The sequence below is a fragment of the Mauremys reevesii genome, linkage group 23 (genome assembly GCF_016161935.1).
Source record: "Mauremys reevesii isolate NIE-2019 linkage group 23, ASM1616193v1, whole genome shotgun sequence".
NCBI classification, from domain to species: Eukaryota; Metazoa; Chordata; order Testudines; family Geoemydidae; genus Mauremys; species Mauremys reevesii.
Genome location: NC_052645.1, coordinates 12,415,176 through 12,555,781, shown reverse-complemented (window position 1 = coordinate 12,555,781; position 140,606 = coordinate 12,415,176). Strand labels below are relative to the sequence as shown.

The 140,606-nt window shown below is 54.1% G+C and overlaps 3 protein-coding genes across 3 annotated transcripts; 1 reads left to right on the top strand and 2 right to left on the bottom strand.

Annotated features, from left to right (window-relative positions):
- Nucleotides 1–24,337: 24,337 nt before the first annotated feature.
- Nucleotides 24,338–30,786, top strand: LOC120389250 (regulator of G-protein signaling 19-like). Its single transcript, XM_039511678.1, has 5 exons — nt 24,338–24,364; nt 25,323–25,444; nt 29,234–29,326; nt 29,829–30,057; nt 30,581–30,786. The coding sequence occupies exons 2-5, from the start codon at nt 25,326–25,328 to the stop codon at nt 30,767–30,769; spliced, it is 630 nt and encodes a 209-aa protein (XP_039367612.1). The 5' UTR covers nt 24,338–24,364; nt 25,323–25,325; the 3' UTR covers nt 30,770–30,786.
- A 2,335-nt stretch (nt 30,787–33,121) lies between these two features.
- TCEA3 (transcription elongation factor A3) lies at nt 33,122–62,344 on the bottom strand. The gene is made up of 15 exons (XM_039511677.1): nt 62,146–62,344; nt 52,666–52,728; nt 51,605–51,710; nt 49,958–50,120; nt 48,078–48,152; nt 47,066–47,134; nt 45,250–45,318; nt 44,882–44,965; nt 43,448–43,525; nt 42,534–42,697; nt 41,700–41,756; nt 38,862–39,016; nt 37,620–37,766; nt 36,664–36,735; nt 33,122–35,763 (listed from the first exon to the last, which is right to left on the bottom strand). Exons 1-15 carry the CDS (start codon nt 62,212–62,214, stop codon nt 35,755–35,757), a joined length of 1,380 nt encoding a protein of 459 aa, XP_039367611.1. The 5' UTR covers nt 62,215–62,344; the 3' UTR covers nt 33,122–35,754.
- A 13,360-nt stretch (nt 62,345–75,704) lies between these two features.
- Nucleotides 75,705–137,412, bottom strand: ASAP3 (ArfGAP with SH3 domain, ankyrin repeat and PH domain 3). Its single transcript, XM_039511481.1, has 26 exons — nt 136,707–137,412; nt 123,302–123,374; nt 118,663–118,808; nt 112,616–112,690; nt 109,080–109,129; nt 108,322–108,448; nt 102,591–102,676; nt 101,261–101,336; nt 100,526–100,612; nt 99,571–99,680; nt 98,153–98,222; nt 96,857–96,944; nt 94,215–94,263; nt 93,162–93,349; nt 92,564–92,697; nt 92,031–92,125; nt 91,426–91,606; nt 88,867–88,952; nt 87,739–87,854; nt 82,956–83,023; nt 82,525–82,632; nt 81,412–81,655; nt 80,591–80,888; nt 78,736–78,907; nt 77,222–77,344; nt 75,705–75,922 (listed from the first exon to the last, which is right to left on the bottom strand). Exons 1-26 carry the CDS (start codon nt 136,830–136,832, stop codon nt 75,848–75,850), a joined length of 3,051 nt encoding a protein of 1,016 aa, XP_039367415.1. The 5' UTR covers nt 136,833–137,412; the 3' UTR covers nt 75,705–75,847.
- Nucleotides 137,413–140,606: the final 3,194 nt, after the last annotated feature.

Genomic DNA, 140,606 nt, shown 5'->3' with positions numbered 1-140,606 from the left:
GGTAGAGGCCGTAAGCATCTTTCCTCGCAGCCTCTCAAAGTATCGTACAAACGAGAATTAAGCCACCCACCTCCCCGGAGAGGTGTTGTTGGGTTTGGGTCTTGTCAGAAAACACCTGGACCCTCTTGGGTTTGGGTTGGCTGGCCTCCTCCTGCCTGGGAGGTTGGCATGGGAGTGGCTGCGTGGTCCGCTCGTACCAGCCCCCGTGCATGCTGCAGAGCAAGTGTGCCCAGCCCCTCACTCTGCGGCACATACACTGCAGTGAGGACAGCGGCCAGCAGGAGGGAGGCACGCAGCTGCCACGCCAACCCACTAGGCAGGGGGTGGTGGGTGGCACTGACTCAGGGTGGGGGAGGGTCTCAGACTTGGGTCTGGGCCAGGCTTAAAAGTTAGGCCCAAGCAGACCCCAAGTTACTATCCCTATTTACAGAAGAGGAAACTGAGGCAGGGAAATTCAGCAACTTGCCCCAGGGCACCAGGAGCCCATGGCAGCATTGAGGTTAGAATTGAATAATCTTGAACCAAATTTTCAAGAAGGACCATGGACTTTGGCTGTCTTCCTTTTGGGGGCCTGAGTAAAGACACCTTGAATGGGCCTAGTTTTGAGACAGTGCTTGGTGATTCCTGGAAAGCAAATCCTTTTAAGGGGTCTCAAGTTGGGCACCCATAAATTAAGGCACCCTACATGAGTCCAGGAATAGAAGCATACACAGGCTGAAGTTCTAGAAGCAGAGATGTGCTGTATCAACTAATAACCTGGGGGTGGTCATTGGATACAGCCAAGGACACCTGCATAAACTCTGGTTTACATCTGAGGACAGATGATGTAAGGCTTCCAACCTAGCATGTCATTGGTTGAGTGTCATGTCAGTCTACCTGAGAGAGAGGTTAGTGGGTGGAGCTTCCCTGGATAAATCACCTTGTCCAATTGTGAGTCATAACCACCTTCCTGGTAGCTAGTCGGAGCTCTTTGGGACAGGAACTGTCTCTTACTACGTGTCTGTACAGCACCTAGCACAATGTGGCGTCTGATCTTGGTTGGTGCCTCTAGCTGCTGCCAGAACACAGCTATGACACAAGGGCAGACACGGTGAAACATGCCCTCCCCAAACTGATTCGGATGCATCACCTCTGAAGACAGCAGAACTTGCTGCCAAAGATTTTAGGTGGGGCTCATTGCAGAGTATACGGGCCCCTCCGCTCTATTTGCCACTCCATGGAGAGGGTTCACTCGAGCTAATTAAGCGCAGACAGGGGTGGCATTAGCCAGAGCGGTTTTAGCTGAGGGCTGCGTTCCTGGAGCACGGATGAAAAATTATAACTCAAGTGCTCGCTTCCCTCGAAGTTCAAGAGAGCACTTGTGCGCTGATTCGTGGAGTAAAGGACAAGTGCAGCGTTTCCCCTCTCTGGCTTAATCAAGCCTGCAGCTGGGTAAAGCAGAGCCTCTGCTCTCAGCCTGGGAGTCTGCACACACGGGGAGAGCCGAACGTCACCTCTAAAGCCAAGAGCTCTCTTGTATCACCAGCTGCTCAGCTGGGGCTAGCAAGCAAAAAGATAGGAGGGGCCATTGTGCAGCTCGGGCTAACTGCCCGCATCCAGGACTACCTGACCCGTTGTGTCGAAGTGCAGGTGGGGCGTCCAAGCAGCGCCCACACTGGTATTTCTAGCAGAAGCCTGTCTACCCGGGCTGGGAATCACAGCTCCCGGCGGCAGTGTAGACAAAAGGAGCAGTGCCGCCGGGGTTGGTGTCACACACAAGCCGGCGATGGGGGAGGAGATGCTGAGGAGACCGAAGATTTGAAGGCGGATGATCAATAAGAACATCTGCACCTATTGGGACAAGGCGCAAACAGAAGCCAAGGACTAATCTGCATGGTTCTGCCTGGTCTGATAGATCTTTGCAGCATGGAGACAGCGAGAGATTTGGAGCCCTCCCTGTAGGTCCCCAAATACATGGTCACCCTATTTCCCTAAACTGAAAACGGGATGTTTTCCTGAGCGCCCGGCAAGCTTGGTTCTGCAATGCCTGTTCCTACCGGTGCCCAAGGAGAGGCAGAGCCCAATGTGCCTTACCTGCCTGGCCACCTTGCCACACATCAGGGCTGCTGCTGCTGCTGGCAGCTCCTCTGGTCAGGGGCTGGGTGGGAGCTCTGGCAGGGCTCCGATCCTGTGGATTTGGGACACCCCCCCCCCCAAGTTGCATATAATTCCTGGTCCACACGGATACACAAATCATTAATAAACTTAATATAATCTATTCCCCCAGAGATTCCTGCATGTGGTGCAGTATCCATCACACACTGTACTTGCAAATGAGGAGCCTCTCGAGGAGATATAAAAACGCCATCACTGCCACGCTTCACAGCTGGTCAAGTGGCGCTGATCTGCTATCTCAATGTCTGTTTTCATGCTGACTCTGCTCCTGACCCACTGCAAGACTTGGTCAACTCACATCTCTCTGTGCCTCTGTTTCCCCTCCCACCCAGGGTTTACTCTGCAAGCAGGGATGATCTACTAGGTGTATATACCTCAGTTGGGATCTCTAGACTGCCATAATACAAATGAGGAATCTTAAGTACTTACCATCCACACTACCTCCCTACATTCTCTGTGCTGCTTCAGTGGGGTGCAACCCGTTCACTTCCTATCCCAAACTGCTAGGGTATTGTAGAACTGCTTGCACTGGTATAATACCTGCTACTCCCTACCCCAGAGGTGGCTGCATCAAATAGCAGGCAAAGCAATGGAATAGATAACTGTCCTCAGTACAACAGCTTGCAATTCTGGAAGGCTCTCAGAACAGGTGAAAGGCGCTCCATAAATCAGTAAATAGTAACGACGAGGATAATTCACATACCCCTGCTTTCAGTTACGCCGTGTCTGTGTTTCCAAAAATCCCAGCAGCCAATGCAGTTTAGGCTTCTTCCATTAGGAGTGAATTAACATATTTCACCCTGACAGATCTCATCTCCTGTTAATATTTTAGAAGGTGCCTGCGCAGGAGGAAGGGGGAAGCCAAAGGGAGATTTATCTCACATCCCTTGTAACGAAGTCTTTAAACCATGATTTGAGGGCCTCAGTCAGCCAGAGGTTGGGGGTCTATTACAGGAGTGGGTGGGCGAGGTGCTGTGGCCTGTGATGTGCAGATCAGACTAGACATCATGATGGTCCCTTCTGACCTTAAAGCCTGAGTCTATGGTGATTTTAATAGGTGGCAGAGGGAGTTTGGGATCTTTCAAGTTTTGAGTCTCTTTTCAGACTATTACTCAAGCTCCCTGACATTTAGTTAATATTACTGCTCACAGAAAGCTGCACATCTCCTCCCACAATTCTTCTTCTTGTGATCTCTCAACCCATCCCCCTCCCCACAAAATTGGAACCTCAAGCGATGAGAGTTCCCAGATTCAAATTCTTAGGGCAGAACCCAGCTCTGATTATTTTTAGTTCTGGGTCAGATCTCGGACCAGAAGGGACCTATTTCCTTGCCCAGATGCAGCCCAAGATGGACCCAGTCCGGCTGGAACAACTGGGATCGCCTGGGGTCAAAATTGGGTGAGATGAGGCCACCGCACAAGTTTCTGCCAGGGGTGAATCTGAACCCAAGTCCTGATGGGACACAGATTGATAGTTCCCATCTGGGATTTCTGCTTGTTTCTGTGCTGGTTGCAATGTCACACACATCCACTCCCTCTCTTCCCTTGAATGTCACTTGGCGTTTCAGGTACGTTCAAACTCTATCTACTCCAGGCAGAACTCTAAGCCTATCATTATTTCTTCCGTGTCCGTGCACAAAAGGCAAACCCCATCCTGAATTAAAGTTAAAGGAAACAGCAACAAGCATGGGGGGCGGAATGGGGAAGGGAAAGGAAAGCCTCTCTCTGAAAGAGAGCACAGCGTGTGCGTCTCCTTTGCAACACGCTGCAGCAGCTCTGAGTGAGAGCTGAGCGCCGCAACCGGGGAGAAGAGTTCTTAGCAAGGAGGAGGTGCGAGACTCAGAAAACAAGAGCCGTTGCCCTGCCCAAGCTACTAACATGAGTGTTATTTCCCATTCATGAAATGCCATGAATCACGCTGGGGAGTGGGAGTCAGATCTAATTCCGTGCCCTAGCCACAGAGGATGCTAGTCGGTTACATGGCCCCTTAAAGTGTGTGGTGTAGTAAGATAAGGCCCGGAGACGTAAACCCTTGGTATCAGAGGCCTGGTATGAGGCCTGAGGCCTGCACTGAAGTAATGGTCAAGACATTGCTAACATAAAGCAAAGTTAGGTTGTGAGGCAGAGGCAGGCCCGGCTCACAGAAGCTGGCAAGCGGAAGGCTGCTAAAAGAACATGTGCCAGGACGGCACCAGAACAGCCTGGTACGAACACATCCCACAGAGATAACAAGGAACAGGCAGACCCAGCCTAAAGACAGGGTCAATAGGACAATATGATGGATGGACTTGTTTGTTCGAACCAACCTGTACCAGGAGAATGGCTGCATCCTAATGCGGAGAGGGGCTGTACCTCAATGCATTCAGTGATGCGTAACCTCTTTGTACCTGTGTATAAGAACGCATCCCTGAGTGGATGTCTTTGTCTGGCCTAGGGGGCAGTGGAGAGTCCCGCCACTGACTGAGCCGGTCCATTGTCCATTTGCACAGCCTAGGCAGCGCCTGTGCCTGTGCCCGCTCCCCCTGCAATGCGGTGCCAACGTGCCCTAGAGCCTCCTGTGAGGGGAAGTTCGGTCTCGAGGGCCCATTTAATCCTTGGCCACTCAGCTGAAGTTGCCAATTACTGAGGTGGAGTTCATAGTATTGTCCTGTCGAGTTTGCAGGAAACTATTCCTGTGCTTTGTTTGACAATAAACCTGGCCAGGTGCCTTCGTACCTTACCGGAGTCTGTGGTCATTGGGGGTTCTCTCGGGGTCTGCCGTGCCAGCGATCTGCAGAGCCGGAGCAGCGCACAGAAGGAACACGCACGCAGCCGACTGCTATCAACATCGAACGGAGCAGATCACCACGACATGTGACTCTTTCACTCAAGCGGTGGTAGCTCTTGCTCTTAGCCCTGGAGATCCCTGGTTCAGTCCCTGGTCTGTCAGACTCTGGGACACCTTTGAACTTCCCTGATCCAACCTGGAGCCTGCTGGGAACTCGGTGAGAGAAGCCCAAGGGGCAGTTCCCAACAGCTAAGACTAGCCAGAATGCAGATGCACCCTGGCCGTGCCCCCTTCCCCCGGCCACAGGAGGAAGGGGATACAGAGCTATTGAACTCAGGTACATGCTGTGACAGGTTGGATCACAGAAACCCCCTTGGGAGTTGCCAACTGATGTGCCAAGACTACCTCTGCCCCTGCTTTCCCTGCCAGCTTGGGACCTCAGTGCCCTGTCTTGCTGAGCCAGACACTCCCGTCTGCTCCAACACAGACCCAGGGTTGGAATTACCTGCCCCAAAGCTGCAGGTTTACCTGAAAACAGCTCACAGAAGTGAGCTTGTCTTTAACACTCAGATGCCCAACTCCCAGTGGGGTCTAAACCCAAATAAATCCATTTCACCCTGTATAAAGCTTGCACAGGTGTTTGCTCCCCCAGGTATTAATACAGACTCTGAGTTAATAGGTAAAACGTGATTTTATTAAATACAGAAAGTCGGATTTAAATGGTTCCAAGTAGTAACAGACAGAACAAGTAAGTTACCAAGCAAAATAAAATAAAATGCGCAAATCTATGTCTAATCAAACTAAACACAGATAAGATCCTCACCAGTTCCAGAATGCTCCCTTTTACAGGCTAATCTCCTTTTAGCCTGGGTCCAGCAATCACTCACACCCCCTGTAGTTACCGTCCTTTGTTCCAGTTTTCTTCAAGTATCCTGGGGTGGGGGGAGGTGGAGAGGTTCCTTCTTTAGCTAGCTGAAGACACAATGGAGGGGTCTCCCAGGAGTTTAAATAGACTCTCTCTTGTGAGTGGAGACCCCCTCCTCACCCTGTGTAGAATCCAGTCACAAAATGGAGATTCAGAATCACATGGGCAAGTCACATGCCCATGCATGACTCAGGACTTGCAGGTAGCAGCCATTACTCACATGCTACCTTGAACCTCCTCAGATAAAAGCAGCAAAGAATCCTGTGGCACCTTATAGACTAACAGACTTTTTAGAGCATGAGCTTTCGTGGGTGAATACCCACTTCGTCAGATGCAAGGTAGACTTCTTATGTGGATTGGAGTCTTCCAAGCTCTTTTGTCTGTTAAATGCTTCCTGATGGAGCACATTCCTTTCCCAAGGAGTGACCAAATGTTCCAACTAAGGCTACTTAGAAGTCAAGCAACTATATAGCCAATGTTCATAACTTTGAACACACAAATGGTGCCTGCATACAACTAGGATGAACGTAATCAGTAGATCATAACCTTTACATAGATATGTTACATGGCGTATGTAGCAAAACCCTATTCCAGTTATATCAGCCAGGCAGCTCCCAGGGTCATTCTGCCCTGGGGAATTGATCAGCACAGCAATTCACTCCCATCAATTTGCTGGGGGACTGTCTTGTCTCCCTGACACCTCCTGGTATAGTCCAGCCCTTGGCTCACACACACACACCTCTAACTTGTCCCAGGATTCTGCATAGTCTCATGGCATCGAAGTGTATACTTTGCCTGCTCACTGGAGTGTATTTATAACCTGTCTTTCCAAGCAATCCCTCCCTGTGTTTTCACACTCAGCCCTCTCTGCTTATTGCTTTATCTCCACAGCTGTTCCCTGTATTCCCTCAGCTGTCAGCTCCTTTGTTTGCAAGATATGTGGCACCTCTAGAGCCGAGCAGCTGTTGCAGGCCTCAGTTATGGCCTTGCTTATGATAATCCCTGCCCCTCCCCCTGGAATTTCAAGTGACGCGTTCACAATAAATCCTTCACTGAGGCTTAGCTAGGTAAAGGCTTCTTAAGTGTTCAAAGGGTTGCATCGGTCCCGACGGGGAGAGATGGATGCAAGCTCTCTCATTTGGATCCAGATTTCAAACATTCCGGATTCAGCTCAATCTAGAAAGAAGGGCCCTTTGCACAACTGGCAGGGGCGGCTCTAGAAATCGGGCTGCCCCAAGCAGCGCGGAGCGCTGCGCCGCCCTTCCCCGGTCCCGCGGCGGGTCCCCTCTTCCCGCGGCTCCGGTGGAGCTCCCGCCGGCATGCCAGCGGCAGGTCCACCGGAGCCCGGGACGAGCGGACCTGCCGCAGTCATGCCTGCGGGAGCTCAACCGGAGCCGCGGGAAGACGGGACCCGCCGCAGTCATGCCTGCGGCAGGTCCGCTCGTCCCGGGCTCCGGTGGACCTCCCGCAGGCATGCCGGCGGGAGCTCCACCGGAGCCAAATGCCGCCCCCCCGGGAAACGGCCGCCCCAAGCGCCTGCTTGGCGCGCTGGTGTCTAGAGCCGCCCCTGACAACTGGGTCCCAGAGCCAGGTTGGGGTTTCAAGCACCTCCAAAGTTCTGGTCTGGGGCTGTTCAGATCCCAGGCCCATCTACAATCCCCGGGAAAACAGCAGCACTGCATGTGTAGGCTGCAGTGGTGCCATGACTTAGTGTGGTGACCTCGCAACTCCAGACATGGTCTCAAATCCCACCATAAGTCACAAGCAACAAGGAATCTGCTGGAGGGCAGCTGGCATCTGGCTCATCCCTGGGTGATCTTGCTCAGCAGAGACCCATCAGGGATAGAAGCGGCACGGCACCAGCTCCCACTCACACAGAGGTGCAGCTCACAAAACGCCTCCAGCTTGTTCTTGCCCGTACTGAAGATCCCTGCCCACAAGGAAGCTGCAAGGGCACAGCAGGTCAGGACAGCATCATTTCTGATCCAGTGTGGCAACCACTGGAGTAGCCTGTAAAAGAAGCTGGGGGTGGAAACATGGAGCAAACAAGGACGGGGCAGTTGGGAGCCTGGAATGGTTTTGGACTTAATAAAACCACCACCCAGCACTTATCTAGTGTTTTTCATCCACAGACCTCAAAGCACTTCACAAGGGAGGCCGGTATAATGATCCTCATGTTACAGGTGGGGAAACTGAGGCACAGAGCAGGGAAGTGACTCGGCCATGGTGACGCAGCAGGCCAGTGGCAGAACTGAATGGAGACCTTCTATGAAGATTTGCTCCACCCAACATTGAAGCTACCGCTTTGCTGGAACTCAGCCAAGTGTGGTTTGCTTTTTCTTCCTGTGAATTTCTTGTTTTCCTACCCCAGGTCTCTGCTTTTCAAGATTCTTGCTGGGAACACCAAAAAGCAGCGAGTGGGGCTATCATCAAGACACATGGGGCAGAAAATTGCAGCCATCACCCACAAAAGCCTGTTCTCAGGAGAGTTCCTGTCACATTCTGCAGCCCCAAAAGGTTCAGAGACCCTCCTAGGGTGACCAGATAGCAAGGGTGAAAAATCTGGATGGCGGGGGAGGGGGGGGGGAAGTGGCACCTATATAAGGCAAAGTCCCAAATATCAGGACTGTCCCTATAAAAAAAAAATCAGGACATCTAGACACTGCTAATAAGGAGCCAAATCTCCAGAGAAGTCTTGTCCTGTGATTGCAAGTCCTACAGGCCTGGGATTAAGAAGAGCTACAATCAGTTCCCACTTCTGCCACAGGCTTCTTGGGTGACCTTGGGCAAGTCACTTAAGTCCAGATCCTCACAGGCATTTAGGCCCCTAACTCAATGGGAACTGGGCACCTAAGTACCTTTGAGGACCTGGGCCTTAGAGCCTGATAGACTGTCTGAGCAACTGCGGCACCTATTGACATCCCTTGGATTAAGGGTGCCAGCACCCCCGAACAATAATCCTGTCAGGGTCCCAACAAGGACAGTCAGGACCAAGGGTCAGAGCAGGATCAAACCTGCGGCTGGGAGCAGCAGGGGAGTTGGTAGTCAAGTTCCAGGCCGAGGGCCATGCCAAGGGTCAGAATCCAAGTCAGGTTTCAGGTCAAGAGGCCAGGTAGAAGGACAGACGTGGTGATGGCGAGACACTTCCCAGAGTTTATATAGGGCAGAGAGCCAATCAGGTGCCAGGAGGCTGCTGCCTGTCAGACCCCTTGAGGTGGGACTTCCTGTGGGCTGTGTCCACAGCAAGTCATGGGTACTGGCATACAAGCTAGTTCTAGCTACAGCTGGAGAGCAGTGTGGAGTTGTTTGCTATTTGGTACCTCTACAGGGCCAGGTTTGAGCCTCCCTGGGCCTTATGCTTCCTTGTCTATTTAGACAGTGAGCTCCCTGGGGCTGGGAGTGTCTCTCACAATGGGCATGCACAGTGGCTGGTGCAATGAGCACCCACACTTTTTACACTATGGTAAAAAGAACAATGCAAATACGTGGATGTTTATCTCAACTGCAGACTCTTCTGAGATTCCTTTACCCAGGAGCGAAGCGATAGCTCAAAGGGAGGGAGGGAGTGGATGGGAAATGAGCTGAGCTATGAGGTCATCCCCCCCCCCCCACACACACACACAACCATTTGAAATCTGATCCTGCCCTTTGCTATCGCTCGCAGCAGAAATTCCCATCCAAGTGGAATACTCTGCTGGAACCGAGTTACGTGTAATTAAACTCCTCCCGTATTGGTCTCTGCACAAATTCATTTCAATGTTTTATACATTTGCAACAATCCACTGTATTCCTTAATTGCAGATTATCAAGCCACCCACAGTTTACAAATATAAATAATTGCCTCGGAGGCTTATTAATGGCAGCAGCATGCTAACAAGTGACAAAACCCCAGGCCCACTTCAGCAGGGAAGAAGGGAGGCCCACTTGAGGCAGAAGGGAGCTTTCTCCCTGACTGAGATGGGTCAGAACTAAAACCCAGGGTCCCCACCGCCCTGAACTTTGTGCAAAGTTGAAATTTGAACCCAGAGCTGAATTTTGAAAAACAAAAAGTCCACCTCTTTGGTACCTAAATAGCACATGGTGCCAGGGAGAGGAAATGACAGATTAGCGATAGAAAGAGAATGATAGATCCAGAAAGTGGTTGGCAGATTAGAGAAAAACAAAGTGAAAGTATGATAAATAGCTGAGAAAGAGGAGAGAGAAGGATAGATTAGGGAAAGAGAAACAGCGTGACAGACTAAAGGGAAGGATAAAAGGCACATCGATTACATTAAATGACATTAGATAAATCACAGAATCATAGAATCTCAGGGTTGGAGGGGACCTCAGAAGGTATCTAGTCCAACCCCCTGCTCAAAGCAGGACCAATTCCCAGCTAAATCATCCCATTCTTTGTAACAAATCAGACCAAAACTATGGGCCCAAAATGCCTGAATTTTTTGAGGTGTTCAAACCAGGACCAGGTCTGGGGTTTGCCTCTTGAGACCAGCTCCAAAGTTTTTAGGGACAGCTAATCTCTCAGATATGAGCCAACATGCATCCATACCCCAAAACTCCATTTTTAGGGGTGACTCTTTCCCCAGCCCCCACGTTTATTTTCCATTTCTGGGATGAGTGTGAGTGGCAGATTTGAATTCTAGTCCTCTGGCTCCAAAAGCTGATGAAGCAGCATCCCTAACGAAGCCAGGAAAGAAAGCTGCAAGCCAGAAAACCAGGGCTCTACTATTTGCACTTAAAAAAAAAAATCCACATTGAATGCACTGTGACGCTTGATTCCTCACAGCCTTTGCACTATTCCCTATAACTGGGTGCTTCACTGACACACACTGACCGAGATCGGGGACTCGTTGTGCCGAATGTTGCACAGACACGTAGTCAAAGGCACTTCCTATCCCGAAGAATTTACAATCCAAACAAACACAGATTATTAGTCCCATTTTACAGAGGGGAAATGGAGCAGTTCAGTGATTTAACCAAGGTCACCCAGGAAATCTGTAGCAGAGTCAGGAACGGAATCCCGATCTCCTGATTACCAGTTCAGTGTCTTAACAGCAAGACCATCCTTCCACGGTCACAGGATAACAGCCTTCCTCTAATTGAGAGGCAGATCAAGCCCGATCCGTTTTTAAATCCAACCTGCATCACTGGCAGTCTCACAGTTTAAACAACACAAAAGGATTTTAAAATCCTAACTATTTTTTATCACTTAAACTGTTTGTCTTTTGCACTTTCGTCCCATTGGACAGCGAAGTTAGCCTAGTCTGTTTCACTTTCTATGTATAGTCAGTTTCATGTCCCAGTTCTCCAGCACTCACACAAAGTTGCTGCCTCCGGGTTGCTAGCCTTGCACCTGCAAGGGAATATATAGAGAGAGATATTTTTTAAGAGATGTTTTCACTGTTTGTTCCCCTGTAGCTACTTCTAGACTGACACATCCAGATCATAGTAGTACCTTGTGGAAAGCACAACAGGGATTTTGCAAAATGGAGATCAGGCTTAAATTTCTCCCAGTGCAACTTGATTTCTATGTTTCTTTCACTTACTGCCAGAAGATCTGAACCCTCAGTGATTACTTTTTTCCACTGCCCAAGAAGGGTGCAATCATTCTCTTAGCAAAACAACTCACAATTTTCACCTGGGTTTATTAATCCCTTTCATCTGACTCTCTGGCATGCCAGAGTGATAGGCCCAACCGATCCCGTAAGAGGCTTGTTAGTAAACCTGCGACCTCCTCGCTCCAGGCCCATCCCTGCGTGCAGTTAGGAGCTCTCCTGCCCTGGTGCAGTCATACTGGAGAGGAGACACAGGGGTGTGAAGGTGTGTGGCAGAGGCACTAGTGTTGCGTTGCTGTTTACTCTCACCCCAAAAGCCGCCCCACTCAGCAACGGAAGAGAAGAACCCAGCTGCAGCCGAAACACGCCGCTCAGTGCAAAGGCAAGGGCACAGTGACCTTCCCTCTGTTGTTCTCACGGACACTCAGATCTCACCGCAGGGAGCTCAGCGGGTACAGAAGATAGTTAAGCCACAAACACGTCGCTTATTATTCCCATTGTTTTGTGTGTTGTCGCCAGGGAGGGCTCTAAGGGAGTCCAGCTGGCAGCCCTCTGCTCTGGCGGGAAAAGGGAGGATGCATCATGTCAGCAGGAAGCATTGCATTCCGCCGGGATAACAACATTCAGCTGGGGATTTGAAATGGGGTTTGGAGATGCTAAAGAACAGGTGTTGTACCACTTAGGCTGGGGTCAGGGCTCATTAGAGGCAAATGGCACCACAGCCACCCAATTTTGCTGTGGAGTTTTGCCATCCCATAGCAACGGCAGCAGGATTGGACTCAAGATATAAATACCTGGCCACAGGGTGACCAGATGTCCTGATTTTGTAGGGACAGTCCCGATTTTGGGGTCTTTTTCTTATATAGGCTCCAATTACCCCCCACCCCCCTCCCGATTTTTCACACTTGTTGTCTGGTCACCCTACCTGGCCAGCGTCATCAGTGGCTCGATTTCGGGGACACGGGCCCAATCCTGTGAGGTGCCGCGCAGCCTCAGCTCCCACTGATTTCACTGGGAATCCGGGGGAGGCTCAGCACCTGGCAGGACTGGGCCCTTTGAGCCTCAGCCAGAGCCCACCCAATTCAAGGGGAGTCTCTCAACTGATGTCAAGACAGCCTGGAGCAGCTGGGGGAGGTGGCTCTGAAAATCCAGGACCTGTGTCTGTCCTGAAGGTACCCGAGTACCTTGATCGTGCGAGTCAGCGAGACTTTTGCAATGGGAGGGGGCTCATGCTCTTGAAGAGTCGGGGTATCCGGTGCCACCAGGATCCCGGGGGACCTGAGCGCACTGTGGTTCACAACGAATGAGCCCAAGCACCTTCAAGCGGCTCCGAGGAGGAACGTGCATTGGAGGGGTTATGGGACGCGTGAGCTAAGTGGAAGCAGAACGCCCGCTTTTCTCTGCTCCCTTCAGGAACGGAGACGGTTTCCTCGTCTCCACCCCCCACATTTTCCCTCAGCCTGCAATGCCGCCCGACACCATTGGTCCCCTTCCTCACTTGGCTTAACCCACCGAGGGTCACAGCCTCAGCCGGTGTAAACCAGCATCCTCCCACTGACGTCAGCTCATGTCGGCTGCAGACGCGGCCCTGAGATCTAAGGAACTTCAGCTGGGGATTTGAAATGGGGTTTGGAGATGCAAAAGAACAGGTGTTGTACCACTTAGGCTGGGGTCAGGGCTCATTAGAGGCAAATGGCACCACAGCCATGCAATAATTACAAGCCAGCCTGTACAAATCCAAGGCCATTTATCCTAATTAGACCAGTAAAACCACAACAGACGAGCTCCATCAATGGAAATATGTCATCACGCCGGGCTGCTGGGAAATGATCATCAAGAGCAATATTGTAACTGTTTGCAGTGTTGCTGTAGTCCTGTTGGTCCCAGGATATCAGCGAGACAAGGTGGGGGAGGGAATCTCTTTCACTGGACAAACGTCTGCAGGTGAGAGAGAGAGAGAGAGAGAGAGATAAGCTTCCGCACTTACACAAAGCTCTGAAGAAGCGCAAAAGTTCATCTCTCTCACCAAGCTATGATCTCACCCACCTTGTCTCTCTACTATTTTAACTGAGCACATGAAGTGACCCCTTGGGTCCTGATCTTTCCCCCTATGCTACTTATTACACCCAGGCAGGATGTTACCTGCTGCAAACAGGCACTGAGCGTGCCTACACCATCCCACTGGCCTTCGTAAGCCAAGCCAGAAAGCCATGGCTCAGTGCAGTAGAGTAGATGACAGCCTCCACACAGCAAGCACCATCCGGACCTCTAGGAGATCAGCTAGGTACTGAGATTATTCCTGGATCATCTCTTCTCCAGTGGCAGCCCCTAAGCTTGGCCTGTGCTGCAGCCTACCTAGGCAAAAGACATAATGTCAACATCGCCATGGTATCTGAGCAGCTCCCATTCTTTAGTGTCATCTGTCCTCATGACACCCCTGCAAGGCAGGGCTGCGCTACTGTCCCTGTTGTACAGATGGGGAACCGAGGCACAAAGAGGTGATGTGATATGCCCAACATCACACAGGGAACTGTGGCAAAGCAAGGACTTGAACCCTGGCCAGCTAATGCCCAAACCAGTGGTTGATCCTAGATTCCTCTCTCTTAAGGCCAGAAGGGACACTATGCTCTTCTCGTCTACTCTTGTGTATAACACTGGGGAGAGAATCTTACGCAGTGGTTCTTCCGTCAAGCCCAATAACGGCTGGTTGAACTACAGCATATCATTTAGGCAAAGACAGCAGGACACCCTGCCTTGATTTAAAGGCATCAGCTGATGGAGAATCCACCACATCCCCCGGCAAGATGTTCCGGCGGTTAATCACCCTTGCCCTTAAAATCATAGGTCTTATTTCCAGGTGGAATCTCTCCAACTTCGACTCCCAGCCACTGGCTCTGGCTATATCTTTGCCCGCTGGCTTCAAGATCCCTCTAGTAGCAGATCTCTCCTTGCTGGGTAGATATTTCTAGACTGCGATCAGGCTACCTCTTGAATACGCTACATCGTTTGAGCTTCTTTAATGAGCTTGCCGTGTTCTCCAGAGCTCACCCACACCATTCCTCCAGTAACGTGAGCCTGTGGCCTCTTCCAAGTGACCCACGTGCTGATCCCGACAGGCAGCTGCCTGTTATTTTGTGTGTTCAATAGGCACATCGTTTGTTTCTCTGGCACGGTTCATGCTTTGGCTTGTAGCTCCGGCTTGGCTTTGCTGTATGGACACACATGAGCCGAGCGAGTGGAAACGCTGTCACAGCCATTCCTAGTCGTCAAAACAACCTTCTAGGGTCAACTGGCCCTTGGGGAGCTTCCCCTGCAGGACAGCAGCGTTAGCCCCAATATCTCAGGCCCCCCACATTTTGGCAGCCAGGGCTCATGGCTCACCCCTTAGCTTAGACACTTATTCTTGTCCATGGCCGGCTCCGATGCTCAATTCAGATTAACAGGTTTGGGCCAAAAGTTTTCAGATGCCAAAAAAAACAAGCAAACAAACAAACAAACCCCCAATCTGTTGGGGGATTTGGGTTTTTTCTGACAATCCCACACCCCAAACTTTGTCAAAATGGGGGCATTTCCGCGGGAAATGTCTGTTTTGACGGCAAAAACATTTTATCGAAAAAAAACAAAAAAACATTTCAGGCTAAAATTGTTGACCACCTCTAATTCCAAGGTAGACAAGGACAAAGCATGTTCAGAGCTGGCACGAGCTGCTGCTTCCGAAGAGGCGCTGAGCACTGTTTTATCCTTGGGTACATCTGGAGTGAAAAGAAGCCCAACACTTGTTGAACTGCACCTGCTGTTAGCATCAGATACTTCTCCTAGCACAGACAAGGGGTAAGGTGAGAAACCTAAACCACGGCAGTTCGATTCCTTTCCCAATGAGCCCTGGTAAAATGCCCAAAAGGCCGGAAGAGGAGAGAGGAGCAGAGATGGAACCTGGCTGTGTCAGAGACCAGGATGGGAGTGGTTGTGCCTAGTGGTTGGAGCAGGAGTCAGGCCCAGTGGTTAAAGCAGGAGCCAGTAGCCAGCAGCAGGAGCCAGTAGCAGGAGCCCAGGGTCACAGCCTGCTCACTAGGAATCGGAGGTTAGAAATTGGAGCCAAAGGTCAGAACCAGAGTGAGAGGCCAGATGCCAGAGCCAGGTTAGCAGCAGTGAGGCAAGCCAGTAGCAAGGCTGGGCACAGGGGGCTCTCGCAGCTGTAGGCAAAGGTCATGAGACGCCTCTGAACTGCTGCCGTGCTTAAGAGCCAGTCTGCCGACTCTTCCAAACCAGCCGGCAGCATAGCCAATCAGGCAGCCTCCCACAGGCCAGCTGTGCTCGGGAGCCGGGAGAGTGGTTCTGCGGCAAGCCCTGCTTCCTGGCAGAGGCTAGTGAGCAGATCCTCAGCAGGTGTTGATGGTCACAGCTCTGTGATGTACAGCGGCAGAGGACCGGCCCCTGCATTGCACAAAGATCCAACCTCTTCTCCACCGGCCGGTTGAATTAATGTTGGGTTGTTTTTAACAACCTCCCTCTCGCCCTGTTTCTCCATCACTGACGCTATTTACACCTCCCAGGCAGCAACAGTCTCGGCCTGTGCAAGGGGCTTCTTCCTCTGTCTTGCTTGACTAGCCGTGCGGTGGATTTGATCTGCCGTAACCCGAAAAGCTTCTGTGTTGCTCTCAGCTAATTGTCATTGAGGGCACTGGGTGGATGCTGAGTTCAGGCTGCATAAGGAGGTTTGGGTGCATTCTTGATGGCCTGAAATACATGCCGAGCCCTAATTCTCACAGGTCTCTCTCACGCACCCTGCAGCCTCCAGCCCTGGTCCAGAAGTGGAAAGACTCCTATTGACTTCAGCAGATTTGAGAGCAGGCCCTTAGCAGTTAGCTGTGGCATTCTCTACTCCAGGCCTCGCCTAAATCATAGAATCTCAGGGTTGGAAGGGACCTCAGGAGGTCATCTAGTCCAACCCCCTGCTCAAAGCAGGACCAAACCCAACTAAATCATCCCAGCCAGGGCTTTGTCAAGCCTGACCTTAAAAACCTCTAAGGAAGGAGGTTCCACCACCTCCCTAGGTAACCCATTCCAGTTCTTCACCACCCTACTAGTGAAAAAGTTTTTCCTAATGTCCAACCTAAACCTCCCCCTCTGCAACTTGAGACCATTACTCCTTGTTCTGTCATCTTCTACCACTGAGAACAATCTAGATCCATCCTCTTTGGAACCCCCTCATTGCCTGGAATAAGGGAGCCTGGAAAGGTTTTGGGGGGGGGTGTTTCTGTTTCTTTTTCAGCTATTAATAGTCTGCCTTCCCTGTTTCCTCTGGAGTTTTCATTGCATGGATGTAGATAACTGAGGGCTTTGGGCAGGGTTGGGGGGGTTTAAGCCCCTCCCCCTCCAAAATTGAGTTAATAAAGGAAACAGAGTCTTGAATGGAAGTTTGTTTATCTCACTTTATTACAAGTGGAAGGATTTAGTTCATTAAAGTGATCGTCACCAGCTATTATTTTATAGGTTTTTTTTTATTCTGCCGCCTCCTCCAGATAAAACCCGCTGTCTATCCTCCTGCCTTGGAGGGCCCCGAGACATGGGCTGGAATCTTTGGCTGCCTTTCACAAAAAGAGTGAGGGGGTTTAAATCCTGAACAAAAAGACTTTTTCTCCCAACTGTTTCTCGGGAGGTTGAGTTAACAAAAACAAACCAAATGCCAAGAGTTTTAGAGAGCCTGTCCTCTCTTGATTAATCTGCTCTAGAATCTTCCAGAAAACACAGGGGAGACAAGCCCTGAATTCATTATGCTGGGGGAAAAAATCTGGGTATTTTTAAATCTTTTTTCAGGCCTTCTGACGTTATAGGTCACCAAGAAACAGCTGCCACATCCAACCCCAGAGGTGGCTGCTGAGGAGATTCTGCTGATTCAGTGTACTGTGGCAGGTGTGGCTTGATCTCTCCCCCCGGGTCTGAGAGAGGGGGGCATGACCCTTTGGTTAGGGCGGATTGGGGTCAGAGCCAGGGAGGACCCGCAGAGAAGAAGGCAGAGTCTAGGCTGAGGTTTCCATTCGTTTATTATTATTCTCATGAGCAATGAAGCCAGCAAGGAGTTAAGTCTGACTTTATACAGAGCACGTAGACGTTATCTGAAGCAGGGTGGGACTGCAGCCTGCTCTGCGGACTCGTCAAGGCAAGGTGCTGTCTGCATGTCAAATCTGAGTAGTTATTAATAGCAACGATTTTTTAAAAACCACCACACACCTGATTCTCAGCTCCCATGTCTATTGGCGACGTCGGGGACGTCCTGTCTGGAAGTCTGCTCTCAACGAGGGGAGCGTTGGGACAATGGAGTGAAAACACACACTGGTGAGCTGGGATCCAAGCTAGCTGAGCTCATGCGTGGAATGAAGTTGGCGTGCTCAGCGGGGTCGTTTCAGGATGTCACAAAATCCCAGCACCATTTTGGACACAACTAGCAGCGTGAGCCTGGCAGGGGGTTAGAACAGCAGGAGTCACTGTAGTGTCAAAGCTGAGGGACGTTAGAGGGGCTGGAGGGGAGGTTTACGGGAGAGGAATAGCAGCGGATGCTGCAAGTCAGACCTGAGATGCCCGTGGCACAGGCTAGCCCTGGACTGCTGCAGGGACACACGGGGCTGGAAGAGCAGGGGAGGGGCATTGATCCAGGTCAGGCTTCAAAGAGCTTAGTGGCATGGGGGGGGCAGGGACTTGCATGTGGCCCGCCTGGAACCTGCTGGCGCTGTCCGACTCTCCCGATCTCATGAACAATAAATTGCAGCCCTCAAAACAAGCAACCCCTCAGCACGTGCTTCTCCTGCTTCATCAATTAGAGATCAAGCAGCCGTGGGAGAAGGAGCATGGGAGGAAACATCAGAGCCGCCACTCAGCAATCTCCGAGGGCTCAGAGCAATTGCCTTCAGCTCCTCTGCAAACCCGGGAGGGGAAGAAGGGACATTTGAAACAGAAGGCGAGATAAGAGAGGGATCTAGAAAGCAGGGAGTTCAAAGCCAAGGCAGTCGGGAGGGGCCCTGAGAGAGGGAGAGTCCACCCATGACCATTCAAAAGGACTTTCTCCGGGATGTATTGCCAGGCCACGCCATCTGACTTATGCTGACAGCCTACCCTGAAATACGGGCTTCATAATGCAGAGCCAGCCATGGAGTCCTTCCAATTTTAATTAAAAGTATTTTATCTCCGTGCGTGTGACGGATGCTTTTCAGGCTGCAATTAAATATAGATCCGTGTCTGGCATCTGCAAAAAGCAATGGCTGACTCTTGCACTAGGCCTTCGACCCAGCAGGAGGTAGCTGCTTTGAGAATTGCAAACAAAGAAGATGATAGGCCAGAAATGTGGAGGTAGTTCCCATAGCTAGCACTGGGATATGCCAGGCTGCTGAACGCTCCTAGCACCAGTATATAACAGTACCGTGCACTAGATGCACAAATCACTTCATACGCCACCCACCTCTGGGGTGGAACACAGCCTCTGTGGGACAGCCCACAGAAACACTTCAGCAGTTGAGGAAATGAAGAAAACAACATATCGAACTGCAGCTGCAGGGCGCACTTATCCCTGGTGCCCTGCTTGATTTGGGTGGCACCTCTGCTCTTACAATAGTCACAAGTCATTAAACTCGGCGGCAAATTAAACTTGCCCTTCCAATGGGACAGCCTCCTTCGCAGCGTTGGGCCAGTAGTGACGCAGATGTGAGAGTCCCAGCAACAGCGCTTTTCAACCCAGCTTTTCCTGCCCAATTGCAGACCAGTCCCAGCCCTGCTTAGCTCATCAAATCAGAGGAGACAGCAGGGCTGCAGGGAGCAGACTGGCTGGCACGCCTCCTGCTAGCTTGACTTTCCCCCATCGGCTTTCCTAGCGAAGCTGAGGCCCAGGGTTAACGAGGATTGTTGTTCACTTGTCTGTTACCAAGTGGGGTAGGTTGCATACCCAGAGGGCTGGATCCTCAGCCGGCATAAATCTGGCTGTCTTCAGCGGAGCTAAGCCAATTTACTCCAGCTGTAGACTCTGGACAGAGTCCACCCATGACCATTCATTTCCAGGATCCACAGCTTCCCCTAAGTGCAGCGTATGGAACAGAGCAGGGCACGAGGTCTCCCAGGCTTGTGGGAGCTCACCAAGAGCTCTTCCACCGTGTTGCCACGTGTCAATGGCAGATTCTCAGCAACTTGAAGTCTTTAAATCATGATTTGAGGACTTCAGCAACTCAGCCAGTGGCTGGGGGTCTGTTGGAGTGGGCAGGTGAGGTTCTGTGGCCTGCAAGGTGCAGGAGGTCAGACTAGACGGTCATGATTGTCCCTTCTGCCCTTAGAATCTATGAGTTACCCTGCAGCCTGCGTCCAAGTCACCCTGTATCCCACGGCCCACTCGGGCAGTCAGAGGCGTTGCTATGCTGCGGGCGCCAAAAGGCAAGTCCCTGGCTCTCTCCTGGGCGCTGTGCTAGCTGGCAAAGCCTGCAGTCGCCAAGGGGAGAGGAACTATCCGCCTGGAAAGGAACCACAGCAGGCCTGGGCTTGTTGCCAGCGACAGGATGCCCCCACGAAAACTCCAGTGGGGACAGTGCCCCCACTGCACCTGAGGCAGCCACCTTGTCCAATTCTGCCTAAGGTCTCCTTGCCCTATAGCCAATATCCTATACCTGAAGGGAGTGGCCAGGGATAGGAAGCCCAGGCTGCTGCCTAGCCCTCACTGCGGGACAGCTCCGTTAATCTTCCCCTTTCTGCGTCCCGGCAGAGCTAGAGAGGGATCTGAACAAAATGCCAGCCCCGCCCAGAACTGACCCTTAACTGGATCAGCAACGACCCCTCTCCTTAGAACATCCCCCCATCCAACCACCGCTGAGCACCCACTCCCATCCCTAAGCAGCAGTCTGCTGCACCGGTTTCTCTGCGTAACTGGGCTCGACTCAGCCTGCCTGGGGGGGCCGCTGTGTCCCCGGGGGCATTCTCCCCCTGAGGAGGGCAGGGTATCTTTGCACTGCCTTTGGGAAAGGCAGCTTTACACTGCTGTCGGGAGCTTCACAGCAGCCCCACACGCAGAGAAGGTCCGGCAGGAGATGGTCACTTTGGCCTCACCCCATCCACATCACCAGCAGAGCAGGAGTCATGGGCACCCACTGCCCAGTGTGGGGGCCCTGGGGCTGGACTGAGTCCGTTCACCCCTGCCCTCCTGCAGCCTCTCAGCTGACCCCTGGCGCTAGCCCCGAGCACCTGCATCTACTGAAGCGAATGGGAGTTTTGCCCGGGACTTCAGCAGTGCCAGGATTCCACCCCCGGGACGCTGCAGAAAACAATCACAGCAGAGCAGCGAGGGCTGGTGTGCTCAGATCCCGAGCCAGGGCTCCCACTTGGTAGAGCTTCAAAGCCGTCTGGAGAGGGGGATCAGGAGGGGTAAGACGGCTCTGCCCCAGAGGAGTTCTCGATAAACAGATTAAATGCAACCAGATGTAACCAGGGGGGGCTTGTTCTCCTTCCTGCCCCACCCCCGGCCTGATGGATATGAGCATGTCGCACTGAACTCAGTGAGGGTTCGCTGTATCCTGCCAGGGCCGGGAGAACAGGGTCTGGACCAGGAGATGGTGCACGAGCTGGGGGAAATAACATCAGGAACCAAGAGAGGACAAGAGCGGGATGAAGAAAGGGAGAAAGGAGAAGGAAGAGAAAGCGAGAGAAGGAGCAGAATAGAGGGCGGGGGGGAGAAGGGGCAGGAGAGACGGGGCAGAGTCAGAGAGGGAGGGAGAGCAGCAGCATGAGGAGTCCAGCTGGGGGTCTCTATCACACCTGTGCTGTACCCCATGGGCCCAGGTCCCAGCACAGAGCTAGGAGCCCCAATTCAGAGCAACACTTGCAACCCCGCCCCCGTCTGCCTCCCTGCCAGCATTCGGGTTCTGAATCCTCTAAACTCCCCTTTGGGGTCACAGCACTTGCTGGAGCTCCCAGACCTTCCGACCTGTAATTGCCAGCCCAGGGGCCAAACGCCTCCTTGGCCCAGCCCTGCTGCAGCCAGTGCCATTACACCAACGAGCAAGCTGACTCAATGACCTTCTCCCCCCCCCCCGCCCCGCAAGGGTGAGTGTGGTTTTGAAAAAGTTGGTTTTGCAGCTAAAGGGCAGCCTGAGCTCTGTACGGGGAAGGGGGACGCTCGGCTGAGCCCAGAGCGGGTTCAGCCACCCAGCCCAGCGATTGTTTTCAGAGCTTTTACCTACATCGGAAGCTCCTTGGGGCAGAGACCATCTTCTTTCCTGGGCTCGTTCAGCACCTCAGGCACGGAGCCTGGGCCCAGGCCTGAGGTGACCACGCAGCACATAATCTATTCGTTAGCCATATTCTCTCCCCCATCCCCACTCTGGTCTGACCTGCTCGTTGGATAACCACCAGCCCTCCAACGGCTCAGCAGTGGGTTGTTATCCAGGGCACGTTGCAGCCGGCACCTGCCCTCTCTCAGGGTTCGCCTAGACTCGAGTTTTGCACCTTGAGCTCGTTGATTGCTAGCTAAGCGAGGTGGCTAAAGGCTGACAGATACATCCATCGAAAGGACCTCCTGGAGATAGAGGCATCAATGAATCATAACAACAGGCCACGCTGGGGAAGGGTTATTACTGATTGTTATCACTTACCTGACGGCCAAGCGGCGCACGGTGCTTTACCAAATACAGGAGGTGGGGTGAAAAGGCAGGGCTAAGTATTATCCAGACCATCCCTGAGAGGTGTTTGTCTGATCTGCTCTTCAAAATCCCCAATGATGGAGATTCCACAACCTCCCCAGGCAGTTTATTCCAGTGCTTAACCACCCTGACAGGAAGTTTTTCCTATTGTCCAACCTAAACTGTCCTTGCTGCAGTTTAAGCCCATTGCTTCTTGTCCTATCCTCAGAGGTTAAGAAAAACAATTTTTCTCCCTCCGTGTAACAACCATTTATGTCCTTGAAATCTGTTATCGCACAGGACCGTCCAGGGAAAGGAAGGATGGTCTAGTGGTTAGGGCACTACCTTAGGACCTGCTCCATCACTTCTCGTGTGACCTTGGGCAAGTCATCCAGGCTCTCTGTGCCTCGGTTTCCCCATCTATGCAATGCCTCGCATGGGGCTAGTGTGAGTGAAGACATTAAAGACTGTGAGGCTCCCAGATACTGCGGTGATGGGGGATGGATAAATACCTAAGACGCCAACATTAAACAGGGCAGGTATGCAGCTAGGAAGATAGGAGCTTTTGTAAAGAAACTCACTCCTTATCATACTGCAGGCTGGGAATGGGCTGCCTTAGGGACACCTTAACAGAGCTAACTAAACAGGAAGAAAGGGAGGGGTGGAGAATGGCTCCAACCCATAATACTCTGAGTTACCCAGTTAACCCCTTGACGACTATTTCACTACTGCCAACTCTTGCAACACGGGATGTTTGTCTTAACGCGCCAGCTCCTGGAGCCCTGTGATTTCTCAGTTTTTGTATTTAAAAAAAAAAAAGCATGTTTCTAGCCATTGTGGTTGCAGAGAATAGCTGGAGAAAGAGACCTGAATGCACCCATTTGAAAGCAGAAGGCAAAGCAAAAAAAAAAAGCGCCCAATTATTATCTTAAGATTAACATCATTTTCCAGCCAATCTCATGGATTTGGCTGGTGCCTGACTCATGATTTTGTAATGTTTGGGGCTGGCCCCGTAGATGCGGAAATAAGCGCCAGGAAGATGAATTAGTTGTGTCTGTACAGCACCTTGCACAGCGGGGTCCTGGTCTGTGGCTGGGGCTTCCATGCAATACACAATAAATACAGTAGAACCTCGATTGCCTGAACACCAAGCTTACGAACAACCAGTTACACAACCCGATTTTCCTGATAGCGAAAATAAATAAATAAATAAAATCACCTGACCAAAGCGATGCTGGCGAAGAAAAAGTCAACATCCCTCCCCATTCCGAAACCTCCAGCGCATTGGAAATCGCTTCGCAGCTGTTCAAAGGGCAAGAAGAAAGCGAGGCCGGTACCCCCATCCTGCATGCTGCATTGGACCTACTGTACGTTTCAAGACCTTCCGTTTTACGAACCTTTCGCTTTTCTGAACTCCTCAGTCCCCAACTGGTTTGTAAAATAGGGATTCTACTGTAGTAATACTAACGCAGCTGAAAGAGAGACGGACGGAAATGCACAGATCGATAGATTAGATATGGGGTGTAGGTGGGGACAGATAGACGGGTGTGCCTGGGAACGGCTAGCTAGCTAGATGTGTGCGCACCACAAGGATAGCTAGCCGTGCGTGCCTGAGGATAGCTAGCTAGCTGTGTGTGCACCACAAGGATACTCAGCCGTGTGTGTATGAGGATAACTATCTGTGTGTGCACAAGGATCGCTAGCTAGCTGTGTGTGCACCACAGGGATACTCAGCCGTGTGTATGAAGATAGCTAGCTAGATGTGTGTGCACAAGGATAGCTAGCTAGCTGTGTGCACCTGGGAATGGATAGAGAGAGATTTGTGTGGATGGGGATAGACAGGTGGGTGTGCATGGAGATAGATAGATAGATACTGTGTGGATTGGGATAGGTGGGTGTGCATGAGGCTAGCTACCTAGCTGTGTGCACCGGGGAGGGCTAGCGAGCCAGCACAGCATATGGCTAAGTACATGGGGACCACAGCAGCATATGACCAGCTGTCAGGGTACAAGGGGACCTCAGCAGAGAGACCGCCAGGCTGCTAGCGGAAGGCAACCAGGCCAATCACATCAATCGCTGCAGCCCTGCTCCCTGTCTGGGCGCAGGGGGTTGTGCTGGGGGGGGGTGCAGAAGCCCCCTGCCCCCTCTCCCCATTCCGGGCAGCCAGCGGGGCTCTGCGGGCTGCCGCCTCGGTGAGCGGGGTTAGGCCGCCCCCTGCCGGCCCGAGCGGGGAAGGAGCCCCGGGCCCCCGCCGCACTCCGGCCCCAGGAGCTCTCCGCAGGCAGCCCCAGCAAACAGGCGCCTTCCCTGCAAGGGCTCAGGTAGGTGCCGCCCGCCCCAGGGGCTCGCCCCGCCGCATGCGGGCCCGGGGGGCTGGAGAATGGGAGGGGGCAGACTCCTGGGTTAGGCCCTGCCCCGGGGCTTTGCAACCAGCGAGGCGCTGCCCAGCGGCGGAGGGGCTCGGGCGGCTGCCCCGAGCCGTTCCCCGGGGAAGGAGCGAGGGGCGCCGGGCGCCCGCTCCCACCTGCAGCGCTCGGGCAGCCCAGCTGGGGCCCGGAACCCAGCGCTCGGCTCAGCGCCCCCTGCTGCCGCGTCGGGTCTCGGCAGCGCCCCCTGCGGCAGCGCCGGGACACGGCAGCGCCCCCTGCGGGAAAGCGAAGGCCCGGCAGCTTCCCCCTAGCGCGCCTCCTGCCGAGAGACTACAGCGCCCCCCGGTGGCAGCGCGGGGGCCTTACAGCGTTACCTGTTTGCGATGGGGTGGGGCAGGGTGCAGGCATCCCCTCTGGTCCCCCAACCCAGGGGGACGAGCCACTGGTATTCTGCACCCGTCCCCTCCGTGCCGCGGAAGGACCCTTTGAGAGGGGTGTGGAGGGAGGGGGCGGTTGGAGAGTCCCCCACCTTGTGTGGAATGGGAGCCACACATCTAAATCGGTTCCCCCGTTCACCTGTGCCCTGGGGTGGGGATGCAGCCCAGAGGGGACCAGTGGGTGAGCGTGTTCTGCCGTGTAGGGGATGATCTGGGGGCAGTGATGGCTCTCTCCCTTCCGAATGGCCTCGTGGAAGGGGGGTAACCCTAGTCTCGGCTTTCTTCCCACTTGTCGTTCTAGACCCTTGTTCTAGGTCACCCTCCTAGATGGTCATCCTAGATTCCTTCTTCCAAGCTCTTTAGCCTTCTGCGCTATTGCTCTTCGGGGGGGTCAGGGCATGCGTCCGTCCAGAGAATGTGGACGAGCTGTGCCCAGGCGACGCCCCGGCCTTGCTTTCTCCCCTTCTCGACAGGGAATGGAGTCCAGCCCGTCGGAAAAAGGCAGGCGGCGCTCCGAGACCTGGCACCCGCGGTGCTGCTGCTGTGGCCCCAAACCCTGCTGCTTCTGCTGGCGCTGCTGCAGCAGCTGCTCAAGGTGACTGCTCAGGGGGTGGGGAATTGGAAGCTTGGGGGGCATGCATTTTACCTCGGGGGGGGGGGGTTCAGATGAGACTTTTCAGTGGCACTGGTACAATTTTTACCGTAGGGGTGCTGAAAGCCAGTGGTCCCCAAACTTATTACCTTGCGCGCACACACACACCCCCACACACCCCTCTCGCTGTGCCCCCTTTCCCCAGAGCTGGGGCCAGGACTGGGCTGTGGCTCCAGGTTGTAGGGGGGGACCTGGACAAAGGTAAGGGGGCAGAGGCTGGGACCACAGCTAGGGCTGGCAACAGGGACCCACGTGCAGGTCCGGCAATGGAGCCGGCGGCCGGGACTGTAAGCGTGCGCAGACTCACCTGGCGGCGCCTCCTGCTGGTTGTCCTGAGGAATTAGCATCCCGCCTCCAGAGCGCCCTCTTCAGGCCGGTGTCTCACCACCACTGCTGGCCCCCCCGTGTCCCTCCCAGGACCCCAGTGCCCCTGGCAGTACCTCCACAGTTCTGGGTCTCCCCCTCCCAGGGGAACCGCCACCCACTCTCCCCACTTCACCTCACTCTTGGCTACTGCCCAGTCTCCATCTAGCCCGCGCTCACTGGGGCAGACTGCAGTATAAGCCACTCATCACAGACAACGGGGTTCAGACCTGCTGCCTCTGCCTACCCACAGGCTGCCCCCTGCAACCCTGCACCTATTCGGCCTATAGTCAGGCCTGCAGCCTGGGGCTTTCCAGGCCAGAGCTCCCAGCTCCTCTGGCCCTTCCCCAGCCCTGCTCTCAATCTAGGTGTCTTGCTTAGGTCCCTGCAGCCAGGCCCTTCTCCGTCTTCAGGCAGAAGGAGACTGACTGGGCTTCTGGCTCACAGCCTCTTATAGGGGCCAGCTGGGCCTGATTGGGGCATGGCCACAGCTGAGCCTGCTTTCCCGCAATCAGTCCCGGCTTCTTGCCCCAGCCACAGCCCTCTCCTGGGCTGTTTCAAGCCCTGCAGGGCAGGAGCGGGTAACCACCCCACTACAGGGACCCCGTGCAAAAACTGAGGAGGGTGCTGCAGCATTCCCTGCACCCCTAGTTCCCACGCCTATGAGACCCTTAAAACCAAGGCCCTGTCTGATTTCCTGAACACTAAAGAGCCCACACTGTTTACTGGTAAGAGTAAAGATTTGGCGGGCTGCTGGCTATGGCCCAATTTGTGTGTAGCAGGATGTCTGGTGGGTGGGTGTCGTCCACGACCCTAGAGGTGTCTGCATTTCAGTGCCCCGGCGGTGCTGTCGGCCGGAGAACGATCCACGCTGGAATGTTCAAATCACCGGGTAGAACCGATTTAGGAAGGATCGAGTGAGCAAAAGGAGAGTGGCTCTCTACGTCAAAAAGGGTTTCCAGGTCACTGATAACGCCGACGCAAATGATCCTGAATGCTTATGGATCAATGTCCTAAGGATAAAGCTTAGAGATGACAGTTTTCTAGCTCAAAAAGTGTTGCAGCCAACACTGGGGAATTTTATGTTAAACCTGGTCCTAACAGGTAAAGAAGAACTGATCTCACAACGAAAAGATAATGGTAGCTCACATACAAGTGATCATGACTTGATTACATGTGTAATGTGCAAGGAGAATGAAGTGCAGACCACTAATATCTATACCTGGTGCTTTAATAGGGCCAATTTCACAAAGCTGCAAACAACTCTGAGCCAAATCAGCTGTGAGGAAGAATTTAGTCAGAAAAATGTGAATGATAATTGGGAAGCATTCAAGAACACCTTACTAGATGCTGCAAAGACACAATCCCACAATTCAGGGGCCATACTGCTTAAAAAAAAACTATTTGGTTTAGAGGGGAAGTGAAGGTAGCTATAAAAACACATGGAAGAAAGGGAAAGTTGATATCAATGAATATAAATTAGAAGTTAGGAATTGTAGAAAATTGATAAGGGAAGCCACTGAGATGCAAGACAACATCTATGGCCAGCAGAGTTAATGACTATAAGAAGAAGTTTTTATAAATATATTAGGAACAAAAAGAATCCTGACAATGGTACTGGTCCATTACCAGATGGAAATGGTAGAATTATCAGTAGTAATGGAGAAAAGGCAGAAGTGTTCAATAAATATTTCTGTTAAGTGTTTGGGGAAAAAAAACATATAATGCAGTCTCATCATCTGGGGATGAAAGCACACTTTCCACTAGTATTTCTGGAGGCTGTTGGACACAAGCCACTAAAGTTAGACATTTTTAAATCAGCAGGTCCAGATACCTTGCAGCCAAGAGTGTCAAAAGAGCTGGCTGAGGAGCTTGCTGGACTGTTAATGTTGCTTTTTAATAAGTCTTGGAGCACTGGGGGAGTTCCAGAAGTCTGTAAGAATACTGATGTTGTGCCAATTTTTAAAAAGGGTAAACAGGATGGCCCAGGTAATTATAGGCCTGTCAGCTTGACATCGATCCCAGGCAAGATAATGGAGCAGCTGATATGGAACATGATTAATAAAGACCTAAAGGAGGGAAATGTAATTAATGCAAATCAATGTGGGTTTATGAAAAATAGGTCCTGTCAGGCTAATCTATCATTGTTTTTAATGAGATTACAAGTTTGGTGGATAAAGGTAATAGAGTTGTCATAATAGACTTCTGTAATACGTTTGTCTTGCTACGGCATGACATTTTAATTAAAAAACTAGAATATAAAATGAACATGGCACACATTAAATGGATTAAAAACTGGCTAACTGATAGGTCTCAAAAGTAACTATAACCGGGGAATGGTCACTGAGAAGTCTGTTTCCAGTGGGGTCCTGCAGGGATTGGTTCTTGGCCCTACGCTATTTAACATCTTTATCAATGGCCTGGAAGAAAACAAAGTCATCACTGATAAAATTTGCAGCTGACACAAAAGTTGGGGGAGTGGTACCTAGTGCAGAGGACAGGTCACTGATTCAGAGTGATCTGGATCGCTTGGTAAGCTGGGCGCAAGCAAACAATATGCGTTTTAATATGGCCAAATGCAAATGAAGGAAAAAAGAACGCAGGCCACACTTGCAGCACAGGGGACGCTATCCTGGGAAGCAGCGACTCTGAAAAAGACTCGCGGAAGGTGGTGGACAATCAACTGAACATCAGCTCCCAGTGTGACACTGTGGCCAAAAGAGCTACTGGGATCGTGGGATGCGTAACCAGGAGAAGCTTAAGTAGGAGTGGAGACGTCAGAAATCTAGAAGCCCCAGTCTGGGATTGGCGCCCCCTTGTGGTGGGCACTGTGTATGCACAGAATGAAAAGCCAGTCCCTGTCCCAAAGAGCTTGCAATCTAAAAGTCATTATTGTTAGTTATCAAAGAAATGGGGCTTTCCCTCAGTATGGCGGAGCAGACGCAGCAGGGAAAGGAGGGATACAGAAAATAGATGAAGCTGGCTCTGATGGAGCTCCCACATTGATAATAATACCTCTCTCTTCTATAGTGCTTTACCAAGGGAATCAATATCATTACCACATTTAATAGATAGGGAAACTGAGGCACAGAGCAGGGAAGTGACCTGCCCAAGGTGACCTAGCAGAGACAAGAGTAGAACCCAGGTTTCCTGCACCTCCCCAACCCCGTCCAGTACTCCACCCCCAAACCAGACCACTTCCCTTATCAACAGAATGATTCTCACAGTTTTTGTTACTCCGACCCATAGAAATATGCATGGTTCCTGATCCACTTGGGAACCATGTTTAGGGCTTGGATCCTCCTTGTTCACACAGATAAAATGCCCCCCGCCGCTCTCCACCGCAAATTCCGTGTCCGTCTGTTTCAGGAGTCGGACGGTGAGAAGGAGACGAAGAGACGGGTTCGGGCACAAGACATCCAGTGTCTCCCAGCTGGAGATCCCCCCGGCCCACGAGGAAAGGTGTGTCTGAGCGCCACCCAAAATGCACCACGCAGGAAGGCGGGCCTCAGATCATGGCCAAACACTGCAGCACAAGGAAGAACAATAAATGGCTCTTTTTTAAAAATTAAAGTCACCAGGGTTGGGACTGAGCTGATCCCCTGGGTTGGAACACGTGGCATGTGGGGAACATTCAGACCGAGTCCAAAGGTTGAGGTCAAGTTTATCTCCCAGGAGCACTGTCCCGTGCACCTCCTTAGTTCCGGCTGTGCCACGGGAAAGAGTTGGAGATGATCTGGGGCAGCAGGGCCAGGGAGAACCACACGGTCAGCCCAGGAGTTGGGATAGGCATCTGAGCAGGTGGCTTAGTTGCGGCAGGTCCTGCGCAGACAGAGATGAGTCAGGGATGGATGGCGGCCGGGGGACGGAGGGGTTGGATGCTGAAAAGGGAACGTGTCATGCAGTTGCCAGGACTCTGTCTAGAGGTCACGTCTCTCTCGCTCGCTCTCTCCTCGTCTCCTAGGCTCACGCTGGAAGAAGCGTCCTCCTGGAAGCGCTCGTTTGATTGCGTACTGGCGAGCCCGGCTGGCCGGAACGTCTTCGTGGAGTTCCTGCGGACAGAGCACAGTGACGAGAACATGGCCTTCTGGCTGGCCTGCGAGGAGCTCAAGAGGGAGCAGAGCCAGGAGCAGGTCTGCGAGAAAGCCAAGAAGATCTACCTGGATTACATCTCCATCCTGTCCCCAAAGGAGGTAGGTCTGCCACAGTCCTGCTGGGGGGCAGCTCAGGGGACACCGCTCCAAGCCGATGCCCTCCCATTGTTGTCACCTCGCAACGTAATGCAACAGCCAGGGAAACAAGGCCCTGAATGCAGGGCACTGCCCTGAATATTGGGGTTGGGCAGCATAGAGTGTCTCCTTGCAGCTGCGCACCTAATGCCCCAGCAATGGGACCATCCCCGCAGCAAGTGGTCCTCTGACATCAGCCAGCTGAGCTTCCCTGCAGGAGTTGCTCCTGGCTGTAGAGTTAGCCCCTACTTTATTTGGAATGGGCAGGTCCTTGAGTTAACTGTCACAGTCTCCCAGCCTCGCAGCTAGCTGCTGGGTCACAGCAGTTCAAGGCACGTTGGAACCATCTGTGCAAGTGCCCGAGCCAGGCTGGGGTCTCTCCAAAGGGCTCTTGGCGGGGGCCTGGAAAGCCAGGGCATCCCAGCTGCGCCGCTGCATGAGGAGTCCTGGCCCCTTGCTTCAAGAACGTTGTTCATCGCCTCTGCAGGTCAGCATCGATGCTACCGTGCGCGAGTCAATCAACAGGTCCCTGGCGAGGCCCAGCGCGCACATATTCAACGAGGCCCAGGCACAAGTCTATGCCCTCATGCACCGAGACTCCTACCCCAGGTTCCTGAGCTCACCACTGTACAGGTCGCTGGAGCAGAGACTGTCCGCCCTGGCTTGTGACACGTAGCAAAGCCCCTTGCACGCACACGCATTTCACGATACTGCCAGCTCCTTCAGCTTCCTGCCAGCTTGTCAAGGCACCGGGGTAGACGGGGCAGAGCCTCAGTTCTCTCTTTCTCCGTGGGTGAAGCCACTGGTGTTTTGATAGCAACACTGATCCAGAACTTATTCTAGTCTGTCTGAACCAAACAAGATGCAACTCATTCTGGGTTTGGGGAGGATTTCACTAGGCCTGTAGAGATGGGAGAGCCCAGGGGTCCTAGAATTCAGAGCCTTTCAAAGCATTGCTTGTCCTAGAACTTGGGTGGTATCTAAGCTGGCGTGGTTCTAGAGCACAGGTGGTATGCGTGGCCTGGACCATGGTTCTAGAATGTGGGTGGTCACAAGCTGGAGTGGGATCTAGAGTGTGGCTTGTGTCTGATCTAGGGGTTCTACTACATGACTTGTACACGAGTCTGGGCTTCTAGAACAAAGACCACATCTGATCTGTGATGGGGTCTAGAATATGGAGCCTTCTAGAACTGTGGGGGCTTTTAGGATCGTGAATCTTCTAGAGCTTGAAGCTCTGTGTTTTTGTTTTAGGGACAAGAAAAATTCTCCACCCAAAATTAATTGTATTTCAGAACTTCTAAGAGTTTCGTAAGCATTTTTCCCACTTCTCCGAGCCAAGTCAACATGGCTCAGCTAGTCACTTAATACTGGAGCAGGTCCCAGCTAGCCAGCACATTTAAAATCTGGCCAAGTAGCTCACAGGCCCAGCTCTAGATGGTCACTAGAGAAGAGACTAACATTATTCTATTTATCAGTTGGGGCTGCAAACATATATTTTGTCCAATGAATGCAAAAAAAAAAAATCCACAGGGGATTAATTAAAAAACATTACTGGGCAATGACTTGGCTGGTACATACCAGACATTACTAGCCACTTGCTAGTCTTTAGGGCCACATAAGCAAAAGGGGCTACTTGTTTTGGGTGCCTGCCTTTAGCCACCTTGGCCATGACTTTCAGAGGCAGCGAGCCCCCATAATTCTAATGGGAGTTACATGCACCCAGAAAAGCGTCTCAGAGGCATCTTGCGTTAGGTGCCCCAAAATAAAGCTGCCCCGTCCAAAAAATCCTGTCTCAAAACGTTGGCTATTTTAACAGCTCCTCTCATTGGCGCCGCAAGATCAGCCAAGGTATCACTTGTGTTTTATGATTTGTGGCCAGTCCTATCTACCTCATTCTAAGAGACTGCAACTTCTAAATGCCCAGGCCCTTGTTAGCGGACAGGACAGTGACGGTCTCCGCAATCTGTGTGTGTATATATATATTTATAAATAAATCTATACATAAAGAGAGCTGCTTATGTATGAAATGAGTCAGTGAATCTTTTTCCCTCAGGAGAGGCATCCCCACCACAGGTGCCATTAATAACAATCTCTCACTTTCATCCATAGAGCTCCAAGTGCTTGACAGAGGAAGAGCAGAACCATTAGCCTTGCTTTGGGAGATGGGGGAAACTGAGGCACGGAGCAATGACTTGCTCAAGATTGCAGAGCAGAGCCAGGACTAGGACCCAGGTTTCCTAGCGCCTGCTCTGGTGCTCTAGCCATAGGACCACGCTGCCTCCGTTCATTAACACCTTTGCTCCAGCATTCCCCTTTCACTTTTATCAGCATAATTCCAGTGGCGTCCCCGGGGTCCTGCTGGGCTACGTGATGCCTCTGCCAGATGAGTCCTTAACACTAGTAATACCCAGCTCTCCCCATCAGTAGATCTCAAAGCACTTTACAAAAATAGGTCAGTAGCATTATCCCTATTTTGCCAGCGGGGAAACTGAGGCACAGAGCAAGGACGTGCCTTCCCAAGGTGACCCAGCAGGCCGGTGGCAGAGCCAGGACCCATTAACCCCAGTCCAGTGCTCTATCTCCCTAAGTATTGCAGTCTCTTTAGCAGAGATGAAGGCACAAATGGCTTGTGGTTTCGGATGCCTCCATTTTGGGGGTGCTCAGCTTGAGAACCCTTCAGAAAGCGCTCGGCCCCCACCTCCGAAAATTGGGTGCCCCATAGCAGACACCATCAAGCGAGGCACCCCCCGTCTCTTACAAAAATGCAAACCTGGGGCCTGTTTGCTCGGCGTGAACATTCAAGATCCCAGGGCACTTTGCTCTGAAGACCTTGGCCTAAAATGACCCCCTACTCCCAATGCTGCATGCCACTTGGCTGCTACCCTCCACCCCAGAGCTGGCTGCCTGTCTGCAGAAGTCTCTATAGAGTCGGTGAAGGGATCTGGGCAGAAAGGCACGAGAGAGAGAGGTATAACATTACAGTAAGAATGGCTAATTCCCCAGCACGCTGGCATTAGAAAGCAGATACCCAGCCAACACTTTTTACACCTTTATTGCTCTAGCTGCAGATTTTCTCTCCCTTTCACCCCCTTTTTTTTGGGGGGGGGGGAGCAGGGATACGTTCTATCTTAGAGAGAAAACAAAGCTGGCTGATCCACACACTGCATATGGCAGGGGACTAGCGCCACGGGGTCGACTGATGGAGATAAAAGGATGAGAGCAGGCAGGCACCCAACCCTGTCTCTTCTCCATCCTACCGCTCCTCTACCCCATTCTGACTGCTCCTCCAGCCTGTGACGCTCAAAAGTCTCCCCAGTTCAGAGTGGTTAATCCCCCAAAAGTTTGGTGCTGAAGCTAGGAGGTGGCGCTGAATAATCCCTGCTCCAGTCGGGTGGGGCGTACCGTTAAGCACAGCCTCCCTCGCATGGAATTGGCCATGGCCAATCCCACCTGGAATCAGGATACACAGAGGCAGCTGCCAAGAAAGGGCACAATTATTTACAACAAAGAGGAACTGAACTTTGGGGGGGAGGGGGTCGTGAGATGGGTTAAAATCAGGTTCCTGGATCAAGTGTAGCAGGTTGGGGTCAAGTCTCTGTGGAATATCCAGTTTGCAGAAAACAAGTCACCAGTGAGAGAGAGAGACCCACAAACTGGTGCAGCTAAAGCCCTGTGCATCTTCAGCTCCCATCTTCTCGGGCAGGAAAGGAGGGTCACTGGTTTTGAAACAGGAGCTCGCTGTCGTTCAATGGACTTCCCACTGAAGGGCAGGAAATCCCTCACTGGCTGGATGGAGGATTAATACCAGGGCCACCCGGGGAGGTGGGGGGGCAAGTGGGGCAATTTGCCCCAGGCCCTGGGCCCCGCAGGGGCCCCCACGAGAGATTTTTGGGGACTCTGGAGCAGAGTCCTTCACTCGCTCCGGGGGTCCTGGAAAACTCTCGCGGGGCCCGGAGCCCCAGAGCTTCTTCTGCTCCGGGTCTTTGGCGGCAATTCGTTGGCGGGGGGTCCTTCCACTCCGGGACCCGCCGCCGAAGTGCCAGGTCTTTGGCGACAATTCGGCGCTGAAGACCCCAGGCCCCTGAATCCTCTGGGCGGCCCCGATTAATACTCCAGGACTCCAGCACCGAAATGCCAGCGGAGGAGGGGTTAAAGGCAGCCCATCTCCCTCCGTCAGCTGTTTTTGCAAGGGGAGTTTTGGGCATCAGAGTGTGTTGTGACCACACTCAGGGAAAATACCCACATAGAAAGAGACGCATCTGCCCTGATTTTGGGAGAAGGTTCCTGCTGTTCTACTGCTTCCTTAACCACACTAACGCACCCTGATTCCCAGCCACCTTCAACCCCATTGTAATCACCCTCAGCCACACACCGCAAAGCAGCCCGGGAGCCTGGTGAAGACAAGGGGAACTGAGTGCGAATTATACAGGGGGCACATACCCAGTAGATCCTATATGGAGAGCTGCCCAGGGGAGCCAGAGAGCAGCCTGTAAGGCTGTGCCTAAGGGTCTGGGGGAGCCCAAACAACGTGGCATTTGCCTGCGTGTGTGTCACTCGTTGCCCCCAGGAGCCTTTTATAATGGGGCTGAAATAAGGGGAGAGCTGGTCTCTTCTCATGGCACTTCCCCCATCCCGGAGCTGAAGCTCCAGCCGTTAGGAGAGCAGCCCTCCCAGCGGCCGGGCCCCGGAAGTGCCGCATTACAAATCCGTCCAGGAGAAGCATATGCCAGAAGCCAAGCACGCCCCTGGCAGCACTTTGTCGTAGCCCGGGGATCCGGGTGTCAGCCAGCAGGACGGCACCTGCCACATCCACGGAGCGGAGCATCTCCAGGGTGCTGTCACGGGCAGAGTGCAATGGGCTTTCGGGCCTCCCCGGTGGCTTGTGCGAGGACTGACTGACGCAGCCCTGGAGAGCAGTGCTGAGCCTGCCTTCCAGATTGGAGTGGGCAGAGGGGGGTAGTTGGGAGTCTTCCCTCCAAAAATGACGATTTGAGACCCACCAGCCTGTGGATTACCCTGGGCAGGGGACGGTAGGAAGCCTCTGGCTCCAAAAGCCTCATTGTCTTAGCCACGCCCCCGCACATAACAGGGGGATTCACCATTGCCACATGGACTGACGCTCATAAAAACAACCCGGGGTCAGCTTAACCCAGCCAATGAAAGGGACGAGCACGTGCGATTGGGCCGGGCACCTCGGCTGCTGCTAGGTTACATCTTGCGAGCTCAAAGAACAACCCCCCAAATCCTCTGGCAGGGCAGATTTCCCCTGGGCTCTGTCATGCTCCAAGCACCCATTGCTTCCTCCAGGGAGATGGACTAGAACGACCTAGCAGGTCCTTCCAGTCTAGGGTTCCACTGATCACTCCAGTAAAAATAGATACATCAGAAAAAGAGGCGTCACCCTGGCACTGCCCCTTCTGGGCTTGAGGGTCGGGTACCCCTAACTCCAAACAATCCCTCCCTCTAGCCAGTGAGCGAATCCTCATTACATTCATGGGAGCCAATAGGGAGGGACTTTCAGCTCCTCCCTCAACGGGTTAGTTCTCTTCCCTTCCCCTCCCCCCTCCCACCCCCAGTTTCAAATTTGGATGGTCAGAGATTCTCCTTTGCCGTCAGGCTGCATCGTCTCCGCGGGTGGCCCGGGTGCAAACGGGAGCGGCCTCAGCAGAACTGGAAGACAAGCAAGCCAACACAGGAGGGAACAAGTTAGCCCCAGCAGGAGAGGAGTCACTATCTAAGCTTCTAGCAAAAAAGCCACTGAAGAGACCAGGGTCGGTTCAGGAGTGGGCTCATGTTGATGGAGGGAGCAGAGAGAGCGAGAGGTTTAGAAATCCAGGAGGACACTTGCTGGTGTATTTTAGGTTGGAAGGGGATGAAAAACGGGCATTGGGTTCTAGAGCACGCAAGGCATGGGCCTGTGTTGGTGCTGTGTTCTAGAACAGGGGTTCTCCACCTTTTTCTTTCGGAGACCCCTTCCAACATGTTATAAAAGCGCCACGGCCCACCTCTGCCACAACAACTTTTTTCTGCATATAAAAGCCAGGGCCGGCGTTAGGGAGCAGCAGGCAAGGCTACTGCCAAGGGCCCCCGCAAAGCTAAGTTGCTCAGGCTTCGACTTCAGCGCCAGGTGGTGGGGTTCAGGGCCCCAGGCTTCAGCCTCGCATGGCGGGGCTTTGGCTTTCTGCCCTGGACCCCAGCGAGACCAACAGTGGCCCAGTTTGGCGGCTTCCCTGAAACCTGTTCGCAGCCCCACCAGTGGGCCCCGGACCCCTGGTTGAGCACCACCGTTCTAGAGCACATGATGCATGAGAAGAAGGGGATGTGGCATTCTAGAGCACAGAACCAGAGAAACGGGTGCTGTGTTTTAGAGCACACGCTACACAGGGAGGAGATGTGGATACAATGTTCTAGAGCACGGCACCAGAGAAATGGACGGTGTGGTCTAGAACACATAACACATGGGGCTGAGGTGTGCGTTCTAGAACATCGTGGTGGGCGTGGGTGAAATGGACACTATACTCTAGAGCAATTGCTCTGTCCCCCCCTCGAGGGAGAGCCATGAGTACAGACCTTCCAGCGGTTCCCGCACTCGTTACACAGCACGAACGTTGTCATGGGTTCATCGGCACTACGCGTCTGGACCTACGGAGAAAACCAGCCACACAGACTCAACAGGGAGCATGAAAGTGTCTGCGCTGAGTCCTTCTCAGTCCTCTGAGGGAATGGGCATTGGGGATGGAGGGGGAGAGAATCCTTGCAGACGCAATGAGAACCGCCCTGGACCGTCCCCAAAACTCAGTCCCCCACCAAACCACAAACCAGTTCCCATATTTGGAAAGTTCCTTTCATCTTCTCCTCCCTCCCTGTTATTTCTGAGCGTGCTGCACATGCTGCCTGTGCTCCTCCCTGCGTCTCGGCCCCACGCAGACGCAGGAAGGAGTGGAAATCCCACAGAAAAGTGGGATCCTCCCCTAAATTCCAGCCCAGCCTTGCAGGCGCAAGAGGCCTGGATAAGGACTTGCACTTTGGGGCGGTACGGCAAAGCGAGCTGAATCTCCAGGAGTCACCTCCCCGTAAGGAAACAGATGCAGTCCAGGGGCTGAGTGGCAGAAGGGGCAATGGACCTGACTGGAAGCCTCTGGTCTTCTGCTGATCTCTGGGCTAATCCTCCTAAGGGTGCAGGGACATGACTCGTCACAGTAAAGTAGAATCCTCCTTAGAAGGTCCCAAATTTCTCTGGATTATCAGACAAGCAAGACTTGAAGGCAAGAAAGTCAATGGGGAAGGAGACCAGCTTGGAGACCATTAGAGAGGGAGGTCTGTCAGTGGGGATTCAGGTAAGCAGGACCCCACTGCATTTCCAGGTGGCTAAGACCCCTTAGCTATGGCTGCATGTTGATGGCCCTTGGCATCTTCTGAACTTGCCGCAAGTCAGAGTGGGCTAGCCAAGTTCTCTGCACTGACCCTGGAGACGGCCGCTCAAAGCCATCGCTCCGGGCTGGAGGCCCCCTACCCAAGGTGCCCACCTGGTTGTAAGTGCAATTCTTCTTCTTGCACTTGCCGCACTGGAAGAGGTCCGTGGTGGTGCCCCCGGTCTTCGCCATCTGATGCTCCCGGATGGCTTCTAGGGTCATGGCGTTCCTCAGCTCCTTCAGTTCGTCGCTCGCCATCTCCTGCAATGGGTCACAGCACCCAGGTCAGAGCTACAGAGGCCAACAGGTATTTCTACTCCCATCATTTTCTTACTCCCAGGTTCCCAGAGTCCTTTGGGAAGCTTCTCTCCCGTGCGCACACACGCACACACCCAACCACCATCTTGGCATCTGAAATCAGACAGGAATCTTCTTACAATCCACCAGCCGCACGACCTCAGTGAGGGCCTGTGCAAGTGTGAGACCGACAGACTTGGCTGGGCCGAGACCTCTCACTCCTGACACGTGACGTTCCCTGCTATCCCAGTCCTGGGTCCCCACCTCCCCTTCCCAATGCACTCCGGCGGCCGTCCCAGTCCTGCAAGCTTCCCCACAGCTCTGCCCACGTGCCTCCAACCCAAGCTGCAGCCACACTCTGTTATTCCAGCCTTGGGCTCCCAACGCCCTGCTCTGCTGACGCTCCTCAATCCTGTCCTCCAGCCTCCTTGCTAGTCCGGTCCTGAGCTCTGCTAATGCCCCACAACTCTGACCTGCAGCCCCCCTGCTATTCCAGCCCTGGGCTCCCCCCACAGCTCTGTCAATGCTCCTGGAACCCTGCCTTGCTGCCCCCAACCCCCACTATTCCGGCCTTGTGACACTCCTGGGCAGAGAAAGCAAACAACACTTGGATTTCGCAGCGTGTACAATCGGGGCCAGGCTATGACAATCGGCCTTGGGATTTCCAGCCCAAGCTCCAGAGGGGAGAGGGTGCTGCACAAACTCTTTGGCCAACTCACCCCCACCCCCACCCCCCGCTACTGTCCTTGAGCTGCATGGGGGATGCCGCTGATCAACCTGGGTAACTCCCTCTCACCGCTTCTGGCAGGCTGCCTCCGCCAGCCTCAGCAATGCTGCATGTGCCATAGGCTGCGCTGGTCTCCCTGCTCTTACTACCAGCCTCCAGCACCCCCTGGGCCTGCAGCCTCCGACCTCAGCAGCTTCCTCCCCTACTGCTAAGCTCTGCCCGATTCCCATCAGCCACGGCGCAGACAGAAACGATCTCTCCCGGACCCAATTCTTCTCTGAGTCAGTCACCGGGCATCCCCCTCCCTTCACACCTCCCACCCCGTTACTCACCTCTGCCGTCATCCTCGCAATGAGGCTGGGGGAGATGGCTCCATTCAGCACGTTCCTCCGCAGGTTGGGGTTCTTGGGGTCCTTCAGGTTACTGATCCTGCTCCTCACGCGGTTGCGGTATTTCATGTCCGTGCTCTTCAGCTCTTGGAAGATATGTGGCACCGTCAAGGAATCAGAGCCCAAGGATAAGAGGACACCGCAGCGGTGGGTTATGAATGCACAGCTACCAGTGGATGCCCTCAGAGAGGCCCATCTGGGCTTTGGGACACCCAGAGAACCAGCCCACGCTCTAGGGTTTCGTGGGAACATCTTCCAGGGTTTCTACCTTCCTAGGTTTTGCTTTGGACGTTTGGATTCAAACAAACCCTAGAACTCAGGCAAAGCTCCTTAGATGCCTGTGGCTTTGATGCCAAGCCCCGGCTGGGACCCCAGGCACCCTAGGAAATGGACCCAGCATCGCCTTCATTCAACCTGGGCTGAGATTTGAGTTTGTATTGAAGACCAGTGATTTTGGGGCCGGCCCTGCTCCTGTTGAAATCATGAATGTTTTGCCAGCAGGATCCAGTGCTCCCGCTTCTCACTAACCTCTTGTCTATTACACAGTAGCTTCCCTGTAAGGTACAGCCTCTCCTCCATTGCAGGTGCAGGAGAGGGCAGGCCACATAACCTCCCCTTCACCCGGCTGATGCTGAAATGGAATGCTAGACTGCATTGCACCGTTCAGCCACGAGGTGGCGATGTGTAGAACAGCCCTCATCTGAGCTCATCAACTGCACTGATGCAGTGGTTCCCAACCGGGGGTCTGGGGCCTCTTGGGGGGGCCGTGAGCAGGTTTCAGGGCATCCACCAACCATGGTCAGTGTTAGACTCGCTGGGGCCCAGGGCAGAAAGCCGAAGCCTCATTGCATGGGGCTGAAGTCCGGGCCCCTGAGCCCTGCCACATGGGGCTGAAGCCGAAGCCTGAGCAATGGAGCTTTGTGGGGGCCCCTGTGACACGGGACCCCAAGCAATTGCCCTGCTTGCTACCCCCTAACACCGGCCCTGGCTTTTCTATGCAGAAAACCGGTTACTGTGGCCCAGGCGGGCCGTGGAGTTTTTATAGCATGTTGGGGAGGCCTCAGAAAGAAAAAAGGTTGAGAACCCCCCACATTAATGGACGTTACAGTGAACGTGGTGCATCTCCCTGGGAAGGAAACTCACGATAGTACAGAAGCCTGACCGGCGAGCAGCAGCTCTGCAATCGACTTTGTGTAGGAGAAAGAGCGAGCCTGAAACACGAGGCCTGAACTAAAGTCGTGGTCAAGCCTTGTTACAAAACGTGCCTGCTTGCAAGCTCACAGAACCTGGCAAGAACAGGGCTGGCATTGCAAAACCACGCACATTCCTAGGAAGTGCCAGGCACAGGACACTCACACAAACACAGTCCAGAAGGGTGGTACCAGACCACCCCGATACAGGTTTATGGTGCAAACACACTCCGCAAAGATGATACAGGGTCACCCTGACCCCCTCTTAAAGCTAAGGCTAGGATGACAGCGGGGTGGATAGAGAGGTTTTGATCGAACCAAGGTGTACAAGGCAAAGGGTGGTCACTAACCCCGTCCGAGGGGCACGCCGTAGCTCGTTTCTAGCAGCGTATAAAAGTCGGGTCCCAGAGGGGGTGTCTTGGGGCAGCCGAGAGGGGAATGGAAAGTCCCAGCATTCACTGAGTCCATTGCATTGGACACACATGTGCTGGCGTCACTGTAGACATTGATCCGGGGAGCTTCATTGACCATAAACCTGGCCAGGCGCCTTCGCTTACAAACCCAGTCTTGTGGTCTTCGTGGACAGTTTGCTGGAGGTCTCTGCGCAGCGCTGGGACGGCACACGCTGGCAGCTCCCGCACGCCCCGCCAGCGACAGGGAATACGTGACAGCAGGCGCACTTGGGATTACCTCCATGCCGGCTTGCAAAGGGCCTTTATGTTATAAGCCGCCAACACAGCCGAACTGCTGCATCCACAGCCCGATGGCGCCCAGTCCTGCAAGTACCCACAATTCCCACTGACCACAGTGAGAGTTCTGGGGGCACAGGAGTAACCCACGCTCCCCCTGCAGGTGTATGGGTCTGGCTACACTGCAGTCAGAGGGGGAGTGCGGCGCGCGGACCCAGACCCGAGCCAGCCTGGATCAAAGCTAGTTGCATAACAATAGCAGTGAAGCCCCAGCCGCCTGGGTATGTGCCCAGGGGACTGGGTGGGCAGGGGTAGCTGCCACGGCTTCCCTCCTGTTGTTACTCGAGCCTTGGGTGAGTCTCCAGGTGCTGCAGTCACACCTCCCGGGTGCAGCGGAGACCTGCCCGGCGACGTTAGCCCCGGTGCCCGCTTAGAGCGTCACACAGTCACAGCTGCCGTCAGCGGGGGCCCCCGAGCTGGCTCCCCTCGTTATAAAAGGGAGGGGCCAGCCGGCAGGGCGTTGCCTGCGGGGGCTCCAAGACTCTGGCCCTTGCTCCCCGCCTTGGTCTGAAACAGCCCGTCTGTGGGCACACAGCAAGATTCCCCGGTTGGAGAGGGCGGAGGGTACGCGAGGAAAGGGAGGGAAGGAGCCTGCCTCGCCGGCTGCGTCTCTGTCGAAATGATGCTGGGGTTTATCGCTTTGGCAGCGATGCATTCGGCGCTCCGGAGCCCGGGACAGGCATCGGCTTTGTTCATTTATATCTAGCTAAATGCAGCGGGGGAGACCCCTGGGTCCAGCCCTGCCAACCGGCCAGGAGGGGCAGGGCTGCCCTGGGATGCAGGCTCGGTCCCCAGTAGCAAGGCAGGCAAACCGCGCCGCAGCCCAGCCAGCCAAAGGATATGATCTTCGATTTCAGAGGCCAGCTTGTCACAGTTGACTCCAAACTGTTTGTAGTCATCTAAAGCGGGGGCGAGCGAGAGGGGGAAGGGGGTGAGCACACTTCCGAACCCAGAGAACGTGCCGAAATCAAAGCAGAATTCAAAGAAATCACTAATTATCGGCATAACAAGCTTGACACTGAAGCCGAATTCCTTCAGAATGATTTACTTCCGTTGATTACTGTAGGGTTGCCTGCGCGCCACTGGGCCATCCCCAGCTTGTTCCTGCGGGGTCGCTCGTGAGCAGCGAATGATAAATGATTATCATAGGCTTATTCACAAGTACCGGGCAGGTTCGTTATTGTAGGGTTGCTCATGCACTCCAGGCCATGCTCACTGGTTTGTTATTGTAGGGTTGCTCCGAGAAGGGCTGACCCGCTGGCCGTGGAACAGCTGGGCTGTTTTAAACCCATAAAGCAAACCACACAGCGTTTGCAGTTTGCACAGAGATGTAAGAAAGGACCCAGCAGGTTAAATTTCGGTCCTACCAGCAGTGAGGGTTGTCCCTTCAAAGCCCATGGCGCGTGGCAAGGCATGACCTGGTGGAAGCCGACTGGGTTACACCCGGGAGAAATTTGGCCCAGTGGGTTTTTTGCAATGAGCAACTCAACCAATCATCAAAACCGCCAAAGTGCCCAGCAGTGACTGGCTCCTATTGGGGTCACAATCCCAGCCCTGGTTCCTGCTCTGACCCCACCCAGCGAAAGGGACGCCTCAGAATCAGTCCTCCCTGTGAGCTGCCCCAGGGGGCGGCCCCTTCCCCTCCTGGGCCACTCCCAGCCCCAGCCCCCTCTCACCATCCATTTTCAGGGCGGCCGAGATCATCTCGACGCACTTGTCCCGCACCGAGTCGCCCGTGAGGTAGCAGGACGCCAGGAAGCAGATGGTCGGCGCGAATGTGGGACTCGAGGGGCTGCTGGGAGTCTTGGGGGTCTCGGCTTTGGATCTGGCGCTGTTGGGTCTGGAGAGAACAGACAGGCTGTCACCCTGGGAAGCCACAAGAAAAGGCACCTTCCTTGCCAGCCCTAACCAGAGGAGGGGCTCCTGGCACGACCTGAAGCTTCTTCACCTGCAAGGGGTCCCTCTGTGCGACACTCACCTCACTCCTCAGGAGCCTCTCTACCCCACACTGGCTACCTGCATCCCCCAGGTGCTGCTCTCCCCCACGCGGGCAGAGGGAGCATCCTCAGACCTCCAAGCCACACGGCCTCTCCATCCCATGCTGCCATGGGGCCACCCCCATACCACTAACCCCCCTGCAAACTCCATCCATCCCCCACTGGCCTGGGGACGTCTCCTGACCGTTCTCCCGCTCATGGGCCTTGGAAAGATCCACCCACCGTGGGTATTTACCCCCACTCCGTTACAAGCGGAGCACCTCAGAATCTGGAATGTATTTGAACTCCCTACACCTTTCTCAGGTCGGCCAGGGCTTTTATCCCCATCGTACAGATGGGGGAACTGAGGCACAGAGAGATTAAGGCTCAGATCCTCCGAGGTGTTTAGGTGCCGACCTCCCACTGGTTTCAATAGGAGTTAGATGCCTAAATATTTTGGAGGATCCAGGCCTAAGTGACTTGCCCAAGGTCACATAGGCAATCTGTGGCAGAGAGGGACTTGACCCTCGCTATCCTGAGTCCCAGGCTACTGCTCTAAGCATAGTGGCTGGCCTCCAGCGTCTTCTACATGAGGCCTTTCCACCCTCCCCTACCTTTCCTCTTTGCCATCACTGGAGTTCTTCCGAGAGCCGGGGGGGGAGGCTGCTGGGTTGGAGCCTGTAGAGGGCCTCCTGGAATCGAAACAGGGAGAGGCAACAGTGCGTGCGATGCCAGCAGAGAGAGGGGAGGCGGCGCAAGGGCTGAGGTTCTGCTGGGGACCCCAGCAATAGATCTGTAACATGCTCGGACACCCCGGACAGAGATGGTCCGGGCTGAGACCGTCTGGTGGGATATCCACCGCTCAGAGCTAACGGCCTGCTCCAACCTCCTCCGAGCGCAGCAGGCGTCTTTCCATTGACTTGCACTGGCGCTGGCTCAGCCCCTCGGCGTGCAAAGGCCCCTGTGCATTGTGGGATCTGAGGTGACAGCCTTCTACGGCTAGCACGCGATGCCTTCCAAGCCCTCGGCGAAGGGCGGTGGGTCTCTTGGGGCAGGTCTGCACCGTAAATAAACACCCGCGGCTGGCCCGTGTCAGCTGACTTGGACGCGCAAGGCTCGGCTGTGGGGCTATAAAATTGCAGGATAGACGTCTGGGCTTGGCTTGGAGCCCAGGCTCAGGGACGCTCCCCCCAGAGGGTCCCAACACCCGGGCTCCAGCCGGAGTCCAAACGTCTGCACCTCAATCCAACAGCCCCCCAGCCCCAGCCAGCTGACATGGGCCAGCCGCAGGTGTTTCCATCGACACAGGGGAGACATACCCCTGGGGACAAGGCCCAGGGCCAGAGCTGTTTCAGACAATGCTGAAACAGAGGGGTCCGAGTCATGGACGCCCCAACTCTACAAGGCCGGAGTGATGTGTACTGCCTCCTGCTGGCTGAGAGCGCCGCTCTGCCACGACAGACGGAGGCCCCTGGGGGAATCAGCACGTCATGACCTTCATCACGGCTTCCCTGCCTCCTCCGGTTCTTTCTAGGCTTCTGGCCGGTGCCCAGCCACATGGTATCCAGGAGCCTTCTAACAAGGAACCTCCATCCAGATGTCTCCTAACTCACTCCAGTTCCGGAGCCGGCCCGGGTAGGGCAGAGTGACCAGCTGGTGCACAGGGGACACACATCCCCTACATAGGGCCTCAGAATCCCACCTTCCTCCTCCTGCAGTAGACCGCCCGGAGGACAAGAAGTACTGGACGTAGGATAAGGAGTAAGGGGCGTAATCTGCAGCAAGGGAGATTTAGCTTGGATACTAGGAAGAACTTTCCAGGCAAGGGGAGTTAAGCTCTGCAACTGGCTTCCCGGGGAGGCTGTGGAATTCCCATCGTTGGAGGATTCAGGAACAGGTTCGACAGACCCCTGCATAGGGGGCTGGATTTGATGCCCTCTCGAGGTCCCTTCCAGCCCTGCATTTGTCTGATTCTTGGGTTCTAAGAGGGAGCAGGGTGAGATCCCAGCCGTCAGTGGGGTGGCTGGAAGAACGAGCCCCCCCCTTACCTTTCCACCGATGGTCTCTTCTGAGGGGAGGAAGAGGAGGAGGCAGTGGTGATGGTGGAAGATCTGGAGTCTGCAGAGTCTCTCCTGAAAGAGAAGTGGGGGAGGAAGGGCCATGTCGTAAAGCGCAGAGAACAGGGGTTCAGGAGGGAAACACGCAGAGAACCAGGGGGCACACGGGGCCTGGTAATCCTTAGAGAGGGCATTTCCTAGTGAACGGGGCATCCTGTCCAGGGCTTGCAAGGGAGCACGAAGAGAAGGCAGGTCACTGCCACGTGGAGGAGGTGGTGGCAGATGGAAGCTGCCTTGCTTTGAGTTGGGTATACCGCTCTTCCAAAGACAGATTAGCAATCCAGCCACAAAACACCTACCTCTCTTTCTTGCCGTCCGAGTGCAACTTTTTAGAGGTGGCGGGAAGAGCCCTGCAGTCGCTGGTCTCCCTTCGTAGGGAAAACACACAGAGAGGAGAGAGATTAGCTCAAGTGAGATCCTGGCACCGGGCCCCCAAGCCCTCTCTGCTGACATCTGTGGGGGTGACCAGCTGCCCAGGACCATGTGCCAACCACAGCGGCACTTTTTCCGCAGTGGAACTGTTCACCGGTTATCCACAGATACTGGTATGTCTGGGGACTCCTCCCCCGACCCCGTCAGCCTCCTGCAAACACAGCAGGTTCATCACGCCCTCCAATTCACCCCTCTTGCAACTGGAGAATTCAAGCATAAAAGGGAGCCCTTATGCCAGACCCCCCTAGTCATTAGTGTCACCTAGTGGTTAGAGCAAAACGCCTATAAGTCAGGGCTCCTGGGTTCTGTTCCCAGCTCTGAGAGGGAGTACGGTGTAATGGCTAGAGCGGGGGCCTGGCAGACTGAACGCCTGTGTTTCTGAAGGTATAATTATTGTATTGAGACGTGTAAGGCACAAGAATAACTCAAAACATCCAAATTCATAGATCTGAAGGCCAGAAGGGACCTCGTCAGACCTCCTGCGTTACACAGGCCAGAGAACCTCACTCTGTCATTTCCGCACAAGCTACAGCAGATCTTTTGGAAAGACATCCAGTCTCGACCTTGGGACTGCAGGGGATGGAAAAACCCTCCATCTCCCACGTAATTAACGAGCCAAATCCCGGCCCTCTTCCCTCCTAAGCTTAGAAGACCCTTCGAGCAACAAAAGCACCGCGGTCAATCGCACAGAATGAGAAGCCCCCACCGGAGCAGGGATCTGATCTCAGCGGCTGGCTGCTCTCTCTGTACAGAACCCAGCCCAAACCCCGGGTCCGACCCTCACTTTGGGACCCAGCCCCGAGCTTCCCAACTAGCTCGTGTTTCTATAACCGGCCAAACCACAGGCCCCGTTCTGGAAGCCCCTCAGGGTTTTGCATCCATCGGGAATCTGGCTCTGAATCTGGCTCAGGTCTAGAAAGACCTGACAGCCTCAGCTGCTGCTGCAGAGGCCTTTAGCCTGTTGTAATCCTGTCCTAAACTCGTGGCGGTTCTGGAGGCAAGTGGCCAGGCCACATTCGACATACTATGGGCAGCGCAATTATCCGGCCCTGCAGTGCTTTACAGGAGAACCAGCTCAGAGCAGTCCCAACAGCCCTGCCACACGCCAAACACCGATTATAAACCCTTGGGAAACGGCTGAATCGTATCACCCCCACGTGGCGAATGGGTCTGAGTAACAGCTCTGATAACAGTACAGTGATGCAGCCTGCCTTCTAGGCACTGCCGCCTAGCGGCCGGAGCACTGGACTGGGACTCAGGGGACCTGGGTTCTACTCCTGGCCCTGCCACTGGCCAGCTGGGTAACCTCGGGCAAGTCGCTGCACTGCTCTGTGTCTCAGTTTCCCCATCTTTAAAATGGTGATGGCGATACTGACCTCCTTTCCAAAGCACTCGGAGATCTACTGAGGAATGATGCTAGATAGAAGAGCCAGGTATTGTTATGCGTTCACACAGGTATAAAGGCTTTGTGCCTGGAGAGTGTTATTTCAGCTCTGCTGCTGGAGGACTCCTGGGTTCTATTCCCAGCTCTGTCACTGACTCGCTGGAGGTTGGAGCTGAGACCCTGGGAGTCAAGAGGAGTCTTTTCCGTCCACCTAAGCCCTGCGTGACTTCATTCGCATTGCCCCTGCCGTGTAACTGCTGCTCCCCAAATAAAGGCTCTGGGGGTACATAAGCAAGTACCTGTCTAGCTTGGAGTCTGCAGAATGACTCTTTGGGGCTGCCGTGTGAGAGCCGGACTTGCTGGATTTCCTGGGGAGAAAGGGGGTTCAGGGAGAGGGTTTCTGCTCTTCAGCACAGTTCTATTTTTAGCACATTAGATTCCCACCCCGCCCCCTGATTTTTGTCCTAGAAACCGACCCCACACACTAGACAAGAGGAAAGAAATGAAAAAGAAAGCGAGCGACCCCCTTCATTTCTCTGTCGTCTCCACATTCCTTCCCCTGAAAGCTCCCCTATCTTTCAGCTAAGGGCTTGTCTACACGGAGACTCCCCACGTGGCAGGCTGGGGTGTGACTCTGCAACACTAGCTGGCCACCATGCACTAAATGCTCCCGGGTGCGCCCCGATCTACGCTCGTTTGAAAAGCGCTTTGGCAAAGCGCACGCCAGGACTTTTCGCAGCCGAGTCCACGGAGCCAGTCACTGAGCAGCACGCTAGAGCCCTGCAGATTTACAATTTAGCCTCCCTGCAGACAAGCCCTTCGTGCAATCCAAGAGCAAACGAAACCTGTTCAGCAGCGGTGGGCCAAACCCAACCCCCTTGTATTCACTCTAGAGACGAGCCAAGGTCCTAGATTTCAAACACGTCCAAGTCCTGGGCTGTTCGGGTGGGTGGTTTTGGTTCAGCCACATCAGTGAACACCAACTCTAGATCCCAGCTCTGATTTCATGCACTTCTGCCGCTCACCCACCCCCAGCTGGATCCCCTCCCTCAACACACACATCTCCGGCTTGTGCCACCGTGATTTGCTGGAGAAAGGCGCACGTTTTCACGAGGATTTTTACACCGCGGATACGTCCGGGGGTAGAAACGGCGGCAGTGGCCTGAATTGGAATTGGGCGACTCTAGCGGAAATATACAACGGCGGGTAGTGCCATAGGTGTCCACACCCACTAGGCTAAAAAAAATCGCCCACCGCCATGTCTTCCCCTCGCCCGGATCCAAGCAATAAGGAGGATGCTGGGGAGTTTACCTGTCCTGTTTCTGATCCGATGAATGTTTCTTCGAGCCAGGAAGAGGGCCCACTGCCTTATGGTTGGGAAAGTCCCTTTAAAAGAAGGGGAAAAGATGCAGGAAATTACTAACTCCCTGAGGATAAAAGGGATGAGCCATTAAGAAGCTAGAGGCCAAATCTTAATTCCATTCAGTTTTGTCACTGACTTCAGTGGAACCAAAGGGATGCTTGCAGGCAGGCTACACCTAGCTGGAGAAAAGGGATGGACTTGTAGATGCCACATGGTGAGCAGAGAGGCAGGATGGTCCAATGGTTAGCGTACCAGCCCATGACATTGGGTTCAATGCCTTACACTATTATAAGCTTCCTGGGTGACCTTGGGCCAGTCACTTATGCCCTCATCTCCAAAGGTACTGAGGCACCAAACTCTTATTGACATGGGCTGGGTGACCCTGGCCAGACTGTATCTCCCATGATGCACCACAGCAGCCAGGAACTCCCCTGAAATCAACGGGAGTTAAGTGCTGCAATACCTTTGAGGATCTGAGCCTTAGGCTGCTGCATGACTCCCATGATGCACCACCTGCCCTCTCTAAAAGGGAGAGTGGTGCATCATGGGAGATGTAGTCTGACACGACTACTATCTAGCACTGTTGTGCTGGAGCGCTCACAATCCTTAATGTATTTTTCTTCACACCTTCCCTGGGAGGCAGGTCAGTGCTGGTTCCTCTGTTTTATAGGTGGGGACCAAGGCCCAGAGAGGATCGATGGGACTTAGGCGCCTAAATACCTTTGAGGATCTGGCCCTTTGCCTCTCTCTGCCTCAACAGTCTGACCAGTGACTACTCCCACGCCTTGGCTAAGTGACTGATTTATTACAGTAACTCCTCACTTAAAGTCGTCCCGGTTAACGTTCTTACGTTGCTGATCAATTAGGGAACATGCTCGTTTAAAGTTGTGCACTGCTCCCTTCTAACATCCGTTTGGCAGCTGCCTGCTTCGTCCACTGCTTGCAGGAAGAGCAACCCATTGCAGCTAGCTGGTGGGGGCTTGTAACCAGGGTGGATCGGCAGCCCCCCTATCAGCTGCTCGCTCCCCTAAGTTCCCTGTGCTGCAGCTGCAGTTCAGCTGTCCCTCCCCGCACTGCCATGTGCTGCTCCTGCCCTCTGCCTTGGAGCAGCTCCCCAAGACTCCTGCTTGCTGTGCAGGGAGGGAAGGGGAGGGCTGTCAGGGTGTCTCCCTGCACCCCGCTTACCCCTTCTCCATATAGAGCAGGGAGGGGACACGGAGGGAGAGAGACAGAGAGTTTGGGGCAGCGGCTGCTGTCTCAACTTCCTGATCCACTTAAAAAGACAATGCACTTAAGAGTGGGTCAGCTTCCTTAAAGGGGCAGTGTGCATCTCTCGCTCTCCCACACACAAGGTGTGTGTCTGTCTCTGTCTGCTATGCTGTCTCCCCTCCCTTGTGTTCCTGCTGCCTTGTGTGAGAGGCTAATTAACAACACTTAACTCTTGAGGGCTCAGCGAGTGCTAGTTCATCATTTAGCAGCAAGGCATTCCCTGGGAAATATCCCTCCCTCTTCCACCCTCTAACTTCACCACCTCAAGCTTCACAATCACCACAGCTGTGAACAGCATTAAATTGTTTGTTTAAAACGTATCCTGTGTTTTTTGTCTGGTGAAAAAAATTTCCCTGGAACCTAATCCCCCCCATTAACATTAATTCTTATGGGGAAACTGAATTCACTTAACATCATTTCACTTAAAGTTGCATTTTTCAGGAACAGAACTCCAACGTCAAGCGAGGAGTTACTGTATTACTGTTGTTTCCTATCGCCAGGGCACAGCTACTGCTTACCAAAACCCGACGGTCTAAGAACCCCGCGGGCCAGCTCATACCTTCCTTTGTCCTTTGCCTTGTGCTTCTCAGCTGGGCTTTTGCAGCGTTTCACTGGATGGGAATTCGCCCCTTCAGGCTGCCAGCTGGGAAAGTCGAGACTTTTTTCTTTTTTATCCTTTTGCCCTTCCAGGGCCTTCTCTCTCTTCGGGGTCCCCGAGGACTCTAAGAGGAACAGACCAGGTTGTCACTCAGACGCTGACTGAAACGAAAATGCGAGGAGCGTGGAGGGGGGAAGGGCACTTCTATTCACCAAGCTGGTAATAATTTCATACTGGCTGGAAAAAAACCACCACCACGAGCACCTGGCTTGGAGAGAGTCCATCAGCGGCCCACTTGCAGGGCTGGCTTTAGGAAGTGCGGGGCCCAATTCGAATACCCGGCGGTGGTCTGGGTCTTCGGCAGCACTTCGGCGGCGGGTCCTTCACTCGCTCCGGGTCTTCCGCAGCGCTGAAGGACCCGCCGCCGAAATGCCACCGAAGACCCGGCGCGAGTGAAGGACCCGCCGCCGAAGTGCTGCCGAAGTCCCGGACTACTGCCAGGGGAGTAAAAATTAAAAAGGCGCCTAAGTTAGGCGCTCTTCTTTAGGGCGCAGGGCCCCCTTAGGTGCAAGCGCGGGGCCCTCTTAGGCCTGGGGCCCATTTCGGGGGAATCGGCCTAAAGCCGGCCCTGCCCACTTGGGCATTTAGAGCAGTGTTATAAGGGGCCAGGTTCAGATCTCCCTTATAGCAATTTTCCACCTTTACTGCTCCACTGACTTTAGTGGCGTCATTCCTGATTTACATCGTTCTGCGTGACAGCAGACTCTGGACCCATATGCAGCCCACAGAATCCAATCCTCTGCTCCCAGGGGACTCGGTGGCCCAGAAGATTAGTGCATTAGCCTGTTATCTTTTGAGACTCGGGTCCAAATGACCACGGGTCCAGGCCACCAACTACACAAGAGGTCATTCGTTTCTGGTCAGGATTGCACTGGCAGGGACTACATAGGGTTCCAGGATTGGAATATCAGGCAGCTGAGGCTTGAGATGCAGAGCATGGGGGACCAGGAGTGGGCCAGCAAAGAGAGATGCAGATCTGGGCTGAGTTGGCTGAACTCGCACGTGGACCTACGCCTTGAAACAGCACGGAGGGTCTGCACGGTGAGGAGGAGGGGCCGGTGGTCTTCAGACATGGGAGACCCAGGGGGCAATTTCCTGCTCTGCCGTGGACTTCCTGTGTGATCGTGGGCAGCCATGTAGCCTCTCGGTGCCTCAGCTGCCCCTCACTAATAGCACACAGGTGGAGTGTGAGGACGAATACATTAAAGATGGGAAGCGCTTTGGGATCTACTGATGAAAAGTGTTATATAGGCTATAGGCATTATTGTGATTAGTGGGTGCACAGACAGAGCTGCCCTGAAAGTCAGGACCAGGTACAGGAGTGTCGCTTAAACACAACCTGCACACGGCTCTGTCCAGATCCTCTCACCAATAAGCCACCAAATGATCCTTCTGCCAAATTAAAACCAACCACTAGGCCCATTAGCTGCTTGTATCCCGGGGGAGTAAAGGGGCCCTAAGGATTGTGTAGAATCAAAGGGCCCACGGAGGTTTTGGGGCCAGCTAGCATGTTACTCGTGAGGCTGAAGCAGCCTCAGAATCTCTCACCTAGCAGCCGTTTCCAGTTCTTGATGAGGATTTTCGCCAGGGCCACCACCTCTTCGTCCGAGCACTGCTTCCGGACAGCGTTGACGGCCACGCCAATTCTCGTGGACTGGGAGCACGAACGGACGTTTGTTTATTATTAAGCAGATCAAAGACGAAGGCAGAACAGAGAGGAAAGGTAGCCCAGGGGTTAACGCACTAGCCTGCTGCGGACTCCCTGTGTGATCTTGGGAAAATCACTGAACCGCTCTGTGCCTCAGTGTCCCCATCTGTACAATGGGCATAATGGAACTGCCCTCCCCCCGCAGGGGGTGGTGGTGAGGTGCTCAATTATTACAGCAATGGGGGCTATGGAAGTACCTTGGCTGGATGGGACAGCACCTAGAATAGTATTTGTACAGCACCTAGGATAGCGATACCGTGGTCCGTGACGGGGCTTCTTAGGTGTGACAATAATACAAATAAACACAATAACGGATGGATAGAAACGGGTCTGGCTCCTCTGGTGGGGGGCCAAGGGAATACATCGGGAGCGTTCGTGACAGCAGGCTCTTACAGCCCCCTGCTTTCCCAGGTGGAGGAAGGACCCAGAGAGGGGACAAGACTCAATCGCAGCTTGCTTCTGAAATCATCTCGGTGACACGGTGGGACCCTCCCTACCGCTAGCAAGAGCGGTCGCTTAGGAGCTGCTCTAATACACTGACGGGTCCCTCGCGGCCGGCCCAACGTAACAGCCTCTCCAAGGAAACGGCTGGAGTTCAAGTGGATTGAACTGTTGGACATCAGGCAGCCCAATCTGCGCGTCTCACTGATGCCTCTGGGTGGGTTGTCAGCCACGGGGATCGAACCTGGGACCGCTCAATGAGGCCGGACTGCCGGAGCTAAAAAACCTTACTCCCTTAGCAGGCTTGGCAAGCTCCAGCCGGCCGAGTCACAACCAGAGGGGGGCAAAGCGCTCGAATTCCACGTTACCTCCCTCCATGTCCTGCCCCTTCTTCAGATCCAAGTAACCCGTTACATGCTGGGGTTACGCGCCTCCCTCTCTCCCAACCGCTCCCCCTCACCTGCAGCAGCTCGATGGTCATCGTGTAGCCGTTCAGTTCTTTCAGCAGATCCAGAGCTCCGTCCTAGGGCAAACAGAAGCCGCAGTGAGCCCTGAAACATCAGCGAGGAAAACAACTCCCTGGAAACAGCCTCAGCATTGGAGGGGTGATAGGAAAGGGGCAACATTTCCAAAATCCTGTTCTAAACTGCCACCCCCCTTGGCCAAACGGTGCCCCCCAGTGACACCCCTGTCGCTTCGCAGAGAGCGGAACTGGTGCAACCGAGAAAAGAATGCATTATTTTATCACCGGAGCACCCATGGGTGCTGACTGAGATCGGGAGCCCCATGGCGCTGCACAGACATGTAGCAAGAGACAACCCCAAATTGTGCAGAGAAGCCAGACGAAAGGGTGGGAGAAAGAAAGTATTATTCCTGTTCTGTAGCCTGGGCACCGAGGCCCAGAGAGACGAAGCTACTGGTGCAAGCGCATCCAAGGAGACTGTAATGCAGATAAAGCACCTTAACCACAAAGCCATCCTCCCTTAAAATGCCCGGGTCTTTGAAACCCTCCATAGATTGACCCCACCTTATCTCCTCGGCCCTGTGCCAAATTCTTTTGCTAGCTACACCAGCATACGCCCAGACCGACTCTGGAAGCCAGCGGCATGACTCTGCATTTATGCTAGCCTAACAGAGCAACATTTGCTCCCTCGTCTCTATTCTCCTCGACCCAGGAGAGGAAGGGTCACCCAGCGGTGAGGACACTAACCTTAGGGGTGGGAGGGCCTAGTCAATTCCTTACTTTGCCACTGATTTCCTGTGTGACCTTGGGCAAGTCACTTTGTTTCTGTGCCTCAGTTTCCCCACCTGTACAACGGGGATAAGAACCCTCCTCTGCCTCCTGGGAGGGTGTGAGGAGAAATACATTAAAGATGGTGAAGCACTCAGATGCTCCAGGAATGGGGGACCGATAAGTACCGTAGCCAGACAGATACTACTTTTGGTGTCCCGTTCACTGCTTTTTGTGACATAGCCTTCCTCTCGGCAGCTCCTGCCATCCGGAGAACCTCGCTGATCTCATTGTCCCATTGACCTTCCCTCTCATTTCAGTTCTCAGCTGAGAACCTCTCCCTTCCCTTGACCTATAGTTCTTAAGTTCTTTTTTCTTGCCATGAGTTTTTTTAGTTCTAGTTTACACTTGGCCTGCTAAACCCAGGGTTGAGAGTTCAGTCCTTGAGGGGGCCATTTAGGGATTTGGGGCAAAAATCTGTCTGGGGATTGGTCCTGCTTTGAGGAAGGGGTTGGATTAGAAACCTCCTGAGGTCCCTTCCAACCCTGAGATTCTATGATTCTATGATACACGGAAGATGATGGATAAAGTAAGAGGTCAGATCCTCAGCTGGTGTCTATGGGCACAGAGTCAACAGAGCAGCACGGATTTACACCAGCTGTGAATCTGGCCCAGGGTGTATAAAACCACCGATCGCACATTATGGCTGATAGGACAGCTCTTTCCTGTAGACCATACGTACTCACCCGATGCATGTATGTTGCAGCTCTTCCTATAAAATTACCCGCTCAAGAGAAGCGGGAGGGAAGGGTTAAAATGTCTCTGTATTATCCAGCTGCCATGAGTCAAAAGAAAACAAAAACTTTGACCCATATTTTTTCAAAAGCTCTTTTTTTCCCCGTTATTATTTTTTATTTCCTGACGCGGGAGGTCACGGTCAGAGGCAGATGGAAAGGAGGTTCGGTCTTCTCCGGTTTCTGCACGCTTTCTCAGCCCGGCCAAAGATGCGGAAACGCATCTGCTTTGGATTTGTACTGTGAAGCATCTCCGACAGTCCCCAGGCCCTCCCGACCATAACTGCGGAGACCTGGCCAGGATCCAGGGAGACCCCGGTGGGTGACCCTAGGGAGCACAGAGCGCCAGAGGAGAGAACAACGGGGCTTGTCTGTGTTCAGGAGTCTCAATATAAGAATCCCCTTCACCGCCACAACAGCAGAGTTCTGGCTCTTCTCTGCATGTGGAACATCACACATGGAAAGGCAGCAGCCCCAGAGCGAGAGGAGAGGAACAGGCTGGCACCAGATTGCACCTTGGTGTGTATCTTGGTTCCGCCCCAGCTTTCTGAGAGTACGAGGCAGCTGCTGACACCAAACTCCAGTCTGATACGGCAACTGCTGCGATCTGATTACAAACTTGGATTCAGCTAGGCAGGCTCCGTAGGGGGTGTTCAGTTAGACCCAGCAGGCCAAATCCTCCTGTCAGTTACACCGGTGCCATCTGTTGTAATAACTGGGGCTACAGCTTCACCCGCACCGTGAGCTCAACGGTCAAAAATACATGGGCGTTCATAAGATGTCACCCCAACCCCTGTAATAACGATGGGAAAAGGCACCAGAGGGAGACAGAAGGATGGAATTAGTCCAAACCAAAAGGCCTCGTGAGAGAACTCAAGGACTGTGTTCAGATTGTGCCTGGTAAACAAGCCAAGCGTGGGACCAGAAGTCAGCGAACCAGCTTGGCGTGTCGGAAACCAAGCCAAACGGGGGGATGAAATAACAAGAGGAGGAGCTATTCTGCCCAGAGCTCCCTTCAGGGATCCTTTGAAAAAAAGATTGAGACTTTGGGAGAAAAATTGGCCACCCTGGCTCCCACCCTCCCCATCTCCTGGGACCCTGGGCTTTCATCATCCTGGTCCCGAGAGATGTCCTGACCAGAGCAGACCAGAGAGAGGGACCCAAACACCACCTGGGATCTGAGACTTTGTCTCTCTCCCTATCATGTGTCCTTTTCCTTCCCCATCTTATTTCTTCTCTGTCCCATTCCCCTCCTTTTTAATTCTATCTAAGACGACTCTGGTTTCGCCAGCAGCCAGGGCGGTGTATTTTGCAACACTGCTGTAAGCCTGTGACCAGAGAAAAGCAACTAAAAGCAATGCCCGAAACAGCCCGATGCTGGTACAAGTTTCCCAGGGCTCGTGCACTGTCCCGGCATTTCTCCAGCAGCGAGTCTGCAAGAGAAAGTCAACCCCACAGACAGAGGCTGCATTTTCTCCCTTTGCTGTTCTTGTCTTGCGTGGGTTTGTCTTGTTGTGTCTTCTAAAAAATGGGATCAGACCTTAGCAGCAGCAGCAGCGCCAGCTCCAGCCCATCTCAGCAAACTTCTTCTCATGCCGAGGGGCAGTTAATGCCGTCTAAGAGACTGCCAGACAAGGGGGTTTTCCTTTCTAAAAACCCTCTCCAGCTCACAGGAAAGGGACCAGAGGATGCTGTTAAATGGAAGCCTTATTTAATATTGACGTTCCAGTGCTTTAGCGGTTTTTCCTTCTTTTCTGCATGTTTACCAAAAAGTTGCAAGGATTTTGAATGGCACGTTTGCCACGGCACTCAGCAGGCGGAAGTCTCTGCAACCCAAGCCCGGTCTGTTTAACGTAGCACAGTCACTGGGCTGTATCAGCACCTTTGGGACATCGATTCGACCTGAATCCAACACATCCCAGGAGTGGGGATGGCACAAGGGGTGGCAGAATTTGGCCCGAATGCTTTTGACCACCGTCTCCAAACCGGGACGCCCAACTTTCAGCCAGTACAGAGCACTGGTTTCCGGTTCAAATGCTCCCCCCCCAGAAACGGACACCTAGGGCCATGCGGAGTTGAGATGGAGGGGGAAAGAAAACCCAAGAAGCCAAAAATAAACACACAGAAGTAAGGCGGCCTTGGGAATGCCAGGTCTGGAAGGGCAGGGATCTCAGACTCAGGGCTTACAGCTATCTGAATAAAGTGTGTGTGTGTGGGGGGGGGGGTATTATATTCTGGGGGCAGCAGCTTTGGTAAGAGAGCACTTGCACTACACCCCCCAGCAACCCGGCAGCTCCATTTACAAAGATCTGTTCTGCCAGGTCTGCGCCACCCCGCACTCCAAGCACAGCCCACATTCCCAGTGCTACAGTGCAAAGCGTTTATGGGTCATAGCAGGCCCCATCTAGCTGTGGCTGTTGCACTAAACTCAGGGCTAAATATAGCCAGTCCCAGCCCTCACCTCGGGTCAGTGCGATTTCATTCCCGGCTATTTTCAGCCCCCCGGGCTACATGCATGTGGATATGACCATAGCTCCCAGGCGCTGCGGTAGCAGTTATATTCTGTAGGAGCAGAGCGCGGTGAATGGGGGCAGCGCGCGGGAGCAGCACAGGAAATCCACAAACTCAGCTCTGCACGGCTTCCTTCTACCCTGCTACAGAGTCTGGGGGCAGGGGCAGAGCAAGGGATGGGCCGATGGATCCTCCTCCTGAATAGACCCATTAGCAGTGCCCCTCGCTGGGTTACTCCAGCACCTCTGAGGCTGCGGTACCAGGCCCAGAGCATGGCAACCCTAGATGCCCCGGTGTCCTATTGCAGACTCAGCCCGGGGGAAAATCCTGGCCCCAGGGAAGTCATAGTACCAGAGGAATGCCAGGCTCCGAACACTGACAAGGTGACCAGGCCGTGATGCCCTTCGCCAACATTCTTGGCCCCCGAAAAGGCCACCAGAGGGGCAATGGTTTCCCTGCAAAAGCAGCCTGTGTTTAGCTATTCCACCTTTTTAACTGCACCTCCGCTGCAGCTTCTCCGTGTTCGCTCGTAAGGCCTTGTGCCCCGGGGCCAGATTCTCCACTGCCTTGGAGCCCATGGAACGGACGCAGCTATGCAAAGCAAGTGCACCCTGGGTGCAAAACGCTGCCAGGGCAAATGAATGGGAACGGCTGCTAGGGCAGAGTTTTGTGCCCTGATTGGTGCTGTAGGACAACCCACGGTGCAAAGCTGGGGAGAATCAGGCCCTTTGTGTCTCAGTGAATTTGCAATGTGAACGAGCCTGCAGTTCAGAGCGCTACTGACAAGTTAGGATGGCAGTCGTGCTGTAGCAGCGTTGGTCCCAGGATATCAGAGCCGAGGGGGATGAGGTAATATCTTTTAGTGGATCAAATTCTGTTGGAGAGCGAGACAAGCTTTCGAGCTTACACAGAGCTGAAGCGTGGGGCACGGGTCACTTGCTGGAGGATTCTCTGCACCTTGAGGTCTTTAAACCACGATTCGACGACTTCAATAACTCAGCCATAGGTTAGGGGTTTGTTACAGGAGTGGGTGGGTGAGATTCTGGGGCCTGCGTTGTGCAGGAGGTCAGACTAGATGATCATAATGGTCCCTTCTGACCTTAAAGTCTATGAGTCTATGAGCGCCGTTTAAGCTCCAAAGCTTGTCTCTCTCTCTCAAGTTGGTCCAAGAAAAGATATTTCCTCCCCCACCTTGTCTCTTAGCAGTAAAGAATGAACCTTCTCCTAACACTGAACAAGAAATTTTTATTAGCATTAATACAGAGTTGTCCCTAAAGCTGCTCTGTCTTCCTCTCTATCCTACAGCATCTACCTACAACCAACAACATATTTTCCTGGAAAATATTTCTAAACGAAAAAATTAGGAATTTACATGGGACATTTCAAAATGGAACAAAATTAACATTTTTCTTCCATTTTGATCTGACATTTCCCCCACCAAAGGAGGTCATTAAAAGTGAGATTTACCCAGGGAGAAAAAAATATTTTTTGACGGAAGCTCATTTTTGGCTGGGAAAATTTTCTCCCCCGGCCTGGCTTCCTCTTCTAGGTGCAAAGAAACAGCGCACACGTGCTCACACCCCCTCCTTGTTCTCTAGCTAAACACTCTTTAAAAAGAGTTAAACTTGAACATGACAGATTCAGAAGAGTCGCTGGCTTTCTCACTCAGGCCGATCTGCTCGTCCCCTGGCCTTACGGACGGTTTGATCCCAAGGATGTGGAATCCTGCTCAGTGGGGTTAGGACTCTGCCCCACAGGATTCTCTCCTTTCACTAGGGCTGTGATGTACATGACACAGGTACCACCACTACTAGAGTCACATGGTAATTCAGCTGGGCCTACTGCCTATTGTTCTGTACTGAGCTCCTTGATCAGTTTTCTCCTGCATGGGGCGCAGGTTCATTGCTGGGGTTGTCCAACTTTTTCCCCATCCAGTCTTATCAGTAGTACTGGGTCTTGTGGTTTAAGCTTGGTTAAGTTTTCAGCTGTATTTTCAAGGTTAGAGAAGAGAGCCTCGAGACGTCTTAGCTACGGCATCACTAAGCTTCCCATCTTCACAAGCAGGGCCAGTGAGGACAAAGATTTACCTGTACGGGGCAGCTGTGTTCTGAGAGGTCAACCCGTAAGCGACTGAGTTACTCTGGTCACTGACAGGGGTTGTCCCACAGCCCAGCAGAACTCAGGTGGGGTCGTTTTTGTTGTAGCCCCCAGAGCAATCTGAACCGCAAGTCCATTCATGTGTTGGTGCTAGAGCCCGGGAGCAACACACCTGAAACCATGGCGTGCCCAAAGCGTGGCATTCGGAGCTGGCAAGGGGTGAGCTGCGGGAGGAGGTTGATGCTTCTGGGGCCAAAACCCTTTTTCTGTCCCCTCTTGGTCTAGTGAGGAGACTGCTATGAAGCTGGACTCCTCGAAAGCCAAATCCCTTTTCTCCACACAGATCCAGTGACATTCACTTCCACGGCCTATTGGCTAACGCTTTGGGTAGGAGCGGGCCTTTCGGTTGTGTCTCTCTGGTCCTTCTGAAAGACACCCAGGCATCCACCTTGTGTTTTCACACCCGCTTCATGCCTCACCCCACGTGCATCTAGGCTGCTCCTAGCAGCGGATGCTCGGCGTTCCTTACGGACGCTTTCCCTTACGTCCTCCTAAAAAGGACGGTGGGACTGCACCGTGTACTCAGACGTTTGGCTTTGGAGACGTCTCCTCTCTTTGGCAGTGGGAGCCCAGATAACTGGGCCACCCTTGGATACTGACTGCAATTGCACACAGCACTGGGCACATTTCACAGCCTCTCTAATTTCTGCATTGAGCCTGGCACCAGAATGGCCTTTGTATCACTCGAAGCCTCTCAACAATCTGTGGGGATCAATGGAGCTCCAAGTTGCCACTAAGGCACGTATCAGCAATAGGTTTCTCTCGGGTTAGACACACAAGATACCACTGGCAGCTACACGGTGCCTTGGCGCCGCTGTTCCTGAACAGTACAAGTGGCTCGTGGTCTGTCACCAGCTAGAAAAGATACTGACCCCACGGGTATCCCGGGAACATATGCCCACAGCCTGGGCCAGGCATGCTCAGTGCTGGAGTCGAGCAGCTTCAGAGTGTGAAAGGTGCCTGGGACAATGGCTCGTGGTCCCCTCCAGACAACATGGGGGTAAAAAGGCTGGCTCCTCCGGTGCTTCCACCCCAGCCATGGGAGACCTGGAGAAGATGCTGATTGGAGGCTCAGCCTGCAGACCCAATTCTCTATTGCCCGGTGCCTTCTGCAGCCAAAGGCAAAGGCACGACCATTCAGAGTGGCCCTTTACACCCACTTTGCCCTGGTGTAAACACCACCACCGGGAGCAGGAGCGTGGAGGATCAGGCCCTGCAGTGCAAAGGAGAAAGCGACACGCCCAGCGCCCACTGGCCAGGAGAGAGAAACTCTCCAGGGACTCTGCAGCAATTAGCAGCTCCTTCACAGATTCTGTGGTGCAACCCATATCACGTGGGGAAACATTTTAACATACTTCCCCTTATATAAACAGCGCCCCCCCCGCCCCATTTGCAGGCAGGGCCACGGGCACCAGGTATCATGCTGGAAGGACAGAGCTGCTGGGTTCAATACTTCACCAGCGTGCAGGGCCTGTGCCCTCCATCCAGCTATGGGCAGGGCTGCCCAGACAATTCAGGGGGCCAGGGGCAAAGCAATTTCGGGGGCCCCTTCCATTAAAAAAAAGTTGCAATACTATAGAATACTATATTCTCATGGGGGCCACTGCGGGGCCTGGGGCAAATTGCCCCACTTGCCCCCCCCCCCCCCCCCCCCGGGTAGCCCTGGCTATGGGAAACCGTGCTCTGGCACCTGATTGCCCAAGGCCCAACCTTACAGCAGCTGGGAGCATCAGCACTCAGAAGGTGCACATTGATGGGGGGTGGGGGAAGCCAGAGGGGGTTAATTACACTCCACTGAGGCAAAGGTCACCAGGAAAGTAAAATATTAACTTCATGCACCAGCCCTTCCTCCACTGCACATTGCACCAGATCCTGATTGCACTGCACGGGTGCCAGTCATGGCACAAATCCCCTGCCAGCGGGATGGGGGTTAGCCTCACTGCAGCTGAGAGCTACGCCAGCTAAGGAGCTGGCCCGGAAGAGTAAATCAGGGGAAGCCAGGAGACCTTCCCCAGGACAAGACGGCTGCGCAGGAAGGATCAGGCCAGTTGTACCTACACTGAACGGTTTACTAGATCTCAGTAACAGTTCAGGGCGGGTGGGGACACCTGTCCTGTTTGTTCTTAAATCTGGTGCACGAGCTTTAAATCAGACTCATCCCCCCTGCTCCGCGTTCCACTTTTTCCTTCTCTTGTGAAAAAGGTTTAGACACCTAGTTCCTTCCCCTCCTCCCCGCCCTTCCTGGATATTTTCGCTTTTCCCCGGCCCAGGCTCGTTGGACAAGCCCCAGTCTGCGATTGGGTTTGCACGGTTCAGATTCCTGTCACTCTTTACCCCTCTCCAAACCCAGGCCCTGGTGTGGCGGGGAGGGAGAGGGCCGTGAAGGACAATCAGAAAGCCCCACACATGGGTGAAGCTGAAAAACACGCTTTTCAGCCAACCAAACCCTGGCAAACTGAAAATACAGTCAGGAGACCAAGGAAAGCAACAGCTCGAATGCACGGAGGAGTCCAGGAGGATTGGGTTAGGCGGGACGGCTGAAGCCCAAAGGATCAGGCTACAAGAAACTTTGCCGTTTTCACATGTCGCCGCCAAAGCTGACCTTTTGGGGGAGCAAAGCTTTGAGGGCCTGATTTTCAGAGGTGCTTCCTCAAGGGAGCTGGCAACTGTTCTAGCAAGTGCTGTCAGCAGCTCCCTAGGCCAAATCAGCTGGAAGAGACCCGCCAGACAGCCCCTTCCTCCCTCCCTCCCTCCATCAGCAGGATTGATCCAGGAGGTTCTCTGGTTCTGCACAGGTCCAAGTTGCAAAGTTTAAACAGACGCACACACCGCTTGGGTTTTCCTTCATTCCCGGACACACAGATCCAAGCTGGAAAGTTTAGAAACAAAACAAAACACACACACGATCCAAGCTAGGAAAGTTTAAACACACACACACTGTTTTGGTTTTTCTGACCCTACTCGTACACTGAGTGTGTATGTGTGTGTCTTACACACACAGTTTGGCACACACACGATCCAAGCTAGGAAAGTTTAAACACACACACTGTTTTGGTTTTTCTGACCCTACTCGTACACTCTGTGTGTGTGTGTGTGTGTGTGTGTGTGTCTTACACACACAGTTTGGCACACACACGATCCAAGCTAGGAAAGTTTAAACACACACACTGTTTTGGTTTTTCTCACCCCTGCTACACACACACACACACACACACACACACACACACACTCTTTCGGCTTTACTTACCGTGTTCTTCCTGGTCACCATCTTATCCAGCTTCTTTGCAATCCTCACCAGCTCCTCGGCTCGCCCCATGATCGCGGCCCCGAAGTTTTTTGGCGTTCAAGAGCGAGAAGGGGGGGCGGGGAGGGGGGCGGTGCGCGTTAAACCACAAAAGCAGCCAGGAGCTCGCCCCCGGGACAACTGGGATCTCTTTTCATCGGGGTCTGGGAGTGTGTGTGTGTGTAGGGGAGGTGTGGGGTGTGTGTGTTTGTGTGTGGGGGGGGAGGTGTGTGTGTGTGTGTAGGTGGGAGGTGTGGGGCCGGGAGGGAGTGTGGGGGGGGACGGTATGGGGGGGTGGGACTGGTCGAACTTTTGCTCCAAGGGGCCGTGACAGCTTAGCAGGGCCGGGGGCGGAAAAAGCAGAAACGGGAGCGAAGGAGCGAAAGCAAAGACGGGGGCGTGGCCAGGGGCTGCCACATGCAGCCGGAACAGCACAAGGGGGCCGGGCTAAATAGAACCCGCCGAGGGCCGAGTGTGGACGCGGGGGGTTCGCCCGGGGCTGGACGCAGGCGGTGCCCTCGTGTGTGAGCGGCTGGATCAGGAGCGGTGCCCGCTGCCTTGCGCCTGCCCAGGGTCAGATTCACCCCCGCCGGCTACAGCAGCTACACGGACAAAACACTTGGCCAGGAGCAGAGGGGAGGAGCTGCCACCAGGGCATGGGAATTTTGGGAACAGAGCTGGGGGAGGGGGTGTCTGTGCACAGCCAGAGCAGGGCATGGCCTTCACTGCTTCTGAAAGTCTGCATTGTACCAAGCCCCCACCTGTTGGCACGCTCCGTCTATCGCTGGGCTCGTGGGTCTGCAAACCCAGGCTGGAAATTTCCCCCAGAACCAGCTTGCCACACTGCAATGGATCTTCTAGTCCAGGATCCTGCAGCAGACAGAGGCCAAGGCCCAGTGCTTCAGCGAAAGGCCCCAGTGCAAACCCTCTCCCATTGAGAGAAGGGAAATTTCTTCCTGACCACAGCTGGTGACCAACATCTGTCCTGAAGCATGAGGGTTTGGTGATGTGTGTCATTTTAGTGTAGCTCAGGGAGCAGACTGTTCTTATTCAAAGTAGCAGCTAATCCTTTCAAAGAGCCTATTAAACTAATCATCTGCAGCAACAAGTTCCAGAGGTTTATAATATTTAACAGCTCAGGGGGTTATAGCTTTTTAACATATTGGATAATTGTAAGGCTAATAATGACATTTGCAGTTATGTATGTAAATAACTAGGTTGTTTGAGGCCTTTGGGACAGGAATTGACCATTACAATGGGTCTGTGCAGCACAAAGTACAACGCACATGAGGCACGATGGGCACGTATCAAAACTGAAATGGTTCAGATGTCAGGTATTTGGGCTTTTTGAAGAAATAAATCAAAAATTTCCTCAAAAAGCAGACACCTTTTGTGAAAAAAATAATTTAGCCAAGAACCCAGTTTTCCATCAAAAAGTTTTTGGGGAAATTTTTTTGACTAGCCCTGGTAATTAAATCCCATGCTTCAAGGCACAAACTGATCAGCTCTGAGGGGTCAGGAAGGAATAGTCCTGCACTCCATAGCCAGTGTTCCACCACAGGCCAACTTTGGGTTCTCCTAGCTCCAAAGCATAAGCTTGCCATGTAGACAGGATGCTGGACGGGTGGTCTGATTTAGGAGGGCATGTGCTATATTTCTAAACAATTTTAAAACAGCAGCCCAGCTGAAGAGCCTAGACCAAGTGGCCGATGTTTCTGATAAAGCTCAGACTAAGGGAGCTTTGCAGAACTAAGGGGGAAGAGATTGTTTATGTACATACGCATGCGTGCAAAACAGAGAGAGGACGACTAGCCAGGGGTTTTAGACAGTGCCTTTAATGCTCTGGTTTGACTCCCCCCCGCCCCCAATGTTTATTTTTCAAATTCAAGTTGGTAATGACCCTCCAGGCTGAGCATTTTTAGGTAATTAGAGTACAGCTTAGGTTGTTGGAGTCTGCCAGGTTCTTAACACCAGCCCAGGGGAGTGGGGGTGTATGTATGAGATGAAAACCCATGCCATGCCTTCGTGCTTAAAGAGCACAGGGAGGTAGCATCAGGGCTCAAAATGTAAGGATTCTTTTATCAAAAGGGGAGGTCAGGCAGGGGTGGGGGAGGGCGGACATATGGGGCTAGAAACGTTTTCATGTAGCAGTTCAGGGGGGAGGAGTTAATAGGTTGCTGCAGTGTTGAAAAACAAACAACACTGGGCTGCAGCAAGAGAACCAGAAAAATGAAACTGACTAGAGAGGGTAAAAATGAAACTGATTAGGAACAGAAACAAATTAGGAACAGAAAGAGATCTGTTTGATGTACAGCAGTCAAGCCAAGGGAACTGCAGAAAGAAAACAGCAGCAAGGGTGAGAATAAAAGTCAGATCAACGTTTTCAAAAAACAAGGTCTTCTAAGTCCACGTATAGAAGTGGCCTAATTTTCAAAAGCGCTAAGGGGCCACCACCCCCACTGAAGTCAGTGGGCAGCTCAGCATTTTTGAAAGTTGGGCATCGGAGGCTAAGTCTGCACTTCGAGCTGGGAACGATACCCTGAGTGTGAAGCGCCGATGCACCCTTAATGAAGAGGTTAACTCGGATTCTCCAAAGCGCTTGAGCTCACTCTTAAATCTCATTGAAGGGGACTCAAAACATGCTTTGCTGAACTGGGGCCCTGGGGTCCAAATGTTGAAGGGTAACTAGTGATTTTGGGTGTCCACCCTCACAGACCTCAAAAGGGCTCCCAATTTTCAGAGGGTGGGTGCTTAGTGGGTTTTTTATTTTAAGTTCTGCCCCATTCATCTGTCTCAAGTCAGATAACAGGCATGCAAAGTTGCTAGCTGCTTTTGAAAATTTAGGAGCTGAATGTTGGGGATTTTAGTTTTTAAATCTCAGTCAAGATGTTCAAAAGTTTTTCTAGGTGTAGCATTCCAGGGGGCTATTGGAAAGAGGATTTGGTGCTGTTTTAAAGATGAGGCGTATCCCTTTAAGTAAAGTTACACCTGCCCCATCTGTAAATCTTTAGTTTTACTCCCGAGGGTAAATGCAAAGTGCAGCCAAGCAGTCCCTTTCCGGGTTGTCAGGAAAGCTGGGTATAAAATGGCTGATCCAAATCTAAAAAGGCAGGTGGGAACACACACAGAGTTGCTGCCCTGGACGGGATCCCTTATGCAATTTGACACCAAGAATTATACAGAGAGACGACTCAAAAATTCCTTCACGTATTTTCGTCTAGGAGGCCATGGGGAAGGATTCCGCCACTTCCAGGGAAATAAACTCACATCAGTAGGAATCTAACTGGAATATTCACTAAAATAAACCCTTTACTTGGGTCCAATTGCAAATGCACCATAGGAGGAGAGAGGAGTGAGGCTGTCTCTTCAGCCCTCCGCTCACACACCTTTGTGCTCAGATGCTGCCACCCACAACCCATGCTTCGGGGACAACGTGACCTAGTAGCAAGGTGCTGGGTGGAAGAGTTGCCACATCTTTATAGCTAGATAGGAGAGTCCGCCAAGGACTCAGTTGCTGTAGGAAATGGTGTTGATGGTACCTGAGGGGCACTCTAACCTCAGAGTCAATACTGAACTGACACCTCATGAGGTGCTGTCACAGTGGAGGGGATATAGAACCACTCGGGGGCATCAGAAATCCCCCAAGAGTATCCCAGCCCATTTCCAGCTTCCAACTCCAGCCTGTTCCATTCTGCTTCCCTCTCTTCACCCCCCAAGTTCAACAGAAGACAATATGCTTCCCATTCCTGTCTTAAAGTGCTGTGCACTGTTAAACAGCTGCCAAGACTCCACTCCAGAAGTGGCTGCATTTCAGTTATGGGTGAAGTGATTTCTATGCCTAGTGTGTCCAGCGCTTTGGGATGAGGCTTTGTATTACTACGATATTATTATTAAATGTATATAAATATTCATACCTCACCCATCCCTGGACTGTCTATTAAGACCTATGGAAAACCACTGTTGCAGTCACATCACACACAGAACCACTTCCACTTACCAAAAAAAATCAATTTTATTAGAAATCGGAAGGGGGGGGAATAAAAAAAACAGAGACCATCTTGAGATTAAATATTCCACTTAAAACCCATTGACAATTATAAAATGCAACCTGATCACGGGACAACAAATCACAAAGGAAGCTCATACGGGTCAGAAGGATTGGTCCCAGTAAACCATTGCAGAAGCCAAACAAGCACCCCACCCCCTTTAAAACGTATTCCTGACAGAGGCTAGAATGAGTCTCTGCATAACCATTAGACCCACAGGAAAGGAGCCAGAGGCAAAGAAAACCCCAAAATCCGTACATTCAAACGGCCTACGCCTGAGCCCCAAAATTACACTCGTCTCCCTTCCCCGCCATAACTTTTGGCAGTGGGGTCCTCATCAGATCTGAACCGGCACCTAACTGATTAGGCACCCCGGGAGAACCACAGCGGGGGCATCTCTTGTCCAGCCACCTCAATCAAGAGCCTTCTTTCTAGTCATTGCACTCAATGGCCTCTCTCTAGGTCAGGCCAAACCAGATGTGAAGTCTGCCCGGCGTTATGGGGGATTGAAATCTGGACTCGAATCTAGCTGGCCTACCTCCACTTCGAGCCCGGCACTGCACGGGCGGGCCAATAGAGACCTCTTTCCTATTTATAAAAAAAAAATATTTCACAGTTTCAGGATTAGGAAGAAGGTGGGGAAAGCCACTTGACAAACTACCTTTTTCTTCTCCGTGCCCATCAGACCACCACGGTCTCCTGCTGCAGGATTCCTGCCTAGAGATTGCCTCTTCCTACCCTGCTATAGACAAAGGCGAGGGGACCAAGGAGAGATCCGGGGACTGGAGGACTCCTATTAGGGTCAGGGACGAGGCATCCATCTGGCTCCTTTTATTTCCTTCAAGTATTTTCCTGTAAGGGAAAGGGGAGGGAAAGCCGGATCGGGGCCAAAGGAACAGAGCAGCCTCCCAAGAGGAGGAGGGTCTCTGTGAAGCAGGAGGGTGACAAAATGCACAGGATCTCTGAAAGCCGGAAACAGACAAAAAGTGAAGGGAGGTGACAGTCAAGTCACAGGGGTTTTTAGGGGTGTGTGTGTAAACCTTTGGGCTGCAGGGATTTAACCATTATCTAAATTGATCTGTGGGTCAGGTCTGACCCAGAATGAGCCCTCTGCACTACCGAGCCCCTTCACTTGATTTGCAGAAGGGAACCGTTTCTAACCCCTTTTTAAAAAAAAGGGCCATCGAGGGCTGGGATGATTTCGTTGGGGATTGGGCTTTGAGCAGGGGGGTGGACTAGATACCTCCTGAGGTCCCTGCCAACCCTGATAGTCTATGATTCCTTTCCAGGCTTAAACGCTATTAAAAAAAATCACTTCAGGCATGCAAGCAGCAGCCCTATTGAAGTCAATAGTATTATGGGGAGGTATCATGCTAGTTGTGTGCTGAGCTAGGGTGGCCGTAAAATGGTACCTGCAAATTATGCAGATGGGGAAAAACAGAGATTCAGAATGACAGGCTGTGATGGGCCTGGTGCCCCAGCGTCCCCTTGTGGCAGGGGGGGGGCGGGGCGGGGCGCTGCACCACTGGGTCGCTTGTCCTTTGGTCTGGCCCCTGGTAGCCGGCGGCGCCGGGCCCGGCGTCGAGTCGGGCGGCGGGGCGGCGGCGGGCGCGGCCGCGAGTCCAAACACCACCCCCAAACGTGGGCGCCCCGCGCCGAGGGCCGCGGCGCCGCGGCGGCGCGGCGGGGCGCGCCGAGCGCCGGGGGGTAAGCGGCCTAGCGGGCGCGGGGAGGCGGGCGCCCTCCGGGGGGGGAGGAGCGCGCCGCCGCGGCCGGCGCGCCGCGCGCCTCGGGGCGGGGGTCGGGGCGGCCGCCGCGGTCCATAAATACCTGCGAGTCGGGGGGTCCGGGGAGCGCGCGGCGAGGTTCGGGTGGGGACGGGGGTGCGCGCGCCTGCCGCCGGGGGCCGGTAGCCTGCGGGCGCGGGCGGGGCCGCGGCGCCCCAGCCGGGGCGTCACGCGCCCTTCGGGCGAGCGGCCAGCGCGGTGCGGGGTAAAGGCCCCGCGGCCGGGGGTGGGCGGCCGGGAGTGGCCGCGGCCCCATCGGTGGGGGGGGGTGAGGGGGGGCCGGCCCCCTTGGGGGGACCCCCCACCCTGGGGCCCCGTGGGCCGGGCGGCCCTGTGCCCGGGTCTCGGACCGCCCGCCTCAGCGCCGCCGTGCCGCCAGGGCCCTGCTGCCAGCTGCTTCACTGCCCCCCGGTCACTCACTGCTGCTTAGCCCCTGTCAGGTACTGTTGCTTACCTTGCTCCCCGGCCCTCTGTCCGGTCCTGGGTCTGTTCCTGCCGTCGTCCCCGGGTCCGCTGGGCCTGGCCTGGTCGCCCGCCCCCCCCTCCCCTCCTGCTCCTGTCGGCTGCTGCTCCTGGTGAGTTCTCCCTCCCCTCCGCCCAGACTGAGCAGCCCTGGACTGCTTTGGTCTGCAGCCTTGATGGAGCATGCCCAGCCTTCCTGGCTGTGCTTTTCTGCTCTGCCTGCAGGCTGGTTACCACTGCTGCCAGTGCACCTGCTGTCCTGCTGTGCCACACTTCCTGACCTGACTCTGCTGAGAGCGGCTGACCCCTGGCTCCCCCCCCCTCTCCTCTCCCCCCCCCCCGCCTTCGAGAAGGAGGCTTGCCTGGCCATGCCCTTGCCTCCCGCGTTGACACGCGGAAGGCGCAGGGATGTGGGGACAGGTACCACCGCATGATCCGGTTATTTGTCTCTTCATATTATTGGGAAGGGGCGGGGCGTGCGATCAGTCTAAAAAAAAGGGGGTCGTAGGTCAGCTAGTGTTGATCCGTGCCTCCGGCCACCCAAGGATCCAAGCAATTCATGGGAGGAGTGGTGTAGGTGGGGGGGAACACGCTTAAGGTGAGGCAAGACCGGGTGTCTTCTTCTTCCTACCTTTCCCACCCAGTACGGCCCCAGTCCCACCCCCGAGCATCTGTAGATAGTAGGGGCTTTAAAAAAACCTACCCGACTAGTACTTCCCGTCCCGGTTAATTGCTCAGGGCTGAAGGCTTTTTCCTTTTTCCAACGTCCAAGTTGGGGGGGTAGAACTGGGGTTAATTGTCAATCAGTAGCGAAAGGCCGGCCGCGTGGGGTTAGGCACAAACCGCCGATAGTACCGGCCAGCCCAAGAACTGTCGGATAGTGGGCGGTTGGTTGTGGGCGTGGCACACACTCAATGCCTCCACCTTAGCCCAGGGGGCTGGAGTGTTGCGCCTTGGTTGTGGGCCGCCCAGGTAAGTCCTCACCTTCACCTGGAGGTGGCCGGGCCACCGGGCGGCGCGTGCCGGCGGCCCTGTAGCCTGTCCTTCTGGAGTCAGGTGTTGTAGGCGTAGTCCGGTTGCTATTCCGTACCGTACGCTCGCTGTACGTCGATGTAATTCTTCAGGCGCAGGTGGTGCAGCGCTGTGTCTTCATGAGGCCCGCCATGCCGCCGCCGTGCGAATCATCAGAACGGCGTGTGTGAGTGGCACCTGGTGGAAATGCAGTGGAAGGAATCCTCCGGGAATCGGATAATCGTGTGTCATCGAGAAGCACTGGTTCCAGTATGGGCAAGGAGCAGCTCGGGCTTTTTTAGCTAGCCGCCCAGCCCGCCAAGGAGGGGCATCGACAAACCATCAAACCGTGAAATTGCAACTCGGCTTTCCAAGTCGATGCAACTCCTCTGTTGTCTTCCTGGGATGGGACCAATACTATGGCACTCTCTCACTCCACTCTGCGGCCCTCCCTCAGCCCGAGCTCGGCCGGTCCCGGACTCCTCTCCTCCCCCTATCTTCCGGGCGGCGGCCAGCCCCGGTCTCCGGTCCCTTGTGTTCCCCGAAAGGGTGCCTGTCTCCCGGTCGGTGTGGCTGTTTGCGGTCGGACTGGGCGACGGGTCGTCCGCACCCGCTCGCCAGGCGTCCGTAGTCACCCCTGCGGCGTGGGGTCGCTGTCTCGTCGTGCTGGGGCTCGCTCCACCTGGCCCCGCCCACCAGTCCGCCACCAGCGTCCCTACTGGCCGGCCTATGGCCTCCTGCCTATGCCACGCGGTCTCTAGGCGGGTATGCCCCCATCCGCCCATGGTTCCTCTGGGTATCCCTCCTTACGGACCGCACCATCAGGCCCTCTGACCGCCTCAAGGCCCCAGCCAGGGCCAGGGCCCTACTGGGGCAGCCTTGCCACGAAGAGACCTCAGAAGCTCACCCGGCCCCTCCCGCCCGCCGCCGCCCTGCCCCTTGCCCCCCCCTGCCGGACTGAGCTCCTGAGATCATTGAGCTCTCACCAGATTTTCCTCCCGCGAGCCCTCCCCGCCGATGAGGGGAGATTGAGGATGCCTCTGCTGCCCTCCCGAGGTTCTAACACGGGTCTCCTTCCCAGGTCCCCTCAGGCTCAGATTCCATATCCTAGCAGGCTTCCTGCAGGGAGGAGGCAGGGAGTTTCCCCCGTGCCCGCTGCGGCTACTTTCTCGGGAGTGAGAGAGGAGTGAGTTCGTCGTGCGAGTCAGTGTCGTCTGGGGTCACTCAGCAAAGCCTTCTAGTTCCCCTTTCGTGCCGCCCTGAACCTCTTCCCAAGCCATCCGCCTGGGGTGGTAGAGGGCCGTCTCTAGTGCCGCCTGTCAGCTCAGCCCATCAGCTCTGCCATCAACCAAGAGGCCAAGCTGCTCCCCTGATCTCTGATTTCTCGGTCTGCTTGCCCTGCAGTGAGTTTGTAATGGATTTGTAACATGCCGGCGCAATAATGGGGCACCACCGACCGGGTGGCACCGGGATACCCACCAGCCGACCCTTATAATGATACTTAGATAACCCGGGCCGCCAGGGACTCCCCACAGGGTCCCAAAAGATCCGTCGCCAGCCCCCTGGCCAGGGGCAAGCCCTTGTGGGGGGCCCTGGGCGCCTTTGGGGGGGCTCTCTGGCAGGGCGCTCTGGGCACAATAGTCCTCTCTGCGGTTGCCTCACGCACCTCTGAGCCACGGCCCCCAACCACCCGTCTTGCTGGGATCTCTGCCTAGCCGGCCCACCCGTCCGGCTAGCTGCGTGGAGCCTGCCCCGGCGTCGGCCGGAATAGCCTGCCACTAACGGCTTCCTTCTGTCTGTGCTTGGTTCTCCCCCCCAGAGTAAGTGGTGTCAGCTGGTCTGCAAATCCAGGTGGCGGGTGTGGGCGGGCGGCCCCCTGGTGGGCCCCCTGGTGGGCCCTGTCGCCTGTGGCTAGCCCCTCCCCCCGCGGGGCGTCCCTCTCCTCGAGGGCAGCTCCTGGTGCCCTCTCCTCAGCCAGCCCCTCTCCAGTCTCACCCTCTCTCCCGAGCTCCCCCCTCCCTCTCTCCAGGTCCTCCTCCTCCCTCGGGAGCTCCCGGGGGCCCTGGCCTAGAAATCCCGGGTGTCCCTCCCCCCCCTCGCCCTCCCCCCTGGCTGGGTAGGGGCTCTCCTGCCCGGCTAGCCACGCCCTGGCCACCCTCGCCCCCCCCAGCCCCCCCACCACAGCGAGGCGCCCACCCAGGCCTCTACCCACTAACACCACAGGGTAGCCGCAGGGGCCGCCCCCACCTGACCATGCCCACTGCCCCCCACCTCCGGGGCCCGCCGATGGGCAGGCCCAGTGGCTAATCCCCCCCGATGCTCCTGCCTACCCGCACGGCTACCGGGGCCCAGGCCCCCGTCCCCCCCACCAGGCAGGGCCACCACCCACCTTCCGCCGGCCCCGGCCCGCCCCCCCCGGGTCCCCCCGCCCGGCAATTACTGCCCACTCCGGCCAGCTTCCCTACCCACTCCCCGGACACACCTGCCCCGTGGGCCCTCCCCTGCCCGTCTTCGGTCGGGTTGCCGTGGGCCCTGGGGCCTCTCTGCTGCTCGCCGGCGGGGCCTCCTCTCTCGTGGTACGCCCCTTCGCCTGCACCCCGGGCCTGGGCGGGGTTCCGGGCCCGGGGGGGGGGGTTAGGGAGTCTTCGGGTCCCCGGTCCCGCCTGGTCCCCGCCGTCTGGGGGTTGTCTCTGCCCCCCTCCCCTGGGCCTGCAGCTCCCATCCCTGGGCCTGTCCCCCTCCGCTTGCTTGCCTGGGGGGCTCTTGGGCGGTCTCATGCTGGCTGTCCTCCTCCCGCCGGGGGCCCCATTCACCTCCGCCAAGGCCCATGTGCCGCCAGCACGGGCCCGCCCCCCCCCACGCCGCGCGCCGGGCTCCCGGCCAGGCGGCCTCTGCCCGGGCCGGCCCAGCCACACCGCTGCCCCGGCGCCCCGCTCTCGGGGCCCGCCAGCTCACGCTCTCTTGCGCGCTGGCGGGGCCGGGCTCCCGCGGGCCGCAGGGCGTCCCCGCCCGGCCGGCCGCTGGGGCGGGCCCCATCTGGTCTGCGCGCGGCCCGGCGCCAGGTCTCAGAGGGTGTGCCCCAGTGTGGCCCGCGCTCCGGCGGGTCACGCAGAGGGGCGTGTCCCATCGAAAGTGCAGTCCGAGGCCCCAGGGCGGCCTCCCTGCCCCTCCCCCAGTCCTCGCGCCAGGTCCGCTGCCCCAGAGGGCGCCGCGCCCCCCGGGCTCGGTAGGCGGCGCACCTGCTCAGGCGCCCGCTAGCGCCCTCTGCTGGGCCAGCCTCCCGCTGGCCTGTGTTGCTGGCTGAGCTGCGCTGCGGCTGCTGCTGGCTGCTGCTGCTGCGCCGCTTGTGCCTGCGCTGCTGCCCTGCTGCTGGCCGCCAGCTGCTGAGCTGCTGCTGCTGCTGCTGGCTGCTGTGCAGCTGCGCTGTGCTGCTGGGCCTGTCCATCAGGGCCCTGCCCTTGCAGCCATCTCAGGGCTGGCTGGGTCCCTCAGCAGGGTGATGCAGCTGGTGCCCCCCCGTCCCTGCCCTGGCTGCGGGCGGGGCCGGCTGCGCGCCAGCCCGGGCTGCTCCGCTGCCTCTTGCCCGGGGCCGGCGTGTGCGGCTCCCCCGGGTCGGGGCACAAGCGCGGCCGCGGGTGCCTAGCGGCGCCGGCGTGCCGCGGCCGGGCGCACAGCGCCTGGGCGGGAGCCAGCAGGCCCGAGCCGGCCAGCGGCCGCGCGGCGGCGGGGGCGCCCGCGGCTGAGTCCGGGGGAAGCGCCGGCGGGCCGCGGGTAGCGCGCGGCCGTGCGGCCGGGAGCGCGCCCGCCGGAGGCGGGCGGGGCGCGCGGGGCCAGCGCCGCGCGGGCGCCGCCTGGCGGGGGCGCGGGGCGGCGGCGTCGCCGCGTCCGGTCCGGTGAGCGCCCGGTGGGCCGGGTCGCGCCGCCCCGGCCGCGCCACCCGGGTGGGAGGGGCGCGGACCTGGGGGCGGGCGCGGCTATCGGGGCGCGGGGTGGGGCGCGGCCTGGCGGGGGCGACCCCGGCGGGGCGGCGGGGGGGGGTGGGCGCCCCGCTAGCGGCGGAGTCGTGGGCCGCCCGGGGGGGTGGGGGGGGGGGCTCCGCCGGAGTCGGCCAGGATCCCCCGGGTGGCGGGGGGGGGGGGCCCCCTTGTGCGGGGCCCCCCACCTCCCCCCTGGGTGGTCGCGAGCCAACACCGTCCCTCCGGCTCCTCTCGGGCCTGGCAGGGCAGTCCGACTGACCTGGCCGGCTGGCCCCCCGGCAGGCCCTGAGCTCCCCTGTTCCGGCGGCCTACGGTCTGTGGGCTTGCTTCTCTGCAGCGGCTGTCCTCCTGTGGGCCTGCTCCGTGCCGGCCCTGACTGCTGGGCTCCCCTGCGCGTCCTCCTGGGCTCTCATGCTCAGCTGAACCCTGGAGAGCTCTCCCTGCTCCCTGCTCGGCCAGGGCCCCGGTCTGGTGGTCACTGGGAGCTCCCCCCCAGCCCCGCCCAGCTGTCAGCTCCTCTCTCCGGCGCCCCAGGGACCTGCCCAGCAGAACTTCCCTGCAGGCCCCCTGCCAAGTGGTAGCCTCTCAACCCACAGGCCAAAAAGCAACCGTCTCAATTACTTTTAAATAAGAGGAACCTGAGGGTTCGGAGCAGTCTGGGAAAGACATGAACAGAATTCACTGCTGGGTGACCTTGGGTAAATCACTACTCCGCTGTGTGCCTCAGTTTCCCCATCTGTAAAACTCACCTCCTCTGTACAGTGCTTTGAGAGTGACTGATGAAAAGCATCAGGTGTTATTAAAAGGGCAGGGACGGTGAACACACTGAGGCACACCGGCGGTATTCAACCAGCCCTGTGCCAACACTAGGGGCGGAGAGGGGTCGTTTCCGAACGAGGAGGCAGGAGAGAATGGGCTGAAGTGGCACAAAAGGGGGAATTCAGGCAGTGTCCAGAGACAACTCGCTGACATCAAAGAGCAGCCCAAGGGAAAGAGCAGCACTTGAATCAACGGAAACACCACTGGAGGATCCGCTGTAGTGAACCCCCCTGTATTAGTGCACCCCCCGGTGGGGGAGGGAACAGTCTGGATTTCTAGGATAACACATGCAGCGCTAGGAGACTTGCGTTTTATCCTCCCCTTATCGGCTGGGGCCAGTTATGCCAGGACTAGGCAGAGAAAGGCTCCTGTACGTCTCCGAGGTGTAAGGCAACCCCCCCTTTCCCCCTTGCGCAGCATTGCTCATTGGCTGGGGGCATTGTGGGGGGAGGCGGAGGCCAGGAGAGATGCCTGGCATTGGCAGGACATCAGGACTTGATGGGCCGTGTCCTGCCGTTCCATGCGCCACCACGTGCTGTATCCCTAGGAAATAACAGGGAGAGCAGCGCGCCCTGCATGGCCGCGTGGAGACTGTTCCTAGTCACCCACGAGGGGCTGGCGGCCTTCCCCTGGCCTGACTCACGGGGGTGGGAAGAACACCACAAAAAGTTGGGGGGGGAGGATCTGCCTCCCCCTTTCTTTCCTTCGATACAGACATTTGAGCCCAGTGGCGCTTCGCCCCGCCCCTGCCCCTTGCCCAGCATTGGAGTGCTGGAACTCCCGGCTCCCACTCTTATCCCGGGGGAACGTGATGAGAGGCATCCAGGCCCAAACTGAACTCCCTTCCCCACCCCTGCCGTAACCCTACCCCTGCCCCCTCGGGGCCCACAAAAGTTACGGAGCAGACAAATGGCTGAAGCCGAGGCGTGCGGAGCGGAGAGCAGGCACACGGCTGTCCGTTCTCTGTCCGTTTCCTAGCGAGCCGTGGTCCCTATCGGCTCCTCTGCCCCTCCCCATCCCCATCTCTGCAGGAGGAGGTTGCAAGGTCCACCAGATCCTGAAGTCTTCCCCGTTGATCAGCTTCCCCCCAACTGAGGCAGCGAAGACCGTGATGGATCCCGTTGTCCGGCTCATCCGGCGAGCTGCAAGACTGGGCTGAGCTGGCCTGACTGGGGGGTGTAGAGACAGACACTGGTCCTGGTGCAAGGGGTGGGTGGGATGCTTGGCCGCCTCTCCAGCCAGGAAAAGGAACTAGTTTGGGTAAAGAGGCTAAATGGGCCAGCACACGGTGGGAGGATGAGAGAGGAGGATGCTGATTCCACCCGAGCCCCTGCTCCAAACCCTCAACACAGTACGTGCCCTAGCGTCCATTACCCTCAAGGTCCAGACTGGAGGGTGGGAAGGGAAGCAAGAAACAGGCCTCTGCTCCTGTGATGCCCTTGTGGAGTTGCTGGAGCGCAAAGTCCTGCCACCTTGGTGGGGGGGCAGTGAGCGCTCAGCCCTGCCCCCCACACGCTCGCCGAGAGCTCACGCCGGCTCCGAGGGGAAAGGAAGAACCAGCCAATCACTCTTGCAAGAGGTGGACGGAGCTGGCAGGGAAGACGCCCGTCCTGGAGCCATCTCCTTCAATGAAGCCGACCTGAGAGACAGGGCAGAAGGCAGCAGATGAGAGTCGAGGGTGCAGGAAGGAGTTGGGGTGCCTGGGTTAGAGAGCTTAGAGGGGAGGGGGAGAGAAGTGTGAAGATTCACAGATATACAAGGCGGGGGATGTTGCATCCCAGGTGGGATCCTGAGACCCACATCTCTGCCCCCAATACAATTCCTAGCTGGGAGCTGTGAGGAGGGGACTTAGAGTGCATCAGCTCTGCCCCCCAGGGACCAGAGTAGGGTTGCAACTTTCTAGTTGCACAAAACCGAACACCCTAGCCCCACCCCTGTCCTGAGGCCCCACCCCTTTCCAAAGGCCCCTCCACCCACTCACTATATTCCCCCTCCCTCCCTCCCTTTCACTGGGCTGGGGCAGGGGGTTGGGGTTCAGGAGTGGGTGAGGGCTCTAACTGGGGGTCCCTTGGGTGGGCCAGAAATGAGGGGTTCAGGGTGTGGCAGGGGGTTCTGGGCTAGGGGGCTGGGGTGCGGGAAGGGGTGAGGGCTCTGACTGGGGGTGCAGACTCAGGGGTGGGGCTGGGGATGAGGGGTTTGGGGTGCAGGAGTGGGGCTCAAGGCTGGGCCGAGGGATTCGGATTGCGGGAGGGGGCTGTGGGTCGAGGTGCAGGAGGGTACTCCGGGTTGGGGGGGGGGGGTCAGGGCTGGGGCAGTGGATTGGTGCATAGGTTTACCTCGGGCAGCTCCCAGTCAGCCGCGCATGCCCTGGAAACAGCCAGCAGGTCCGGGTCCTAAGCGGGGGTCGGGTGGGGGGGAGAGCCAGGGGGCTCCATGCACTGCTTTCACCTGCAGGCATTGTCCTCCCCCCATCTCCTATTGGCCGGTTCCCAGCCAATGGGAGTGCAGAGCCAGTGCTCGGGGCAGGGGCAGCGCACGTAGCCCCACGGCCCCCTGCCTAGGAGCCGGACCTGCTGGCCGCTTCCGGGGCGCAACGCAGTGCCAGCCAGGCCAGGTAGGGACTAGCCTGTTTTAGTGCCGCTGCACCACCAGACTTTTAATGGCCCAGTCAGTGAGCTGCCAGGATCCCTTTTCGGGCAGGTGTTCCGGTCAAAAACCGGATACCTGGCACCCTAGACCAGAGGGGTCCGTGGAGATGGGAGCAGAAGCATCCCCTAAACATTAATCTAATCCCCCCGGGCCCTGATCTAGCACCCTCCTAGGGGACTGCGACAGTATGAGAGCAGATCCCAGAGGAACAAGAGCCTCGGCCCCAAGGCTAGAACCGGGGTCTGGGCTCCCCAGCAGTCCTAGGAGCCCCCAGAGCTGCAGCACTCACCCAGCTCTGCTCATCCTCCTCCCGGGTCACCACGATCACCTCGCCCTTGGAGAAGGTCAGCTCCCGGGCCTTCTCCCCCTTGCAGTCCACCAGAGCCATCACCCTCTTCTGCCTCACCTTGGCCTGTGCAAGCAAATGGCACATGTCTGAAGAGTCCTGGCTCACGGGGACGCCTGCTGCTGAGGCTCCCCCAGGTTATGCTTTGCTCCAAGGCATCACAGGAGGGAGAGGGGGGATGTCCATGGTGTGGGGGCACATCGGGTTAAAGAACCGTGCCCCTGCCTGCCCCCCACTTCCCCAGCCCAAGCCTCTTCTTCCCACCCACCTATCAACTCTTTCACCGTTGCCCACTCCTCCCTGATCCATCATTTCCCAATTGGTTTGTAGCCACGGTAACAACCGTGCCCAGAAGATTCCCAGCTCAGCCTATGGCTCTTACAGCCAGGATTTCCACAGCCCCAGAGTAATGGGTAAAGCACCTGCTCCACAAGCCTCATGGGGATTTTACTCCCTTTGAGGTGGTAAGGGCCCCAGCCTCATCCTCCAAGGTAGGCCCACCAGGACCAGTTTCTTTCCTCCCAGGAGGCACGCAGCCACCCACCAGCCCTTCGTTAACAAGCCACCCCTATCTGCAGCGGTGAGGACCGGCCCCCACATCTGGAATCGCTCTGATGGCCACCATCTTAACGGACACACAGGAGAACTGAACCGGGGACCTCCGGATCTAAACCTGGGAGGGCAGGTCTACATTACGAATTGACAGCATGGCTGGTGAAGACGTTCTAAGCTGACGGGAGAGAGCTCTCCAGTCGGCTTAACACCACCACCTCCGCGAGAGGCAGTAGCTTTACTGGTGGGAGATGCTCTCCCGCCGATATAGCACCACACACACAGGGGGTTAGGCCAGTTTCACTACGTTGCTCAGGGAGGTGGATTTTTCACTACCGAAGTAAGTATGTTGTGTAGACCAAGCGTGAATCTCTGGCCTTGGCTACACTTGCAAATTTGCAGCGCTGCAGCAGGGTGTGAAAACACACCCTCTCCAGCACTGCAAATTGCGGTGCTGCAAAGCGCCAGTGTGGTCAAAGCCCCAGCGCTGGGAGCGCGGCTCGCAGCGCTGTCCGTTATTCCCCACAGGGAGGTGGAGTACGGACAGCGCTTGGAGAGCTCTCTCCCAGCGCTGGCACTTTGACTACACTTAGCGCTTAGTGTAGCCATAGCCTTAGTCTCTCTCTAGCTCAAGTTGCAGATCCACATCCCCTGTAGATCAGGGACACGTAACATACACTGATCAGTGGGTTACAGCTGCACCCTTCACTCCAACAGGGAGTCCAAATCAGACGGGCTGTGCAGGGGGATGAGCACATACGTTGGAGCGGGTGGGAGTGATCACAGGGAATTTCACAGCTGGCAAGGGAATGTGAGAGTAGCTGGGAAAAAAATAATCAAAGCCACAGAGACGGGCAGTGGAGCCACAAAGAGACAGGGACCAGCCCCCTTCCTGTGTGACTTACCGGAGCAAACCTCCTGGGCATGGGTACAGGGGGGGCGTTCTGCACTGGACTCGGAGCCTTGCTGGAAGGCAGGTCCTCGGGGCAGCCAGAATTTTGCGGGGAGATGGCCAAGCCGGAGGATTTCCCCACCGAGCCGCCGCTGATCCGCCGGTAAGACCGGGTGCTTTCTGAGCTGAGGGCAGAGGGGTGAGGGGTTGCTTCAAACCATCAGGAAGATGGGATGTGGTTTCCCACCCTTTCCCCCACCATGAGACCCCAGTGGGCTCCCCCTCCAAAGCATGGACTTATTCAAGCCAATGGTTTCTTCCACAGAGCCCCCTGCCCCCACACCTTCCCCTCCACAATGGCTTTTTCCTCCCTTCCTTCAACCCCAGCTCCCCACTAAACAGCACCAGCTGCAGGACTGCACAGCAGTGCTGGAGTCAAACATGCCGCCAGGTGTGACGTTACTGACAGAATCTGTAACCATGTCGATCCCTGTTGCAACCACAGTTATAGATTTGTAGCAAATATTGTACAAAGGTTGTCGTGTAAGGTATCTATGGAAAGGTTATGATTTTCTGATTATGATTATGCTATCTGTACGGGTGTATCATTTTTGTGGTTGAAGTTATGAATATTGGCTCTGTACTGTCTGTGTTTCAAATTTGTGCTATGCTTCTGGGTGACACCCCAGACAATTTAGTGTCAGCTCTGCCTAGCCTGCTTGATGGCCCATTAAGGGCCATCAGCTATACAACTGACCCATTGAGAGACGGCAGATACACCTTGTGACTCAGCAAGGTCTGCAGGGACATGCCTGTGGACAGAACTCTATGTTTTTTTCCTTGCCATGTGCCAGGAAGTGGATTTGGAACAAAGAGAGGCCACATGACCAGAGACTATAAAAGGCAGCTGCCTCATCTCCATCTTGTCTTCAGTCCTGCTTCTTGCCTCTGGAGGAGGCACTGCTACACTGAAGCTTTGAACAAAGGACAAATGACCCAGCCCAGCTGTGGATGTCCTCCAGAGACTTGATTTGAACCTGCAGTTTATTCTATCCCTGCTGCAAGCCTGAACCAAGAACTTTGCCGTTACTGTATAACATTGATTCCATTTAACAATGCTAGATCTCATCTGTATCGTTTTCCTTTTACGAATAAACCTTTAGATTTTAGCTTCTAAAGGATTGGCGACAGTGTGATTTGTGGGTAAAAGCTGATTTGTATAGTGACCTGGGTCTGGGGCTTGGTCCTTTGGGATTGAGAGAACCGCTTTTCTTTTACCGGGGTGTTGGTTTTCATAACCATTTGTCCCCATAACGAGTGGGACTGGCGGTGATACTGGGAAACTGGAGCGTCTAAGGGAATTGCTTGTGTGACTTGTGGTTAGCCAGTGGGGTGAGACCGAAGTCTTCTCTGCTTGGCTGGTTTGGTTTGCCTTGGTGTGCAAAGAAACCCCAGCCTTGGGCTGTAACTGCCCTGCTCTAAGCAATTTGTGCTGAATTGACATTCTCGTCTGGGTCCCAACAGAACCAGAATCGTTTCACCCGGGGAGCGATAGGGCTGAATATTTGCAATGATATGGAAGTTGCACGGACAGAGGGTTTCGCCTGTTTCGTCACTTTCCCGGGAAGAATTCCCCACGTGGCGGAAGGGCACCCAAGGGCCAAACCCTGGATCGTTTGGCCCTTGGGGTGCAATTTGGGCTCCTCCTGAGCTGATCAACGCCATCACCTCTAGCAGGTTGTGCAAACCCCCTGTCAATGGTGCAAAACCCTGCCGAGGTAATCCAACACCTCTCCCGCCACTGGGGGGCACTCCTATCCCACAGGGGGTCCTCCTCTCAGCCGCAAGCTCCGGGGTCCACTCCCTACCTGAACTTGACTGGGGTTATTTGCCCCTGTTCCGGCGACGTCCCAGCGGCAGGCTGCTGGGTTGTCGTCTGACTGGTCTCCGACGTCCTCCGCTGGCTGCCACTCTCTGTCTCTGAGCGGGTTTCCCAGTAGACCGTGCGTCTGGCTTCCGGGGGGCTTCGGGAGGTGGACGGCGGCCGGGAAGCACAGCCGTCCAAGGTGCTGGGAGCGCTGGATGTGGACAGGTGTCGGCAGGCAGCTGCCTCTGACGACGCAGAGGACTGGGGCTCGGAAGCCTGACGCGGGAGCTCTGGGCGATCTGGAACAGAGGAGAGGGAGCTCAGGAAGTGATGTGCCCCAGCAGAGAGCTCCCCCCATGCGTTTGTCAACCATACTGGGACATTGCTTGGCCTTTCAGTGCCCCACAGTCTTTGATTTCCCACTGGGGAGCGGAGTCATGGCACTCGTGGCCTGCAGAGCCCTTTCCAGGAATGGCCAAGCCAGTTCAGAGTAAGAACCAGCCGGGACCTTCTCCCCAGCCCTGAACCTTCCCCCAAACCTCAGCTGTATTTGGGATCCAAGAGAACTAACATCCCTGGTTATTCTCCACTGTCCGGGCTTCCTCCACCCTTCCTGGGCCAGCTGGTCCCAGAGTCCCACAGGCTGAGGCAAAGCAGGAAGCTTGGCTGGAGGATAAATCCTGTGCTCAATAGGGACAGCAGATCTAGGCTGGGATCAAGAGGCTCGAAGACGCAGCCAGACCTAAGGGCTGGATCCCCAGAGCTTCGCTCTCACCAGCCCTACCGACCTCCCTTGGCCGGGCTGAGGGGAGACAAGCTGACCTGCTGGGCTCTGCCCCGGCTTGGTTCTGGAGCCGCCCCTGGTCGGGTTTTTGATGGGCAGCGGTGGGGGGATCTCCTCGCTGTGTGACCGCCGCTGGATGGGCCGCGAGGGGACCAGGATGGTCTCGTAGGTCTTGTTGCTGATGTCCATGCCGGTGCAGCTCCACCGGTTCTGGGGGAAGAGGCCGGGCTGGCCCGTGGTTGGGGACGACGTGGACTTGAAGGATCGCTGCAGCGGGCTCAGCTGAACGGGGGTGGAAAAAACAACCACTGCTTCCCTTACTGCTGCCCAGAGACCCTCAGCAAAACCACCCCGGCTCAGTAGCTTGGTGCTGAGCATAATCACCTCCCCACTATGTTAATGGAACCTGGCTCCTGCTGCTGTTTGTCCTGCCATCCAGGTTCCTCCACTGCTCTTGGCTTGATGTAGCAATGTGCAGGGTCAGTGGGCAAGCCAGAGATCCTGACTGGTTTTCGGGAAAGTTTGGATCCTGGTTCCCGTGAAGCCAGCCAGCTCTGCAACAGACTGCGCGGTGGGGTGGGGCGGGGTGGGGCGGGGGAACATCTCCTTTATTCGCTAGGAAAGGGAACTCTTAAAAGTGGAGGCCCTGGTTCGCATTTGCTGATTTTGTTTTGCGAGGTAACCATTTGTTTCGATCGCTCTCTCTTGTTTCCAGGGGGGAATCTCTGTTCTCTCTCTCTCAAATAAACCTGCTTCGGTTCCATTACACATTGCGGGTGTGACACAGGGGCAGTGGTTTAAGGTAAAACGAAGGCCCCCTGCTCTCTGGGGGCAGGGCGCCTGGGATTCCTGTGAGTAGCCAGCGTCAGGGGCTGGGTGTCACAGTTGAATGATTCGAAGGGGACTCGGGTGCCCGGAGAGGAATGCTCGAGAGGCTGGTGGCATTAAAGACCTGCCATCCAGTTACCACCAGCAATATTCCCTCATGCTAGAGGCAGGGGAGTAACAAAGGGACTCACACTGCTGAGGACCCCGAGAACCATCACAAGGGTAGGATTGCCCCTGTAGGGAGGTGGCCCTGGGCCTGGCAGAAAGAGCTCTGCCTGGCGGAGGCCAGGGACGCGCGCACACGCTGCTCGGGAGAGCAGTACCTTCTCCTCCAGCTCGTCCTCGCTATCGTAGGCATATTCCTGAGCGGCCTCCCAGTTGTACTCCAAGTGCACCTGCAGGTTTAGCTTCCCGGCCTGGGCCTGCTCAAGCTGCCAGAAATTTGGGGTGCGAGGGGGAAGATTCAGCTCCTCGGCAGAGCCCTGATCTTCTCCCATCCTGCATGCCCCCAACCCAACCCTCCCCCACAGCACCCCTCCCCAAACTTGCCTCCCTTCTCTGCCCCGTGGCAGGAGTCATCCGGGCTCTACAGCAGGACCCTGCTTCCTCCCATCTCCAGCCCAGGAAAGGACCTCACCCCACAGGATGCCCACCTCCATCCTTGCCCTGTCCCCAACCCCAACAGCAGATCCCCTCTCCCCTCCCGCCGCAGCAACTGGCCTATGTTACCGTGAACACAAAGCACTCAACCTACCAGCTCTTCGCACTCGAGGTGTTTGTGTCTCCTTGCTACGTCCAGGGCCGTCTCGCTTGCTGCATTCACTAGAGAGGAGGCCAGGGCTGAGTTACCAGGGCTCTGCCTGAGAGCACCCCTCACTCCCGTCCCCTCAGGGAACCCCCCAGCGCAAAGGAACGCCCAACGCAGATCAGTGAGCACCAAAGCCCCATTGAGCCACCGTTCCCTGAACTGGAGAGGGCCCCAGATCTGACCACCAGGCTCAGGGCCGTTTCTGTGCTTGGATTGCCATCAGGAGACGGCAGGCAGGATTAAACCAGCCTGCAGTGAACCCAGCTCGTCTGCACCCCCATAACACGCTCCCGTGAGTGGGTAACTGCACGAGCTTGCACCTGCTCCATTCCACTCAGCCTGAGTCAATAACTAAAGCCAGGCAGGAAACGCGTTTGAGATTTTGTTAAAAAAAAAATCCCCCATCCCGAATCAAGGGGGGAAAAAAGTTGAAATCTTAAATTTTCACAGACTGAAAATCCAAAAAAAATACGTCAGATTGAATCAAGAGAAAATGTTTTCATTCTCTTTCGAGCTTTTTATAAAAAGTGTTTACTTTTTTTTTTTTAAATGCAATAAATTAACTTACATTTCTGAACAAAATAGGCATCCAGACCCAAAAACGGAATTTGGTTTTAAAAACAAGAAAAAAAATGCAATGTTGCAACTTTCAAAACTTTTTTTTGAAACAAGAACATCGAAACCATCCCTTTCCCACACCCCGTTTTGGTTTTGACAAATTGTCATTTGCCAATGAAAAGGGGTTTTGCTGAACAATTCCCACCCAGCTCTCTAAATAAGGCTTGTCTCTCCAGATGATCTGGGGGACCCTTTTGTCCCTAAACTCTACGACTCTGTAGAATGGGCCAGAATTGGCTCCTCAGGGCTGAGCAACCTTCCCACCCTCCCCCAAGGCTCCACCTCATCTCTTCCTCCCCCTCCCCAGGCCTCGCCCCCAGCTTGCTCCTCTCCGCCTCCTCCCCCGCATCGCTTGCAGCCGGTAAAAAGTGATGGGACCATGGCCCCCTGGCTCCCTCTGTTCCAGCAACCCTGACCCTCAAATTATGTCTCTGGATCTGAACTTCACAGCTCAGACCCACCTCCCATGTAAACATTTCCCCCTTCTCTTACACATTCACACAAATCGCCTGGATACTGTTTAAATTGTTTAAATCCTTTACTATTAACATCAATTTAAATGGGGGAGGGCTGTTTGTGTGGTCAGCTGTGTGGTCCAGGCCAGGACTTAGAAACGCCCTGTCTGGCGGGAAATAGGCAGCACAGGCTAGCAGAGAGAACCACAGGGTCTGTCTGTGTCCTGCAGCCTCACTAAATAATCTCCTGTATAGTCATTCCATCCGAGTCCTGGCTAACATGCGAGACATGATCTGGGTTTGTCTACACCCAGACCTGTACCTCTGTGACAATAATTCTGTAGCAGTGTGGTCGCTGCAGTCATACTGGTATAAAAGGCGTTCACGCCAGCCTAGCCATTCCTCTTCCCAAATCGGAATAAGCTAAACCAGTGTAACGGCACCAGGATACTGATATAACTGCGTTCACACTAAGGCCGGGTCTACCCTGGGGGGAATAGCGTAGCTGAAGTCGATGTATCTTAGATCGAATTCAAATTACGTCGCGCCCTCGCGGCGCTGGATCGACGGCTGCGGCTCCCCCGTCGACTTTGCTTCCGCCTCTCGCACAGCTGGAGTTCAGCAGTCGACGGGAGAGCGATCAGGGATCGATTTATCGTGTCTACACTACACGCAATAAATCAATCCCCGATAGATAGATAGATAGCTACCCGCCGATCCAGTGGGTACCCTAAGGGTTGGATCAATTGAGCTATTTTGGTAGGAAAAAAAAAAAAAAAGATCATACCCCAATCTGAAATAGTTCAGCTGGTACAAGAATTCTGGATAGGCCCAACTTTGGGACTTGTCGATATACCAAAGTTACACAATTTTAGCTATCCCAGTATAGTTAAAGCAGGACAAGCCTCATAGTGTGGACACACTTATACCTGTACAGCTGTGATCATACTGGTCCTCTCCAAGAAGGGGGATCAGCTGTACCGGCATAAGGCACCTTTATACCAGTATCACCAGGCTAGGGGTTGTCCTGGTCTAATTATGTCCCTACAAATATCATATCCCTAATAGTATTAAACCAGTACAATAAGTGCGGGTAGACCAATTTTAGTGCATCTCTCTCTCTCTCACACACACACACACACACTTCACTGCAGAGTTAACTCAGGTGATCAGCACCCGGGCTAGCTTAACCTGGGGTGTGAGCAGCCTCACTGCAAAGCCCTGCCCGAGCTATTGGGTACATCTTCACTGCAATAAAAGGCCCATGGCCTGGCCGTGGCTAGCCCGGGTCAAGGGACTCAGGCTCATGGGGCTATAAAATCACAGTGTAGACATTAGGGCTTGAGCTCGGAGCGGACCCAGCAAGGGGGGAGGGTCTCCGAGCCTGGGCTCCAGCCCGAGTGGGAACGTCTACATTGCTATCTTTAGCCCCGTCGCGTGAGTGCCGAGTCAGTTGAGCCAGTCTCAGACTGGTTGGTGCGAGGGTATTCTTTGCAGCGTAGACACAACCTCCGACTTCTGGGAGCAAATCCCACGGTTCTTTATGCTGCAGTAAGCTGAGCCGCTCTACCATTCTTTCCCTGGGAACTGTGGGAGAACTTGTCTGCCCTTCTAGGCACATGGGGGGAATTGTGGGAAGGCATTGGGAGGACTCTTAGCACTCCAGGGGTTTAGCCTGCATCCATACTGCAAAGTGGGAAGGTTACCCTTCCAGCCTGAGAGAAAACAGTGCGCTAACGTGTGAGTGTGTGTGTGTGTGGGGGGGAATAACACCCAAGGAAAAAGCCGCAGCTAACTGTGAAGTGAAAACACAGCCATATATTAAAGCTCACCAAATACACACACTCCACAAAGCAAGCTGCTTGGTCATTAACCTCTCGTCTAATCAATGATTAAAAAAGAAACCAAAATAAAAAAAATTGACGCTGAAGGGGAACAGGAAAATTCCTTAAATGTTTCGAAGTCAACAATATTGAATAAAGTGCAAGGTATTGTAAGAGTGGCATTAATTAAATGCTAAGTGACTGAATTGGGAATAAGGACATTAGACCAGTGCTGAAATTAAATGAGGAATTGATTGAAAAAGAGTCATATTAAATTCAGAACACCACCAGGGCCGCCCAGAGGGGGGGGCAAAGGAGGCAATTTGCCCCGGGCCCCGGGCTCCGCAGGGGCCCCCAAGAGAAGAGCTGAGGCTCCCGCCTCCGCCCCTCTCCTGGAGCCTCAGCGCATCAAGCGCCGAGTCTCCGGACGAGCCCCTGAGCCCCGCCCCGCTCAGAGCGGCGTGGGGAGGGGGCGGGGCAGCTGCCTCCGCTCGGCGTGGAGCTCACAGCCCCGCCCCCTCACCACGCGGCTTTGAGCGGGACGGAGCTCAGACCCCGCCGGAGACGCGCTCCGGTAAGAGGCTGGGGCTGGGGCTGGGGCCGGGGCCGGGGGGGAAGCGGGACCCGCCGCCGCCGCAGCGCAGCCCGGGGTCTTCGGCGGCGGGGGGCCCCTTCTGTTCCGGGACCCGCCGCCGAAGTGCCCCGAAGGCCCGCGGCGGGCCCCCACCCCCGCCACCGAATTACCGCCGAAGACCGGGCTGCGCTTCGGCGGCGGGTCCCGCTTCGGCGGCAATTCGGCGGCGGGGGGCTCCCGCCGCGGGTCTTCGGGGCACTTTGGCGGCGGGTCCCGGAACGGAAGGGCCCCCCGCCACCGAAGACCCCGGGCCCCCGGAATCCTCTGGGCGGCCCTGAACACCACAGTACAAGACCAATCACTGCACAATAGCCTTTAAAGGTTTTACAGTGATTAAAGTCAATTAAAAGTTTAAAAAACTAAGAAATGTTACAAAACTGGTTGTGACTAGGTGTTAGGAACTCCACAATGGTGGCAAATATGGGTTAGCTTCTCTATTACACACACACAAAACCAGTTTGACATGGTTCTAATGTGTAGAGAAGGATTATGCATAACCTGTTAGAATAAAAACGAGGAATCAATGTAGTGGATAAAGCACTGGACATGGAGTCAACAGACCCAAGTTCTATTCTGCCACTGACCTGCTCTGTGCCTCAGTTTCCCCATTTGTATCAGAGAGATAATGCTACTTATCTCCTCCCTGCGCACTGCATTCCTTAGTTAATAAGGTGCATGAAGACCCTCCGATGGAAGATGCTGTGTTAAGCACAAGATAATCTTTGTAGTTTTTCCAGTCTCCCTGCAGGGTGGAATGTGTGTTAAGACAAGAGACGGAGGAAGGATGATCTAGTGGTTAGGGCATTAGCCTGGGACTTGGGAGACCTGGGGTCTATTCCCTGCTCTGCTACAGACCTTGGGCAAGTCACTTCCCTGCTCTGTGCCTCAGTTTCCCCCGTTGTAAATTAGAATACCAGGACTTCCCCTACCTCACAGGGCTGTTATGAGGACAAATACGTTACAGATACAACAGTAATGGGAGTCAGATAAGGACCTAGGACAGAGAGAGAGACACTGGCTGGTCCCGGCCCCTTTGTTCTGCCATAAAAATGTTGGGAGCAATCCAGATAGCCCCATTTTAAAATCAGAACAGATTTCCCTCCTCCCACCACAATTCCATAGGGCTGGAGCATCGCATGGCTTCCCCTCCAACCTCCCTCTGGCTGCGCTCCTTGCCCGATCTACCCCACGTTCCCTACCTGTGTTTATGGCTGCTTTCCCTTTCAGCAGCAGCTTGAGGCAGTTGGGCTGGTTGTACTGAGCACTGTAGTGCAGAGCCGTGTTCCCGTCTGGAGTTGCCTTGTCCACGTTCCCCCTGCACAGTCAAGCAAAGGCAGTTGAAGACGCAGGCAGCAGCAAAGAACTGTGTCAAACATCTCCCACCGGAGAGACAACGCTGTCTAGTTGGAGGTCTGGGAGTCAGGAGATTTGGGTTCTAGACCCAGCCCTGCCACTGACCCGCTTGAACTTGGATACGTCACTTCCCCACTCTGTGCCTCAGTTTCCCCATCTCTAAAATGGGGAGAAGGCTCCTGCCCTGCCTCGTGGGGGATGGGAGAATCAGTGACACTGAGATCCGTGTATGAAAGGTGCGCTGCCAGTCAACACCAGGGAAATTTTTGTTCCCACACAGGGGGAACTATGGCAAGAGAGTCCTTCTCCCTCCCCAGTTCCTGACAACATCGTTGTTCTCCAAATTCCTTCTAGTCCGGCTTCATCCTCCTCATGCTGAGAACGAGGGGCACAGAATTCCAGCTGGGGTCTCACTGGAGGCACATGAAGAGCAATTACCTCTGTGCTCCATTGTATAATAGGGCAATGCAGCCAACCCATAATTACACGGGCCAGTGGACAGCTTACTGGATAGACCTTATGGCAGCCAGTCTAGGTCTCTCTTCCACCACCCCCACTTTCCAGGCATCTCCCACTTCCCTGCATCATCATCTGCCTTTTGGATTAGTCCTTCCCCCCACGATTTGTTCTAAATCAAATCTCTTATTTTCTGCCCCAATTTCTAACCTCACTTGGTACCGTTGGATTAATCCTCAGTCCTTGCAATTCCTCCCATGTTAAGGTCAGCTGCAAATCCCACCAGCTTTCTGATTAACCACCTTCAAACGCAGGTGATGAAGGCTAGACCCAGCGGAGAATACACCTCCAGTGGAGAGCTCAAAGTCACATGGATTTTTCGAGTGGAGCCTCCCCTCCCAGTGTTGACCCAGGCCTGCACCTGCTTAGCTTACGAGACCTGACATGTTCCCAGCCCAAGATGCTATGGATGTCAGCCTGCTGCCTGCCACCTGCCCTCCTCCCTGGGTGAGGCTTACCCATTCTGAATGATGAAGTCCACCAGCGGGAGGGAGGACTTGTCTGCATAACGCACAGCCAGGTGCAGAGCCAACTCACCCTGGTCCTGTCACGGGGGGAGGAGGAGAAGCAAAATTAACCCTCTCTCCACTACAGCGCAGCTTGGCACGGCACGTTCAGTTCACAAGAGAACATAAGAACGGCCATACTGGGTCCAACTAGCCCAGTAGCCTGTCTTCTTACAGTGGCCAACGCCAGGTGCTTCAGAGGGAATGAACAAAACAGGCAATCATTGAGTGATCCATCCCGTCATCCACTCCCAGTTTCAGGCAGTCAGAGGCTAGGGACACCAGAGCATGGGGTTGCATCCCTGACCATCTTAGCTAATCCACCAATGACTCTATCCTCCATGAACTTATCTAATTCTTCTTTGAGCCCTGATCGTGGCAGCGTCCCAGCAGGAGTTGTGGGTTTGATGGCCACCCATCTCCTGAGAACCCTGCAGAAAACGTGTCCTCAACCCCAGAGATGAGGAGGAACATCTGGTGTCACTTAGCATCAACTGCCGAGGCAAGGGACAGCAGGATCCAAGGAAATCCTGTCCGGGCCTTCTCAGCTGTGAGCTGCTCAGGAGGGCTGGTGGAAAATTTTCCATTGAAACCATTTATTGATGAAAAATTGGATACTGACAAAATGAAAATTGTCCATGAAAAGTGTCTGTTTTCAAGAGAAAATTTTCAATATTTCATCAAACAAGCCAAATGCTCAAAAAAAGTGAATATTTCAGTTCAGATAGCCTGCTGTGGTGCCTCTTGGGAATTTTAGTCTGGTTTCTTTATGTCATCATTCTCCTCTATAAGCCAGGTTTCCCAACTGAACTACATATCCCATGATGCATCATCAGAGTCCCCAGCCGTGGTGCAACTGCCTCCACTTGCCATGAGATAGGCCCATGATGCATCATGGGAGAATGTAGTCTGAGCAGGGAGCCCAGCCTATAGAGAAGAATGGGAGCTGGAAGCACCCAAAGTACAACTCCCATGAGGCACCACGGCAGCATTTCAGAATCAAAATTTCAGTTTTCAATTTTTTTTTTCCTCCCACCAAACAATTGAACTTTACAGTGGAAAATTTCAAAACAACATGATTTTTTTTTTTCCATTTAGTCAAAATTTTCCAAAGCCCGTTTTCCAACCGGCTCGAATGCTCAGATCAAACCAAGATCATCAGCATTAGCACATCACTTTTTCACGATGCTACGTAGGCAGGAATTCTCACCCCCAGCAGCCCCCTTTGTGGCATGACTCTCTATCCCCAGCTCACCTGCAATGCCCCTATCCCGTCCACTTCTGCTGTGTGGCTTATAGTGAACCTAATTGACTTGTATAAGAGTCAACAACAGAACTGTTGTTTCCTGACCCCTAACCTGTCTGTTCAGTCTCAGCCTATGACCCCCTCGGGGCAGAGCCTGTCCCTCTGCATGTGTTTGGAAAGCCCTAAGCACACAGCAGGCCCCAAAAGAAATGGCTAATATATGGCAGAAGTAGTACTTGGGGACAGGGCCGGCTTTAGGAACTGCAGGGCCCGATTTGAATACCCGGCAGCGGTCTGGGTCTTCAGCGGCACTTTGACAGCAGGGGGTCCTTCCCTCGCTCCGGGTCTTCCGCGGACCCCCCGCCACCAAAGTGCCGCCGAAGACCCGGACCACCGCCGGGTGAGTAAAAAAATAAATAAAAAGGCACCTAAGGTGTGGGGCCTGATTCTGGGGAATCGGCCTAAAGCCCACCCTGCTTGGGGATCCTTGGGCAGAAGTTAGAAGACCCTGTTTCACCTTTCAATGGCAAGAGCGGCCACATGTCACTGGCATGCCAGCGGCAAGATGCTGGGCTCCACGCTCTTCCAGAGACGCGAATTTCAACAGAGCAGAAGGAACAAGCTTTGAATCCACTTTGGACACATCGTCCCTCAAGCTGCAGAATCACACAGTTCAAATCCTCCCCACATGCTCCAAAGCTTCACCCCACCCGTGTTAACCTGACCAGTTCCCTGCCATCGCAGGGGCCTCGGGCATTGGTGGCACCTTCGTCTCTCCTGTTCCCTGCCTGGGGCATGCACCAGTTTAGCTTCCTGAGGACTGAAATGCTTTGGGCTTAACACAGGGGCGTCTGGGTGATATTTAATGGCCTGCGACATACAGGAGGTCAGACTAGCCGATCAGAGGGTCCCTTTTAGCCTTAGACGCTCTGAAACTCATCTAAGCCAGCGCTGCAGCAACAGGGTCAGCGAGCCGCACCACAGCACGGGGATGGGGTCACAGCTGGCGTCAAGCACGAATCACACGGATTGTAGAATTCAGCCAGCGCGGTGTGAGTGACACCATGCAGGACGGCGCTGCCAGCCAGCCCCATTTATGGTTTGCATTAGCGTAGCACCTAGGAGCCCAAGGAATGGACCAGGCCCCCAGCGTGCCAGGCGCTGGGCAAATGCAGAACAAACGGTCACTGATGGCGTCTGCCCCAGACAGCTGATAATCCAAGTACGAGACACGAGATGGCTACAGACACGCAAGCAAAGCTCACCTGGCTGTCAGGGCTAGCCAGGGGTTTTGCTAGATCGTGCCCCTCCGCAAAGGCTTGTAACAAGGCAAAGAGATCCCGGCTGCGAATAGCTTCCCAGAGCCGGTGCGGCTCATCCCTGCCGGCTTTCTGGACATACTTGCGCTCCATGTATTTGGCCACGATATATTCTTTCCTGGCGCTCCTGCGGGCGGGAGGGAGGGAGCTGGGTCAGCGAGGTCACACTCACACCCACCCAGCCTTGCTGCAGATTTCTGAGCTGAGACGAAGTCAGGCACGCCGGACCAAACAGATCTCTCCCCACTCCAGAAAGGAAAGGCATGGCTGGCCCTGCAGCACTGCTAGAGAGACAGACCGTCACCTCTGGACTGACTCCTCAGGCTGGTGGATTTTGGACAGGGGGCTGAGGAGCTTTGGATTTAAGCCAGGACAGGGGCAAAGCAAGAGAAGGAAATACACCCCCGGACAAGGGATGAGACAGCAGGTCGGGATGGCCGCACCTAGAGGAAGGTGCCACCTCTACCCTCCTCCCAGGTGAGCCCATGAGAGCGAGCAGGTCTGGGTCTGACACACACCCCCTCATGAGCTCACTCCCGTGTCTTACTCACATATCGCTGCTTGACGAAGGCTTCAGATTCCCCTGCGCCGGCAGCGTGGCCTCCATGATTTCGTTAAACCGGGCATTTCCAATGCTGACCGCCAGCTACGAACGAGAGGGGGGAAAGCAGCCCCGTAAGCACAGGTGCTTCTGTGCCTGGGAGCCCCGTGGCTTGACGTGCCTGCCAGTTAGTAGCGTTTTGCTTCACACCCCGGAGAAAGGCCAAGAGAAAGAAGCTAAACTATAGTGGATACATCCATCCTTCCCTAGAAACGGGTTGAGGCCAAGCCACGTTTCAGGGCTGGATTCAGGAGAATCTGTGAGAGGACCTTGCAAGATCTCTGCCGTCTAGAACGACAGGAACCTTGGAAATCTAGTCTGAGTGTCACAAAACAGACCGGCTCTCGATCTGGGCTGCGCTAGGCTTAGCTTTCATGGCCACGCCTGTGAATCTGGGGCTCTGAGGAAGGGGACGGAGTGCTAAGGAGAAGCAGAAAGGAGGAGCAAGGAGACTGAGGTCCCCTACGCACAGGAGCCGCTTACCAGCAGTTCAGAGGTGCTGAGAACGTCCAGGGTCAGGGACTGTATGCGGGAGTAGTGCACCCCCAGCTCCCGGTGAATGCCTGAGCACTCAATACACGTCAGGATGCCCAGATTGGTGGAGAGCCATGTGGGATCTGCAAGGAAGTGGTACAGCGCCAGTGAGCGAGCTGCGACTGCCCCCCCCGGCGGCACATCCTTCCCCGCATCCCTGCCTGACCCCTGCACTCTGGCACCTCCTGGCCCGTTGCAGGTCGGCCGCTTAGTCCTTTTCTACCCAGATCTCCATATGGCATCACTGGAGAAATCCCTCACCTCCGCCCTTACCCCGGGATCGCCCCCCCTCCCGGCTGGCATCCAGCTTCCAACAACAGCTGGGTGCGAATGGCCACAGGCTCACGCCGTGTCCAACTAGACCACAGAGACGGCGTGCGCATCCCGGTCTGAGCCAGCAACGGGTTAAAACCACCAGGCAAAGCAAAGCTCACAATGCCGGTGACGTGACCAGTGCCAGGCTAAGGGCGCCAGGCCCATGCACGCGCCGAGACTGCCCCTTGCAACAGGGCTTCGCGGCACCCGAGTGCCCCCATCACCGACCTACCTGGGGCCCCACAGTCACAGCACTGCTTGTTGCCTGGCATGCCCTTCACCTCGCCAATGACCAGCTTGGTGAGCTCCTGCAGGCCAGCGTCCGTCACCCCCCCGGCGGAGGCCGCACAGCCGCTCGGGTCACCCTTGAAGGCGTTGCTGAGAGCTTCATCCTTGCTGTTCTGGAGCACGGACACCCAGCTGGACAGGGAGGGGGAGAGGGGAGACGTCAGACAGGGACCCAGGCAGCGAGGGACAAGTGGAATGGAAACCGAGGGAGGGATCTCGGGAGGAAGAGAAACAAAAAGACTTTCTAGGCTAGAGAAACAGTACGGTGGGTAACGGGTCCCTGCCTCTGCGCAAAGCTCCTGTCCGGAGCACAGAGGGCACCGTAATAATACACAGCGATCCTGAGCACAGTTCCTCAGCAGATCTCAAAGCGCCTTCCGAAGCAGGACAGTATTATCCGCCTTTCATACAGGAGGAAACTGAGGCACAGAGCAGGGAAGTAACTTGCCCAAGGTCACCCAGCAGGCCAGTGGCAGGGCCAGGAAGAGAACCCAGGTCTCCTGACCCCCAGGCCACTGCTCTACCCACTAGACCCCCACTGCCTTCACACTGCATAGTGAGGACGCAAGGTGCTCCCTCCCTGCAGGGACCAAGCACAGTGTCTTCACATGTGGTGTTCACAACCTCTGTGGGATACAGGAGCCAGACAGTGGGCATAGGATGTAAACCTACAAAGCAGAGCATCCTGCCATGGGAACTGAGTGCCCTGTATTCTGCAGTGGTGACAGGGAGCCCCAGACTCAGTGCAACGTTCTGGCTCGCACATCTGTGCCCCCCTGCTCTGTGGACAGAAGCCCGACTGCTCAATTATGTCTCAGAGCCCCAATCCTGATGCCAGCCAATGCAGAGCCTGCTGGATCTCAAATGGGAGGGGCCTGTGCCTCCACATTTGCATATGCAGAGGAGGCAGCTGTCCTGTTCTCTCCTGCAAGGCCAGTAGCCATTCCCACTCCGGGAAAGGGGAGGATGGGCGGAGAGGACGGTTGCTGTCACTTACACAACACACTCCTGTTCATCCTCAGCCTGGAAGTGGTATGTCCTGTTATCTGCAAGGAGAGGGAGAGGGGACCGGTGAAAGGGATGCTTTCAATATCTGGGAAAGCCCATGATCTCTGGCCAGGTCAGAAGCACAAAGCCAGCTGCTTCAAGAGGCTGGATAATTTTAGCAGGCCGATCTATGCAGCATTGTGAAATAAAGCTTTTGGACTTGTACTTCTGGAGACCTGGTTCAAATCCAACCTTGGGCCACAAGTGTCATGAGTTTGGTAGGTCTCGCCTCACTCCACAGGGAACATTTACACTCATCACTTAAGGATCCTATGATAGGCACCTTCCACTTGGGGGAGGCCTGGAATTGAAAAAAAGGGGCAGGAGGGAGAAAGTTGTCTATAGCTCAAGCGGGCTGAGATGCACTGGTGGAGCTGTGGGTGGGCAGAATCATAGAATATCAGGGTTGGAAGGGACCTCAGGAGGTATCTAGTCCGACCCCCTGCTCAAAGCAGGACCAATTCCCAACTAAAATCAGAATCGGAATAGCTAGGATGTAGGTGAGGAACGAAGGCCATTCCAGCGCTGGGAGAACTTTGCACAGAGCTCAGTTACTCTAGTCCTGCCTCTAGCCCACGATGGCCAGCTCGCAGTTTGCACCCCAGTTAAAAATACACCTTCCCTGTTCTCTCTGAGGGGCTGCCCAGGGAGGGGGGGGGGGAGCGTTCCTAGCCAGAGAGATGCCTTAAAATCGATTTACAAGATCCAAAAACGGGGAGAGCTCAGAATTGTAGAGCAGATGCAATGTCCTATCCTGGACCTCGAGAGCATGAGATACCGGGGCCCACATCTGTAAAGATATTTAGGTGTTGCTGCACTCAGCACTGCAAGGCCTAACCGACATAGGAGCCTAAGGGCATTTTCAAAAGGGATTTAGGCACTTGGGATTTTGGCACCTAAATCCCTTTTGAAAATGAGTTTAGGCTCCTAAATCAGTCAGGCCTTGCGGTGCTGAGCACAAGCAATGCCTAAATACTAGAGCTGTCAATGAATCGCAGTTAACTCACACGATTAACTCAAAAAAATTAATCACAGTTTTAATTGCACTGTTAAAACAAGAGACTACCAATTGAAACGTATTAAATATTTTGGATTTTTTCTACATTTTCAAATATATTGATTTCTATTACAACACGGAATTCAAAGTGTACAGTGCTCACTTTATATTATTTTTATTACAAATATTTGCACTGTAAAAACAACAAACAAAAGAAATAGTATTTTTCAATTCACCTCATACAAGTACTGAAGTGCAATCTCTATCGTGAAGGTGCAACTTACAAATGTCAATTTTTTTTTGTTACGTAACTGCACTCAAAAACAAAACAATGCAAAACTTTAGAGCCTACAAGTCCACTCAGTCCTACTTCTTGTTCAGCCAATCGCTCAGACAAACAAGTTTGTTTACATTTACAGGAGATAATGCTGCCTGGTTCTTGTTCACAATGTCACCTGAAAGTGAGAACAGTTTTAGCTAGCATCGCAAGATATTTACATGCCAGATGAGCTAAAGATTGATATATCCCTTCATGCTTCAACCACCATTCTGGAGGACCTGCGTCCATGCTGATGACCAGTTCTGCTCAACAACAATCCAAAGCAGCGTGGACCAACACATGTTCATTTTCATCCTCTGAGTCAGAGGTTGATTCTCTTTTTTGGTGATTCGGGTTCTGTAGTTTCTGCAACAGAGCGTTGCTCTGCATGCTCCACACCTCGTCCCTCTCAGATTTTGGAAGGCACTTCAGATTCTTAAACCTTGGGTCGAGTGCTGTAGCTATCTTTAGAAATCTCACATTGGTACCTTCTTTGCATTTTGTCAAATCTGCAGTGAAAGTGTTCGTAAATCAAACAACATATGCTGGGTCATCATCCGAGACTTCTATAACATGAAATATATGGCAAAATGCAGATAAAACAGAGCCGGAGACATACAATTCTCCCCCAAGGAGTTCAGTCACAAATTTAATTAACACATTTTTTTTTTTAAATGAGTGTCTTCAGCCTGGAAGCATGTCCTCTGGAATGGTGGCTGAAGTATGAAGGGGCATACAAATGTTTAGCATATCTGGCATGTAAATACCTTGCAATGCCAGCTACAAAAGTCCCAGGTGAATGCCTGTTCTCACTTTCAGGTGACATTGTAAACAAGAAGCGGGCATCAGTATCTCCCGTAAATGTAAACAAACTTGTTTGTGTGAGCGATTGGCTGAACAAGAAGTAGGACTGAGTGGACTTGTAGGCTCTAAAGTTTTGCACTGTTTTGTTTTTGAGTGAAGTTACCTAACCAAAAAAAAAAATTGACATTTGTAAGTTGCACCTTCATGATAAAGAGATTGCACTACAGTACTTGTATGAGGTGAATTGAAAAATACTATTTCTCTTATTTTTACAGTGCAAATATATATTATAAAGTAAGCACTGTACACTTTGTATTCTGTGTTGTAACTGAAATCAATATATTTAAAAAATGTAGAAAAACCATCCAAAAATATTTAAATAAATGGTATTCTTAGTTTTTAATCGCTTGACAGCCCTACTAAATACCATTCCAAATCTGGGTCCAGGGTGCTCTCATGTTCCCCTACTCACGTGTCACAAGGTCGAAGCACTTCTTTTCCTCTGGGTGAGGTCTCACTTGGCAGGTCAGCAGGTTCAGCTTCACGGGAGGCCGGTTGATCTGGGAGAGGAGGAGAGTGGGCAGGTGAAATGGGAAGTGAAGTGAGTCAGAAGGACTGCCAGTCGCTGTTTAGGAACACAGCCATTGTCAGGCAGGATCAGACCTGAGCTTCATCTAGTCTCTAGCAGTGACTGGCATCAGATGCAAGAACCCAACATTAGAGAGATGTGGGATCATCTTCTCCCTAACCTCTAATAGTCCAAGACTGGAGGGGCAGTACAGCCTAGTGGTAAGCACACTGGACTGGGACTCAGGACACCCAGTTTCTGTTCCCAGCTCTGCCACTGGCCTGCTGGCTGATGCTGGAGGAGTCACTACCACCCCCTCTCTGTTCCTCAGTTTCCCCCATATGTAGAACAGGGATAATAAACTCATCTACGGATGAAAAGGCATTACAAAAGAGCCCGAGGTTTTCCAGCGTTTGGGCCAGCATTAACTATGCTAACTCTGGATATTCTTGTTAGCTACAGAAATGCCCAGGCCCTCTTAGAATCTTGCTGAATCTTCTTTTGCAGAAGAATCCGAGCCAAGGCAGTTTTTAAGCTGCATTTTACTCCCTCTACCTCTAGAGGGCAGCCATTCTTTCTACCTGAAGTGCTACCGATTGTCTAGTCTGGAACCTCAAGGTATCACTTATGCTCCCTACCTGAAAAGGTCATAGAAAACCTTCTCCAGCATGTTCTCGCTCTGTGTCTCATTTGTTTACGTAAGATGAAGTGGTTATGACGCACCCAGTTTGGGGTTGCTTTACAAATCCCAAGCCTGGGTGGAGTTTACCAAAAGTTTAATGCACCAGAGTTCTAAGCAAACCTTGGCAGAGTTATGGACTTGCATGTGGAGGATGCAGATTCAGGGGCCAGATGGACCTCTAGGAAACAAACCAGCCCACCTTTGCACAGCTCTGTATGGCATTTTGAGATAGCGGGGAAGGGGAGCTGCCAGTTTGTTGAGAGACACGTGAGGAGCAGTGGATGAAGAGGTACAGACCGATCCTTTAGTTTAAACTAAAAGGTTGTCATCAGTAGCACGTGCTCTCGGGCTGCGATTTGGATGGGTGTCCGCAGACCCATTCATAGGAGGTGCAGTTCACCACACCGGCTTGAATGGATTTAACCTACAGCCTCCATACCCATAAACAATCCCTCGTTAAGATGGCTCCATGATAGCCTGAACCCAAGCTCCACCCATCCGCCAGCGCCCGGCCTTACCGTGCTGTGCGAGATGGTGAGGCAGCCATATTTCACGCCACACTTCCTCTTCTGCCACACTTTCCGGATTCTAGGTCAGGCAGAGAAAAGGGAGTGAGGGTCCACTTTGTACCCGATACCCAGCTTCTCCCACAGCCCTGGTGACCCCCTGGCCCCTCATCTCGCTGATGGGCTTTAATGGGGAGTATCGCTTCCTGGGTGAACGTAGCGCTTCCTTTAACTCACCCGATGGAGAAATACCCCTGCTCAAACCCTCTGACTGCCCAGTCTTCTCAGTCCTCATCCCTCTCCGAGTGCCTCATCCCTTCCCTTAATCCCGACGCACGCCTTCTTCCCTCAGTGCCTGAGGCACTTCCTACACCAACTGTTGGCCCATAGTGCACAGGTGAAACACTTCCTTCTCCTTGGCAGAGTGCTGCTCCCATTAGGAAGCAGCTTGCTATGCCCATAGAACGGGTCTTCTTCTTTATCAAAGCGAATTTGGTGCCAGGCTGGTAACCGTGGAGACTGAAGTCCAGGAGAGATGCTTGCAGCGTAGGTTTCCTCACCAGTCCTGCACTGCAAGGATCACATCTTGGAACAGTTCATCTCCATCGGGCGTTGGCCTCTCTGCTGAGGCTCCCAATGTGGGTACCAGTTAGTGCCAGGCTTGGAGAGGACTTGTGTGGGATGTGTGGGCACCTATCCACTAGGAAATGGATTCACGCCACCGAATCTTTTCAAACCGGACTCCTAACAGACATCAGCTGGCAACAGGAGGGGTCGCTCTGGAGCTGGGCTACCGGCAAACCAGAGTCCTGTCCCAGGCTCCTTATCTTATCAACCCACCAACCAGCCAGCCCCCTCGTTCCATTTTTTTCCCTGTTCCACCCCAAAGGATCCCAGCTACAGGTACGTTCACACCGCAGCCGGCCAGCGTAATTTCTAATGGGTGCATACGCACTAGCGCTGCTCAAGCGAGCGACTAACAATAGCAGCGTGGCTGTGACGGCTGGCAGCTTGTGCTCGCTGCCCGACTCCATACACAAGGGCTCGGGCAGGACGGTGCTTGGGTAGCTACCCCACGCCAACACAGCCACGCTTCTCGAGCAGAGCTAGTGCATTTACAGCGGCCTGAGCTGGGAAGTCCACCTCCCGGGTGCGGTGGGGACGTCCCCTGCGTGCAAGCACGTGGACTGGGCAGAGATGAGGGCTTTCGAGGATTCATAGATTTAAGGCCAGAAGGGACCGTTCGGATCATCTGGTCGGATCGCCTGTGGGGCCCGCACCAAAGAACCTCCCCCAGTAATTCCTGCATCACTTGATCCTTCAAGAGCCTCGTTCTGCAGCCACCGGCCTTCCCAGATAACATCCGCTCTTAACGAGCACGCAGAGTGTCTATCTGAAACGGGAGCAAGCAGGAGCCAGCTCGTACATACCCGTCGCTTTTCTTGCACAGGAAGCCCGACTTTTCCGTCCCGTACTGCTTGTTCCCTTGGTGCTGGTGGATGCTGTAGCCGCTGCCAGAGTTCTTCCTGAGCAGGTTTTCCTGAACTCACCAAGGACAGAACAAAAAAATAAATATATATATTCAGAGCATAGGCCTCAGGGTCTGTTTCTTTGCTGTGTCACAGCCCTCTTGCCCTGCCAGGGCCTGATCCTGCAGGATTGGGCTAGCAGGGAACGGCCCAGACCTTCCTCTTATGTTGTCCTCAGCATCTCCAAGCGCCCTCCAACTTTATTATGGCCACTTGGAGAATCACTTAGACCTCCACCATCCTGACTTCCCGGGGCCTTCTCCTTGATCGCCAACTTCTCCTTTCCCACCATCCTTCTTTCCTTCAGAACCTCTGGGACACGTGTCTTACCCTTCTGGCCAGCCTCACCCAGCTTTGGCTGCTTGCAGCTCGGTTCCTGACCCTTTCCTACCACCACCACACTACCCAGGTGGCTAGCGACGCATACCAGCTCCCAGTCACGGATCCTCTCCTCCCACATGGCATCATCACGCTCTCAAGGCTGAGCCCTCAGCAACTCTTCTCTTGTCCCCCTTCGGCACCTCCCATACACCTCTGGCCATCACTTCTCTGTAGGTGGCTAAGCTCAGCTTGGTCTCTGACGCCCTGGAAGGCCCACTGAAGGCCAAGGGAGCCCTTCCATTGATTTCAGTAGGCTTTGGACCAGCTCCTGTTCTATCTACCCACCTGCCTCAACTCTGGTTGCTCCTGGCTACCCTGAGGAAAGTCCATGGGTATCAGGGCTGTATCTCTCTGTAGAAAATCCAGGGTAGGACACACATCAGGAGGTCTAGCGCCGATTCTGTTGGCTATTCTCCCAGGGTGCTAGGCCCCCTTGTTGCTTAGCACCATGGGGGAAATAGGCCAGGAGCCTCACCTCTTTGTTCTCCAGCTGCAGGATGCCTCGGAGGGAGTCACGGATCTGAGTGAGCTCCTTCACCTCCTCCTCCTGGGCCTGGTGCAGCTGCAAAGAAAAGCAGCAGCAGAAGACATTAATATGATCAGTCATGTTACCGCCATCATGAGCCTCTCTGTCCTCAAGAACAGGGGGAGCAGTGTGTGTGTGTGTGTGTGTGTGTGTGTGTGTGTGTGTGTGTGTGTGTGTGCGCGTGCGGGGGTGGGGGTTTCATCTCTCTAAAGTAGGGCAAGAACATAGGAACTGCCAGGTTGGATCAGAACAGGGCCCATCTAACCTGGTATCCCATCTCTGAAACAGGACAGTGGCAGAGTTGGTTCTCATGTATCCACTCGTTCACAGACACACTCGCAGATGTATAGTAGATCGGAGAGGTCTGATTTTCTGTTACAGAAGTCATGCTGGTTTATCCATTTGGATGATTTAAAATTCCCCCTACGTTGCTCCGGCAAGAACTGTGCACATACAGCACTAGTCCCCTACAGCCCCTATTAGCAATGTGTTCCAGGTACCACTTCATCCAGTTTTCCTAGTGCTTCTGTAAGGCTCACTACTCTGATTCATAGGACCACCCACACCACCTTTTTGGAAAGGTAGCTGGACTCCAGTGTGTTGTCTCTTGAAAGTTCATAGATCCCTTGGAATCCACTGTAGGGAACAAAGTAAAGGGCCTGATCCCTGACTGAGAAAACTTACTGCATGTAAAGATGCGGCGAGTTTCTCGATGAAAGGGTAAAGATTCTGAGCAGCCTTCCAGCCATCTTGGAAGAAACTGAGAGAGAGAAAAATGTCATCCAAAGACATTGCAACACCATTCATCAATCATGGCCAGGTCCTTCACAACCAGCTACAAGAAACCTGCTGTCGGCACTCGGGAGTTCCCATGCTGGCCCTCTGAGACAGCGCACACCAAGAACACCAACAATCAAAGTCATGCTAAGGTTCCCAATGAGCCATAGTCACTCTGCCTGATGGCCTGAAGGAGAGGGGATTCAGAATCCACAGCCCACCTCCAAACCCAATGGTCACACTACGTTGTGCCTATAGACACTCAGCTTACAGCAGCTGGAGTATAAGCTTGTGATGCACCCAATGTGCTTCCCGGGGCAGAATGGGCAGCTGGGCAGGTAAGACTCCTCCCCTTCCCTGAGGATCACCAGATCACTCCCCTCTCATTACAATCAGCCAGCATGGGGGGTTGAGGCCAAGCCTCTCACCTCTTATCATTCAGGGCTTCATCCCCCTGCAAAACATATAGGATCAAACTCCACTCAGTTATTCTAGCCTAGTTGCGGAGTGACTCCAGAATCTGGCACAGATTTGGGCTAAAACCAGAACCCCAGATCTGAACACCTCCAAATTTGGGCATGTTTGAAATCCAGGACTGGATGCAAGTTTTATATGACAGGTTCATCTCCTATATTGTTCTGAAGCAGCCTCCACTAGAGACAGGTACAGGGTCTAGAGGTCAGCTGCCATGGATTCTACTCCCCGCTCTGCCACTGAACTACTGTGTGGCCTTGGGCATGTCCACTCACTGTGCCTCAGTTTCCCCTATCTGTAAAATGGAGGATCACACTGAGATCCTCAGTTGAAGAGTGCAGTATCATTAATGCACTCCAAGTATCATTAATGCAAAAATGAGTTTGGAATTAATGCAATTATTATTCTTAATGCAATTAATATTAAAATATTACACATTAAGGAAACTAACAGCTATTAGGGTAATTTCTCTCTGTGGAGAGGGATTGCTTTAGTAATGGACTAGTGACACTAAAAAAAAGTAACCAGTCACTGGACACAGTACAAGTAAAATGCCCTTTTCTGTGGCCCTTAAACACATGTTTAATGTCTCCCATATTCAGCAACAGCATGTGCTTAAACTCCATGCGGATTCGTTTCTCTCTAGCGATCACTCAAAGCTACTGGGAGTTAAGCAAACGAGGGAAAACTGGCAAGTCTAGAGTCCTGCTCCAGGAAGTGACATCACCATCTCACAGGATGTGCCGAGTGGGACGGTACCTACTTATGTTGCGCATGGAAAAACTTGATCAGGCTCTGCAGGAAGTCCGGCCCTTGCTTCGTCTGGCTCTCGTTCGCTTTCAGCAGGTACTAGAGAGAGAGAAGAGACACCGAGTTAGGATGTCGTTGAGGGACTCCTCAAATGTTGGACTAGCTCAGAGGAAAGAACTGGAAGACGCCAGATTTTTCAGAAGGCCAAGCCTCCTTTTTGTCATATGGCCATTTCCTTAGGGGTCAGATTCAGGTCTGGAAACGGTGACACCTCTAGATGAACCCAAACTGCAAAGTTCAGATCCAAATTTGGGTGTGAACTTACCCCCGAGTCCAGAGCGTTTTGGTTCAGGTCCCATCTCCGGTGGAAACCCTCTGAGAGCCAGATGAAAAAGCAGCCAGTTAAACTAGGCTTTGCCCAGCCAGATCAGTGGTGTCACGCACAGTGAACGCGATCGCAATCATTTTGCAGATCAGTTCAAGATCCACTAGAGCTGCCTCTAAAACTTGGTCTCAGCTACAAAAAGTGGCTGTGTTTCACCAACATGGGCTCTGTGACGAAGTTCTTAATGTTACCTCTGAATATTGTGTGGGTGCCTCAGTTTCTGGCTGACACACTGTCTCCTGGCAATTAATGGCTGGGGCACTTCCCCTCTGCAAGGGGATGCTAAAGGTGTGGGAGAACAAAGAGGTCAGGTGACCTCCCGGCCTGAGAAAGGAACTCAGCAGAGACGGAGGGGCTGGAAGGGGTTTCAGTTGGGAGCTGGCTGGGGATGTGAAATGAGGGCAGATGGGGTGGTCTGCCTCGCTGCCCCCCAGGATGGACCCAGCTGAGGGGTCCCGTTCTCTGTACCTACAAGCTCTGTTTTAGACCGTGTTCCTGTCATCTAATAAACCCTGTTTTACTGGCTGGCTAAGAGTCACATCTAACTGCAAAGTGTGGGGTGCGTGCAGGACCCTCTGGCTTCCCCAGGACCCCGCCTGGGCGGACTCGCTGTGGGAAGTGCACGGAGGGGCATATGCTGAATGCTCCAAGGTCAAACCCAGGAAGGTGGAAGCTGTGTGAACTTCTTGCCCTGAAGACAGTCTGCTCCAAGGGAGAGGAGGCTCCTAAAAGTCCTGACTGGCTTTGAGGGGAGCAGTTCCAAAGCATCACCCGGGGACTCCATGACAGGCTCGATAAGCCCATCCTAAACACAATTGCTTTGCCTAGTGCAGCGTTAACACGTTTAACTCAATTTTAGCAGGTCAAGTTATAACCTAGGTCTCCGACGGTTGCTGTGCTTTCCCTTGGAAAACCTAAAGATGTGGATTGGGAGTGCTCTCAGCATCCAAAGGTCGAGGATTGGGTCCACAGAATTTTAACAAAGAGAGCTTTTCTCCCAAGTGTTTGTTAAGTTTTGAATTAAAAACTACGTTAACCAAAACCAATACAATTTTAAAACAGTCCACATAAAAATATGACTGCTCCTCTCAATTCATCAGGTTTTACTTGTATAGCAGCTGGAGTGGCATTAACCTAATAGGTCTTCAGTCATCCAGAGAGAGAGAGAGAGAGAGTTTGTGTAAAAATACCAAGAACTTTTCGGTCTTCTTCATGCAAAAGCAAAGAGAAGGACACAATCCCGTTTTCTCCCCTTTTCAGCTAACGCAGCTGTCAGCGGCTCTCAGAATTGGGCTGATGATAAATTTCTTCCACTCCAAATTTTATTTTCTTAGAGATGGCCACAGTGGATCAAACTGGGGTCCATTTAACCCAATATCCTGTCTCCGACCGTGACTAGCACCAGCAGCATCAGGAGGAGGAGCAAGAAACCCTGTAGATCATGAATAACCTGGCCCCTAAGGGAGGTTTCTTCCTGACCTTTATTAGTTAGAAGTTGGCCTATGCCCTGAAGCATGAGGATTTAAATCCTCATCACCCTCTGGATGGTCTCATTGACCATATAAATGTTCAATCCTTTTTAGAATCCAGCAGAGCTCTTGGGTTCACTGGCCTTTTTCTAAGTAGCGCAGTGTTGCAACAGCAAAACCAGCACCGGGCTCGGTTCATGCCCCTGGAAGACGAGGCAGCAGCGAAGGGGTTAACGTGGCTCTCATTAGGAAGATCCTGTGTCTGTGTATTTTGGAGGCAAGGAGCATGAGGAGGCCAGGGGGGAAAGCGTTGTGTGACGAGCTGGGTTCTCTTTTTATACCGTCTCCCAGACGGCTGCACAGTAGAGCATTACAGTCAGGCAAGGGAGGGGCAATTTTTATTTCTCCCTCCTTGCCAGGAGCACAGCTGGAGAAACGAGTCACAAGCCCAGAAAAGGGGCATGGAGGATTGGTGTAATAGGCCAGAGCAGAGCTATATAGAGCCTTTGTTTGAGGGAAGCTGGGGGTGAGCGAGAGATAAAGAGGGAATATAGCTTTAACCGATTGGAGTGGTCAGAGGAGAATATTGGGACTCCTGGGTTCTATTTCTGGCTCTGAGAAGGGACTGGTGTCTCTAGTGGTTAAAGCAAGGAGAGGCAGGACTCCTGGGGTGTGGGGGGGGGGCGGGGAAGTGTCTATTCTTGGCTCTGCTACTGACTTCCTGGGAGACCTTGGGCAAATCACAATCTCTCTGTGCCTCAGTTCCCCCCTCCACAAAGCAGAAATGATACTTCCCTGCCTTGTGAGGTTAAATGAATTCTTTGATGAAAGCAGGAGCCTGGGGAAGGGCACGGGTTCCATGGATCCCGGCCTAGCGCTCTCAATCCACCCCCCGAGCAAACACTGGAACGTTTGGCCTCGCTGGCTTATAAATTACTGACCAGAAAAGCCATGCAGAGGTTCAGACTGGAATGGGGACTGCCTAGCTGGGTGTCTCAGACCCTGTACAGCTAACCAGCAGTGGTGATTCCTTGGACTATATGGGGGATTTGGTGCTCCCAAGGGTATGAGATGGACTGATCTACAGAGCTGAGGGGAACATAAACCTGCCCAGGGATAGAACTGAGCACTGAGCTGAGGGCGAAATCAAATAGCCCTAATGTAGCACAGCAGGTACACGGGGGAACACATACAAGATCCCGTGCCTGCATCTTCTCTCTTTTTCCACTGCAGCCCCTGGAACAGAGCCCCTCCCTACGGCCACGCTGTGAACACTGAGTGTTTCCATGTGCTGTTATTTATTTAACAGTGAAGCTATTCAAAGAGATGACTCAGTCCCTGGCTCACCCCCCCAAAGCTCCAGCCCGTCCACGTAGCCCAAAACCACAACAAGGCAGGCAAGCAGCTCGCGGGATCCTCCCCTCTGCTCTCCAGTCCTGCCAGGATCTGGCCCCATCGGGGCAGCCCTCTCTGCAGCCACAGCCTGACACTCAGTTCTGGCTACGGCAGCCGAAGGTCCTTGGGGACCCACTCCAGGTGCAAACGCTAACCATGGACCATTCTCCCAGCTGCAGTTTTCTTCAGACCTGTCCGCTGCGAGGATGTCGTCAAGTGGATAGGGGAGGGATGGGAGAGGCAGCACTCCTGTGCGCTACTCCCAGTGCTAGGAGGGGCATGGCTCTAGTGGTTGCAGCAGGGATTGGGAAGTCAGGACTCCTGGGTTCCTTTCTGGTTTCCAGGAGGGCAATACTGACTAGTAGTTAAAGCAGGGGGGGCGGGGGGGGACTAGGCAGCAGGAATCCTGGGTTCCACTGCTTACCTGCTACGTAACCTGTTTTGCTCAGCTGTTAGACTGGGATAATCATGATCGCCTAGCTGGAAGGGCTGGTTCAAGGCTTGACTCACTAATGTTTGCTTCTAACACCGATGAAAGGCAATGCAGACATGCAACGTGTTATTGCACAAGACTGAAATCCTTCCCTCTTGGTACATCACTCCTGGGATTCCCCCTGGCTCTTCTACCCCAGCTGGAGCAGGAAGCTCTCGCTCTCACCCGATTTCTGGTTCCTCTCAGACTGGCCAGGACGTGCAAAACGACCGAGCCACACATGCCCCCCAAAATAGGGCACAACTGCATTTGTGCAAACTTCACACGTGGCCCAGGGCCGGGCGAGTGGCTCCTAAGATGCCGAGCTAGCCGGTAGCAGCACGAACTCCAGCTTTGCAGATACCGGAATGGCTGGGACACAGCCTGCTGGCTATGGCTACGCAGGACATCTTCCCCAGAGACACGTAAAGAGACACAGTCCAACACCTGGCCCAGGGTTCTGGGGAGGGTCTGGCCCCAACGAGATTTTTTTTCCCCCCCTTGTAAACAGTCCCTGCTGTGAGACAAAGCGAACGGGAAGCAACTCAGCTTGCGATGGGCTTTGCAAGGTAAAGGCAACGGTAGCAACTCAAGCGGAGCTGGCACTCTGCACCCAGAGCCAGGGCCGGCTCCAGGGGTTTTGCCGCCCCAAGCAGCCAAAAACAAACAAACAAAAAAGTCGCGATCACGATTTGCGGCAATTCAGCGGAAGGTCCTTCGCTCCAAGCGGGAGCGAGGGACCCTCCGCCGAATTGCCGCTAAATAGCGGAGTGGCCACTCTCCCGAGCGGCCGCCCCAAGCACCTGGTTGCTAAGCTGGTGCCTGGAGCCGGCCCTGCCCAGAGCGAGACGGGGCTGGCATTAACCCTCGAGACACCCGCCAGCTCTAAAGGGGTTAAACAGCGGAAGGTCAAGGCAGGTTCCTAGCGCTGGCTGGAGACCACTGGGGGGTGGGGAGAGGGGCAGCTGCAGGAGGAAGTTTTGCGTGTCAGAGAGACTGAGTAAGGCCCCGCTATGGGCAATATCCCACCTTGTTTCTCCCCTCCATCCCCCCCAACTCCTGCTGATCCTGACCCTGCTCAAGCTGGGAGCCAGTCGAGAGGCAGCATTGCACTGGCCCAGGGCAAGGCAACCCACGGCCCAGGGGCTCCATGCTCAGACGCGAAGCCGTGAGGCTCCCCAACCCGTGGCCAGGGTGGGGTGCTCCGGCATTTAGGCCAAGGGGGTGGAGGTGAGGGGAAGGGAGGCCCCAGCAGCAGGGTTGATGGTTGGGAGGAGGGAGAGATGGGAACCTGCCCATTCACGCCCCCGGCCTGTTTTCCTAGCGCTCCCTGCTGCCAAGTCCCCATGGCTGGGAACCAGGGGAGGGACACGAATTAGAGCCAGTGGCCTGGCTACAGGCAAGGCAGGGCGGGCACAAGGCCTAGCGAGGGTGGCAGATGGAGAGGTGCAGGCTAGCAGCACGCTGGGGGGTGGAGCAGCTGTTGCGGATGAACGGGGCAAGGCAGACGAGGAGTCTATCCTGGTTCTAAGAGAGACCTGGGCTTACGCCCTCCTTGCCCCACACACCCCAACATGCAGGAGTTGATCCCTTGGCATATTTCTCTACCACCCATCCCTCAAGTATCTGAGCAACAGATGGCTGTTGGGTAGGATAACCGACGGCCCATTTGCACCTTCATCCGCTTTGATTGTTTTCTACAGATTTCCAGGTTCTTCCAGCAGAAAGTGCCCTGGCTAGAGCTAAGCAAGGGTGGCCCAGTGGTGAAGGCATCGGACTGGGACTCAGGAGGGCTGGCTTCAATTCCTGGCTCTGCCACAGACTCCCTGAGTGAGACCCTGGGCAAGTCTCTCTGCATGCCTCAACTCCCCATCTGAATGAAGCCTTCCCTTCCTGACAAGGCCGTGACGGTCTACGAGGGTAGAGAGCCTCAATACGGCTTCTCCAGATAAAAGCACCCACGGCTGCTCCAGGCCCTACCGCCCTCCTCAGCTCCGTTCTCCGGCGCAGAAAGGCCCGTCACCTCGCACATCTGAAGCTGGAATATCCGGCGCTCCTTCTGCGTCTCCTCGGCGATTTCCCCCGGAGACGGCTCCGCCTGGATGACTCCCGCTATCCGGGCTCGCTCCTTCTCCTTTTCAATCTTTGCTCTGGGGAGGCAGGACGGCCAGAGGCAAGAGTCAAGACAGATCCGACCTCCTGTCCGCTTAATTACTCCGTAGTTCTTGTTGGCAAGGGAGAGGCACCCACTGGGAGAGGCAGAACTCGGAGCTTCCCCCCCAAAGCCAACTCTCCCGCACCTAGGGTGACCAGACAGCAAATGTGAAAAATTGGGACGGGGGGGGGGGGGGGTTAATAGGAACCTATATAAGGAAAAGACCCCAAAATCAGGACTGTCCCTATAAAATTGGGACATCTGGTCACGCTACCCACACCTGTCCATACAGCCCTATCATAGAACTGTGGGATGAGAGGGGACCGCAAGGGTCATCTAATCTAACCCCCCTGCCAAGATGCAGGATCATTCTCTACAGCGCCTCCTGCTGGGAGGGGCGGGAGGAGATTCCCCCAATCTCCTTTTCGTGCTGAACACCCAGATGGCATTAACCAGTGACTTACGCTGGAGCCCGGCCAGTCGAGAGTGCACAATTTACAGCCAGTTCGCTGCCTCGTTCGCTGCCAGGGCCCAGCCACCTCCCAAGCTGCAGCCCCCACACAAAACCCCTTTGTTTAGAGGAGGAGGATCAGCCTGTTCCTGCCAGGGGCAACGGGACTACTTACACTTTGGTCTCATAATCCTTCCAGGCCTTCTCAATCTGCTTCTTGTAATCCTACGACACAGAGAGAGCAGCAGTTAGCGAAGTCCGGGACCAATTCTACTTGGCAAGGAACCAGGCACAGAGCAGGCGGGCACAGAGCAGGGCTCCCTCCCCCTCCCGCCAATGCAGAGCAGGGCTCGACAACACTGGAGCATCTTTTGCTATTCTTGGGTTAGGCTCTACACACAGTGTGATGTTGCACTTCCATACGCTTTAAAAAAGTCTGTTTATAAGTGTGAATATGATGCAACTGGAATATGCTTGATGCACAAGGTCTCTTGTAAGGTATCATTACAAAGCTTATAATCTACTGAGTGTGGTCCTCCTATTGGTAGGAATGTATCATTCTTGTATCTGAAACTAGGAATATGAATTATAACTCTCAGGCCCTATTGTAATTATGCCAAGTAAATGTGGGCCATTAACGGTGGTTTGGAATCTTGATGGCTGCCATTGACTAGGACAATTGGTTGGAAACGGTTTATTTACCTGCAGACCTTCCTATGAACATACCAGCCAGCCCTGGAAGAATGGAGCAGGTCACCTGATGGGAGCAGGTCACATGATACTGGAATCCATCTTAAACCTGGTGCTTTTCCATTTAGGAGGAGGGGTGGAAACCCAGAGACAAGATTCCTGCCTTGTGCCAAAGATATAAAAAGGGGGTGGAACAGAACAAGGGGGTCCCAGTCAGATAAAAAGCAGGGGCTAAGATGTCTGCTGGAACTAACAAGGACTGCACCAGGGGAAAGGATTGGGCCCAGACTAGAAAGGCATCTAGTCTGTGAAAGCAGCTTATTGGAACATCTTCAAGAGAGAGATATTACCTGTAATCAGTTTTTTAATGTATTGGGTATCAGAGGGTCACCTCTGAAGAAGTGGGTTTTTTACCCATGAAAGCTTATGGCCAAATAAATCTGTTCGTCTGTAAGGTGCTGCCGGACTCCTTGCTGTTTTAATGTATTAGGCTTAGACTTGCATGTTTTGTTTTATTTTGCTTGGTAACTTTCTTCTGTCTGTTATTACTTGAAACCATTTAAATCCTACTTTTTATACTGGCAGTTTATGAGTTTACCCTGTATAAGCTTTATACAGAGTAAAATGGATTTATTTGGGGTTTGGATCCCATTGGGAGCTGGGTGTCTGGGTGCTGGAGGCAGGTAACCTGCTGAGCTGTTTTTAGTTCAAGTCTGCAGCTTTGGGGATGTGGTTCAGACCCTGGGTCTGTGTTGCAGCAGGCTACTGCGTCTGGCTCAACAAGGCAGGGTTCTGGAGTCCCAAGCTGGCAGGGAAAACGGGCTCAGAGGTAAATTCAGCACGTCAGGTGACAGTCCCAAGGAGGTCTCCGTGACCACTGTGAGACCTTTTGCATGAAGCATATTCCAGTTACATCATATTCACACTTATAAACACATTTTTATAAAGCATACGGAGCGCAACATCACACAGCCCCATCCATTCACCTCCATCCCAGCCTGCTGTCCCCCTGCCACTGTGGTCCTGGGCTCCCCACACATTTCCAACTCTAGCAGAGCACAGATGTGGAGGCAAGACCCAGCAGCGCTGCAGTCCCTAGGCCACTCCACCCCATGGTCAGGGGGGACAGAGGTAAGGACAGCCCCCTCTGCTCAACACCCCCACCGGTCGGGTGGCAGAAGAGACTGCCTGGCATTCTTAGCCCCCTTCCCCAAGGGGTGGGGAGGGAGATCGTGGGGTCCCCAACCCCGCCCCACCACCAGGTACCGACCGGTCATCCCGCAGCGGCACATCGGCTTCCCAGTGCCATGTCACCAGCCCTGCTGCGCGAAGGGAGACGCTTTAATCAGATCACAGGGCAGAGACGGAACCTGCAGAGACACCCCTGCGAGTCGTGGCACTTGGGGCCCGTTCCAGCCAGCAGCGGAAGGCAAAGGCAGGGATGGGTGGGAAACCGTGGCGGATCGTGGGAGAAGCGGTTTCTTGAGGGACAACCAGCTTTTCACGCTGCAGGAGACCCAAGAGCCGGAGTCCCCAGCCCAGAGGGACCCGTTTGGCCGGTTCTCTCAGGGTGCAGCTGGGAAGGAGCCAAGGAGATGGGAGCAGAGAGACGGGAATGGGGGAGGGAGTTGCGGTTACTGTTTCGCCAGCCTTATTTCTTCCCCTAGGCCCCTCCCTGCACCCCCCCCCAGGGAGAAGGCTCTGCACACCCAGGCCACCCCCCTTGATCCAGGTGTGCAAGACGCTAGACATGACAGCGCCCAGATCTGCCTGAGCCCGGGGGCCGTTTGCAACTCGCCCGAGGGCTGCAGCTGCCTTCCGGAGAACGCCGGTGCAGGCCAGGCCTCCCGGATACCCCGTGCCTGTCGTGACACAGTGCGGGTTGGAGGGGGACAGGTTCCCAGGGCACAGGAAGACACGTCGCCTCTTCCCTAGGTTTTAGCAGACTGGGGCCTGCTAGGAGCTGTAACAGCCCTTCACAGGCTCTAGTCCAGTCACACCTGCCAGCAGGGGAGAGGCCCCGACAGGAGAAGAGACAAGAGTTAAGAGGTTGCTTTGGGGGAGGGATCATCTCGTAGGGGAGGCCCTGGACTAGCATCCAACCCCTGCCTCTGCCGCCGGCTCCCTGGGTGACCTTGGCCGGCTTTAAATGGTTCCGTGCTTCAGCGTCCCCGAACCAAACCGGGGCCCCGTCTGCTCTAGTTACCCCATCGGCTCTCTGAGGCGGAGCCCGTCTCTCGCTCCGTGTCTGTGCAGCACCCAGCACAACGGGCCCGGCTCTCAGCTGGGACCGCCGGGCACGGATAAGCCACACGAGACCGGGAGCTGCTCTTCGGTCTGGTCACCGCATGCCCCGCTGCAGGGCTGGCTGTGGCCGATGGGCCGCGTGACTTGCTAGGCAGCTCTGTCTCCTTGCGGTGACTGAGGCGCGGAAGGAGAGGGCTTTGGCTGAGAGGGGAACCCTGCCCCTTTGTTGGGGGGAAGGCAGGGCCCGCCGGTGGGGGGGTGGGGTCTGAGCGGTCCATAAAAGCCTTTGGCAATGAATAAGCAACAGTAGCCAGGGCATCGCCCAGCCTCAGATCCTGGGGTGCTCGACACCCCCAGGGAGCAGCTCTGAACTGTCCATATTACACGGGGACGAGGAGCTAAGGAGGGTCGGGGCTGTCCCTTCCTGCCTCCTCAGATCTGCAGCAGGGCATCTCCCGAGATCCTCACGAGGGGAGCCCGTCTCCCGCGGGTCTCAGGAGGCTGCGCGAGCGCAGGGCTCCACCTGGGTAGAAGTATGAACCATTGCAGGCCCTCACAGAGGTGCTTCAATCAATCAAGGAGGAAACACAGGGGAGCCATCTACCACAGGTGGAAGGACCTGCTTCTGGCAAGGGATTGGCCACACAAGAGTCAACCCCAGACAAGGACACAGCAACATTACACGGCAGCTGGACGGAAGCCGTCCTTCCTGGGCTCCCCCCTGCCATCTTGCGCCTCTCACATCAAGTGCCCACCACCTGAGCGGGATCTTACCAGCCGGCCATCTTTCAGCTGCCCCTTCAGCAGGCTCTCCAGGGGGAAGGAAACGATGTTGTTCAGATTCTGCACCTGGAAAACCCAGCGAAACAAGGAGTGGTTACAAAGCGGCTGGTGCAGGCCCCTCAGCCCCTAACTGCACAGGCTGTCTGGTCACTTCACCCATGTGACAATTGGTTTACCAGCAGTACCTTATTCACGCACTAGGTGCCCCCGTGCTCTAGAGTTCCAGGCAGGGTGCAACCCCTGGTAAACATGGGAGACAAAACTGGTACTCAAGCTAGGTAGGGGCCTGTTGGTGTGTGCCACTGACTACAGAGGAACCGCCCCTGCTGATGCGTCCTGGAGTGCAAATGTTCCCTGGTGAATCTGTAGCTGGAGATTAGTGGACCCACCGCACAATGCTCCCTTCATCTCGACCTGGGGAAGGACACCCTCTTGTTGAGATAGTACGTGGGCTGTATTTAAAAAGCTTAGCCACCCGGCTTTGGCTGCACGACTTCCCTGTACAGCCAACCTGCAACTAATACAAGAAAATATTGCTCTGGGCTATTCATTCTGTGTATCATAGCAGCGATTGAAGGCCACAATCAGAGATTAGAGCAATGCCAAACACATATATTGAAAAGAAGGTCCCCGCCCTGAAGCGTTTACCAGCCAGGCCTAAGAGGAGAGACAACAGAGGGATACAGAAGTCAGACAAGGAAGAAACACCGGCTACCGGCAAGTTACCATCAGTGTAATAAGCAGTGCGCACAGCACACCAGCGGCCTGACCTTTGACCCGTGTTTTGGAGGCATCACAGCAGCGGGGGGTTTAAAGGAAATATTTGTATTACAATGGAGGCCTCTCGGCATCATGAAGATCAGGGCTTTGTTATGCTGGGTGCTGCACACAGACACTTAGTGGGAAACAGACAGTCCCTGCCCAAATTGCTCCCAATCTAAATGGTCTGACAAAAGAGCAGGTGGGGAAACTGAGGCACAGATTAGCAAAGGGGCTCGGCCAAGATCACACAGCAAGTCAGTGGCAGAGCCAGGCCTCCCGAGTCTGAATCCAGTGCCGCCCCTACCAGACCACAGTGTAACAACCCTCCTCTTCTCCTCCCAGGACAGGACACACACAGGCTACACTGCACTCTGCAGCTTCAGGATCTAAGAGGTCAGGCAAGTCCCATCCCTGCTAAGCGTTAAGAGCCAGGCAGGCTCTGGCCGCCTGGGAGAGCTGGCACGGATTTAACCATTAAGATGAGGGGAAGGGCCCACTTTGTGCCAGATGTAGCTGGTTAGCTGGGGATGGCTGCAAGATGTGGGGCTGTTACCACAAACCACATCAGTGGGAGATTAGTTCAAGCAGCCCTCCCACCCCCATGCCACCCCGAAGGCCACGATCAAAAGGAGTTCTCCAGCGGCGGCGATCAGCACAGAATTAAACACTGTAGCAAAGAAGGCGAGAAGCTGCCAGCACGGCTGCAGAAGCCACTTCCCAGCATCGGACGGAACCTAGAACGTCCCTCCGGGTAGGTTTCCGACAGGACACCAGCTCCCTGCAGCCAGAAGAGTTTCGGGGGACAGGAAGGGGAATAGGGGCAGCGTGAAACCATCACTGGGGTTCCCATGTATCCTTCACCAGCATCTCTCACGTGAGTTGGGAGACAGCCGTGCTGGAACGTGAAGCCACAGCTCTGGTCCCACATGGGGTGTTTCCCAGAGGTGTGGACGGGGGAATGGGAGGGTTAGGACAGCAACCTCCAGAAGCTCAGAGATAGGGGGCAGGCACAAAAGGCCATGAAACATTCTGCACTTGGTGCTGCGTTCTGACTGCCAGCCAGGAGGCTCAGCTGCAGAGGGAGGATTGCCTAGTGGTTAAAGCCCTGGACTCTGGAGATCCGGGGTGAATTCCTTGGTCCCAGCTCAGACTGTGAGAGATCTTGGCCAAGCCATTGGAATATCCTGTGCCTCAGATCCCCATCTATAAAACAGGGATCACAATCCTGCCCTACTTCCAAGGGGGAGGATGAACTCCTGAGTGTTTATGAGATGCTCATGCAACCTAGATTTTAAGCTCTTTGGGACCGGAAGCATCTGTTTGTACAGCACCTATCACAATGAGGCCCTGATCCACGACTGGGGGGAGGGGGGGCGGTTCTTACCCACAGCCCCAACGCCAATGCCTGTGCTGGCCCATTGGGATAGCACCACTGATTTCCCGCCCCCCCCCTTTGACATTTAGCACTTTACAAAGGCTAATTAACCCTCACAACGCCTGGGGAGACACACAAATGTACTGGGGGGAAACTGAGGCACAGAAAGCCAACATGAGTTGAGAACGTTTGTAGAGAGTCAGCAGCAGGGCTGGGGAATAGAACCCAGGTCTCCTGAGTAGCCTTCCCGCACTGTAACTATGACGTGACTCTCCCTCCCAGAGACGGGAATGGAACCCAGGTGTCCTGACGGCCAATCCCTGCCTACTCTAGCCACTAAGCCACCACGCCTCATTATGAAGTGGGATTCGGGGCAGGGGAGCGGGGGAGAGAGGGGGACTATTGGCCAAGATTTGGATGAGGGGAGAGGGAAACACTGGCAGAAAGAGAAAGTTAAAGCAAACCCAGAGGCCTCGGCTCACTGAGTCCGTGGAATCTGCCTCTTTCCAAGACGAAGTGGGGAAGAGGAAATACCACAGGGAGACCAGGGGTGGAGGTAGCATAAACCCTGCCAGGAATCTAGAAAGGAGCGGGATACATTGCACTGAGAAAACACCATTTGCTGCTGAAAGTTACAAGCCTGCACACGCCCAGCCAGGCCAAGGAACGCAGCCGGGGACCGGAGCCGGAGCTGCATCCCACACGCAGAGCACAGCCTGCGCTCCGAGGCTTTGGGGGGCAGCTCTGAACACAGCTGCTGTGATGACTGCAGGTGCCGCCCCACTCGCCCAGGCTCAGGATCCCGCCCGAGTCTCCATGCGTCCGCTGCACCCTCCCCTCCCGTAAACGAACGGATGAATTTTTAAAGAGCATCCCCTCCCCCACAGGCCGAAACACCTGGCGCTTTGCCCGATCGTGGCCCCAGCTGCTGGTGGAGGGGGGGGACCTCCCTTGCTTTGTGCTTCCCCGCAGGGGAGGTCTCAGGGCGGGGGGGGCAGCTGAGCACAATGGGATTAGAACCATTTTAAACCATTAGACCAGGACTCCAGGCATCAGGGCACTGACACCTGCCCAGTCAGTCTACCCCGGGGGACCCACGTGCCAAGGAGGCCTGGACCACCCCAGTGCACTGGCTCAAGCCAGCTGGAGTGAGCAATGCCCTCCTGGCACCGGCTGACAGCACAGGGTACCACGGAGGGGTCGTGCCTTCCCGCACAGTGTTATGCAGGTAGGGTGCCAGGGAGCGGCTCACCCTCTTGCAGGGGTGAGAGGCAACGTCCGGTCCTGTTCCCCCCCAAGTATTTATTCCACACCCGGCAGCAGACAAAAGCAGGGTCATCAGCAGGACATAACCACGTGGCCACAACAGGGGAAGGCCCAGGGAAGCCTGCTGAGCAACGGGGCTTGGATTGCCCAGGGGACGACAAGGAGCAAACAGCATCCTCCCCTCTTGAAGGGGATCCAGGTGCCAGCATGTAACCTTCATACCCTAACTGGGTGTGTGCGTCACACACACACCCACCCACCCACCCCTCTTCCAGGCAGGTGAATCCCTGCAGGCCAAAGCACTGGGAGCGGGGAAGGGAGCAATTAGGAAGGTCCCACTGTGTGTCTATTCCCCACACCTGAAGCGAAGCGGGTGCCTGCACAGGAAGAGCGAGGAGTGCCCGTGTCTGAGCGGAGAGACGCGCTCTGCAGCAGAACCCTCCCGTTAACCCGAGGGACCAGCTCTCCGCCTTTCCCCGGACAGCTCCTCGCTTAGGAGAGCTCCGCTGAGGGCCGGGAGGGGGTGGAGAATTGCCAGCCAAATGAACTGTTGACCCAAAACCGAGGAACATTTCACGAAGCTTCTTCTCCTCCTCCTCTTCCCCCCATTTTCTATCGGTGCTACTGGAGGCCTTTGCTTCAATCTGCCCTTTAACGGATCTAGGGGGATGCTGCGGGAGCTGTTACGCCAATGCAACCGCACTGACTTCAACCAGGGTGCACGGGCAAGAGACCAGGTGCTTCCCACTTTGCATCCGGATTTCTTACTGACCCAACTTCCTCAGGGTGTGGGCTTGTTATTCCAAAGCATCATGGGATCTGGTCTCTTCTCAGCACAGATTCCACCGTGCAGGGACAGAGGTCTTGAAGGAACCAGATTTCAGCTTAATGCCAAACTGCTTGAGGCCAAATTAAGACTCCCCACCTGTTTAATTGGGTTGATATTCTACCAACTGTCCCCACTCCCTTGGCCTCCTTCCTTCCTTCCAACAGGCCTTGCTGGGCTTTGATTCCCTTCTTGGCAAACAGGATCATTGATGCTTTTGATGTGAAACAGATATCGGCCTCCTCCCGCCCCGAGTCCATGCCAGGGTAGGAGATAAGCCTCTGCTAGAGGATATTCAACAAATTCTACACTGCTCGATTGAGTGAGTGATGAGGCAACAGCATCAGTGGTGTCCTTGATCTTTCCCAAACCCAGAATTGGCTGGGAGGGTTATGGAGATTTTCCTCCAGCTAGGCCACGAGAGGATGCATGCGAGACTGACAGGGAATTGGACCACGAAGGCTTTGAAAGCTTATAAACGACAGTAACGGCCAAGAAAAGTATTTGGTTAATTACCTGGGCTCAGCAGTACCGTGCTGGGCCCAACTTAAAATAAAATCCTGAGGAGATTTGCACTGCCAAACAATGCCCTGTTGTCACACGTGCTCAGATACCAGAAAGGTCATGCTGCAGGCTAGCCCGAGATCTGCTCCTGTATTGTCCATGCGCTCACGCCTTTTGCCCTGGGTCTATAGACTTGCCTCCACATCACTGCATGGACTCAACGTTCCTGCCAGTACCCCTGGACACGCAGCTACATGAGCCAGTGTGTGGTACACATCAACGGTACCCTCGCGCCCCAGGCAAGTACTCATACAAACAGGATGCACGCACATAGACCCCAAGGGAAGTGCACGGGCATCTGAGGTCTCCCTACCCCGTCGGTCTGTGCATGTTAACGTTAAATGTCGTATGCATGACCTGGCACAGGTGGATGCAGGACTCCCTGCAGCGAGATCTGTCAGTTACAAGAGGAAGCAGGATTTTGCCACCAGCTGAGAAACAAGAGGCTTTCCCCTTCGGTTTTAGTGACGTTGGAGCACATCCAATCTCTATGGGGGAGACACACAAAACTGACCAATTTTTAAAATGATTTTAGAGCAGCCAGGGGTCTGAGCCACAGAGTGAGACCCCGACAGAGATCCCCCCCACCCTAGAACTCAGGAACGTTCACGTCATCCCCCTACCCGCAACGTTTACGCTTTCAGGGATTAATCCAAAGGCCACGGAAGTCAATGGAAAGATTCTCAGCCTTCACTGGCCTTGGGGAAGTGCTTGGATTCCGGGCCCTAGGTCAGGGTCGGTGACCCAGCTTCTGGACTGGAACCGCTCCCAAGCCCTGTCGGGCGTTGAGCGCCAAGCAGGACACCGGATCCCATCTCTTGTTTCAGTACGATCCACGAGGGTCCCAAGCGGGACCAGGCTCTGACATCACAGGCAGCGGAAGGCCACCCAGCATATCCCTCGGGCTTTCGTATAGAGATGTTTCATCATGATGCAGCTACAGGGTGTGGCAGGAGAGACACCCCAGTGTCATGATGGAGGTGAGGAGGAGACTTCGAAAGGGCCACCATCCTACACTGAAAGAAGAGTCCCCAAAAGAAGAGTTGCCCCAAGTCACAGATCTAACACCCTCCCGCTCATCATTGTACGCTCTCTCTGGTATCACACCCCTCCCTCTAGTTCCTCGTTCCTTAGCCGGAAGCACCTACGCAGATCACTCTGTTCACACCGCCTCCTCCCCGGTCACCAAGATGGGGGGCCTGTGAAAGACAGGGGGTGCAGGAGTTGAGAGCAGCAGCTCCTTACCAGGTTCTTGAAGAGCGCGGTCACTTCTCTGGTGAAGACGGCCAGGTTCAGGAAGCCGGTGGAAAGCTCGTGGTTGTTCTGGGACAGGTGGTTGTTGCCGAAGTTCTCCAGAGATTCGCTGTACTGCTCCTCGTTCTCGACGTGTGCTGCGGGCGGAAGGAGAGGACCCCAGTGAAACCCAGGACAAAAGGTCTAAAGAGACTCCGCATGCCGGCAAAGAGCAACTGTGACGTTTCCCCCCAGCCAGCAATACCGTGCAGTTCTCTACAGCGCCTCCTGCTGGGAGAGGCTGTGAACGGACAGATCCGGCCAACGCGCCTACGCCCTCTCTCTCTAGCGCCCCCTGCTGAAGTAGAGGCAAGCGCCCCTGCAGCTAGCACTCCGGCGCCATTCTCTGCAGCACCTCCTACTGGGACGGGGGGAGGAGCTAAGGAGCATGAGCTCCACTATGAAGAGTGAGTGAAAGTCCCAAGGGCCCAACCCCAGGTGTTGATGGGAAAAGATGCAAAAGCAAGACAGAAAAATGGAATCGGTCCAAACAAAAAGGCCTCCTGCTAGAACTCAAGGCCTGCGTTCAGCTCACACCTGGCAAATGACAAAACATGGCACCGGAAGGTAAATGAACCAAAACTGGTTTGTTGGTTATTAGGCTTAATTGACAGGGAGGGGCTAGTCCACCCCCACTCCCTTTGGGGAGAAAAACTGGCTACTGGAGTGAGCTTCACTATCATGGCTGCCATCTCTCCATCTTCTGGGACCCCAGGCCTTCATCAGCCTAATCTGCGAGGTGTCCTGACCACGGCGGGCCAGAGAGACACACCCAGATGATGCAGTGCCTGCATCGGCTGCTTTTGCGATTGAGGAGTTTCTGATAATCTTGCCTCTCTAAACTGCACCCGAGGTCCCCATATATCAGATGGGGGGTGGGGTGTCACAGCACTTCCCAGGTGTGGCGTGAGGAAGGACACACTGGAGAAGATGCAAGTACCTCACAGGTGCACCAGGGGTTGCAAGTACAGAAGAGAGCTAGGTAGGTAATCAGAAAAGCAGGAAACTAGATACAGAGAAGTACTGAAGTCCCAGGACAGCTGTACAGGCTTCTCTGCTGCCCTCCTCCACCCCAGAACTGCCCTGTTGCATGGACTATGGGGTGGTAACAACAAGAATGCGGAAGGCGGCGTTCAGTAGGATTTGCACATATGTTGTACCCAAGAGTACACAGTAAAGGACATTATTTTAAATTTAAAATAAACCTCCAGACGTGATTTGCAACCATTAACCTCTTTCCACCCTCACCCCACTCCTGGGAGGGACATCACCATTGTCACCACCCTGGGGAAAACCAAGGGAGGGGGGCAAAGAGCGATTTTGGTCATCCACCTGGAGGCACCTGGTTTTCAGGTCCCTCCCTCTGCTTGGATTCTCTGCGACAAGCTCTCTTGGGGTTTCGGCAAGAAGCCAAGGCTGGGGGAGGACCTCTCTTGTAGCCCAGGGGTTAGGTACTCTCCTGGGGAGACCCCCAGTTCGAGTCCTCCCCTCCAACCACTGGGAAGGGGGATTTGAAGTGGGATCTGCCACCTCTAGGGGGAATGCCATAACCATAAGATATAGGTGTGACGCTGCACTCCAGATGTTTTATGGAAATATGCTTATGAGTGTGAATATGATGTAACTGGAATATGCTTTATGCAAAGGGTCTCTTGTAAGGTATCATAACAAAGGTTATAAAACACTGAATATATTCCTCCTATTTGAATGCACGTATCATTCTTGTATCTGAAGCCAGAAATATGAAGTAGAACTCTGAGATCCTATTATAATTATGCAAAGTGTGGGCCATTAATGGTGGTTTAGAATCTTGATGGCTCCCATTGACTAGGGCACTTGGTTGTAAACGGTTTATTTACCTGCAGGCCTCCCTGTGTACAGGGCCAAGCCAAGAAGAATGGAGACATGGGGTCCTACAGTGACATGTGACCATGTCACATGATACTGGAATCCATCTTAATCCTTGTACTTTTCCACTGATAAGGCGGGGGTGGGGACAAGCACAGACAAAAGATTCCCGCCTTGTGCCAAAGCTATAAAAGGGGGTGGAGCGGGACAAAGGGGGCTGCCAGTCATGAGAAAACCCCTGCTTACCACCTGAGATGTCTGCTGGAACTAACAAGGACTGCACCAAGGGAAAGGATTGGGCCCAGACGAGGAAGGAGTCTAGTCTGTGAAAGAAGCTTATTGGAACATCTTTGAGGGTGAGATATTATCTGTAATCGGTTTCTTAATGTATTAGGCTTAGACTTGCGTGTTTTGTTTTATTTTACTTTGTGACTTACTTTGCTCTGGCTGTTATTACTTGAAACCATTTAAATCCTACTTTTTATACTTAATACTTTGGGTTTATTAATTTTAAAAAGTGATTGTAAGTGATTAATACCTGGGGGAGCAAACAGCTGTGCATCTCTCTCTATCAGTGATATAGAGGGTGAACAATTTACAAATTTACCCTGTATAAGCTTTATATAGAGTAAAATGGATTTATTTGGGGTTCGGATCCCGCTGGGTGTCTGGGTGCTGGAGGCAGGTAACCTGCTGAGCTGTTTTTAGTTAAAGTCTGCAGCTTTGGCGGCGTGGTCCAGTCCCTGGGTCTGGGTTGCAGCAGGCTAGCGTGTCTGGCTCAACAAGGCAGGGTTCTGGAGTCCCAGGCTGGCAGGGAAAACAGGCTCAGAGGTAATTTCAGCACGTCAGGTGACAGTCCCAAGGGGATCTCTGTGACTGAACCCGTCACACTGGGGTTCCCTCAATCTCTCCTGTAGAAGCTGCCCTATGACCCACCCACTCCACTCTCCCTTTAATCCCTGACCTACAGGTTCTCCCCTGCCACCTCATCAGAGAGCAGAGGGCTCTGTGGAACAGGCTAATTCTGGGGAAGGATTTGGCTCAGCGAGATTCTCCAAAGTTCACTGCTCGCTGCCAGGAAACCAGGGGACTTATTTGAAAGCAAAAGCTGTTTAATTCAAATCTGATTTCCCAGCCTCCCACTGTTTGCGGCTGTGCTGCCCAGGGGCGAGCCCGACGGACGCTGCCAGCCCAGGAACTCAGCACCAGACACTACAAAGAACTTTCCAGCCGACTTAGCATTCAAAAGCCGAACTCGCGCCTTTAATATTTAAAGATGCTTTAGAGTCAGCGGAACATTTCCTCCCCTGCCCGTTAAGAGAGTATCAAAGCCAAATGGGAACAGCTGGTGTACAGCATGGGGACTAAGCTGATGCAGAGCCAAGAGAGCGACTTGCGAGAGCAGAAATGGATGGAGGACTTTGCCCCAGACCTGTAGCTGGGGTGAATCCGTTCCTGCCAGCTGGGCATAGGGTCCTCTCTCATTTCAAGACACCATGACAAGAGATGGCAAAAGCTGGCATTCTCTAGTCTTGAAAGGAGGAGACAGAACTGAGACATGAAGGGATGCAGGACCCACCGATCAGTGTCTCCATTCTACCCCCTTCCTGTCACGTGGGAACAAGAGCAAGGTCCGTTAAAGTAACGGCCCGTCAACTCAGTTCTGCCACTTGGCCTTCCGTTCCCCGGCCCGGTGCCTGGCCAAGAATTACACCACTGGATGGTAACTATTATGGGTGATTCGCTCTGGGAATCATTCCTCCTTCAGGAAGGATGGAGCACTGAAGCCCAGGACACCTGGGTTCTCCAACCTAGGTTTGTACCATTCCTAGTACAATGGGGCCTTAATCTTGGATACTCCCTAGGCACTACCAGAACAGACCATATATCCATGACTTCTACTCATTTCCTCTCTGCCTTATGCAATCATTTAATGCCCCTGTGCAAGGTGGAGATTTCCCCCAATTTGACACATGGAGAAACTGAGGCACGGGGGTAGAAGCGTGTTGCCTGGGGTGAGGTCAGACACAACATCAGAGTTTGGAAGCAGAACACAGAATATCCAGATTACAATTCTACTGCTTTACCTACTAAACAGGGCTCCCTCTATTTAGAGCACATTAAATGGAAACACTATTCCACTCAGCTGGTAGTCACAGAGTACAGCATTGCAGCTGGATTCTAATAATCCTCTGCTCTGCAATTATTGTTGAGATCAGATCTCGCAGCAGGGGATCATCTGCAGGAGCCCTGCACTCTCATCAGGCACAGTTAGGGACTCAGACACTCGTGATGAGAACCATAGAAGCACCTGTCTAGTTAGAAGATGCATGCAGCAGCAGGTTCAGGCCCTTGCCAGAGGCCGGAGATCCGCCTCGAAGAATGGATGGCCTGATTGCATTTGTGATTGTACAGAGCCTAGCACAGCGGGCCATGACTGGGGCCCCTAGGAGCGGCCGCAATACAACTGCACATCCTAACCTGCAGCCTGTACGCCATCAGCTGAGCTCTCAAAAATGCCCTGATGAGCAAGCCAGGGGCAGACCCGTGTTAACGCCAGAGCAAGCTGCCGGGGAGGCGGGAGGTTCTCCTAGCCCATCACAGAGGATGATTGCAGCACTGCCTGCAATCTGACGCCGTGCAAGCACCTGCTGGTCAGAATCCTCCCCCTTCAGGGCAGTCACCCCCCCACCGCTGCCCCTCGCCCGCCAGTGCGTGCCACCGCCGCTGGAGCAGAACTTACTGAGCCCGGAGACATGAATGGCTTTCACATATTTCCTTATCCTCTGGAGAATTGCTTGGTCACCGTCCAGGCTCTGCAAAGCAAACACAAAAGACTGTCAGACTCGCCGGGCAATGCCGAGATTTCCCCCCACCACCACCACCACCAACCGCTGCACAAAGTCCCTTTGAAGGGCCCGACGCTTCGTCATGCAGATGTGCCGGGGCAGCTGCCAACACACCCCGGGCTTGGAGAGGAGCTGGAGGACTCCCAAGCCACGGGCTCTGGCTAGACCAACTGGCATCAGAGTTCAGCAGAGCCTCCGCCAGATCCTCGCTCATTTTAGACACAGGAGCCGTGACCCTCCCGTGGCCAGCCAGGTACACTGGAACTGGCCAGCTCTAGCGCATGTTAGAGCCAGAGGGCCTCTCTCAGGCTGGTCCTTTGCAGGCTTTGTGGGATAAAGGGAGACGAAGCACAGCCAGATACTCAATCTCTAATTACAAGGACTCTGTCACCAGAGTATCAGAGCAACTTCCAACCCCCCTTGGGAGGGGGGGGTCTCATTATCCCCATTGTACAGATGAGGAGCAGAGGCAGGGAGCGAGCCAGTGACGTGACCAAGGTCATCCAGCATCTGCAGCAAAGACAGTAATTGCACCCCGATATCCAGAGTCCCTTAGCCACAAGTTCAGCCTTCTCCAGACACAGAGGCACAGCCGCTGCAGCTACTCACATACTCACAGCATCTACATACCAGCAGGGGGCAGTTTCCCCAGGTGGGCAATTTAAAAGGGCCCTGGGCTCACGGCAGCGGCCAGAGCCCTGGGATAGTGGTGGTGGCCAGGAGCCCCAGGGCTCCGGCAACAATTTAAAGGGCCCGGCTGGCACCAGCTGGAGCCCCGGGCCCTTTAAATTACCACCACAGGCCCAGGGCTCCCAGCCTCCACTGCATCTACTGCTACCATGGGGCTCCAATGGTGATTTAAAGGGCCCAGGGCTCCCGGCTACCGCTACCAAAGGCAGAGCCCCGGGCCCTTTAAATAAACCGAAGCTGCCAGAGCCCCAGGGTAGCAGCAGTGATTTAAAGGGCCCGGGGACTTAAAGGCCCCGCCCCTTCTGCCCGAGGACCTGCCCCTTCCCCCATCTGCTCCGGACCCCGGCCCTGCATCCCTTAAGTTACTTTCACCCCTGGTGTCACCTCAATATTCCCCATGGCACATCACTTGCACGAGTCCCCTTTCCCCAGATAAATCGGTCACACAAGTTATTGGTCTGACAAGTTTTGCCTCCAACCCTCACCCCCATTTAGTGGCTGGGATGTCACCAGATTCATTCATGGCTCAAAAAAAGGGAACGGGGGTGGGGGATGAGGAAATCAATGAACGATTCTCGTCTCCAGCCTGGCCCTTGTCAGTTCCCCAAGTCACGTGGTATCACTCCTGGCCCCTGGCTGGATGAATATGCAACTAACGAACGCAGCCCAGAGCTCTGAATTTGACAAACATTCAGCTTGAAATCCCACTGCAGCAGGTCCTCGAGCATCGGCACTAGGAGTCCGCTCCCCTCGGAGGCCTGCGCTCGCAAAGGGCGAACGTCCGTGGAAAGCCGACACTCAAACCTCCTGGACCCAGCCAAAGAGAAGTCGAACCAAATCTTGAGACCGTCCCCCACCCTTGGCACTGCCCGGAACCTACTCCTACGCACAGCCCTGTGCCATCCAGCACACGGGCACTAGAGAGCAGGGACGGAGATTTGAGACAACCTGACATTGTAACAGTCAGGAAGGGGCAGTGGCGTTCATGCCCCCACCCACCCCCCAAAAAACCACACACATCCACCCCACTTCTGCTACCTGAACACCAAAGAGGAAATTAAACGGTGGAGACACAGGACTCTCCTGTCCTCCTATCCTGCTCCATGGGGCCCCTCTGGACTCTGCAATAATGAGTGAGGACTCAACCCCCTTGAGCTAAAGGAGAATCTGCCAGTTAGAGGAGCACTGGGACCTCTAGGTATTGGTTCAGCTAGTGATCAGCTCATTCCCCTCCTCAGGGAATTATACCCAGAGCCTGGGTGCTTCCCTCTCCCAGGCCAGGGAGAGGGCACTGCATTCTACCAGGAACAATTCATGATGGCGGAAACCTTCAGGGACAGATCACAGCCAACACCTGCCAGTCGGAGCCATCACAGACAGAGGCAGATGAAGGTTTCCTGGGGCCCTGGACCAGAGCAAGTGGGGGCCCCTCCCCTCCCACCCCCTCTGCCTGCAGCTCCTCCCATGGCCCCACCCCTTTCTGCTCCTTCCCCTGGACCTCGCCCCTGTTCCACCCAGGGTCCCTCCCTCTTCTGGCCCCCACTGCGGCCCCGCATCCTATTTGCTACTTTCTGCCCCACCCCCACTCCCACTGCTGCCTCAAGACCAGAGAAGCTCTGTCCCTGTGCCACGGCCCCCGGCCGCAGCGGGGAAATGAGAGCTCCATCAGTCCTGAGGCCATGGCATGCAGCGAGAGCTCCTCCAGTCCCAGGACCACAGCAGGAGTCCGGGTGCTGGGGCTTCCCCGATGCTTCTGCCAGAGAGAGTCAGGGGGCACTGGGGGCTTCTCTGCCGGGGAGTGAGATCAGGGCATGGGGGCTTTCCCTGTCCTGCCTGCCGGGGCCCCTGGTCACGGGACCCATAGCTAATCTGCCGCTATCGCAGGGGAGAGACATGACAGTCCCTCCCTGTACGGCGCAGGTGCAACCACTCCCTGGCCTCCTGCATTCGGCTCTGGGGCCCTCGCTACCGACCAGATATCGACAAACCGGAGAGGTGCCCAAAGCAGAGAGATTGATCCCCGGGAGGGAAAGAGTTAACCGTAGCGTGGCTGAGTGTCAGCCAAGGGCAGGCATGATAACAGTCTACAAATATTTGAAGGGCGTGAACAGCAAGGAGAGAGAGGGATCATTTGGGGCGTAACCAGCAGCAGAACTGGCGGTAATGGCATGAAGGCAGAGAAGATTATCAGACCAACTTCTTGACAGGGAATCCTTCTCTTCCCCCCAAGAAAACAGTGGAAGCCCCAGTTGCTGGGCCGGACAAGAAGCCCTGTACGAAATGGCCATGCACTGGCTACAGACGGACAGGGTAATAGGTCCTGTCCGTCTCGGACTTCTGTGATGGGGACTAAGGCAGACTGGCTGGCTGGCGCCCAGCTTCCTTCCCTCCCTATCTGTGGTCCCCCTCTGTCAAACTTTACCCTCCCCGCTAAAGGCACCACTCTCTCGTGACGGCCACGTTGCATCACCGCGCGGTGGCAGCGGCTGCGACCGTGAGGCCTTCACTTTGTCTCTCCTCTCCCTTTAAAGCGTCCCAGAATTCTGCCAACTTCAGCTGCGCAGACAAAGTGCTTTGAAGCTGCACCTCGGGCGGGATTTGGGCTCGGACGCCAGCCCCCTTTGGAGCCCGAGTCGCAACTTCAAAGCGCCACCAACCCGGCTATTTCCAGTGTTCGCGCGAGCCGAGGCTGGGAGGGTCGCTGCCGCGGGCGGGGCAGACGGACCCACCGTTCAGGGGCCTGCTCCACAGAGGACTCGCATGCTCATGGAGGTTTTGCTTTCCTGCTCTCGTGGTTTTCCCTTCCCACCCGGCCTTAGACGCCGCCGAGAGCACACGGTCGCACCCTGCAGATGTCAAAATCCGAGCTCAGACAAACCAACCCCACTCCCACCAGCCCTGGAGGACGCCGGGTCACTCCTGAAAGCTCTGGGGATACCGGCACATCCAGCAAAGATGAGGAGTGGCTACTCTGGCCCTGGGCTTTCCCCCAAACCAAGGCTTCGGCTCAGTTCACATGCAAGCCAAGAGCTGCATCCAGACAACTCACTGGCCAACTCTAGGTCTCCGGCACGTACCACTGGCCGCTCGGCACACTTAGGAAAGAGCTTTTCTACACCGCTGCCTGACTTATTGCTGATGAAACAGGGGTTCCTGCTGGCTCGCCCGGCAGAGTAAACACTGGCTGGGCCCGATCACCCACCCCACGCCTATGGATGGAGAGGATCCTCAATGGGTCAATCCCCCCCACACACATATACACACACACAGTGGGAGTGTCAGGCCCAAACTCATTTACACCAGCGTCAATCCAGAGTGACTCCACTGGGATGCATAAAAAGGGCCACCTTGAGTAGGAGCAGAGAGGTTATTTTACTTCTATATTCGGCACTGGTGTGACCGCTACTGGAATCCTGTGTCCAGTTCTGGTACCCACAGTTCAGGAAGGATGCCAATCCAGTGGAGAGGGTTCAGAGAAGAGCCACGAGAATGATTAAAGGCTTAAAAAACCTGCCTTATAGTGAGTCTCAAAAGGGCTCAATCGAATGAGCTGAAAGAGAAGGTTAAGCGGTGACTTCACTACAGTCTGTAAGTACCTACACGGGGAATAAATATTTAATGATGGGTTCTTCTAGCTACCAGAGGAAGGTCGAACACGATCCAATGGCTGGAAATTGGAGCTAGACAAATCCAGATGGAAATAAGATGTAAATTTTTAACAGTGAAAGTGTAACCCATTGGCCAGTTTACCAAGGGTCGTGGGGGACTCTCCATCACGGACAATTTCTAAATCGAGACAGGAGGTTTTCGTAGACGTTCTACAAAAAGGAATTATTGTGGGGAAGTTCTCTGGCCTGTGCTATCCAGGGGGTCAGATACATGATCACAACGGTCCCTGCTGGCCGCGGACGCGGAGGCCTCAGAGTTTTCACAGCACGAAGTTGCACAACCACATCACAGAGAGATCGGTCAACAGAGAAGAAATCATTAGAGGCAGGAAAGGCAGCAGCTGGCTCTGCCTGAGTGACAAGGCAAAGGAGCCAATGAGACAGACTCTAACAAAGGCACATGGATGCTCAGAATTGCTGCATCAATGGCAGATGCTACAAGATACCTTATGTAGTGCTCCTGGGCAGACTACGCTTGCCCTGCACGCACAGGCCTCACCTGGCTGGAGAGGCAGGGGGAGGTACATCAGCCAACGTGTCAGGTCTGAACTTGCTGGTCCAGACGCAGGGAAGGAAGGAGGGACACCCTCCAGCTCCAGGAAGAGAAGCCACAGGCAGGAGAGATGCAGCCAGTTGTGCTCCTGCTCAGCGGATTCCCTGCTCGGCCTCACCCCAGGGGAGCGAGCCCTCTTTCTCCACCGGGCACATCCCCGGTGCCTGCCCGAAGATCAGCTCAGCCACAGAGATTCCCATAAAGGAACCTTTCCCTGGAAAGAGGAAAGCGTGTGCTGGGGGAGAGAGGGGGCCGGGGAGGAGACAGATCTGCACCTGCAGAGAGAACAACGACCTCCCAGAGACACGTTTGATCCAACACTGCTTCATTGCTACCAGCCAACCTTCCAAGGAGCTCCCATGCCCCCCGGGCATTTCAGCTCTAAGCCGGAGGACCCTGAATCACGTCCCACCGTACCCCGGCTGATCAGGAGGGAGGAGAGGGCGGCGCAGCATCTCCACCAACTGTCTCCGGTGCTTCTCCTCCGAACTTCCCTCTTTATTGTGAGCAATCAATGGGAGCCATTCTTCACCCCCCATCGTTCAATGAAGGAGGAGAGGGTTGGCACCGCAGACGCGGCCAACTGGCAGGAGTGCCAGAGCGGAGAGCGACAGCGGTGAAATTTCAATTAGCAGCAGCAAAGCAAATACTGAGCGAGAAGGGCACAGGCATCTCCAGGGCTGGGGCGCTGCAGGGGAGACAGGGGAAAGTCTAAGACTGCCGGATGCAGGGCCAGACTCCGAGCTCAGGGACTCGGCTGCTGCCAATCTGGAGTAACTCCACCAAGGTCAGAGTCCAGCCCAGAGAATAAAGGACGTGGCAGATAAGGAGAAGACTGAATGAAACAATTCTTTAGCCTGGAAAGGGAAAGACAACAGGGAAAGGTGGGCTTGTCATTTGACCCACCTTGGGTCTCTGTTCTTAAGTTAAAGATGGGCAGAATAGTCTTGTCTACTTAGACTTTGGGACAAGGGCTCTCTCACTATGTACAGCTCCTAGCACAACATACAAGCCCAATGCTATTATGAAGAGTAAAGTGAACGCTGACCAGTGCTTGACCCCGTCCCATAATTAGGAGACGGGCGATGTCATCCAGCAGGATTCCTCCATTCCACCATCCCCCCACCCGCCTGCCTCTTTCCCGCTCACTCTAAGTCCTTGTCTCTGAGGCTGTTGCATCCTCCTGACCACCAGGAAGGTGCCACCGACCACGGCACGGCCATGATATATGAAGCAAAGGTATATTACGGTCGCGCCTAGAGGCCGCAACTGAGATTGAGGGCCCCAGGGCATCGGGTGCTGTGCAGAAACATAGCGAGTCCCTGCCCCACAGAGCTTGTGGCCTGACAAACAGAAGGGAAGCCACCTAAAAGCCAGGTAGGGCCACCACCATTAGCAGCTTCGTTGATGGGGACACCTTCTCCTGCAGAGTAGGACTCTGAATCCCCCACACAGATGTTGGGTTGGAAGGACCAGGTTACTGCTTACCTGGGGCTGGACTCAACCCGCTGCCCCGAGTCCCATTCCCTGAAACCACCCACCCCCAAATCGTCCACTGAGCCAGCCAATCCCCCGACCTAGGGCTGGATCTGAACTTGTGCCCTCGCTGAGCAAGACCCCTGTATTTGCTGAGCTCCCCTGAGCCAGCCAGCAAGTCCCCCTGTCCTGGGGCCAGATTCAGATCAGCAGAGTGTCTCATTCCCCGCCCCAACCCACCGCGGGAATCAGCCAGGTGCCCGGATCTAGGGCTGGAAGACAACGTCTCTGAGCACTGGCGGCAGGAACGCGCCACATCATCTCCAAGGTTGAGTTTATTTGGGGTTTTCTTTCCAGTTCGAGGGACGAGAGCAAGGGTGGAGGATGGTGGGACCCAGCCAAATGCAGGGAACTTTTAGGATGGACATGAAGGAAAACTAGCGAGAATTTACAACCACAGGAGGTCACCGAGTCAGCTAGTTGGAAGGAGGAGCTGCAGAGTGTTATGAAGTTAACTTCCCTGGAAATTCAGCTAATGACATCCGGGGAAAAGTCCCCTCTGCGTCCAGCTCTGCACTGAGGGCAACTGATTTCCAGGATAGAAGTTTATTAGAGAAGAAGGATGGTCTTATAGAGACGGCACTGGACTGGAACTCAGGAGATCTCAAATCCCAGCTCTGCCCCAGGTCCGCCACCCCACAATGTGTCTTTGGGTAAGTAACCGTCTTTGTGCCTCAGTTTCCCCATCCGTAAAATGGGGATAACGGTACTTTTCTCCCACCCTGTGTCGTGTCTATTTAGATTGTTAACTCGTTGGCATGGACTGCCCCTCAATGTGTCTATACAGCATCTAGCGCAACGGGGCCCTGATCTCAGGTGGAGCCTCTACATGCTACTGTAGCACAAATAAGAATAAATCCATGAACTCTTCCAGACAGGGACCATCTTTACTGTACCTCTCACAAAGAGCCAAGCACGTCATTGGTGTTAACGATAAATATTCCTGCTATTCCTAGAGAGGACAAAGCAGGATCCAGTGCCTAGGACAAAGCTAGCAGGCAGCAGGCTAGATACAGATCACACTGAAAGGGTGGGGTGCTTAGGGGGGATTGTAGCCTGCTCCTCCCCTACCAATATCACTCCCTCCCACAGCATTCAAGGCCCTAAATTTGACTCACTTTAACCATTTCACCTAATGTCGCTAACCCCAGTGGCTAAAACCCTGGACCTTCCCCAATTAAGCCACACAAGACCCCCACCCCCGTGGCAGATATTAGCATCCCTTTTTTCCAGGTGGGGAAACTGAGGCACAAAGCCATTTAAGTGACTTGCCCAAAGTCACACAGTGAATGAATGGGAGAGCAGGGAACAGAACCACACACACACCGTCTCCCTCCCCGCTGCACAACAGCTCCTCTCAAATCTTTCCTGCGTATCAGTATATCATCCTTAGACCTGGCCGACAGTTAAAATACTGACTCCACTAAATCGAAACGTTTCAGGGATCGTAACAATGTAATCAAAGCTTTAGGCAGGGAATTGTCTCCACATGTCACCGTGACTTTTAGATTGTCTTTATAACTAGAATTCAACACTCAAAATATTTTGATTGAATAGAAAGTTGAAGTGTTTTGACCTTTGCCAAACAAAACATTTACAATATTCCAAACTGTCGGGTTTGGGCCATTTCACGTCAGCGACAATGCCATGATCTCTGCTTTTCGGGCTCATTGGGGATACGAAGCCGAAATCTTGGATTTTCCATGGCAGGGGAATTCCATTTTTCAACCAGCTTTAATTATACGTTCAAGTCCGTTTCAAGGAGAGGTCGAGAGGTACGTTGGGTTCCAGCCAGCAACACCTCTAGTCCATTGATACAAAAATTTCCTAGAGCTTTTCTAGTCTCTCCTGGGTTTTGAGCCCTCTCTTTAATGCTCAGACAGGGTCACGGGAAGATCCCCGTTCCAAGACAAGCCCCAGAACTCTTGTGCTTGGATTTCTGGGCAAAGACTCTGCTGGGATTTTCTGTTCATCCTCCTTGGTCCCCTCTCCTCACAGCCCAGTGTGATAAATAGGGCCCTACCAAATTCACGGCTGGGAAAAACACATCACAGACCATGAAATCTGGTATCCCCTGTGAAATCTGGTCTTTTGTTTACTTTTATCCTATAATATAGGACAGAACAAGGAGTAATGGTCTCAAGTTGCAGTGGGGGAGGTCTAGGTTGGATATTAGGAAAAACTTTTTCACTAGGAGGGTGGTGAAGCACTGGACTGGGTTCCCTAGGGAGGTGGTGGTGGAATCTCCTTCCTTAGAGGTTTTTAAGGCCCGGCTTGACAAAGCCCTGGCTGGGATGATTTAGTTGGGGATTGGTCCTGCTCTGAGCAGGGGGTTGGACTAGATACCTCCTGAGGTCCCTGATAGTCTGTGATTCTATACTGTACAGATTTCACGGGAGAGACCAGCGTTCCTCAAACTAGGGGTTCTAACCCAAAAGAGGGTTGTAATGTGGGGGGTCTGCAAGCTTATTGTAGGGGGGTCGCAGGATTGCCACCCTTACTTCTGCTCTGCGTGGCCGAAGAGCAGGCAGCACCCTGCCAGCAGCAGCGCAGAAGTAAAGGTGGCAATACCATACCATGCCACCCTTACTTCTGCACTCCTGCCTCCAGAGCTGGGTCCGGACTCCTACAGTAACAACCCCATGAAATTTCAGACTTAAATAGCTGAGATCATGACATTTACGATTATTTATAATCCTCTGACCGTGAAATTGACCAAAATGGACCATGAATTTGGCAGGGCCCTAGTGATCAATCACAGCCCCACACAATCTATGCCGACATCCAGCTCCGCCAACACAGTGGCCTGGACCTTCTCCTCTGGAGCCACAGCTCCACCATGTGAAGCCTGAAGACGCCATCTAGCTTCCCCTGTTGCCGTAACTTCTACACCTGGATTCTGACCGTGTTCTCCTACACAACAGCGCTGGGAGCTCGATAGATCTCGGTGGCTAAGGAGGGTCGGGCCTGGCCGGCACTTGAATGAGAGACCAAGGCAGAGCCAGGGTCCTGCAAGAAGCCATGTAGGATATTCAACAGATCCTCTCAGCACAGGCTCCACGCACTTGACTCACTGGCAAGGGGATGTTTTTGAAAGACGCTTCCTTTCTCTCTTCCCCGGACCCCTGCCCCGCCCCATAGCCTGGCAGGCTGGTGCCCACGCTGCCCACCCGCGAAGCAGGGATTGTGCTGTGGGGGAGAGAGAGGCTCTGTACAATTCTTTCCCCAAACTGAAGGGCAGGCTGAGTCGAAAGAGCTCAGCCCTGTCTCTCTGCCAACTATGGCCCAGCAAGGCTCCCCCTCCCACCACTCTCCAGAGCACCCTTCCCCAGGGACAGACCATCTCCCCCCAGAACCCCCCTTCTAGAGCTCCACTCCCCACCGCAGGCAACACCGGCTGAGCCCTTTATACAGTCAGTTGAGTCTTTAGAGACAAAGCAGCAGCAGCAACCGCTGCTCATGCACTCACTATGGCCCTCCCCAACCTTGCAAGGGACTCCATGCAGGCAGACCCCTGACCAGCTGACATCAGTGGGGGGTGAAGGTGTCACACACAAGGCATCACCAGCAGGATGGGGGCCCTACAATCCTGCGAACAGCTCCGCAGGCATGTAACATGCATCGTGTCCCGCTCAACTCAGTCCCACATACAAGCAATTGCAGCATCAAAGCCCTCTGGGGCTGGCTTCCTCCTTGCTTATGGGGAATGAGAGAATTTGTGTCCAACTGGAATCCCGGTTCCTTTACCCTCCCTCCTCTGCAGCACGTGCACCCCTGGGACATGAGGTTTATCACAAGCTAATGGCAGAGGGTGAGGGAGAGAATCATCTTGTGGGATTCCCTTGTTAAAATATTGGCAGCCTATCACTGCCCCGAGGCAGCCTCTGGCCAGCTGTGGGAGAGAGAAGAGATGCAAAGCAGATTTATGAGCTAGAATGTATTGCACTATTAGTTAGAGAGTTTTCTCCGAGGCCAGTGTGTGATGAGCTAGTCACAGTACATAAAAGTAAATAAAGTCTCAGAACAGGCTGGGGGTGGGGAATGGATGTGTGAGGAACTGGACAGAAGGACCCAAATGTACATAGGACATCGAGCCATTGATCACAGCTCTCAATGCCAGACCCTGTGTCTGCAGCCCCACACGTGCTAGAACAGAGGTTGGGATTCTCACAGGGAGCCATAGGGGATCTGGCACGGGTAGGGGGCATCTGCGTGACTGTTACTCGACATTGATGGCCGCTCCCATTCTTCACGAACACAGATCAGTGACTGTTGAGTTTACTTTTCCAGTGAGTGACTTTAAATTTCATCACAAGCTAATGGAGTTGGCTTTTTGCTTGTAAGATGGGGGGGAAAAGAAGGGAGCGGTTAACTCTAGCATCCCGGCCAGATTTGTATCAGTTTGTTCTGAATTTCCTCCCAGCTATTCCAACTGGGAAAAAACCATTCGTCACTTCCCTCTTCCTAAGGATCGGGATGGGAGAGCTTACAATCCACAAATTCAACGAATCTACAGCCCCCACCCCCATAAAGATTGTTAAAGCACTTGTGGGCGAAAGGCACCATATACCATAAGATACTGTCTCTGAAAGTAACAGGACTCGAGGAAGCAAGATGAAGGGAAACGGCCATTCAACGCCTCCTGGACAGACAAGCCATGTGGCAGCACCCTTCTCAGCCTCCGTGGTGTCACTTATACCACCAAGACATGGCAGGGAAATGGGGTCCCTTTCTCCCCACAGGGCTTGAGCCGAGTCCCATTGAAGTCAGTGACAGTCTTTCCATTGACTTTAATGGGAGTCGGCTCAGGCCTTTGGAACCAGCTGTTGGAGAAGCCAGACTGCGCCAGGCAGTGCCCGCGAAGGGTACGTCTACACTGCAGCTGGGAGCGTGCTTCCTGGCTCAGACAGACAGACACGCGGGAGGTCTGCTCCAAGCTCCCGTGCTCCAAATAGCAGCATAGCTAGGGGTAGGATGGATGCCAGCTCGGGCTAGCCGCCTGAATACAAACTCGCCCATACCCTCTGGGTATGCACTTGGGATGCCAGCCTGAGCCTCCACCATCCTAGTTTCAGATGCAATAGGTCTGATCTATCATACAGAGGGAGGAAGGGGGTCTGGAGTAACCCCTACACTGATCCAGTGGCAGGATCCAGCCCCAGTTCCTCGAGTCCATTCCTTCTGCCATGAGGACTCAGCAAAATACACAGGCCCAGCTGCAAATTCCTTTATTCAAAACATATACGCTACAGCATTCATGGGGATGGTGCAAAACCCAGCAGCTTCCAGCAGTTGGAACTGTTACTGTAGCAGAATTCCGTCTGGTTCTTAATAACCGGAAAGATACAAGATCAACTCAAATTCCACCCCAGAACTGTGTTGATGGGTTAGACTGATTTGGGCAATTAATTGATCTTTGACTATTAGCGGTAAATATGCCCAGTGGTCTGGGATGGGATGTTAGATGGGGTGGGATCTGAGTTACTACAGAGAATTCTTTCCTGGGTGTCTTGCCCACATACTCAGGGTTTAGCTGATCGCCATATTTGGGGTTGGGAAGGAATTTCCTCCAGGGCAGATTTGCAGAAGCCCTGGGGGGGTTTCCATCTTCCTCTGCAGTGTGTGGCACGGGTCACTTTTTGCTAGAGGATTCTCTGCACCTTGAAATCTTTAAACCACACTTTGAGGACTTCAATAGCTCAGACACCGGTCAGGGGTTTGATACAGGAGTGGGTGGGTGAGATTCTGTGGCCTGCGTTGTGCAGGAGGTCAGAGCAGTTGATCATAATGGTCCCTTCTGACCTTAAAGTCTATGAGTCTATTTGGTACAAAAAAGCTTTTACAAAAAGCCAAGCAGGATCTGAAACATTTCTGTGATTTTATTTCTTAAAATTCCCAGGGAAATGATACTTTCAAACAAGCAAAGCCTCTCTGCAGACACCACAACCCACACACTTCATGGCACTAAGAACCCGAAAATGAAACCAACCATAAACAGAAGATACTTCCCTGATTTTGTCTATTTGGGCCTGAACTCTTTCAACCCACATGCTTAACTTCGAACGTCCGAACATCTCCATTGAAAAAAAATCAACGGGATTGCTTGCAAGCCTAAAGTGAAGCACGTGCATAAGTGTTTTGCAGGATCGGGGCCTTGTATATGCCCTTCAGAGAAGGCACAGTGTCTTTTTAGACTTATGTACAGTATACCCACAAAAAGAGGGGGGGGGGTCTCTATGTGCTGCTGTTATACAGACAATTCATTTCCCATAGGAGGTAAAAACACACACACACACCCCAGCATAAACAGGGAAAACCACAACAGACTGTAAATTTGTGACTTTTCAATAATCGAAGGCGCTGTTAGTAGTCAACAGCGGGACATGCATTTGCTTTAAGTGTGGAGTTTTGTTTTTCAACCAAGAGCATCTTTCACAAGCCGGGCGGGCTCCTAGCTTTCAGTGGCCAGAATAAGGAACTGAACTACAGAGCGCGGCCAGGATCAGTTACACAACCAGGGGCATGTCACTCGCTCAGATGGCCAGGTTGTTAAACCATTTAGCAAGATCTTAACAGACTCTTCCGCCCTTTGCACGCGTGCTGCAAAGCGCCTTGTCCTTAAGAGAAATCACGTCGGATTTTAGCAAAGCTGGCAAGAAAAGGGTCAATCTGGGGGAAAAACGAGGCACAAGGAACAGCTCCAAGCTGCCTCCTGCAGTAACAATACCTACCGCAACACAAAGGGAGCCACCCCCCATCAACAAAAGGTGAAGAAGCACCTAATCCCCAGTTTCCAGAGAGAGAACCCGGCAGGCCACCACTCCCCCCAACTCCCCCTCTGCTCTCACTCACCTCCTCCAGCACCGCCACTGCCCCCCTGCACTTCTGCATTTTGGAGGAGAAGGTCGAAGCCGCCGGGGAGTTCAGGTCTTCAGAAGTCACCGCCAGGAACTCCGAGACGCTGATCTGCTCGGGCATGTTGGGGGATGTTGCCCTGCGACCGGCGGTGACTGGAAACTCATCCAACAGCAAAGGGGACGGGGGAGAAGGGCTGAGGGGCAGAACCGGGGGGGACGGGACGGGCGGAGAGAGAGTCTTGCACCACTTTGGTCAATTTCACATCGCAGCGGCCGCGCTCCCTGCGCAATTGACTAGAGACGCCCAGGAGCTCTCTGACACGTTTCTGTCTCCTGCTCCCTCCCTCCCTGCAGAGGCTTTCATTGCAATCACGTGGGGATATTGTTACACAGCCAATGCATATATGCCTGCAAGCTCGGATTTTTGGCCAAGAGCCTGTTAAAGGCAAAGTGCATCCAATTCCCCCCCGGGTCTCCCCCCCGCATCCATGCAAATTTAGGGGCGGGGGGAGACCCAGGCCTGGAGCGGTGGCTGTTACCTCTGCTTTTCCTGTCTTGTATAGGTGTCATGCATTCCCTACCCATTGAAAGATGCTGCTTGCCTCTCTAAGCGGCTGTTAATGATCAGTCATTAGTATCCTTATGGGCAGCAGAATCCCCATTATCACCAGCCCTTCCTGTAGGAAGAAGCTCGAATCCTTTCTCTCCCCAGTCAAATATCTCTCTTCCGCCCTGCACAAAGTTGCCTTAAAGCTTTTGATCTCAACTGATGTGAAGCAGATAAAGTTGGGTGAGGGGCCAGGAGGGGAGAGCAATAACCCAGGACCAGATGAAAGAAGCCAGACTCCCGGAGAGAAAACCCTTTTCGACTCCTCCCCTCAAAGACGGAGCATGTTACACTCTGCTGAGTGTGGGAAAAGAAAAAACCCAGGTCAGGCACTAGGGAGGCTGTCATGGACTTCTCATTATGTTGCATATGACAGGGCTTAGTCATTGATCGGGGAGATTGCTGGCCAGGTCCCGGTGCAATTTGCAGTGCTTTAACACCATAGTGTTACTCTTTCTCTAAGGCTCTTTCCCACATTTTATGATTGTTTATTTATATGAGTTTAGTGTCCCGGTGCTCCAGCTGCAATCAGGGTCTCAGCTATACACACAGGCCTGAAGCCTGCAAAGACTTAGTAACACACATGCTGAACTTCGTACACGGCGAGTAATCCCACAGAAGTCAACAATATTACAGTAGAACAGGGGTAGGCAACCTATGGCACGGGTGCCGAAGGCAACACATGAGCTGATTTTCGGTGGCACTCACACTGCCCGAATCCTGGCCACCAGTCCGGGGGGCTCTGCATTTTAATTTAATCTTAAATGAAGTTTCTTAAACATTTTAAAAGCCTTATTTACTTTATAACTAAACTATTGCTGTATGTATGTTATAGACTTATAGAAAGAGACTTTCTAAAAATGTTAAAATGGCACGTGAAATGGCAGTAAAATTAACTGGCACGTGAAACCTTAAATTCGAGTGAATAAATGAAGATTCGGAACATCACTTCTGAAAGGTTGCTGACCCCTGCAGTAGAACCTCAGAGGTAGGAACACTAGAGGTATGGACGGACCCGTCAACCACGCGCCTCCTTTGGAACTGGAAGTACACAAATCAGGCAGCAGCAAAGACCCCCAAAAAGCAAATACTGTACAGCCCACTATGGTATTACACATAAAATACTAAAAACATAAAGGGACAGTTTAAAAAAAAAAGATTTGACAAGGCAATGAACCTGTTTCTGTGCTTGCTTCATTTAAATGAAGATGGTTAAAAGCAGCATTTTTCTTCTGCGCAGTCCAAGTTCAAAGCTGTACTGTCAACAGTCAGTTGCAAACTTTTGAAAGAACCACCATAATGTTTTGTTCAGGGTTACAACCAACCTTCATTCCTGAGGAGTCCGTAACTCTGAGGTTCTACTGTTCTTGCTGTGAGAACAAGTGATCCTGTGCATGCCTGGGGTCCTGGGGAGAGTCCCTGCCCCAAAGAGTTTGCAAGAGTAATAGAGAAGCCAGGGAACGTGAGAAAGAGAGGAGTATTACCCCATTTCAGAGCTAGCGAAGCGTGGCACAGACAGATCAAGTGACTGCCTCAAGCCACACACGGAGTCTATGGAAGTAGAAGAACAAGGAATTGAACCCACAGCTCTGAGCCTTAACCACCAGCTAGTCCTTCCTCTCCTTGGGATATGCTAAGCAATGACTTTATGCTCGGCTCTGTATGCAGGCACTCTCTGCCCCTGGGAGGTCAGAGTCTAAATCAAATCCAGCTGGCAGAGATCTGGTTTATAGGAGACACATGCTGAAGGCCCAAAGCGAAAGCAGCTTTTTATGGCTGTGTTTTGTGTTTTAACACTATACTTGGCGGTTTAACTTTGAAAAGAACCACTGGAGAAGTGAGAGTCAAGGTGGGATTTGAATGATGAAAGCAGAGGTTGTTTGGGGTATAAAAAGGGGCTGGGGACAGCATGAGACAGGCATGTCCCAACCACAAGGGACAGCATGAGACAGGCTTGAAGACAACAGCAGGAGGAGAGGAGTAATAATCCTTCATTTGAAGGGCTCAGCTACACAGGAAAATTGACCAGAGAAACGCCCTCTATGGACACTTATTCTGGAACAACTCTAGCGCTTTAAATTCATGCCCTACCTTATTTCAGAGTAACTTCCTTGTGTAGCTAAGCCCTATAAAGGAAGGTCAATAGCATTATCCCCACTGTACAGAGGGGGAAACTGAGGCACAGAGAGTCCCCCGCCCCGCCCCAAGATGACCTAGGAAGTCAGCGGCAGAGCCAGCCCTAAACCCCAGGTCCGATGAGTCCGAGTGCCGTGCCCTGGCCAGGCTGCGCTTACTAAACCATCGCTACGTAACCTGCAACCTTATAAAGAAGAAGTTTACAAAGGACTTCAGCGGAGTTGGGAACCAAAGGGCAAGAGAGCCCAGAGCCAAAGCTATTTAGGCTCCTAACTTCAGCTGAGCCTAACTCCCCTTGTGGGTCTGGGCCGAGGCAAATAGGAGCCACCTTATAGCCAGAGCTCAGTACAAGCCACAGTGTCACAACACGGACCCCCGCTGTGGAAATTGAACCAAGACGAGGAATCACATAGCGGTGGCAGCAGCTGTGGTTCCAGAAGGAGGGGCTGCTCCACCCCGTATGGCTTCAGACTCTTCAGCCCTGGGTCTCATCGGTCCCCTTGGCCACTGAAATGGGCCTGGAAGAGCCTAGCACTTCGACAGCCCCCATATATTGCACCGTCCCACCGTGGGCAGCGGTTAACTAACGAAGTCTCCCAATACCCCGCTAAGGGTGGGGAAAAGGATATGGCCCCACATAAATGCTTTAGGAATACAGAACATTGCAAAAATGCAGCCTTCTCTGGGGTGGAGCATGGCAGCCATTTAACAGCCTGCACCAGGGCTACACAGCAATTTGGGTCAGGAAATGAAGGAGGAGCCCATCTCCAGAAGAAATTGCAGTGGAGAAATCAGGGCATCGAGATGTAATTACCCATGCTGGTATTGACTGAGGCAGGGTTAGTTCCCATCTGTGCCCAGCCTCCAGAGAGTGAGCAGTGATGTCCTGGCACATATGAGAAAGGCACATGGTCTGAGCCCACGGCTAGGAGCCAGGAAATCCTGAGTGCGAATCCTAATGCTGATTCCTGCTCCCTCTGGAAGTCACTTCTCCTGTCTGCCTGCATTCCCTCACCAGCACCATGGCAATGACAATAGCAATAACAGGATGATGAGCTGGTTAGGCTGTATGTACACCACTGCCCTCTACTGGAGAGAATCAGGACTGCTTACGTACGCATCAAAGACCCAAGCTGGCTAGTGAGGATTCTC

What these genes read in the sequence shown, in the direction of transcription:
- LOC120389250 (XM_039511678.1), top strand. Translation starts at nt 25,326, where the DNA reads ATGGAGTCCAGCCCGTCGGAAAAAGGCAGGCGGCGCTCCGAGACCTGG. An exon ending in TGCTGCAGCAGCTGCTCAAG is followed by an intron (nt 25,445 to 29,233) that starts GTGACTGCTCAG and finishes CGTCTGTTTCAG; the next exon opens with GAGTCGGACGGTGAGAAGGA. An exon ending in CCATCCTGTCCCCAAAGGAG is followed by an intron (nt 30,058 to 30,580) that starts GTAGGTCTGCCA and finishes TCGCCTCTGCAG; the next exon opens with GTCAGCATCGATGCTACCGT.
- TCEA3 (XM_039511677.1), bottom strand. Translation starts at nt 62,214, where the DNA reads ATGGGGCGAGCCGAGGAGCTGGTGAGGATTGCAAAGAAGCTGGATAAG. An exon ending in AGTGATGGCAAAGAGGAAAG is followed by an intron (nt 42,698 to 43,447) that starts GTAGGGGAGGGT and finishes TGTTCTCTCCAG; the next exon opens with ACCCAACAGCGCCAGATCCA. An exon ending in AGAATTGCACTTACAACCAG is followed by an intron (nt 36,736 to 37,619) that starts GTGGGCACCTTG and finishes TTTTCTCCGTAG; the next exon opens with GTCCAGACGCGTAGTGCCGA.
- ASAP3 (XM_039511481.1), bottom strand. Translation starts at nt 136,832, where the DNA reads ATGCCCGAGCAGATCAGCGTCTCGGAGTTCCTGGCGGTGACTTCTGAA. An exon ending in AAGGATTATGAGACCAAAGT is followed by an intron (nt 108,449 to 109,079) that starts GTAAGTAGTCCC and finishes CTGCCTCCCCAG; the next exon opens with AGCAAAGATTGAAAAGGAGA. An exon ending in GTGCTTCGACCTTGTGACAC is followed by an intron (nt 94,264 to 96,856) that starts GTGAGTAGGGGA and finishes CTCTCCTTGCAG; the next exon opens with ATAACAGGACATACCACTTC.